Below are 141,830 nucleotides of genomic sequence, written 5' to 3'. Positions count from 1 at the left end.
TTTGCTTATATATAGAAAATGATTTATTGAACTAGTTAATCTGATTCGTCTGCTATGATAGTGGACATATTATGAACGAGCTTAATCCAGCATGAAACAATTATTTTGTTTATTCTTGCCCTAGCTCAAAAGCATGCATTGGATGAGGTATAGTGGGTCCTGACCAACCTATGCAAACCAGACAACCTATTGTATTTCCAATTAGCAATTTCTGTATGTTTTATTTTATTTCATTTATGCATGTTTAATAGGTTAATTTCTAAATCTATGACATACTTTCTGAATTTTAACATGTCTATCACATAGTTACAACTATAAAATCTCATATATTATTGAAAGTAGCAATGAATCTATCATTCTGTGATTTTTTTTTCATCTATCCACACTGTTTAACAGTTAGCCATCTAATAAAATAATATTTTGTTTTTCTCCACCTGAGCCTCTTGAGATTCACTTGCACGGACTCATTGGCACACTCTTGTGGAACCCCTTGTTGTCTTGCACTTACTCTTATTTGAAACTGAAATTCTTAATCACTGTGATTGTTTACATATTTAATTTCTCTCTCCTCTTTGGCTGAAAGTGTGATCTTATCTGGTAAACTATTTTTTTTTTTTTTGCATCCCATTATATCTTTTCGTTTTCACAGTTGGAGTTGCATTAGGTTTGTAGCTGGTCTTCACCTTCAGGACCATTACATCTTGCACAATCAATTGCCTTTTAAATTTATGTGCTGAATCAAATTATCATTTATTTTCTATAATTTGTTGAAAACTGGAATTTTCATATGCAGCTGGAATGACATAAATGTGTGATTTTTAAATGGTAGTTTGACATTTATAAATCTTTTGGGTTGGGAATGTTGGTTCTTTAGAATATTGGTTTTGAACATTAAATGATACAAAAGAATGTTTTATGAGGTATATGTGAATATCAACTTCATAACATTTGTATGCCAGCATTTTGTTTATTTAGGCGACTTTGCTTTAGTTCTCTTGATGATCCTATGTGATTTAACATTCATTTATCACGATCCTTTCTCATGAAGGGGAGCCTTGGCGCAACGGTAAAGTTGTTGCTTTGTGATCAAAAGGTCACGGGTTCGAATCCTGTAAACATGGACCCTGCATAACGGGAGCTTCGTGCACCGGACTGTGTTTTTTTTTTTTTATCACGATCCTTTCTCAGTGGTTTTATGTTCTAAAACATTACTTCTGTTTTGGACTTCTTCAGTTGGTTGAGTGGCTGGAAACTAGTAAGCAAATCGAACTTGGGGAGTGGTACTATGCTTCTCATTTGGATTTGATTGCTAAGGTTTCTGGCCTTGGGAATGCAGAAAAATACATTGAGAAAATTCCAGAATCTTTCAGGAGTGAGTTGATCTACAGTACTTTGTTGGCTAATTGTGCTTCTGCTGTGAATTTGAAGAAAGCAGAGGAAGTGTTCAATAAAATCAGAGATCTTGGTTTTCCGATCACACCTTTTACTTGTAACCATTTGTTGCTGCTCTACAAAAGGACAAGCCCGAAAGCGATGGCTGATATACTCCAGATGATGGAAAAGCAAAATGTACAACCAACGCTCTTTACATATAAGATTCTAATTGACGTCAAAGGCGAAGTCAATGATATACCAGGTATTGAGCAAATTGTGGAGATGATGAAAGAACGCCTCAAACCTGATCCATGGATCAAATCCGTGATCGCAAAGGCTTACATATCTGCTGGTTTGAAAGATAAAGCTGAAGCAACATTGAAAGAGATTGAAAGTGAGGATGTGCAGGAGAATCGTGCTGTCTGCAGGTTTCTTCTCCCCGTGTATGCTGCTTTGGGAAAGGCAGACGACGTTGAAAGAATATGGAATGTTTGTGATGCAAAACCCCATCTAGCTGAACGCATAGCTGCAATAGAGGCCTGGGGTAACCTTGGGAAAATTGAAAAAGCAGAGGAAGTCTTTGAGAAGACACCCAAGAAAATGAAATCAACAACCTACTACAACACTATGTTAAAGGTTTATGCAGAAAATAAGCTGTTGGCCAAAGGAAAGGAACTGGTGAATCAGATGTCTGCGAGTGGTTGCCGAATTGGTCCTTTGACTTGGGATGCAATCGTGAAACTGTACATTGACTCCGGTGAGGTGGAGAAAGCTGACTCCATATTGCATAAGGTACTCCAAAAGAAGATTAGGCCTTTCTACAGTTCGTTTATGGCTGTGATGGATCAATATGCTAAAAGGGGCGATATCCACAACACTGAAAAGATTTTTCGAAGGCTGAAGGAGATCGGCTATGTCGGTAGAATGAAGCAATACGAAACTTTGCTCCAGGCCTATGTGACTGCCAAGACTCCAGTTTATGGCTTCAGGGATAGGATGAAAGCTGACAACATGTGTCCTAACAGGACTATGGCTGCACAACTGATGGCTATGCAAGCATCTCAGAATAATCCAATCTCAGAGTTGCTCATTTGAATAGAGAGAGCATTGATCTAGGGTAAAATGTTGCTGCTATTTATGTTGTATTTTGTGCGCGCTAGCATTTGCATTGCCTATCGAGTTGATGTCAGTCGCACTTAGCTTAGGGTTCAAAGACCATTGTTACTCTTCCAAGTTTTATGTTTCCTCAAGCAGCTCCATCTGAAATTCTGTAGTATTCATAAATTTTATGGAGGGACCTTCTCGGAGAACTCTCACCATAATGGTATTTGTTGAAACATGGATTTTATGTAGTTTTGATAGCCTGCTCAAGTTATCCTATCTTTGCACAAATTTAATTAAAAATATTGCTTTTAATAATCAAACTATATGTTATTATTTACATATCAACACTTAACCAAGGAAAGGTTCTTATCGTGTTCGATTCGCGAGTGGCAAAAGGCGGGTCTGCTCTACTGAAATTTTGAAATATTTTTATGAATTTAATATTTTCGTTTTACCCATTATCTTTATAAATATGGTTAATTTACCCTTATTTATATAGCGGAAAGGGTGAAGTTGACGACGAAGCATTGCGATAATTGTAACCCTCTCTAAATTCTCTTCGTCCCCCCATCCATCGCTGTTCTCGTCTGGTCAATTTTGCAGCCGGCGATCGAATCGTACGGCGAGCGACTGGGGAGGAGATGGGGAACGCGAGCGGTCGGGACGGGATGGAGGAATCTGACAGCGATGACCCTTTTGCCAGATCGAGACCCTACGCCGGTTCGAACTCCAACGACACTCGCTACGTCCGATCCGCAGACTCGTTTTGGCCGCCGGAGAGGCCCAGCAGGTCCCGATCACCTCTCATGTTCGCTCCCCAGGTGGCTGTCTGGATCTTCTTGGCTTATCTTTGATTCTGTTTGACCTTGTATGTTTTGATTTTTTTGTTGAAAAATTAACTCGTACGTTTTCGTTGATTCGTCGTGGGATTGGGGTATCTGGATTTCGGGTACACTTTTATAGGACAAAAGAATGAAAGGAATGGGTAAGATGATCACCTCGGAAAGTATGAATGTAAAATGGAAAAAAGCAAAGGAATAAGAACCAAAAAAACAGAACACAATTCTGTGAAATTGTTGCGCCTCAGTTATGCCCTAACTAGCTGCAACATTGCCCCAAGTGTTAGGATTAGAGAAACACTTATTGCATGATTGCTACATTTCCAGAATAATCTTATTCTTAACAATGCAAATTGATGCATTTTAAGTTATGTACTGAAATCCTGGAGATAGTGCTGTGACTTCTGACTGAAGTTCTGGGTTTGAGAATTTGGATTACTTGATTCCTTTAATTATTAACTGATTTTACTAAGTGGTTCCAAGTAGTTTTCTTTTCTTTTTTTTTTTTTGTTTCAGCCATCTTCATATTTTGGTTAGATTTCCTACAAAGGGTACATTGATAGATCTGAGGTGGTGTATTGAAAAACCTGGACAGAGTGCTGATCTCTCACTGAACTTCTGGGTTAGAGAACTAGGATTATTATATTACTTCAATTAGATACTTAATATACTAAGTGGTTTGTAGTTTGTTCTGTCCTAACCATCTGTGAATTTCTATTACAGTGAGGCTGTGGAATTGAGTTTCTACTTGAAAGAAAGAGGCATCCATTAGTTATTTAGAAAGTTTCCCTTTTCTGGTATTGAAAAACATGAAGAAAGAGGCATCCATTAGTTGTCAACTCTGATTTAATTTGATAGTGCACATCTTGATTCTTCAATTGTATAACCCAAAAGTAGAGTACTATCCATTATCCGCTAGTTGCCTCCCAAAATGAGTTTAGTGTCTGTGAAGACTATAGTTGATGTTTTGGTTGTTTCTTGCTATCGGCTTATTTGCATTATTAGAGTGGCTAAAAATGGATGATTGTTGAAAAAGTGTGTAGAATAGAAGTTGGCTACTTCTTGTTTAGATTTCCTTGGTGGGAACGTCTTTAGTAACTTTGTTTGGAAAATATGTGGAAAGTTGGTTGCATCTGAAATACGTATGGTTGTCTCTAAATGAATCAGCAAAGAGTATACTAGGACCTATCGATCTGATTATGAAATATCTATAATGTAGATAACTGCTGAATCTTCTACAATATTATCTGAAAAGACTAGTTGATGTTTGTAGAATAGGTAATGTTTTAGAAACAAAAGGTTTAAAGCCAATTGGACTAAAAATTGAATATAGGAAATGTGGTTTTCATATAAGAAAAAAATTCAGAGTATAGTTAAGATGAATGGACAAGAAATCCCTAAAAAGTAGTCTTAAGTATTGTAAATCTGTTATTTAACAAAAAAAAAAAAGATAATGAAACTGTTCGAGATAATATTAATTGGATGAGAAATGGGTGATCCGACTAGAGAGGAACTTTTGGACTCTTGGATAATCAATGCGTGCCTTGTTAGGCTAAACAAATTTATGAGACTGGTACAAGTCTACCTTGCCATACTTTCTAGATCAACGTTGGGTCTATTAGTAACACATATGCATAGTTTGTAGTTAATGTAATAGATATGAGAATGCTGATGGACTAATAAGGTTACCAAAAAAATAAAAGGAAAATTTCCAGTTATTCAAGAATAATAATTTAGATATCTTTGATCTATTATTCAAAAAGTTGACAATGATGAAGTAGCACTAATAGGGTTCAATAGTTTGTTTGTGTGTGTTCTACTTCATTATGAATGATTTTTGTCAGTTTTTTCTTTTTACTAGCGATAACATATGATTGGACTTACAAATACTACGACCAGTTGTTCAATGATGAAATTCTCTAATTCAACACTTTGTTGTATTATTTCTCTAATTCCTATTGCATTAGTTGCTGGTTGTTAAATGGTGATCGCCAGTGATAGGAGCTAGATACCAGTTACCAATGAGTGTGCACGCACACAAACAAAAAAAAAGGCTAAGCTTTTCTTAGACTTCTACAAGATGACACTGAGAATTTTGTCTTAGGTTCCTGTGCCTCCTCTGCCGGGAGCTTCTGATCCCCCTCCTATATTTGATCAACGATGGACGAATGAACCTGACCAACAGTTTGATGGACCCCTTGAAAAGGGAATTCCAACATTAATAACTTGGAACCGAGGAGGAAATACTATTCTAGTAGAAGGATCATGGGACGACTGGACTTCAAGGTATACGTGCTCAGGAAACATGCTTATGATCCTATCTGTGTTTTTTTTCTGTCCCCCTTAAGTCGGTACTATGCCATCTAGAATGCAAGCTGAAAATGTCTTCTACCTTGCTCTACCATTTTTTTCAGAAAGCCTTTACAGAGATCTGGCAAGGACCATGCCATTTTGTTGGTTCTTCCTTCGGGCGTCTACCATTACAAGTTCATCATTGATGGACAACCTAGACACATGCCTGATCTGCCTTTCGTAACTGATGAGATGGGAAACATCATTAATCTCCTTGATGTCCATGTAAGTGCATTTTTGCATTGCCGGTAAAATTGTTTAATCTGATTCCTCAAAACAATAGCTGATGATGCATCGTCAAATAAGGTGGAGAATTCGCTATTTGTTCAGAAAAACAAATTCAAGTTTTAAGCTGGCAATTCTTACTTCTGTTTCTGCCAAGATGAAAGAACTCTTTGCTAACACATTTTCTTTCACGCAGGATCATGTTCCTGAAAATGTTGAAAGCATTTCTGAATTTGACTCTCCGCCATCACCCGTCTCCAGCTACAGCTGGTCACCGCCTGCAGACGAAGACTTTGCAAAGGAACCACCCGCCGTGCCGCCCCACCTGCGTTTAACAGTTCTCGAGACGCAGAACACAGATGAAGCTTCATTAACACCTGAGCACGTTGGGCTGAATCACCTTTGCATCGAGAAAGGATCATCATCGTCGTCGCAGTCGGTCGTGGGGCTTGGTCTGACACATCGATTCCGATCCAAGTATGTCACCGTGGTGCTCTACAGACCTGTTCAAAGGTGACAAATCGCCTACCGCATCTTATATTCGGCTGTTAGTTGCATTGCAGAAGAGAAGCATTTTTTTCAAGTTCTGCTAGCTCGATGGTTTGTTTGTTGTGTTCCTGCACGAGTCTTGCTCCCTCGCGAACTTGATCAGACGAGCCAGTGTCGAATGCCACACCCAATAATCTTCAAATTATCAGTACTTTATCATCTTGGTATTGTTTGTTGCATTCTGAACCCCCTTAGAATTAAATCTGGAACTACAAACTAGTGTTATGACGAATTAACTCGTTAACATCAATTCAATCTTCGTAATTTTGTTAACTTCTCCGAAAATATCAAAATAGAAATTATATTGTAAGCAAAATAGTAAAACGTTATAGCGAATGATTTTTCGATGACATTTAAAAAATTTTAAATTTACGAAGAGCACATTTCTTTTTTTAAAAAAATAAAATTAAAAAATAATAATAATAAATAAAAACTGGGGTTGTAAAACAATCCAACAGTGTGCTACCTGCGTCAGAATTCGATATTTTCCTGGGCCCCAGATTGGCCCGGTCCCGCAGATTGGTCCGGTCTCGTTGGCATAAAACGCTCTCGTCCTCTCTCTTCTCTTTATTTTTATCGCTTTTTGTTCTCTCGCAGGTATTCTATTCGATCGATCTCGCACGCAGGCGGCATGGCGGAGAAGCTCACCGACGATCAAATTGCCGAGTTCAAGGAGGCATTCAGCTTGTTCGACAAGGATGGCGATGGTTAAACCCTAACAATCTCATTCTATTCTTCTTCTTTATTTAGCCACTGGATCCGTACTCTCTCTCTCTCTCTCTCTCGCTCATTTTATTTGTGTTTTTCAAATGATTCCGACTCGGGATTGCATTTTTTTTGAATTTGTATCGCCGGAGTCATTCGGTTAGGTCATCTTGGTTGCAGAAAGGGCGAGATTAATATATACATACTTTTTCCCGATTCGAATCTCTTTCCTATTTTTTGCATAATTTCTGGTTGATTACTACTGAACTTCAATGTAAAAGAAAATATATCGCTGGAATGGCCTGAAAGGGGAAAAAAAAAAAAATCTGATTTTATCCTCATGAATGCCTCTTTTGCTTGAATCTTCTCTCCTTATTTGATGCTACAGGTTGCATCACGACCAAGGAGCTTGGAACCGTGATGCGATCTTTGGGGCAGAATCCCACAGAGGCCGAACTCCAAGACATGATAAACGAGGTGGATGCCGATGGAAACGGCACGATCGACTTCCCAGAGTTTCTCAACTTGATGGCTCGCAAGCTGAAGGACACAGACTCAGAGGAGGAACTAAAGGAGGCCTTCAGAGTGTTCGACAAGGACCAAAACGGTTTCATCTCCGCCGCTGAACTTCGCCATGTCATGACCAATCTCGGTGAGAAGCTCACTGATGAGGAAGTCGACGAAATGATTCGTGAAGCTGACGTCGATGGCGACGGCCAAATCAACTACGAGGAGTTCGTCAAAATCATGATGGCCAAGTGAGTTGGCCTCTTATGGAAAATAAACTGCGACGGATGGAATTCCGATATGTAGTTATCGATGACTTCTAGGTTTGTCATTTTAGTTACAAAATTTTTTATATAAAGGGAAAGAGAAAAAAAACAAAAGTAGAGAAATCTTTTCACTAATTTAATTTTTTTTTTCTCATTTTCATATGTAATAGAATTCAAATCTGTATTTTTAAAACTATTTTATGAATTGTATTTTTTTTCTGCCTTTCTCATATGTAACAGTAGAATTCAACTTTGATTTCCATCTATATAATTAATTATATTTAAGTGAAACATATTGCACAGAAATTGGATGAGCTAAATCTTTAGATTAACCCTCAGAATTCAAAGAAATGAGCATTTTAACGAAAGAAAAAGCATTTTATTTGTACCTTTCTATGGTTTCCTTTTCAACAGTGACCGTTTCAGAAGTCAGTCGTCTCTGTACACGACCAAGAAAGCATATGAAGTACAAAGAGCAAAGAAAAAGAGTAACATAATACAATGATACACACTAATTTATTATCGCTGTTGTAATTGTTGTTTAGAAGATAACAGGCCGAGATATCACCGAGTGGGTAATCGAAACTAGGGCATTCGATCAGCTTGTCAAGAATAACAGAAGTTGACCTTAGAACGCACAATCTGCAGAGAGAGAGATTGGATCAGTTTAAATAGAAGTATCTATCAGAAGTAAGATGATATGTAGGTGAAGAATCATTAAAGGTTTGGAAATCTTATATTGCTGCAAATTCAATTCCATAAGAATGGGGAGTGATAGAATAGACAATAACTAGAATGAAGAATTAGCTACTCGTACGAATACTCCGGCTGCTTCCTCATATCTTTATGAGGGTCTTAGCAAAAAAAAATGAAAAGAAAAAAGGATTGGGTTATTTTAGACAATGCATTCCCCCGTTTTGTTGCCAATTAATTAGATCCTAGAAGATTTCACAAAACCTTCATCTCTTAGATTTCTACTTTTCGGAAACATTAGTTGATGGATTAGTACCTGTTCTGTTTTTGTTATTTTAGTACTTATTGTACCTATCATGCCTTCTGGGTTATCTTAATGTGGTATTTAAGCTTTTAATTTTGCAACTTATATAGCATTTTATGTAGGTGAAGTCGTCCAAATATATATTCTTATGCATGACCCATGACTAAAAGAGGTTGGAGGTGTTCATCAAGCTAGTTTTTGGATTTCCAAAGTTGGTTGTTTATTCTTGAACAACTTGCTGGACTGGCAAGAGATTCTTCACACAAAAGTTTCTACTTCTTCATCCACAGCTGGATTTATATATAAATCTTGTATCACCTTAACACGAAACGAGATTTCAAATCATGCATGATTCATGGATAAATATAGGCATTACTACTGTAAGAAACAGATAAATTGTAAGTAGCAAGCTTATCCCAATTCAAGCATGATTTCATGATAATCCAATTGGTTGGGAGAAGATAATAGTGTACGATTCCATTATCTAAAGTCGTAGGAGAAAAGACAGACAAAATTGCATCTTAAAAAAAAAGACAACAAGAACATACCTACAAATAGAGCAGAAATATTCTTGGATAAAGATCATTCGAGGATGAATTCTTTCATTCCTTTTGTAGTGTAGAGGGTGTCAAATGGTTTTTCCAGGCTGTCTTTTAGAATGCAAATTTGTCCCTCTTTAAGAAGTATGTCTTCCTCAAGGCTCTCAATCTTCTTCCTGAGACTGACAATCTCATTCTCCAAAACCATGTTGGTCTTTCTCAACCTCTTCACTTCCTCCCACAATTCGTTATTTTCAGTGGACACAGTTTGGAGCATGCTTTGAACAGCATTTAGGTCTGTCATGGAAGTCTGAATCTCCTGATGCAGCTGTGCGATTGTCTCATCTTTCTTTAGTATCTGCGATCAATATGGATATGATAATTGTTATTGTTGAATCATAAACAAATAAGTTCAGACAAGGCTTCATGAAGCAGAATTAAGGAGCATCAACTGAACAAATTGGTATTGGTGAAAGGAAACTAGACTCTTTTTACTACTAGTTTATATAAAAGCATTTTACCAAAGCATGCTCCTTGTGTGTGATTTCTTTGAACGCCTTAGTTTTCTTAGAATATCCCTTGATTTTCAACTTTTCCTCCCCAATCTTAAACTTTTGTAGACCAGCTTGTGCATGATATATAAAAGTTGGATTTTTAAGCACTTTCCAACCTAAGATGGTCAAATTAGCATCTCTCACACTTTCATTGGATTTAAAATCATATCATATATTGAGTTTAAATGTCACATTGCCGCCTTAATGTCACTAATGCACGGAACTAGGAACATGCAATTGTAGCCCCCGGGGCATGGTTGAGTTAGCTATTGCAGGGTAAATATTGTTATAATGGGCAAGAGGTCGAATATTGGCAAAGCCGAGAAAATACCCTCCCCGCAATGGCCAATTGCAGCTTCCCGATTTACCTCCTCACAAATGGCCATGGGATCGATCGTGTGGGTCTGCTGGGATGACGGATTTCACCTTTTATTACAATAGGAACATGCAATTATAGGTTTAGTTAATAAAGACAGACTAGAGTTTCATCTCCAATTATAGACAGGAATAAATTGACAGAATTAAGTTCAGTACAATTTCCTATCAGAATACCATCCGAACTGTATCACAGATTCATTGTCTAGCGATAAAACATATTCCTAGACTATATAGAACATAAATGCATATGTATACAATATGGTTGAGTGTCCAATGACACAATATACAACAAGAAACCATAGCACTGGATAATAAACGGATATATTTTGTTATGAAATGATAAAACACAGATAATTATGTTAGTGCGCTATCCCTGCATTTCCATTTATTTTTAATTATCAGGCCAGTAGTAGTTTAATTAACAGTATAACTTTTTTGGCATGTATATGATCACCTGAAGCTCCAAATCCTTCATCTTGTGGGAAAGACAAGAAACCTCATCCTGAAGTCTCTGATTAGCATTTTGCAGGACATCACGAGCTCTTATAGACCTTGCAAAATCAGCTTGTAGTTGTTCATATTCCAATTCTCGAGAAAACAGATTCTCTTTCAGTAGTCTTGATAGTATGGCTTCTGCCCTTATGTTTAACAACATTTCATCCTATACAAGTAAAGCACACTTCAAAATAACATTCTGAACAATATTATGAGGTTAATGCTCTAAATAACTCTAAACGAGAACTAAACATTCAAGGAGAACTTTAAAAATAAACATTCGAGGAATATGAAAAAGTAAATAGTTATCTTTCTTTTGAGGTTACTGCTTATTTCTTATACGGGATCAGGTTATGTTTATCACAGAAAGTGAGATTTACCTCTGTCACGTGACTCTTCAAGCGTTTCATTTTACTTTGTTCCTTAGTCTGCCTTTGTAATTCTTCGAGATTGGACTTGTCATCTAATGCCACCATTGTTGCTTGTAAGTTTCTTCTCAAGTTCTCAATACCTCTCTTTAAAGTATGATACTTCAGAATGAAATCATCAACTGGAATTCTCTCAAAATTCATGCTAGCTACTTGATCATACCTCTTGCATTTTATAAATTCTAACAGTTCACCTAAGAAACAACTACTATTGTCGAGCAATGAAAGCCCATGCATTTGCAAAGATTCTACTCGAGAACGGAGTTCTTGGTCAAGTTTGAAAAATGAGTAGCCATAACAATTATTAGTGATCTGAAGACGTTCTAAGAGGGAAATATTTTCATGCCTAATAGACTTCATTTCAAGCCTGCAGGATTCAATTTCTTTTCGCAACATTTGCTCAATTCCTGTTAGCCGCAATTGTTCCATCTTCAACCTATCTATTTCATCACCATTTTCTATCGCTTTCTTACATAACTCCTCGTTAAGTCCTTGTCTCAGCCCACTCATTGTTCGCTCTTGTTCACTACATATTCTTTGCAGCTTTACAACTGCTTTATGAAGCTCCTTATTCTCCTCCTCCTTTTCCTTGTAGCATCCCCTAAGATGATCAAGATCCTCTTCAGCTCCTCTGTGTTTGCCCTGCAACTCAGACACGGACTGCAGAAGGTCAGCATTCCCTATTCTCATGTCTTCCAAACTAGCAGTCATTTCGTTAATTTGCTTCTCTGAGTTCATTATCCTACTCTGAGCATCTACTTCACTGGTCTTGAGTAAGGAAATTTCTCTTTGAAGTGACACATTTTGCTCGGCAAGTTCTCTAACACGATCTCTTAGCCTCTGCTCTTCAGCCTCAAAATTTTCAAACTTCAGCAGCCAGTCATTTTCTCTTTGGTCTAATTCTATCTCCAGACTTGATTGTATGTCAGTCTTCTCTTTCTCAAGCCGCCGGGTTCTAGTACCCAATTCAGTTTTCCACTGTCTAAATCTTTCTTCTGTAGAGTATCTCTCTGAAAGCCTAGATTTGATTTGTGATGAAAGCTCAAGTGTCAGGCACTTTCTATCTTCATTGATATTATGAATTATTTGAAGCACAGCTGTTAAGTTTGAGTTCTTAGCACGACAAATCAGTGTTTCAGGAGTTTCATCTGAAAGAAGCATAAACTTCTCTTCCAACTCTTTCACTTTCCTTTGTAATTCCTCATCCGCGATGTCTTCCTTTGTTTTGTTACTAATCATGTCAATAAACCTAGCATCTGTAATTGCATCTTCAAGTAAACCTTTCTGTCCCTGAACATTAAGTAATTCATCTGCACAATAGTCCACTACATCCTCATAGGAAGTGGTTTCAGGAACATGCAATTCAGAAAAGCAGTTTGAAGACAAGGATGGTTGTGACATCTCATCATGCAGCTCCTCTATTGAAGTAATTGTTCTAGAGTCATAATATTGTGTTTTATTAAGTTTTGCAGAAAAAGCATGGCAAAGTTTCTCAGCATTCCTGGTCTGCCTAGAAGGGGAAGCTAGCTTAAAATCATCATTTGTCCAATCTCGAGTAGAATGATGATGAGGAATGGGACTTGTCTCCCTGAACGAGTGGTTTCTCATGTTCTCTTTATCACATGAGAGTAAAGATGATCTCAGGTGTCTAAATCTTGATGGCTTTCCTAGACTTGGGAGCATTTTCTTGTCCACCAAACAGTCATCAAATTCAGTGCCAGATGAGTAGCTAGTGTAACTATGACTGGATTTGCCTAGTTGATACTCCCCATCTGCGAAGCCATCAAATTCAGTTTTGCTTCGAGTCCTAGAGTGATCTGCTCTGCGTCTTGATGGAATAGGTGAACTGCACAGAGAATCCCCTGCGATAAACTCTTCTCTTGAACCTGAAGAATCAAACCCTATATCATGGATGGAAGCCAAACTGCCTCTATTTTCTCTTGACAATTGGCAGCTGTCAGGAAACAAGCACATGATATTATAAAGATAGAAAACAGGCACGTGATATTGATTAACACAAGGAGAATCAATGCCAATTAACCAAAAGCAAGTATAAACTGAGAATATAACAATCAAGGGGTGAATTTTTGACTCAGAAGTGCATTTTATGTAAATGCTAAACAAAGACAGACAAGCAAAACAGTACATTCTGGCAGAAATGTGTAAACTATCACCCATTTTGATAATGAAAAGAAGTAAAAAAAACGAGATCATTTAGAACAAGACAAACAATAAGAATTTCTATTTATTCATATAGGAGAAAATGAATGAAATATAAACTTTGAGATGTGGCGGCATGAATATTCTACAGCAGCAATATGATAAATAAGGGGCAAGGCAAGCTTATTTAGATGGAACTAGTGACAAGACATGAAGATCAGGTAGATCTGACACTGAATGAAAATGGGAAAAAGCTAAAAGAGAATCGAACTAGAGCAAATTCAAATGTTAAATGATTTCTATAGTAGCAGAAGTCATTACTCACCAACTAAAATAACATGGAAATAATAGGATAACCAAAGGCACCATAATAAAATTTGTTGCAATAATTGGATGCTTACTGATTAGGACACTTGCAAATGTGGTTTGCAGTGTCCGCAGAGTCGGTTGGTGAATCGAAGGTGTCACTCAAAAATCTCAAGTTTCCATCTTTACCACGCCTAGTCATGGCCGAGGAGAATGAAAGACTCCTTTGGAGATGTGGCGTTGAGGAACCCTCATTATCCAAGCACTGGTTGCTTGGCTTAAGAATTTCCATGGGAGATTGGGAAGCATCACGAACATTGCTATAAGCTGGATTTTTTGAATCCTTGTTCTGTGCAGGAGGAGCTGTACTAGGTATAAATGATCTTAGAGAAAATAAATTTCTCATATTAAAGAGTTTCACAATTCCTGCTCCTAGCTATTAGCTTCAGAATCCCTGGTCAAGCATAAAAGTAAGCCCCAAAAATATAATTAAAACCTACAATTAATAAGTTCAGATTGAAACGAAAAATAGCACCAAAATTTTCCCATGATTCCAAAGCCCAAGTAGCAGATGGAAACTCACTCATTCAACATGGATAAATGTGTACGACAGTACTTGATTTAATACACACGCCAAAAAAGAGAGAAGAAAATTTAAACCTTCGCCAAAAAAAAGTGTATTGTTTAAAGATTCTCATTCCTCAAAGAAAAGGAGTAAGACCAGTCCAAAACTAGACTGCAGGATGACTCCAATACCACCAAGAAAAATTATAAGGTACTGAAAACCTAATTTTCTACAATAAATGTTTTTTTCGAAAACCTAGATCTGAGGTGTCGCAGATCCTTACTCTACAGATGAGCAACCAAATTCCTGGATTCAAAATGTCAAGGATTTCTTCTCTCTCTCTCTTTCAATTCGTTGGAACGACGACGCCGTCCTGGTGGAGGACGGGATTGTCAAGATCGGTCGGCGATGGCAGAAGAAGCCATAGTTTCACTTAGGATTTCGGAGTTGGATGAACTCCAGATTGTGCATCAACGACTCAGGAGCAAACTTGGCATTAGTGGAGGAAAGCAACAACAGCAGCAGCGAGACGAATCGTGTTGAATCCAACGATGTTAACCGATCGGCGGAAGGTGATCGAAAGAGTGGCATGCGGTATAATTCCATAAAAGAAAGAAGAAGAAAAACCCACCGATCTAGAACTTTAGAACCAAAAAATCAGATCGAAAAAGAAGAGATCACCTCTGGGATCGCAGTGGACGACGAAGAATGGATTGAATCGCGTGCATAAACACCTTGAAATAACCTCAGGAATCAGCGATGGAAGTAATAAATTGCAACATCAATTTAGTCCAAAACTGGCGAATTCAAAGAGGATTTAGAATTAAGAGCGGCGATAAGGTTACCGTTGTGATGGGGGCTACAGCTACTGAGAGTTAGGTTTCCTCAATTTTAGGGGGCAAATTTGAAATGAATCAACGAATGAGGACTTTTATTGAAACACACTGTCTACTCGGCATGTTGCACCGGATATCTCATGCCTATACCTAGCCACTGGTGTGATACCGCCATAGTATGGGTTATGTCGTGTTCAGATTGAGTCCGGCACAACCTAAGCTAAATATTAATCTTCGACATGTGATAAAAGAAATTAATTTGTACTTAATTCATATAGTTAATTTAAAGAATAATGAATATATATATATATATATATATATATATATAGAGAGAGAGAGAGAGAGAGAGAGAGAGAAAAATGTTCCCTTGCGTTGATATCCCTACGGTTTGGTGCAGTTAGAGCCGACCCTAGGCTGGGTCTAGCCCAGACTCGTAACCGGGTCAATGGGCCAATTGCCCGTTGACTCAGTTCGCGGGGTTGAACCTGAACCAGTCCAGCAAGTTGTCAAGTCGGTTCTGGTTCTTTTAGTGCAAAACCGACGGACCGTCAGTTTAACCATTTTGTTTTTTTAAATGGCTTGAACCGGCGGTTCCTAGCCATTGGAATCGTCGGTTAACCGGTGGTTCCTAGCTGTTGGGGGAGGGTGGGAGGTTTTTTTAGATATTTTTTCAACGGTTAGGATCATTTGATTATTTTTTAATCAATAGTTATGATTTAGTATACGTTACCACCAAAACTCTATAAATAGAGAGTTCATTTCATCATTTTCACACACCTTCTCTACTCTTAATCTTAATTTCGTATTTTCTACATGCTTTCGTTTTCAATTTTCAATTACAATGGAAGGAGGCCGCGGAGGTGCATCATCTCGATCTCGGAAGGGAAAGGAAATAATGAATCTGTGGGAGAAGGACCCCCCAACATTCAATCCACCGATGATGAGATCGAGCATCTTCCGAATACGACACCTGAAACACAAGAAAGTACCGATGCAATTACTTCTAACGTTCGGGAATTTTGAGAAGTTCACTCTTTCGTTGGGAGAAATGCGTGCAAAATGTAAGCATTGCAATGCTTCCTATAAATTCCAAGCTGACGGCAATTATGGGTCGTTGAAACGACATGTAGAAACAAAGCATCCGACGGAATATGGACTCGACTGTTCTCAAATACAATTATCAAGATTTTCTTCAACTAGCAGTAGTATTGATTCCGGTTTATTTTTATATTCAGATAATAAATTATGAGAATCATTAGCTAAATCTATTTCTGTAGAACATCTTTCTTTTAGTTTTATATCTAAATGCACATTTGAAGATTTTTTGTAAATAATCTCTTAATTCATGTGCTAAACTTGTTCCTAAAACTACACTTACTCATACAATTAAAAAATTAGTAAAATAAGGAAACAAATTTTAATTGATGAATTTAGTAAATTAAATAATAAAGTTTCTTTATGTTCCGATATTTGGAGTGATCATTGGCAGACACATTCGTATATGGGTGTGACTTGCCATTGGATCAATAACTCTTGGAACCTCCAAAAAAGATTGTTAGCTTATAGAGTTTTTGATGAATCACATAATGCTCATAACATCGCACAATTATTATATTTAATTTTAGAAGAATATGACTTAACTCATAAAATATTTTCAATATCATTAGATAATGCTAGTTTCAATACCGCTTGTATAGATGATCTAAAATTTGTTTGTTTTATTTTTTCATATTCGTTGTGTATGCCATGTTTTAAATTTATGTGTTCAAGATGGATTAAAAATTTTAAAAAGTTATATATTAAACCAATTAGAATTGCAATTTCTTATTTATGGTCCCATCCATTTATAATGAAACAATGGGGTGGGTTTTATAAAACTAATGGAATGAGACCTAAAAAATTTCCACGTGAAGTACCAACACGTTGTAATTTAACATACCAATTACTACAAGATTTATTTGAATATAAAGAATTATTATGTTCATATGTTGCACAAAATACTAATACTAATATATATTTATTTTCACAACAATAAAATATTTGCAGTAGTATTTGTGAAATTTTAAAAGTATTTAATGATGCAACTGAACAACTTTCCAATGTTTATTATTCCACTGCTCAATTAGTTTTAGAAAAATTTTCTAATATAATATTAGTTTTAAATGAATATATTAATAATGAATCTTTATCTCCTCGCATCTTAGCTATGAAAACTAAATGGAAAAAAAAATGTTTTATTTCTGAAATTTATTTAATTGCATTTGCTTTAGATCCCAGATTTAAATTAGAAGTTTTACAAGAAATGTTAACTTTATATTATGACATTTTAATTCCAATTAAAGATTCTTCTTCTCCTGATTTAGTTAATATTATATATAATGTTAGAATGCATTTATATGATATTTATAATAAATATTATGCAAAATATGGAACACAAATTAATATTTCTAAAATACAATAAACTACTAGTAGTAATTTAAAACTTACAAAAGAATAACTTTTATTAAAAGAACGGACAAAATGCCCACGAGAATTCTCAAGTCTCACACAAGAACTTGAGAATTATTTTACAACTTCTTTTCATTTTAATAAAGCAGATAGCGAAAATTTCTATATCTTAAAGTGGTGGTCACAAAAGGCTCAAAGCTTTCCCGTCCTCTCTGTGATCGCTAAAGAAATTTTAGATTGTATAGTGTCAACTGTTGCTGTGGAGCAGATGTTCAGTGCTGGAACATATTAGATGTACGACGATCAACTTTGTCTCCCGACTCATTGGAAGCTCAAGCATTACTGGACGATTGGACCAGAGTGGAGAAAAGAATCTAAGGAATGCAACTTTTAGATGACGAAGTTAAAGATTTTGATACTGAAGGAACAAATACGACAGGAATAAGAAATGGAAGTGAGTGACAATGTAAAAGAATAAAAATGTAAAAAACTACGTGGGTTTTGATTCCCCTAAGGAGATACATAGGCAACTTAAATAAGTACAAACCCTTTTTTCCAATAAATTTTAATTTAAATTTGTAATTTGTAATTTTTAATTTTTAATTTTTAATTTTTAATTTTTTTAACATAATAATCTTGAACAGTGGTGAACTGTGAACCGACGGTTCTGAACTATGAACCGTAACTTTCTTGGGCGGTTAAGGTTAAGGGTCGACCTGCCTAGAACCGTCGAACCAGCGGTTCCGAACCGTCGAATCGTCGGTTCCTAATCATGGTCAGGTCTAGGTGCGGTGTTGATGAGTTGGAGGTTGACGTGGAACACGTGAGAGAAAAAAAATATTAACTCGTGACATGTCAAAAACGCCACACCTCTCCCCTCTCCCGAAAATCCCTAGTCGCGAGAGGAGCTCTCCGAATCACCGCACCTCCCTCTTGCCGTGACCTCCTTCTCTCGTTGCCTCTCTCGGCGCAGTTCCTCGCTGCGGTTTAGTTCCTCAACATCGCGACCTCCTTCCCTCATTGCCTCTCTGATCGCAGTTCCTTGCCGCGGCTCAGTTCATCTCCGTTGTCTCCCTCTCAACCGACATACTCCTTCTCCGGTAAAAGCTCATATACTTTTTGTCGAGTGGTGATTTTTTTAGGGTTTTTGCGGGTAAAAGCTCCCTCTTTCTGTTGAGTTTTGATATTTTGTATTAGGGCATTCACTGGTAGACATTAGTTGAATTAGGTGTAGAAGATAAGAAACAAAAAGAAATAGTTAATGAGGAGAGAATTAATGTCGATGGCAAGGACAAATAGAGGGAATAACTTGAACTAGTTAGCGATCATTGTTATGTTTTGATAATAACATATTAATAATCATCATCTGGTTGTAGAACACTTGCTAGTGTGGAATTATTGGTATGTTTCTTAATTATGTGTCATTTTCATTTACCTTCTTGAACTAGTTAGTGATCAAAGAAATAATACTAATGTTACCTTAGGAAGGTTCTCAACCTGGTTATTGATAAGGTCGATTTGTAGCTAGAGGGGGGGGTGAATAACTAGTCGCGCTCATTGTCTTACTTTGTGATGATGATATGCAGCGGAATGAAACATGAAACATACTTACAATGCTAACACAAAAGATTTATTTGGTATCCACCTCAAAATGAGGTGACTAATCCAACGATCCACACACACGAGCACTCTCCACTACAAAAAAACAACTCCTTCTCGGTACTACCGGAGCTGGAGAAATCTCTTATAACACCCACACAAGCATACAACTCAACTTAAGAAGAAAAATACAAAGAATACAAATGAAAAACCTTCTTCTTGCTCTCTTGTTGCTTGTAGATGTTGTTGGGGTTGCAAGGTTGCAAACATAGTCGCACATTGAAAACACATGAGAAAGATCACAAGTTTATAAGAAAAAGATATCTTCATTGGCATGAGGCCATTTGGGTAGAGCTCAAGAGCAAAACTATGAGAGCTTAGGTCCAAAGTGGACAATATTATACCATTGTGAATATATCTAAATTCTTTTCGATCATTCCATTGGTGTCAGAACGAGATTGCTCTTCACCGAACTAACTGCTGGAAGAAGCACAAGCTAGAACCATGATCCAAGATCGAACCATGCGGGTGAAATCTTGAAAAAGGTAGAAGAGACCCTAAGCAGGTCAAGGTGACCCGATGCTTAAGGAGAGGCCCTGAGCAGGTCAAGAGTGACCCGATGCTTGAGGAGGACCCTGTGGTCCTTTGTTTGAGGGAGGCATTATTGAGGTTGCAAGGTTGCAAACATAATTTCACATTGAAAACACTTGAGAAAAATCATGGGTTTATAAGAAAAAGATATCTTCATTGACATGAGGCCTTTTGGGTAGAGCTCAAGAGCAAAATCATAAGGGCTTAGGTCTAAAGTGGACGATATCATACCATTATGGAGATATCTAAATTCTTTTCGATCTTTCAAATGTCTCTTGAACCTTGGAATTGCAACAACACTTGTCTCCAAGAGCTTCCAAGAACTGTCGGATAGTAGTCGGAGAAGTCGTGTGAAGATCGGGAGAACCCTTGCTAAGAAGAAAGCATGCAACGGCTTTATACTTGGCGCTTCAAGGGCTCCCAATCGATTGGGCTTGCCACGTTAGATCCCAGCGATCTCAACCGTCCAAAATCTGCATCCTGCGCAACGGTCATATCCCAATCGATCGGCTGATCGATTGGGGAGCCTTGAATCGATCAAACGATCGATTTAGCGCGCTTCTGTGCGCTTACTTCCTCACGATAATCCCAGCTCTAATCGATCGAGCGATCGATTGGCGGTGCCCAATAGATCAGCCAATCGATTGGGTTGCTCTCTGCGCTCTTGCAAAGGCTCCCAATCGATCGGTTGATAGATTGGTTTGTTGTTTGTCGCAGCACTATACATAATCGATCAGCTGATCAATTGAGCTTGATCCAATTTGATCACTTGATCAAATTAACCAACCCTAACTTGCCCGAGTTAAGTCTAGGGCTCCCAAATCCAACATCTGGTCAATCGTGACCTGTTAGGACTCCTTGTGCCTAGTATTCGATCAACCTTGATCTGCTGGGACTTCTTTACCAAGTGTCCGGTCAATTCTTTGACTCACTTAGACTTTTCTCCTCGTGCCAAGTGTTCGGTTAACCTTGGCCCACTTGGACTTACTGTCTCGTGCCAAGTGTCCGGTCCTCCATGACCCATTTGGACTTCCTTCCACCAGATGTCCGGTAACCCTTGACCCATCTGGATTTCCTTGTACCTAACTTCACTCACTAGGTCTTTCCATCTGTCTGACTTCATTCACCAGGACTTTTCATTTGTTTGACTTCGCTCACTAGGACTATCACTCTACCTGGTTTCACTCATCATGACTTTCCATCTGTCTGACTTCACTCACTAGGACTTTTCATATGCTTGGCTTCACTCACTAGGACTTTCCTATAGGAGGATCGGTGGCCGGCTTGAAGGGGAGTTGGATAGATGGCGCCCCCAAATACTCACTTCTTTCTACAATGTTAGTGTGCAAGCGGAAATACAAACAAACAAGTAGAAAGACTAAGACTAAGAAAGGAAACGCAAATCGCTAACACGTTCGTTTACGTGATTCGGAGATAACTTGCTCCTACTCCACGGTTGTCTGTAAGGTGGACGATCTCTCAATCCTTCGGTGGATTAGTCCCCAGAAACTCCGGCTAGCACAATCTTCCTTAACGGTGGGGAAACCTCGCCACAACTCGATCAAGAACACTTGGATTGCTAGAGCACTAGATGACTATTAATTAGGCCTTAACTAAGTCTAATTTCGTCACCTTGGCCGACCATCCCAAGTTCCTTCTTATAGAGCTTGGAAGAAATCAGTAAGCTGATTTGCCCGTTACCAGTCGACTGGTCCTTGCACCAGTCGATTGGTGTCAGCCTAACGGTACTCCAACGACTCTCTACCAGTTGACTGTTACAGTGCACCAGTCGACTGTTACAGTACACCGGTCGACTGCTACGGTGCACCAGTCAACTGCTATAGTAACTGCTACAGTGTCGTTGACTGCTACAGCACCCCCGTTGGCTGCTACAGTACTCATCGGGATTTTTCCCCGAGTACAATCTCTCATGCACTCGTACCCTCACGACTCACTTGACTCTTCTTTGCAACCTTGACCTCTTGCCTTCAAGCCTACTTCCTTTGGCTCTCGTCCCTCAGATGCATCCAAGCCCGCGGCTCGTCCCTTGATGTCATGCTTCGCGTATGCCTCGAAGTCGCCAACCTAAGTCTCATGTGTATCCTACAGTCCTGCATAACTCAAGTACACATATCAAATAACAAGGGTGAACCTAACTTAAAACCTTTACCCAAAACACCAAAACACATGGTCCCACGGACCATTGGGATTGCTCCAACATTTCCATCTACTTGGCTTCACTCACGAGGACTTTTCATCTTCTTGGCTTCACTCACTAGGATTTTCACCTATCTTCACTCACTAGGATTTTCACCTATCTTAACTCACCAGGGGTTTCCTACTGCCCCGCTTCATTCATCGAGACTTTCACCTACCTGGTTTCAGTCACCAGGACTTTCCTAGTCAAATATTCGGTCAACCTTGACCTACTTAACTCTTCTTCACATCATACTGTTCAAACATTGACCAAAGGAGAACTGTACCAATAATTTTCCCAATCGGATGATTGTACCTGCAATCTCCACATATTGTCAAGCATCGAAACTCAAACATCAAGACTCAAGCTCGAGCCAACTCAAGCTTAGTCAACTTGGTCAACCTTGATTCAGGGATATTGCACCAACAATTATTTCATTATGTTCAGATAGTGGTTTAACATTTCACATAAGTTGACAACAGTTGCATGTCTAGTTAATTTACTAATCTTTTTTTCATAATAACATTAGCAATTTTAGTTAATTGGAACAGTTATTTATATTAGAAATTGCATGATTTGTTCAATCAAGTTTAGAGTTTAGATATTGCATGTCTAGTTAATTGGAATAGTTGTACTTGATGTGACAAATGTAAACAAATCCAATACTAGCTCCTATGTTTTGATCCATCCTTGTAATTGATTTTTTCCTTTCTAGCTTGAGATGGAAGATGGCGACATCGGGTGGAGGCAGGCCCAGTTCAGCTGCACGCCGAGAGTCATGGGTGAACTGGATGCAATCTCAAGTGGAATGGATGTGGGACCTTTAGTAAGTGTAATAGCGGGGCCCCCACTGACCGGGTCTATGGCTTGGAGAGCTTCTACCCGTTGAGCCATCCTGGAGTCCTGTGTTGGATCGAAAGTGCTAGAGGGGAGTAAATAACGCTCGTGACTTTCACTTACGTTTCAGAAAATTAAGAGTAAAACGCAGTGGAAAATTAAATAATAATTAAAAACACAGATACCAAGATTTACTTGGTTCGGAGACTGGAGCGACTCCTACTCCAAGGCTCACGCTCATTAAGCGTTTACTTTGGGCAATCACTATAAACTCGGAAAGTTACAATTCAGATTTACAATATTAAACGGTAATGAAATTATACCGACAACGAAAACAGTAATCTTGAAGCTTCTGGTTGTCGGAGATTTGTTGCAGCTTCGCTAGATCGTTCTTTGAGTAGCACACGCAAAAAGGGTTGTTAAATTGTGTTGTACCTTTGCTGCTGCTCGAGATAGGCTTATATAGCCTGTTGAGGGCGCCTCCAATACCATGGAGGGTGCCCTCATCCGCACCAAATCCGCAGTGTGGATGAGCTCTGACCATTTCACAGCTTATCCACCTGAGGGCGCCTCCAACCGCATGGAGGACACCCTTCACCTGCGTCCAGGGCATCCTCAGCTCCATAGAGGGTGCCCTCTGCTCAGCATCTAAGGTGCCCTCAAGCTTCATGAGGGTGTCCTCTGCCCTGCTACGTGGAGGTCATCAACTAGTGACCCGAGGCGCCTCCAAGCTCCATGGAGGGCACCTCAGGATTGTTCATCCGAGTCTTTTGCTTCTTTTTCACCCCTGCAAGATGGGTTAGTCCAAAATACAAATCATATACTGCAAGACAGAGTTTAGCACATCAAAATAAGTTAAACATAAGTATTTGACAGTCTCCGGACTGTCCGGTTCTAACTTCGGATTCCCGATCAGAAACCCTAGGTCAAATCGACGTCTACTGTTCCCTCACCGGGAAACGCGCCCTCACCTACTCCACTCAGGAGAGTTTACCTATTGCCAGTTGATCTTCCAAACCAACTGGACTTTTGCTTAGTGCCCAAGGTTCCAGGACTTTCTACTGGACGTCCGTTCCACGACCCGCCCAGTCTTTCACCTGGTTCGCGACACCAGGACTTTCCACCTAGAGTTCTCGACTCTAGAACTTTTGCCTGAAGCCCTCGACCCGCCAAGACTTCCTGCCTAGGGTTACCAACCCCTAGGACATAAGGTTACCACCCCTTAGGGTTTTCCACCTGTCTAACCACAATTGGGACTTTTGCCTAAGTACACTTAGGACTTTTCTGTAAACTCATTTAAACATGTTAGATCACAAATGACCTTAACTTTGAACTCTTTGTCATTATCAAAACTTAAGTTCAATCGTCGGATGCTTACCGTACCAATAATCTCCTCCTATTTGATTATGGCAACAAAATTCAAAGTTAAGTTAAAACATAGCAAGATCATAGCATAAAAGATAGTACGATAAATTCAACATGGCATTAAAAACATAGCAAGATCATAACATAAAAAGATAGTAAGATAAATACAACATGGCAAAAAAAAACATTGCAAGTAATGCAATAACAAGTCGTTCTAATTTTCTCTCAAGATACTTTCTCTTTCCTCATTCTCTCTCATCACACATTCTCTACCATTTTCTCTCTATATTCTCTATCATCACACACTATCTCATTATTTTCTCTCTATTCATTCTCTCCTCATTTTTTCCAACGTACTTTCTCTCTCATCATACTTTCTCTCTGCACAATCTCTTACCATACTCTCTCTCCATATTTTATCTCATCATATTTTCTCTCTCTTCATTCTATTCCATCACACTCTCCCTCCTCATTCTCTCTCATCACACATTCTCTATCATTTTCTCTCTGTATTCTCTCTCATCATGCACTCTCTCTCACATCATTTTCTCGCTCTTCAATTTTTATCAAACTTTCTCTCTCGTCATTCTTTCTCTCTCCTCAATCTCTCTTACCATACTTGCTCTACATTTTCTCTCATCACATTCTCTCTTCAAATTTTCTCTCATCACACTTTCCCTCTCTTCATTTTTTCCATCACATTTTCTCATCATACTTTCTCTCCTCAATCTCTCATTTTCTCTCTCTTTATTTTTTCCCATCACTCTTTCTCTCTCAACATACTTTTTCTCTTCTCAATCTCTCGTATTACGCTCTCTCTCCTATTTTTTCTCATCACACTTTCTCTCTCATCATATATTTCTCTCACATTCAACTTTCTCTTCCATCTAATTTTTTCTCTTATTTTCTTTAAGTGTAAAAAAGAAAATTTAGGTGCATTCCGATTGAAAATATTCAACTAACCAAACATTATTTTTAAGAATGATACCCAAACTCATACTCATTTTCATTCCACAATACTATGATACTCATTCCCATTCCGATTCCTAGGAGAGAACCAAACGTCACCTCACTCTTTTGGGCATTACCAACTATTGAATCTTCACTCATGATTATGTAGGTACTGGAAGGAGCTTATCATCTGCTACTGTCCATACTATTTGTCATGCCCTGAGGTATAATTGTCTGAAAGAACAAACGACACCTCATTGTAACAATATTTGATACAACATGATATAAGTCCATAGATCATGAATAAATATGCAGTGGAATAAAAAAAACATAACCACCACTCAAAAAGAGGGATTTACACCATCCTCTCATAACATAAAAATACAAATGACTGTGTATCGGTATGACTTACACAATAAGTATAATTAAATTCGAATAAAATGATACCACAAGACTAAAAACGACAAATGAAATAAAGTGTAAATACAAACAACAAGACACAATGGGGAAAACAAGATCTCAACTGTAATGTGGGATATGACCTCTGAGCGATACACACCTCCTCTATCTACTAACCTGGAAGGTCAAAGGCAAACAACGAGTAGTGAGTCTAAAATACTCAATAGGTATAAGAAGATAATGCATGATATGAAAATATAAGGATATCAAAAGATGTTGTCTCAAGTAAAATGCTTACTAATCAACGTAAGTGTCATAATATAATCACCTGCTAACCAAAAGCATAACCAATAGCATAACACTACACTAACTTGCTCAACTAAGTATAACCAACAAATCTGGAGTACATACAGTACATCTAAACCTACACAAACAAATATATGACCGATATATACCAAACATATAACAAATCCTGACTATGCGCAATAATATGCTATCACGAATGGGTCTCGTAGATAGTCAGGGTATATAAATAGTCACTCTTTGCAGGAGAATGCTCTATCACGGATGATCCCGTGGGCGGACAGGATGAGATAACTATCTAGCTTCTTAGCCACTGACTATGGGAGAATGCTATACCATGAATGATCCAGTGGGCAGTCAGGGTATGTAAATATTCACCATCTCTAGGAAAACGCTCTATCACGGATGGTCCCGTGGACAAACAAGATGCAGAAGTGCTTATTGTCTATAGGAGAACACTCTACCACGCATGGTCCCGTGAGTAGATAAGATATATACATATATTGAGTCATAATAACACAATAAATAGTAACAATCTATCCAAGAATAATGTTTTTCAAATTACCCTACAATGTAACCTCACTAACCTATAGGAATGAGCCTAAATAATAACTAAAAGTCTAGTAGAATACTCGATATCCTATACTACAGTATAATCTTACTGATGTATAGCTATTAGCTTACATAACAAGCAAAAATCTAGTAGAATACTCAATATCCTACACTACAGTATAATCTTACTAATGTATAGGCATGAGCCTATATAACAAGTAAATGTCTAGTAGGATACTCGATATCGTATACTACGGTATTGCTACCTAAAAGTACAGGTATAAATAGTAATAAATAACATGGAGAGCAAATAAGACTACATGGATATCAAATAGATCAAACTAAGTACAAATAATTAAGTATCAACTCAAGAAGCAACTAGTGTGGATTCAAGGTAAGTAGTAATTGTTGTCTAATCAATATATAACAATAAATTATCATGCACTAAGATCAAAAAAATTATAGAGGTCAAAGTAGGAATTATCCACCTTTAACTGTAGATCATCTTGAGATGTCTTCACATTAGAATGCTTGCCTCTTGTTAGAGTCCTATAACATAACATACATATCAACACCTGGATCTAACATGGATTGAATAATGCAAAATAAACCCTAAACATGATAGTAATACCTCACAATTACCTAATTGAAACAATCTAATCATCTGTTTTACCTTCCCTTCCATCATGTTTCAATTTAACCCAAGAAACTTTAATTCCATAACTAGTTAACGTTCCTATCTAATCAACTTAATCTATTAATTAACCAATTAATTAACACATTATAGTAAACCCTAATTCCAATTACCTCTTCTCTCTAAGATGGTTTTCGGTGGTCGGTGATGGCACCGGTCGAGGCTACGGTGGCCAGAGGTGACCCACACCATGGCGGCAGCAGTAAAGCACGCAACTGTGCCCGATAATGTCCCATGGAGATCGTCGGTTGCTCGCGGTCGAAGATGGGTCGACGGAGGCAACTCGTGTTCACTGTAGGAGCGAGTTGGAGCAAGCGATTAGTGGTATAAATTCTAACAGTTCACCTAAGAAACAACTACTATTGTCGAGCAATGAAAGCCCATGCATTTGCAAAGATTCTACTCGAGAACGGAGTTCTTGGTCAAGTTTGAAAAATGAGTAGCCATAACAATTATTAGTGATCTGAAGACGTTCTAAGAGGGAAATATTTTCATGCCCAATAGACTCCATTTCAAGCCTGCAGGATTCAATTTCTTTTCTCAACATTTGCTCAATTCCTGTTAGCCGCAATTGTTCCATCTTCAACCTATCTATTTCATCACCATTTTCTATCGCTTTCTTACATAACTCCTCGTTAAGTCCTTGTCTCAGCCCACTCATTGTTCTCTCTTGTTCACTGCATATTCTTTGCAGCTTTACGACTGCTTTATGAAGCTCCTTATTCTCCTCCTGCTTTTCCTTGTAGCATCCCCTAAGATGATCAAGATCCTCTTCAGCTCCTCTGTGTTTGCCCTGCAACTCAGACACGGACTGCAGAAGGTCAGCATTCCCTATTCTCATGTCTTCCAAACTAGCAGTCATTTCGTTAATTTGCTTCTCTGAGTTCATTATCCTACTCTGAGCATCTACTTCACTGGTCTTGAGTAAGGAAATCTCTCTTTGAAGTGACACATTTTGCTCAGCAAGTTCTCTAACACGATCTCTTAGCCTCTGCTCTTCAGCCTCAAAATTTTCAAACTTCAGCAGCCAGTCATTTTCTCTTTGGTCTAATTCTATCTCCAGACTTGATTGTATGTCAGTCTTCTCTTTCTCAAGCCGCCGGGTTCTAGTACCCAATTCAGTTTTCCACTGTCTAAATCTTTCTTCTGTAGAGTATCTCTCTGAAAGCCTAGATTTGATTTGTGATGAAAGCTCAAGTGTCAGGCACTTTCTATCTTCATTGATATTATGAATTATTTGAAGCACAGCTGTTAAGTTTGAGTTCTTAGCACGACAAATCAGTGTTTCAGGAGTTTCATCTGAAAGAAGCATAAACTTCTCTTCCAACTCTTTCACTTTCCTTTGTAATTCCTCATCCGCGATGTCTTCCTTTGTTTTGTTACTAATCATGTCAATAAACCTAGCATCTGTAATTGCATCTTCAAGTAAACCTTTCTGTCCCTGAACATTAAGTAATTCATCTGCACAATAGTCCTCTACATCCTCATAGGAAGTGGTTTCAGGAACATGCAATTCAGAAAAGCAGTTTGAAGACAAGGATGGTTGTGACATCCCATCATGCAGCTCCTCTATTGAAGTAATTGTTCTAGAGTCATAATCTTGTGTTTTATTAACTTTTGCAGAAAAAGCATGGCAAAGTTTCTCAGCATTCCTGGTCTGCCTAGAAGGGGAAGCTAGCTTAAAATCATCATTTGTCCAATCTCGAGTAGAATGATGATGAGGAATGGGACTTGTCTCCCTGAACGAGTGGTTCCTCGTGTTCTCTTTATCACATGAGAGTAAAGATGATCTCAGGTGTCTAAATCTTGATGGCTTTCCTAGACTTGGGAGCATTTTCTTGTCCACCAAACAGTCATCAAATTCAGTGCCAGATGAGTAGCTAGTGTAACTATGACTGGATTTGCCTAGTTGATACTCCCCATCTGCGAAGCCATCAAATTCAGTTTTGCTTCGAGTCCTAGAGTGATCTGCTCTGCGTCTTGATGGAATGGGTGAACTGCACAGAGAATCCCCTGCGATAAACTCTTCTCTTGAACCTGAAGAATCAAACCCTATATCATGGATGGAAGCCAAACTGCCTCTATTTTCTCTTGACAATTGGCAGCTGTCAGGAAACAAGCACATGATATTATAAAGATAGAAAACAGGCACATGATATTGATTAACACAAGGAGAATCAATGCCAATTAACCAAAAGCAAGTATAAACTGAGAATATAACAATCAAGGGGTGAATTTTTGACTCAGAAGTGCATTAAATGCTAAACAAAGACAGACAAGCAAAACAGTACATTCTGGCAGAAATGTGTAAACTATTCACCCATTTTGATAATGAAAAGAAGTAAAAAAAACAAGATCATTTAGAACAAGACAAACAATAAGAATTTCTATTTATTCATATAGGAGAAAATGAATGAAATATAAACTTTGAGTTGTGGCAGCATGAATATTCTACAGCAGCAATATGATAAATAAGGGGCAAGGCAAGCTTATATAGATGGAACTAGTGACAAGACATGAAGATCAGGTAGATCTGACACTGAATGAAAATGGGAAAAAGCTAAAAGAGAATCGAACTAGAGCAAATTCAAATGTTTAATGATTTCTATAGTAGCAGAAGTCATTACTCACCAACTAAAATAACATGGAAATAATAGGATAACCAAAGGCACCATAATAAACTTTGTTGCAATAATTGGATGCTTACTGATTAGGACACTTGCAAATGTGGTTTGCAGTGTCCGCAGAGTCGGTTGGTGAATCGAAGGTGTCACTCAAAAATCTCAAGTTTCCATCTTTACCACGCCTAGTCATGGCCGAGGAGAATGAAAGACTCCTTTGGAGATGTGGCGTTGAGGAACCCTCATTATCCAAGCACTGGTTGCTTGGCTTAAGAATTTCCATGGGAGATTGGGAAGCACGAACATTGCTATAAGCTGGATTTTTTGAATCCTTGTTCTGTGCAGGAGGAGCTGTACTAGGTATAAATGATCTTAGAGAAAATAAATTTCTCATATTAAAGAGTTTCACAATTCCTGCTCCTAGCTATTAGCTTCAGAATCCCTGGTCAATCATAAAAGTAAGCCCCAATAATATAATTAAAACCTACAATTAATAAGTTCAGATTGAAACGAAAAATAGCACCAAAATTTTCCCATGATTCCAAAGCCCAAGTAGCAGATGGAAACTCACTCATTCAACATGGATAAATGTGTACGACAGTACTTGATTTAACACACACACCAAAAAAGAGAGAAGAAAATTTAAACCTTCGCCAAAAAAAAGTGTATTGTTTAAAGATTCTCATTCCTTAAAGAAAAGGAGTAAGATCAGTCCAACACTAGACTGCAGGATGACTCCAATACCACCAAGAAAAATTATAAGGTACTGAAAACCTAATTTTCTACAATAAATGTTTTTTTTCCGAAAACCTAGATCTGAACTGTCGCAGATCCTTACTCTACAGATGAGCAACCAAATTCCTGGGTTCAAAATGTCAAGGATTTCTTCTCTCTCTCTCTTTCAATTCGTTGGAACGACGACGCCGTCCTGGTGGAGGACGGGATTGTCAAGATCGGTCGGCGATGGCAGAAGAAGCCATAGTTTCACTTAGGATTTCGGAGTTGGATGAACTCCAGATTGTGCATCAACGACTCAGGAGCAAACTTGGCATTAGTGGAGGAAAGCAACAACAGCAGCAGCGAAACGAATCTTGTTGAATCTAACGATGTTAACCGATCGGCGGAAGGTGATCGAAAGAGTGGTATGCGGTATAATTCCATAAAAGAAAGAAGAAGAAAAACCCACCGATCTAGAACTTTAGAACCAAAAAATCAGATCGAAAAAGAAGAGATCACCTATGGGATCGCAGTAGACGACGAAGAATGGATTGAATCGCGTGCATAAACACCTTGAAATAACCTCAGGAATCAGCGATGGAAGTAATAAATTTCAACATCAATTTAGTCCAAAACTGGCGAATTCAAAGAGGATTTAGAATTAAGAGCGGCGATAAGGTTACCGTTGTGATGGGGGCTACAGCTTCTGAGAGTTAGGTTTCCTCAATTTTAGGGGGCAAATTTGAAATGAATCAACGGATGAGGACTTTAATTGAAACACACTGTCTACTCGGCATGTTGCACCGGATATCTCATGCCTATACCTAGCCACTGGTGTGATATCGCCATAGTATGGGTTATGTCGTGTGCAGATTGAGTCCGGCACAACCTAAGCTAAATATTAATCTCCGACATGAGATAAAAGAAATTAATTTGTACTTAATTCATATAGTTAATTTAAAGAATAATGAATATATATATATATATATATATATATATATAGAGAGAGAGAGAGAGAGAGAGAGAGAGAAAAATGTTCCCTTGCGTTGATATCCCTACGGTTTGGTGCAGTTAGAGCCGACCCCAAGCTGGGTCTAGCCCGAATCCGTAATCGGGTCAATGGGCCAATTGCTGTTGACTCAGTTCGCGGGGTCGAACCTGAACCGGCCCGGCAAGTTGTCGGGCCGGTTCTGGTTCTTTTAGTGCAAAATTGGCGGACCGCTGATTCAACCATTTTATTTTTTTTTAAATGGCTTGAACTGACGGTTCCTAGCCATTGGAATCGTCGGTTAACCGGCGGTTCCTAGCTGTTGGGGGAGGGTGGGAGGTTTTTTTGGATATTTTTTTAATGGTTAGGATCATTTGACTATTTTTTGATCAATGGTTATGATTTAGTGTATGTTACTATCAAAACTCTATAAATAGAGAGTTCATTTCATCATTTTCACACACATTCTCTACTCTTAATCTTAATTTCGTGTTCTCTACATGTTTTCGTTTTCAATTTTCAATTACAATGGAAGGAGGTCGCGGAGGTGCATTATCTCGAGCTCGGAAGGGAAAGGAAATAATGAATCTGTGGGAGGAGCCGAGGAGGACCCCCAACATTCAATTCACCGATGATGAGATCGAGCATCTTCCGAATATGACACCTGAAACACAAGGAAGTACCGATGTAATTACTTCTAACGTTCGGGAACTTCCTCCTCTAAAGTCTTCTATTTTCACTAAACATTTTGAGAAGTTCACTCTTTCGTTGGAAGAAATGTGTGCAAAATGTAAGCACTGCAATGCTTCCTACAAATTCCAAGCTGGCGGCAGCTATGGGTCGTTGAAACGACATGTAGAAACAAAGCATCCGACCGAATATGGACTCGGTTGTTCTCAAAATACAATTATCAAGATTTTCTTCAACTAGCGGTAGTACTGATTCCGGTTTATTTTTATATTCAGATAATAAATTCTGACAATCATTAGCTAAATTTATTTATGTAGAACATCTTTCTTTTAGTTTTGGATCTAAATGCACATTTGAAGATTTTTTTGTAAATAATCTCTTAATTCATGTGCTAAACTTGTTCCTAGAACTACACTTACTCATATAATTAAAAAATTAGTAAAATAAGGAAAAAAAATTTAATTGATGAATTTAGTAAATTAAATAATAAAGTTTCTTTATGTTCCGATATTTGGAGTGATCATTGGCAAACACATTCGTATATGGGTGTGACTTGTCATTGGATCAATAACTCTTGGAACCTCCAAAAACGATTGTTAGCTTATAGAGTTTTTGATGAATCACATAATGCTCATAACATCGCACAATTATTATGTTTAATTTTAGAAGAATATGACTTAACTCATAAAATATTTTCAATATCATTAGATAATGCTAGTTTCAATACCGTTTGTATAGATGATCTAAAATTTGTTTGTCAACATATTATTGACAGTTTATTTTTTCATATTCATTGTGTATGTCATGTTTTAAATTTATATGTTCAAGATGGATTAAAAATTTTAAAAAGTTATATATTAAACCAATTAGAATTGCAATTTCTTATTTATGGTCTCATCCATTTATAATGAAATAATGGGGTAGGTTTTGTAAAACTAATGCAATGAGACCTAAAAAATTTCCATGTGATGTATCAACACGTTGTAATTCAACATACCAATTATTACAAGATTTATTTGAATATAAAGAATTATTATATTCATTTGTTGCACAAAATACTAATACTAATATATATTTATTTTCACAACAATGAAATATTTGTAGTAGTATTTGTGAAATTTTAAAAGTATTTAATGATGCAACCGAATAATTTTCCAGTGTTTATTATTCCACTGCTCAATTAGTTTTAGAAAAATTTTCTAATATAATATTAGTTTTAAATAAACATATTAATAATGAATCTTTATCTCCTTGCATCTTAGCTATGAAAACTAAATAGGAAAAAAAAGTATTTTATTTCTGAAATTTATTTAATTGCATTTGCTTTAGATCCCAGATTTAAATTAGAAGTTTTACAAGAAATGTTAACTTTATATTATGACGTTTTAATTCCAATTAAAGATTCTTTTTCTCCTGATTTAGTTAATATTATATATAATGTTAGAATTTATTTATATGATATTTATAATAAATATTATGCAAAATATGGAACACAAATTAATATTTCTAAAATACAACAAACTACTAGTAGTAATTTAAAACTTATAAAAGAATAACTTTTATTAAAAGAACGGACAAAACGTCCACGAGAATTCTCAAGTCTCACACAGGAACTTGAGAATTATTTTACAACTTCTTTTCATTTTAATAAAGCAGATAGTGAAAATTTCTATAACTTAAAGTGGTGGTCACAAAAGGCTTAAAACTTTCCCGTCCTCTCCGTGATCGCTAAAGAAATTTTAGATTGTCCAGTGTCAACTGTTGTTGTGGAACAGATGTTCAGTGTCGGTGACAACATATTAGATGAACGACGATCAACTTTGTCTACCGACTCATTGGAAGACCAAGCATTACTGGACGATTGGACCAGAGTGGAGAAAAGAATCCAAGGAATGCAGCTTTTAGATGACGAAGTTGAAGATTTTGATACTGAAGGAACAAATACGACAGGAACAAGAAATGGAAGTGAGTGACAATGTAAAAGAATAAAAATGTAAAAAAACTATGTGGGCTTTGATTCCCCTACGGGGATACATAAGCAACTTAAATAAGTGCAAACCCTTTTTCCAATAAATTTTAATTTGTAATTTTTAATGTTTAATTTTTAATTTTTTTAACATAATAATCTTGAACCATGGCGAACCGTGGCAAACCGTGAACCGACGGTTCCGAACTATGAACCGTAACTATCTTGGGCGGTTAAGGTTAAGGGTCGACCTGCCTAGAACCGTCGAACTAGTGGTTCCGAACCGTCAAATCGTCGATTCCTAATCGTGATCAGGTCTAGGTGCAGTGTTGATGAGTTGGAGGTTAACGTGGAACACGTGAGAGAAAAAAATATTAACTCGTGACATGTCAAAAACGCCACACCTCTCCCCTCTCCCAAAAATCCCTAGTCGCGAGAGGAGCTCTCCGAATCATCGCACCTCCCTCTTGTCGTGGCCTCCTTCTCTCGTTGCCTCTCTCGCCACAGTTCCTTGCTCTGGCTCAGTTCCTCAACATCATGACCTCCTTCCCTCATTGCCTTTCTGATCGCAGTTCCTCGCCGCGGCTCAGTTCATCTCCGTTGCCTCCCTCTCAACCGACATACTCCTTCTCCGGTAAAAGCTCATATCTTTTTGTCGTGTGGTGATTTTTTTTAGGGTTTTTGCGGGTAAAAGCTCCCTATTTCTGTTGAGTTTTGATATTTTGTATTAGGGCATTTACTGGTAGACATTAGTTGAATTAGGTGTAGAAGATAAGAAACAAAAAGAAATAGTTAATGAGGAGAGGATTAATGTCGATGGCAAGGACAAATAGAGGGAATAACTTGAACTAGTTAGTGATCATTGTTATGTTTTGATAATAACATATTAATAATCATCATCTGGTTGTAGAACACTTGCTAGTGTGGAATTATTGGTATGTTTCTTAATTATGTGTCATTTTCATTTACCTTCTTGAACTAGTTAGTGATCAAAGAAATAATACTAATGTTACCTTAGGAAGGTTCTCAACCTGGTTATTGATAAGGTCGATTTGTAGCTGGGGGGGGGGGGGGGGGGGGAATAACTAGTCGTGCTCGTTGTCTTACTTTGTGATGATGATATGCAGCGGAATGAAATATGAAACATACTTACAATGCTAACACAAAGGATTTACTTGGTATCCACCTCAAGATAAGGTGACTAATCCAACGATCCACACACACGAGCACTCTCCACTATAAAAAACAACTCCTTCTCGGTACTACCGGAGCTGGAGAAATCTCTTATAACACCCACACAAGCATACAACTCAACTTAAGAAGAAAAATACAAAGAATACAAATGAAAAACCTTTTCCTTGCTCTCTTGTTGCTTGTAGATGTTATTGGGGTTGCAAGGTTGCAAACATAGTCTCACATTGAAAACACATGAGAATGATCACGGGTTTATAAGAAAAAGATATCTTCATTGGCATGAGGTCATTTGGGTAGAGCTCAAGAGCAAAACCATGAGGGCTTAGGCCCAAAGTGGATAATATCATACCATTGTGGAGATATCTAAATTCTTTTCAATCCTTCCATTGGTATCAGAGCGAGATTGCTCTTCACCGAACTAACTGCTGGAAGAAGCACAACCTATAACCATGATCCAAGATCGAACCATGTGGGTGAAATCTTGAACAAAGTAAAAGAGGCCCTAAGCAGGTCAAGGTGACCCGATGCTTAAGGGGAGGCCCTGAGCAGGTCAAGAGTAACCCGATGCTTGAGGAGGACCCTGTGGTCCTTTGTTTGAGGGAGAGATTGTTGGGGTTGCAAGGTTGCAAACATAGTCCCACATTGAAAACACATGGAAAAAATCATGGGTTTATAAGAAAAAGATATCTTCATTAATATGAGGTCTTTTGGGTAGAGCTCAAGAGCAAAATCATAAGGGCTTAGGCCTAAAGTGGTCAATATCATACCATTATGGAGATATCTAAATTCTTTTCGATCTTTCAAATGTCTCTTGAACCTTGGAAGTGCAACAACACTTGTCTCCAAGAGCTTCCAAGAACTATTGGAGAGTAGTCGGAGAAGTCGTGTGAAGATCGGGAGAACCCTTGCTAAGAAGAAAGCATGAAACGGCTTTATACTTGGCGCTTCTAGGGCTCCCAATCGATTGGGCTTGCCACGTTAGATCCCAACGATCTCAACTGTCCAAAATCTGCATCCTGCGCAACGATCATATCCCAATCGATCGGCTGATCGATTGGGGAGGCTTGAATCGATCAATCGATCGATTTAGCGCGCTTTTGTGCACTTACTTCCTCACGATAATCTCAGCTCCAATCGATCGAGCGATCGATTAGCGGTGCCCAATAGATCAGCCAATCGATTGGGCTGCTCTCTGTGCTCTTGCAAAGGCTCTCAATTGATCGACTGATCTATTGGGTTGTTGTTTGTCGCAACACTATGCCTAATCGATCAACTGATCAATTGAGCTTGATCCAATTTGATAACTTGATCAAATTAACCAACCCTAACTTGTTCGAGTCAAGTCTAGCGCTCCCAAATCCAACATCTGGTCAATCATGACCTGTTGGGACTCCTCGTGCCTAGCATTCGATCAACCTTGATTTGTTGGGACTTCTTAAGTGTCCGGTCAATCCTTTGACCCATTTGGACTTTTCTCCTCGTGCAAAGTGTTCGGTCAACCTTGACCCACTTGGACTTACTGTCTCGTGCCAAGTGTCCGGTCCTCCATGACCCACTTGGACTTCCTTCCACCAGATGTCTGGTCACCCTTGACCCATCTGGATTTTCTTGTACTTAACTTCACTCACTAGGTATTTCCATCTGTCTGGCTTCACTCACCAGGACTTTCTATCTGTCTGACTTCACTCACTATGACTTTCACTCTGTCTGGTTTCACTCATCATGACTTTCCTTCTGTCTGGCTTCACTCACCAGGACTTTCCATATGTTTGGCTTCACTCACTAGGACTTTCTTGTAGGAGGATCGGTGGCCGGCTTGAAGGGGGGTTGGATAGATGGCACCCCCAAATACTCGCTTCTTTCTACAATGTTAGTGTGCAAGCGGAAATACAAACAAACAAGTAGAAAGACTGAGACTAAGAAAGGAAACGCAAACCGCTAACACGTTCGTTTACGTGGTTCGGAAATAACTTGCTCCTACTCCACGGTTGTCCGTAAGATGGACGATCCCTCAATCCTTCGGTGGATTAGTCCCCGGAAACTCCGGGTAACACAATCCTCCTTGACGGTGGAGAAACCTCGCCACAACTCGATCAAGAACACTTGGATTGCTAGAGCACTAGATGACTACTAATTAGGCTTTAACTAAGTCTAATTTCGTCACCTTGGCCGACCATCCCAAGTTCCTTCTTATAGAGCTTGAAAGAAATCAGCAAGCTGATTTGCCTATTACCAGTCGACTGGTCCTTGTGCCAGTCGACTGGTGCCAGCCTAATGGTACTCCAACGACTCTCTACCAGTCGACTACTACAGTGCACCAGTCGACTGCTACAGCACCCGTTGGCTGCTACAGTACCCATCGGGATTTTTCCCCAAGTACAATCTCTCATGCACTCGTACCCTCACGACTCACTTGACTTTTCTTTGCAGTCTTGACCTCTTGCCTTCAAGCATACTTTCTTTAGCTCTCGACCCTCGAATGCATCCAAGCCTGTGGCTCGTCCCTTGATGTCATCCTTCACGTATGCCTCGAAGTCGCCAACTTGAGTCTCATGTGTATCCTATAGTCCTGCATAACTCAAGTACACATATCAAATAACAAGGGTGAACCTACCTTAAACCCTTTGCCCAAAACACCAAAACACATGGTCTCACGGACCATTGGGATTGCTCCAACATTTCCATCTGCCTGGTTTCACTCACGAGGACTTTGCATATTCCTGGCTTCACTCACCAGGATTTTCACCTATCTTCACTCACTAAGATTTTCACCTACCTTAACTCACCAGGGATTTCCTACTGCCCGGCTTCACTCATCAAGACTTTCACCTTCCTGGTTTCAATCACCAGGACTTTCCCAGTCAAATATCTTGTCAACCTTGACCTACTTAACTTTTCTTCACATCAAACTGTTCAAACATTGACCAGAGGAGAATTGTAACAATAATTTCTCCAATCGGATGATTGCACCTGCAATCTCCACATATTGTCAAACATCAAAACTCAAACATCAAGACTCAAGCTCGAGCCAACTTAAGCTTAGTCAACTTGGTCGGTCAACTTTGATCCAGGAATATTGCACCAACAGTTATTTCATTTATGCTGTGATATTGGTTTAACATTTCACATAAGTTGACAACAGTTGCATGTCTAGTTAATTTACTAATCTTTATTTTCATAATAACATTAGCAATTTTAGTTAATTGGAACAGTTATTTACCTTAGAAATTGCATGATTTGTTCAAACAAGTTTAGAGTTTAGATATTGCATGTCTAGTTAATTGGAATAGTTGTAATTGATGTGACAAAGGCAAACAAATCCAATACTAGCTCCTATGTTTTGATCCATCCTTGTAATTGATTTTTTCCTTTCTAGCTTGAGATGGAAGATGGCGACGAGATCGACGTCATGCACGATATCGGGTGGAGGCAGGCCTAGTTCAGCTGCATGCCGAGAGTCATGGGTGAACTGGATGCAATCTCAAGTGGAATGGGCGTGGGACCTTTAGTAAGTGTAATAGCGAGGCCTCCACTGACCGGGTCTGTGGCTTGGAGAGCTTCTACCCGTTGAGCCATCCTGGAGTCCTGTGTTGGATCGAAAGTGCTAGAGGGGAGTGAATAACGCTCGTGGCTTTCACTTACGTTTCAGAAAATTAAGAGTAAAACGTAGTGAAAAATTAAATAACAATTAAAAACACATATACCAAGATTTACTTGGTTCGAAGACTGGGGCGACTCCTACTCTAAGGTCCACGCTCGTTGAGCGTTTACTTTGGGCAATCACTATAAACTCGAAAAGTTACAATTCAGATTTACAATATTAAATGGTAATGAAATTATACCGACAACGAAAACAGTAATCTTGAAGCTTCTGGTTGTCGGGGATTTGTTGCAGCTTCGCTAGATCGTTCTTTGAGTAGCACACGCAAGAAATGTTGTCAAATTGTGTTGTGCCTTTGCTGCTGCTCGAGACAGGCTTATTTAGCCTGTTGAGGGTGCCTCCAATACCATGGAGGGTGCCCTCATCCACACTGAATCCGCAGCGTGGATGAGCTCTATCACTTCACAGCTTATCCACCTGAGGGTGCCTCCAATCGCATGGAGGGCACCCTCCACCTGCGTCCAGGGCACCCTCATCTCCATAGAGGGTGCCCTCTACTCAGCGTCTAGGGTGCCCTCAAGCTTCATGAGGGCGTCCTCTGCCCTGCTACGCGGAGGTCATCAACTAGTGACCCGAGGCGCCTCCAAGCTCCATGGAGGGCACCTCAGGATTGTTCATCCTAGTCTTTTGCTTCTTTTCACCCCAGCAAGATGGGTTAGTCCAAAATACAAACCGTGTACTGCAAGACAGAGTTTAGTAGATCAAAATAAGTCAAACATAAGTATTTGACAGTCTCTGGACTGTCCGGTTCTGACTTCGGATTCCCGATCAGAAACCCTAGGTCAAATCGACGTCTACTGTTCCCTCACCGGGAAACGCGCCCTCACCTACTCCACTCAGGAGAGTTTACCTATTGCCAGTTGATCTTCCAAACCAACTGGACTTTTGCTTAGTGCCCAAGGTTCCAGGACTTTCTACTGGACGTCCGTTCCACGACCCGCCCAGTCTTTCACCTGGTTCGCGACACCAGAACTTTCCACCTAGAGTACTTGACTTTAGGACTTTTGCCTGAAGCCCTCGACTCGCCAAGACTTTCTGCTCAGGGTTACCAACCCCTAGGACATAGGGTTACCACCCCCTAGGGTTTTTCACCTGCCTAACCGCAGTTAGAACTTTTGCCTAAGTACACTTAGGACTTTTCTGTAAACTCATTTAAACATGTTAGATCACAAATGATCTTAACTTTGAACCTTTTGTCATTATTAAAACTTAGGTTCGATCGTCGGATGCTTACCGCACCAACAATCTCCTCCTATTTGATTATGACAACAAAATTTAAAGTTAAGTTAAAACATAGCAAGATCATAGCATAAAAGATAGTAAGATAAATTCAACATGACATTAAAAACATAGCAAGATCATGGCATAAAAAGATAGTAAGATAAATACAACCTGGCAAAAAAAAACATAGTAAGTAATGAAATAACAAGTTGTTCTAATTTTCTCTCAAGATACTTTCTCTCTCCTCATTCTCTCTCATCACACATTATCTATCATTTTCTCTCTATATTCTCTATCATCACACACACTATCATTATTTTCTCTCTCTTCATTCTCTCATCATTTTTTCCAACGTACTTTCTCTCTCATCATACTTTCTCTCTGCTCAATCTCTTACCATACTCTCTCTCTCCATATTTTATCTCATCACACTTTCTCTCTCTTCATTCTATTCCATGACTCTCTCTCTCTCTTCTCATTCTCTCTCATCACACATTCTCTATCATTTTCTCTCTGTATTCTCTCTCATCATGAACTCTCTCTCACATCATTTTCTCGCTCTTCAATTTTTATCAAACTTTCTCTCTCATCATTCTTTCTCTCTCCCCAATCTCTCTTACCATACTCTTTCCACATTTTCTCTCATCACATTCTCTCTTCAAATTTTCTCTCATCACACTTTCCCTGTCTTCATTTTTCCATCACACTTTCTCTCTCATCACATTTTCTCATCATACTTTCTCTCCTCAATCTCTCATTTTCTCTCATCACAATTTCTCTCTCTTCATTTGTTCTCAAGATACTTTCTCTCTCATCATACTTTTTCTCTTCTCAATCTGTCTTATCACGCTCTCTCTCCTCATTTTTTCTCATCACACTTTTTCTCTCATCACACTTTCTCTCTCATCATATATTTCTCTCACATTCAACTTTCTCTTCCATCTAATTTTTTCTCTTATTTTCCTCTAAGTGTAAAAAAGAAAATTTAGGTGCATTCCGATTGAAAATATTCAACTAACCAAACATTATTTTTAAGAATGATACCCAAACTCATACTCATTTCTATTCCACAATACTATGATACTCATTCCCATTCTGATTCCTAGAAGAGAACCAAACGTCACCTCACTCTTTTGGGCATTACCAACTATTGAATCTTCACTCATGATTATATAGGTATTGGAAGGAGCTTATCATCTGCTACTATCCATGCTATTTGTCATGCCCTGAGGTATAATTGTCTGAAAGAACAGACGATATCCCATTGTAACAATATTTGATACAATATGATATAAGTCCATAGATCATGAATAAATATGCAACAGAATAAAAAAAACATAACCACCACTCAAAAAGAGGGATTTACACCATCCTCTCATAACATAAAAATACAAATGACTGTGTATCGGTACGACTTGCACAATAAGTATAAGTCCGAATAAAAGGATACCACAAGACTAAAAACGACAAATGAAATAAAGTGTAAATACAAACAACAAGACACAATGGGGAAAACACGATCTCAAGTGTAATGTGGGATATGACCTCTGAGCGATACACACCTCCTTTATCTACTAACCTGGAAGGTCAAAGGAAAACAACGAGTAGTGAGTCTAAAATACTCAATAGGTATAAGAAGATAGTGCATGATACGAAAATATAAGGATATCAAAAGATGTTGTCTCAGGTAAAATACTTACTAATCAACGTAAGTGTCATAATATAATCACCTGCTAACCAAAAGCATAACCAATAGCATAACACTACACTAACTTGCTCAACCAAGTATAACCAACAAATTTGGAGTACATACAGTGCATCTAAACCCGCACAAACAAATATATGACCGATATATACCAAACATATAACAAATCCTGACTATGCGCAATAATATGCTATTACGAATGAGTCTCGTAGATAGTCAGGGTATATAAATAGTCACTCTTTGTAGGAGAACGCTCTACCACGGATGGTCCCGTGGGCGGACAGGATGAGGTAACTATCTAGCTTCTTAACCATTGACTATGGGAGAACGCTATACCACGGATGATCCAGTGGGTAGTCAGGGTATGTAAATATTCACCATCTTTAGGAAAACGCTCTATCACGGATGGTCCCGTGGGCAAACAAGATGCATAAGTGGTTATTGTCTATAGAAGAACACTCTACCACGCATGGTCCCGTGAGTAGATAGGATATATACATATATTAAGTCATAATAACACAATAAACAGTAACAATCCATCCAAGAATAATGTTTTTCAAATTACCCTACAAGGTAACCTCACTAGCCTATAGGAATAAGCCTAAATAATAACTAAAAGTCTAGTAGAATACTCTATATCCTATACTACAGTATAATCTTACTGATGTATAGCTATGAGCCTACATAACAAGCAAAAATCTAGTAGAATACTCAATATCCTACACTACAGTATAATCTTACTAATGTATAGGCATGAGCCTATATAACAAGTAAATGTCTAGTAAGATACTCGATATCCTATACTACGGTATTGCTACGTAAAGGTACAAGTATAAATAGTAATAAATAACATGGAGAGCAAATAAGACTACATGGATATCAAATAGATCAAACTAAGTACAAGTAATTAAGTATCAACTCAAGAAGCAACTAGAGTGGAGTCAAGGTAAGTAGTAATTGTTGTCTAATCAATATATAACAATAAATTATCATGCACTAAGATCAAAAAAATTATAGAGGTTAAAGTAGGAATTATCCACCTTTAACTGTAGATCATCCTGAGATGTCTTCACATTAGAATGCTTGCCTCTTGTTAGAGTCCTATAACATAACATACATATCAACACCGGGATCTAACATGGATTGAATAACGCAAAATAAATCCTAAACATGATTAGGAATACTAATGCCTCACAATTATCTAATTGTAACAATCTAATCATCTGTTTTACCTTCTCCTCCATCATGTTTCAATTTAACCCAAGAAACTTTAATTCCATAACTAGTTAACGTTCCTATCTAATCAACTTAATCTATTAATTAACCAATTAATTAACACATTATAGTAAACCCTAATTCCAATTACCTCTTCTCTCTAAGATGGTTTTCGGTGGTCGGCGATGGCACCGGTCGAGGCTACGGTGGCCAGAGGTGACCCACGCCATGGCAGCAGCAGTAAAGCACGCAACTGCGCCCGATAATATCCTATGGAGATTGTCGGTTGCTCGCGGGTCGAAGATGGGTCGACGGAGGCAACTCGTGTTCACTATAGGAGCGAGTCGGAGCAAGCGATTAGTGGTGGTGTGCGAGATTCCGAACTATGGCATTCTTGGAGGTAGTGTTATCATCGAAGATAGAAGAAGGATCGTCAACAATGCCAAGAGGCAACTTCGGCAGTCGAAGCGACAACGACGAAGGTGGTGGCTGGCAGCGCAGGGCACCAATGTCTGTCTCGCTGTCAGGATAACAGGATGATTGGGAGGTTGCTTCTTGCGACAATCAAGATAGCGGTGGCTCTGGGCTAGTCGTGTCTGGCCATGATGACCGAACCCGAGGTGAGGCAGTGATGGCACGACAATGATAGGATCAATCGACGATAGTGGATCAGGGAGGAAAGAAGTGTGCAAGAGGAGGAAAGAGGGAATCAGTGATACTTTTAGTGTTAAGGAAAAAACTAAGAAAAAAAAATTAGGCCTATAAATTATAAAATAACTCCTTTAAAATCTAAAAAAATTCTAAAAATTCTTAGAAAATTTTATAAGATAATTCCTTAATTAACCTTAATTATTTAATTACTATTTACTTACCGTCTTTAACACTATTCGCTTGCTATGATCTCCATCTAATTCGTTGTCCATCTTAGTTGTTTGATCGAGACTAATATTGTCAAGCTCTATTTGAGATAAGAATAAAGGAAATTGTGAATCGAGGACTGCATAGGATACTTTATACCTATATCATTGTCACTTATACCAACATTAGCTCTTCTTTATTTATTTGATTGAATCTCTAGTGATTGATGTGGATTAATTTCATGAGATAAAATTTGTATGAAATATTGGTTATTTAATTTTGTCAATATTACGAGGGACATGTATAACAAGGACTATTTGAAAATTTTGAATAATTTTAAAAATTATGATAATATGATTATGGATATAAAAAAGGTTAAAAATTTTAAGAATGTTGTGTGGAAAATGAAAATAAAAATAAGACATGTAATTCAATAAACTTTACCATTTTAAAGAATTCAATAAATCTCTAAAGTAATGATCAAAGTTTTTATTTATTTTTTTAAATTTTGGATATGTAATTAGTAATTTCCAACGTTCTAAGACATGGAACATTGAATTAAAATAATTGGCCACGTTTAACTTCAACTTTAATTTTTTTTTAAAAACTACAGTTTTAAATAAGAAAAAAAAATTACAGCAGCAGCACAGTGGGCCCCGCCACCCACGCGTCTATCTGCAGCATGTCAGTGTTGTTTTTATTATTTATTATTATTTTTTAAGAGAGATAAATTATGACCGATGATTTCTAATATTTTTATTTCTACTCTTTCCCGTGGATGATATTTAATATTAGGAGATATTTAAAAAAATATTCCTTCTTAATATTTGATTGTTCTTAACGTCGGTTAAATTGAATACAACTGAATATAATTAATATAAATAAATTAAATTTAATCAAAATTATTTTAACATTATAAAATGTATATCATAATTCTATAGAATAACTATTAAGGAGGGATAAAAGTTATCGAATTAATCAACTGTCCAATTTAAAATTCAAAAATTAATTTTTTGTTTTGACAAAAATATAGACTAATTGAATTTAATAGTTAAAAGTTTAAATTCGGTTAAATAATTAAATCCAACGTATGAGTCTTGAACCAGTGATAAGAATCGGGGGTCCACAGAAAAAGGGTTCAATGACACAGAAGAGTCAAAGGTCCAGTCGAGCAGAGAGGAATCTCTTGGCCGACCGACCTAGGTAGACCCCGGGCCGACACGAAGATAGCTCAACCTCGGGTTAAGCTTCCAACGCTCACAAGCTCCTTTATAGAGGAACCGCTATGCCGAGTAGCTGAGCTGCTAGGCCGAACTGCAGAACAACTAGTCGGTGCCCCCATCCGAGTATGTGACCGATCGGTCGTCTCACCCGGTCTGAGGTGCGTGTATACCCGGGCGACAGGGAGGCCGAGCGCTCAGCACGACCGGCCCAGTTAAAGACAAAGGGCTTAGAAAATGACAAAAGGGACAGCTAGTGATATCATTCTCGAGACGTCTGCCGCCGACAAGCAGCATGGTCGGCGGCCGGGCTGTATCAAGGATCGTACGGAGGAAGTTTCCGCTGCCATGACAGATATATGCTCGGACAATTGAGGTATGGCGTCAGACATGTTTTTCTGACACAGTCATTCCAATGTATGCTTTAAGGAACGTGCACGTCTTGGGAAGCGTGCACGCGTCTCTCCGAGGTCATATATAAAGACCCCCAGATTTCGACGGAGGTATGATTTTTCTCCTATTCTACTGTAGCCACAGTCTCTATTCTGCCTCTGTCTCTTCTTGTCATCGCCTGACTTGAGCGTCGGAGGGTCGTCGCCGGGAACCCCTTCCCGGTCCGACTTTGTTGCAGGTTCATCGAAGGCTACGTCACTGCGGAGATCACCGGGGGAGCAGCAGAGAGCGCCACATCCCCAGTTTCGATCGACTCAGTGCTCGGACAGGATCAAATTGGCGCCGTCTGTGGGAACGCACCTGAATCCGAGCCGAGAAGATGGAAGAAGTTGGACGCCAACTCATGGTAACGCTCTCTCCCGAGGAGCTAGAGGCACTCATCCAAGCGCGAGCCGCAAAGATGGTTGAGCAACAGCAGAAGGCCCAAGTCGAAAGGATAGCGCAGCCGGCCGCCTCAGTTTCTGGAGGCCGAGCGACAATGGAGGACCAACTGGAACAATATTCCACCTGGGCTCAGAACAAAGGTCAGACCGGCACACCAGGAGACGCACCGGCCGCCCCTATTCCATTCCATCGGGCACTGTTCCATACTTCGTCGGAATTGGCCCTATCCAACTAGGGATTGTCCAATGAAGCACCCGTGCGGGACACCAGAAAGGGGAAAGCGCCGCGCGCGGATTCATCGCTCGAGCGGGTCAATCGCCGGTTCTCTAAGGCGATCTTGCAAGACCCTCTCCCAAAGCATTACGCTCCAATATCGATCGGGGAGTATAGTGGTGTAACCGATTCGGACGACCATCTCGGTAAGTTCGATAATGTTGTAGAGTCTTCCTTACTACATTGTCCGGTTCGGCTCAATGCTAGTTCCGGAGGTTGCCGGACGGATCAATTAAGAGCTTCAGAGATTTCCGAACGACGTTCCTCCATCACTTTGCCAGTAGTCGACGCTATCAGAAGACTAGTGTCAGCCTCTTTTCCATGAAGCAAGGGCCAAGAGAAACTATCCGAGCCTACATCCAGCGCTTCAACCAAGCAGCTATGGACATCCCCTCGGTCTCGTCTGAGACAATGATGCATGCTTTTACACAAGGCTTAGTCGACGGGGACTTTTTTCATTCGCTCATCAGGAAGCCGCCTCGCAACTACGACTACATGCTAAAAAAGGCAAGTGAGTATATTAATGTGGAAGAAGCGCAGGCGGTCCGAAAAAAGGAAGCGCCAGGCAAGCCCCCAGCCCAAACCGAACGAAGAGCACATATCAACCAGCAACCGCCAAAAGGACCGCAGGCCGAAGGGATGAGGCCACCTCAAGATTCCAGGGCGCTAGCCGTTTAGCATATTGCGGTCGAGCGGCCTTAACATAAAGGCAAGGTATGAATGTGTTGGGATTTTCGGGCCGCAAAAACCATTTTTTCGCGTTGCGGAAACCCCGAATCTCCCATGCCACCGGATCCGTGCGAAGTTTATAAACAAAAATTTTGAGTACGAGTTTACTAAAGTCTAGATCTACACTAGAGAAGGAAGTTACCCTCGATGCGATGCCCTTCGCAATCCCGCTCGTCCAAGTAATGCCGGATCTCAAGGTTGTCAAGTGTACAACCCTCTAGAAGTATCCACACGAACAAATAGGTGGAGAAAAACTAAACAAAGGTGTGCTAGCACCCTTGATCAGTCACGGCAAGAAGGAGGAGAGGGAGAGAAGAAACCTTGAGAGGAAGAAAAAGGAAGTTACTCACTAAATGAAAAACTCCAAGAAGAATTAAGTGGCCGGCCACATTGAAAAGAAAGTTTTTAAACCTCCATGGGATACCAAAAGTCACAACTCTTGGTTTCCCTCATGAGGTGGCATACACATATGCTAGCCTTGATGATGTGGCACATCATTATTGACCCACTCTTTGCCAACTCACCAATGAGGTGGCAAATGGTCAAGTCAAACTTGACCCTTCATCTTCCTCTCAAGTCAAGTCAAACTTAACTTCATTACTCCCATGGTTGATTAAATCCAACCATTTGATTCAAGACAATTTAATATAATGAATATAATTCATTTAATTAAATTGATTCAATGAGTCATAATCTAAATTAGACTCATTGAATACATGAATCAAATTGAGTCCAACTCAATTAGTGCAATTAGGATTACTCTTAATCCAATTTGATTCATCACATGAATCTAATCCTCTTGGTTCATCATATGAATCTAATCTCCATCTAATTGTCCTTTGTGTGTGACCCTATAGGTTCTTATAACGTTGGCAATGTTCCTAAACCCATTTAGAAGCATAAGTAATGAGCGGTATCTAACAACACATCATTACTACCCAAGTTATAAGAATGTTGAGATCCAACATCACCTTATGACTACTAATTATGACTCCTCACAATATATGACATTGTCCTTTTATCTTATACATCTAGATTGATCAATATGAGGCATAGACCGTGTCATCCTCTAATCAATCTAAATCTTGAACTCCAAGTAGACTCACTCAATCAAATGAGTTCAATATCTCATATTGACTCATTTGGGCATGGTCATGCACTTCGTGGTCTCACTCTATCAAGAATATCGATGTCGCTCCCGTCATATAGGAGGGATAGATCACATCTACATCACTCACAACCCTCTGCATAATTCGTTACATACCCAGTAATCGCCTTTATAGTCCACCCAGTTACGGGTGACCTTTGATGAAACCAAAGTACATAACTCCTTATGTAGGGAACCATGGTGACTTCAGGTCTAAGGTCTAGTAGTCATACTAATAGCCACATGAGAAAGTATATGACACTCATATAATGATCCATGATACTTTCTCATGGCGGGTCATTCAGTATACATTCTCCAATGCATACCCATGTGTCAACTTGATATCTCTATATCCATGACTTGTGAGATCAAGTCATCGAGTTGGCCTACATGCTAGTCTTATTGCATTAACATTGTCCCTGAATGTTAATACTCGACTAGGAATAATTAAGAGTAGTGTTCCCTATATCATCTCAATATCGATTCAACCAATCGATTGATATAGGTAAGAACCTTCTACTCAAGGACGCTATTATACTTAATTTATTTGGCACCAATACAAGTAAGTATAATAACCAAAAACCAAATGCCTTTATATATAAGAATATGATACAATGAGTCCATACAGCAATCATCAAATGATTGACTCTAGGGTTCTAACTAACAGGATGCCCATGTTTTGCAGAATCCATCAATCAGCCACCCATAACACTCGGGACTGCCGGAGTCTTCCCCCGATCAGCCAACCTGAGCAGAGGATCTATCGCCGCCGATCACCTTCACCGGACAAGAGAGCTCATCATCAGCACGCTGAGCGGAGAATAGTTAGGCGTTCACCCGAGCGGCATCACCATTAACAGCAATAGCACCAGCCAAGGGCTAACCCTCGAGTCTCCCATGAGCAAGCCAGACCATCCGCTCGGGAGGAAGAAAATAGAAGTAATTCCGCGTGGGCGGAAATCAACATCATCGCTGGAGGGTCAACCAGTGGTGACTCCAACCGAGCCCACAAGTCGTATGCCCGACGACTGGAAATACATGATGTAGGATGCAACCAAGAGAAGGCGAGCGGGCTGGCGATCAGCTTTGGTCCTGGTGACCTCGAGGGAGTCGAAGTGTCGCACGACGACGCCCTCATCATCCGAGCGGTAATAGCAAACTACACTATTCATCGCATCTTTATTGACACAAGGAGTTCAGTCAACATCGTCTTCAAGAAAGTGTTCGACCAGCTCTAGATCGATAGGGCAGAGCTACTACCGATGACCACGCCCTTGTTCGGATTCACGGGTAATGAGGTTCAACCAATCGGTCAGATTAAGTTGGCCATTTCGCTTGGGGAAGAGCCATTTAGAAGGACGTGGATTGCTAACTTCATCGTTGTGGACGCTCCCTCAGCATACAACGTTATTCTGGGCCGACCGACCCTCAACGAGTTTCAGGCGGTCGTCTCAACTTTCCACCAAAAGATCAAATTCCCCGTGGTCGGCCAAGTGGGAGAAGTTAAAGGCGATCAGTTGGCAGCGCGACATTGCTATGTAGAGATGGTGCTAGCAGAGGCGAAATCCGCTCGGAAGACCCCACGTATCGAGGTAAATGCTATAATCGAGAAGCCACCTACTTTTGTTTATGAAGAAAAGGAGGAAGTACAGATTAACCGAGCTCGAGCGGAGGCCACGACGTTCATAGCCTCCGACCTGGAGGCAAGCCAGAAGGAGGAGCTAACCAAGTGTCTCTAACAAAACCACGATGTCTTCGCGTGGTCAATGCACGAGTTGCCAGGAATCTCGCCGAGCGTCGCACAGCACAAGCTACATGTTCGGCTGGACGCTCGGCCCGTAAAGCAGAGGAAGTGGGACTATAGTGCCGAACAGAACGTCATCATACGGACGGAAGTCGAGAAGCTTCTGGAGGCCGACCACATAAGCGAAGTGCAGTTCCCAAGTTGGCTCGCAAATGTGGTGCTAGTCTCCAAGCCCGGCAACAAATGGAGAGTCTGCATCGACTTCCGCGACCTGAACAGGGCGTGTCTGGAGGATTTTTACCCACTGCCCTGGATTGACCAAATGGTGGATTCGACCGCCGGGTGCGAGATGATATGCATGCTGGATGCATATCAGGGTTATCACCAGATGCCACTCGCCCGAGAGGATCAAGAGAAGGTCAGTTTCATCATGGCAGACGACACTTATTGCTACAACGTCATGTCGTTCGGACTGAAGAACGCAGGGGCTACGTACCAGCGACTTATGAACAGGGTGTTCCGGAAGCAGATCGGGCGACACCTAGAGGTATATGTTGATGATATACTCATTAAGTCATTCCGAGCGGTCGACCTTTGTGCAGATATAGAGGAAACTTTCCAGACATTACGGGCGTATGAGATTAAGTTGAACCCACAGAAGTGCCTGTTCGGAGCAAAAAGTGATCGTTTCCTAGGCTACATAGTCACCGAGCGAGGCATTGAGGCCAACCCTAGCAAGGTCAAAGCGCTATAGGATATGACGCCGCCCAGAAACTTGAAGGAAGTCTAGCGCCTTACGAGTCACATAACAGCGCTATTCCGGTTCATCTCCCGAACGACCGATCGGAGCATGCCCTTCTTCAAGATCCTACGCTGGGCAACCAAATTCCAATAGGACGAGGAGTGTGACCGAGCGTTCGAAGAATTGAAGACCTACCTAAACTCATTACCTGTATTAGCTAAGTCATATGTCGGCGAGCCTCTCCGCATTTATATGTCCTCAACCAAGCACGCGGACGGTTCAGAGCTAGTCCGGCAGAACGACGAAGAACATCCAGTGTATTTCCTTAGTCACATTCTAAAGGATGCTGAGTCTCGATACACTGGTCTTGAGAAGCTTGCCTTCGCCCTTGTTCTAGTCGCTCGAAGGCTCCGGCCCTATTTCCTGGGGCATACGATCATCGTCATGATGAATAGCCCCTTAAGCCGAGTTCTACTGAACCCTGAGGCGTCCGGGCGGCTAATCAAATGGACCATAGAGCTTAGCGAGTTTGATATACAGTATCAGCCCCGTACGGTAATCAAGGCACAGTCGTTGGCAGACTTCATTACTGAGGTACAAAATCTCGAGCCCGAAACCACCTGGAAGGTGTATGTAGATGGATCGTCCACTCGGCAGGGAAGTGGAGTAGGAGTGCTATTGGTCTCCCCCCATGGAGAACGAATGCACCTATCCGTACGGCTGGACTATAAGGCAACCAACAATGAAGCGGAGTATGAGGCGCGTATAGCAGGTTTGCAAGCTGCTCGGCATGTGGGAGCTAGCAACGTTTTAATTCATTCAGACTCACAGTTGGCCACTCAGCAACTCGCGGGAGCATTTGAGATAAGCAACGTTAGGCTAAAGCTTTATGCGGAAGCCTTCGCCAAACTAAGGGCCGGTTTCCGAGAGGTGGTGGTACAGAAGATCCCCCGCAAGGTAAATCAGGCTGCAGATGAACTGGCTAAGCTGGCCAGTTCGATATCACCAATCGTCATTGAGCAGTCGGTCGAGCAAGTGTCCCTGGTCGCCCACATAGATCGGATGGAGGGACTCACATTTCCAAATGACTGGCGAATGGCTATAATAGAGTTTCTGAAGGTCGGAGCAATGCCGTCCGATCGGTCGGAGGCACATCTGCTCAGAAGAAGAGCTGGTCGGTTCGTCCTCATTGGTGACCAGCTGTACAAAAAGGCATTCTCCGAGCCTCTGCTTAAGTGCGTCGGCCCGGAGGATGTGGACTACATTTTGCAAGAAGTACACCAAGGCTCATGTGGCGGGCATCCGGGCGGTCGTTCGTTGGCAAGGAAGATTCTTTTGGCCGGCTATTTTTGGCCGACTTTACAGGAGGATGCCGCTCAGACAGTCGTCACATGCTTATCCTGCCAACGGTACCACAATTTCTCACATCGTCCCGCGGAAGAATTAAAAACTTCCACGGTGTCCTGCCCATTCGATCAATTGGGCATGGACATTGTGGGACCATTTCCAATGGCGACCGGACAGCGAAAGTTCTTGCTAGTAGCAGTGGACTACTTTTCCAAGTGGATTGAAGTCGAGCCACTAGCTAAGATAACCGAGGAAATGGTCAAGAAATTTAGATGGCAGCATATCATTTGTCGGTTCGGTATCCCGCGGCGGCTCGGAACAATTTATGCCGAACGAAGACCGTCGAGCGGCGACGTTAAATCTCAGAGTCAGACCGGCGACTATAAACCCCTCGGCATGAAGACCGTCGAGCGGCGACGTTAAATCACAGAGTCGGACCGGCGACTATAAACCCCCCGGCGTGAAGACCGTTGAACGGCAATGTTAAATCCTAGAGTCGAACCGGCGACTATAAACCCCCGGCGTAAAGACCGTCGAGCAGCGATGTTAAATCTCAGAGTCGGACCGACGACTATAAACCCCCCGGCGTGAAGACCGTCAAGCGGCGACGTTAAATCCTAGAGTCGGACTGACGACTATAAACCCCCGGCTTGAAGACCGTCGAGCGGCGACGTTAAATCCCAGAGTCGGATCGACGACTATAAACCCCCCGGCGTGAAGATCGTCGAGCGGCGACGTTAAATCCGAGAGTCGGACTGGCGACTATAAACCCCCCGGCGTGAAGATCATCGAGCGGCGACGTTAAATTCCAGAGTCGGACCGGCGACTATAAACCCCCCGACGTGAAGACTACTGAATACCACTCAGGAAGAATGCGTGCGAAGAAGTAACATTAGCAGAGTCGGAATTTTATATTGACTCGTATGAAAATAATACAGTCAAGTTGGTTGAAAGTCAGATTAAAGCGAACTTTCTGCGAATTTTAACTCGCAGAACGGCGAGTATACAGATACAGCGTCAAAACATAAAAACAAAGACAAGCTAAAAACATTCCTCACTCCAGGACATCAAAGATGGGCTCGAGGATGGTTTCTAGGAGTCCGGAAAAGTCTTTGGGAGGGATAGAGGCCGTCTCCGGGAGTTGGGCCTTAGCCTTCAGATAAACAGTTGTCGCCCGGATGACTTCCTCAAAGGCCAGGACTAGCAGATTGCTAAACTTCTCGCCAAATTCGTCCGAGCAGAAATAGTTCTGCTTTAGTATCGCGAAGCGTCCTAATTCACGGTCCTGATATTCCTTTAGTGCAGCTTGGGAAGCTTCGAGAGCGTCTTGGAGATCCTTCTTATCTCCTTGAAGTTTAGCTTCAGCAGTCGATCAGCTTTCTCGTTCGGTGGAGAGCAGGTCGGCCAATTCTTTGACGCGTTACTCCAATGCTCGGGCCTGCACATTCTTGGCTTCTAGATCGGTGACGACCCTATTCTTTCTGTTAGTGGCCAGCTTGATCTCCTGGTCATGGGACTTAACCTGGGCTTCAAGCCCAGCAACCCTGGTTTCCAAGCCAGAGGAGTTATGCCGCTCGGCCGCAAGTAGTTTCTCTGCCTTGGTCAGCTCGGACCGAAGCGCGGAGTACGAAGGCCCCTGAGTCGGCACCCCTCCAGAAATTTGGAGTTTCTTCAACTCTTCCTTCAGCGCAGCCAGGAGGTTGCTAACCGCGACGTTCTCTACCTAGTTCTGCGCTCAGATGAAATAATATCAAGAACCAAGTTAAATAGGCATGCAGTGTGTTAAGAAGCATACCCCGGTAGCTTGTTGCAAGTGGCTGTCACTAAGCTGGCCAGGAGTCATCAAGGCAACGCGGGCCCTCGCATTCTCCCATATCTTGGCGAGCGGTCCGTGGATAGTGATCTGATGCTCCGGTACGACTGGTTGATCAGCCGCCAGAAGAAATTCTTCTGTTGGGAGATGGAGGACGGCCTTAACCACACGACGGCTGCTCGGATCCGACTAGGCTGAAGCTGCACGACCAGACGGGCTAAGCCGAAGATGAGCTCGTGACTAGGAACTGACGGGCTGCGCTCCAAGGGAAGCCACAGGCAGATCCAGCTAGGAGGGAGTGCGGTCCGAAGATATAGCCTCAACTGAAGCGGGGGCCAGGGTGATTGCGGCAAAGGGGGTGCCAGCCTGCTCTGTCACCGGTTCCACAGATGTAGCTGATTGGGTGTGGAGATTCGTCCGGCGCCGTTTGTGTATTATCAATGGAGAGTCTTCGGTCGAGTGCCCCGCTTCTTCCGACGCTGGTTGTCCAGCAGACGAGATAGCATCACCGACCAGTGCAGTTGAAGGGATCCGAACGGCCGACTCTCCGACCGCGGGTGGAGCTTCTTCGCTCTCACCCTCGTGTGAGCCGACCGGGGCGATGCCTAGATCGGTCATCTCCTTAGGGGCCGCCACCTCTATCTCGGCAGCTTTCAACTTCATCCGATCAGTAGCCTTAGCACACCACATGATATCAGCTGCATAAAAGAAGAATAAATCAGTTAGACCAAAAGGAAGGGGGACGAGGAAAACGCTTACCTATGCTACTCGGAAGCTTCGTTCGGATCGGGCTCAATCCGAATATGTACAGCACCCCCTCGTAGAGCAGTTTGTGGATGTTGAATCTCTGCCCGGCCAACAGATTGGCTGTGTGGAGGTAATCTGGCTGGCTCTTGTATTTGCCAAGGTCCCGCGGGCTCAACACAGTGGTCTGCCATTTACTACAGAAAGATGGCCGCTCAGAAACAAGACCAATCCGCGATTGGAAGAGAAAAGTGCCCCACTCGGACTGTTTGGGATAATAGAAGCAGTGGAAAGTTTTGGGAACTAAGGGGATGTCGTGCAGCCTAAAGAGGACAACTACCCCGCACAACAACTTAAAGGAGTTAGGGACGAGTTGGCCGAGCGGGAGGCGGAAGTAGTTGCACACCTCAAGGATGAACGCATGAATAGGAAAGCGTAGACCGGCCATAAACTGGTCTCAAAAAAAGCAAACAGTGCCGGTCGGAGGGTCGTGTGGTCGATCGGAGGGTGTGGCTAGTATCAGTTCGTGGTCAGATGGAAGTTCGAAGATTTGGGTGAGGCTCAGCGCATCCCTCTCTTCGAACCGGCTCTCTGTGGTGGTATACCAGAGGCCGGGGGCGAGGTCGGACTGATGAGAGGAACTGGCCATTGGTGATAAGGGCCAAAGCAAGAAATGGCAAAGGTTAAGGCGAAGGATGGTCGGATCAGTGTCTAAGGGGGGCACGAATACGGCGAAAGCACAAAGAGAAATGCAAAAGAACCGAAAGGAGAGGGGCAAAGGAGCCTTACAGAAGATGTGACCGAAGGAGGAAGCGAGGGATCACCGTAGTGCAGAGAAGCGAGTTCGCCGGAACACTGAACAAGACTAAGCGAGAGCCCTCGGATGCGTACGCACGATAACGTGAGGCGGCTGGGGAAGAGGCGATGCCCTTATAAACGTTGAGCTCGATCGACCGGAGCCGTCTGATCCAAGTCACGAGATCCGAGGAGCGAATCCGACCGTCGAATTCGAAAAGCCAAAGGTCACATCAGCCCTGACAGCTCGAGCGAGCAATGACGGCTGCGCGACCACGTGGCGCCTGCTCACAGGTCGCATTTAATGAGCACCATTATGTGGGCATGGTCGCGTGCTCAGCCTTAATGGCGTTGATTTGCATAAATCCCGAGGAGTTTCTAGGGATACCGTCATTGACCACTGTCGGAGCAGTGTGACAACCACTAGCAAACAAAATTTGTCAAGTGACAACCACTAGCAAACAAAATTTGTCAAGTGCTAACCGGTGACGTGCCGATCGGCATCACCCATTTGCGTAGTCCCCGATCGAATAAACACTAACATCAAAAGCTGAGTGGCAGACACGCCACCAAGCCAACGGTCTAGTCAGTCGAACTTACCGCCTCCTTCGACTAGACTTGAAGGGAAGACATGTGATCCGGTGGTAAGGATTGGGGGCCCACTGAGGAAGGGGTCAATGGCACGGGAGAGTCAAAGGTCCGGCCGAGCAGAGAGGAGTCTCCTGGCCGACCGGCCAAGGTAGACCCTGGGTCTACACGAAGACAGCTCGACCTCGGGTTGAGCTTCCGACCCTCACAAACTCCTTTATAGAGGAACCGCTATGCCGAGTAGCTGAGCTGCTAGGCCGAACGGCAGAACAACTAGTCGGTGCCTTATCCGAGTATGTGATCGATCGGTCGTCTCGCCCGGCCCGAGGTGCGTGTATACCCGGGAGCCTGGGAGGCCGAGCGCTCAGCCCGACTGGCTCGGTTAAAGACAAAGGGCTTAGAAGAGGACAAAAGGGACAGCTAGTGATATCATTCTCGAGACGTCTGCCGCCGACAAGCAGCATGGTCGGCGACCGGGTCGTACCAAGGATCGTACGGAGGAAGTTTTTGCTGCCATGACAAAGATATGCACGGACAATTGAGGTATGACGTCAGACATGTTTTTTTGACACAGTCATTCCAAGGTATGCTTTGAGCAACGTGCACGTCTTGGGAAGCGTGCACACGCCTCTCCGGGGTCCTATTTACAGACCCCCGGACTTCGACGGAGGTATGATTTTTCTCCTATTCTATTGTAGCCAGAGTCTCTATTCTGCCTCTGTCTCTTCTTGCCATCGCCTAACTTGAGCGTCGAAGGGTCGTCGCCGGGAACCCCTTCCGGGTCCGACTTTGTTGCAGGTTCATCAGAGGCTACGTCGCTGTAGAGATCACCGGGGAATATCAGAGAGCGCTACGTCCCCAGTTTCCATCGACTCAGTGCGCGGACATAATCAAGTTTACTGTTATATTATTTAAAATCCACTAATATAATTGAATTGAAATTTAAAATTACTAATGATATGATGAATAAAGAAGGATCATTCAGTACGGCCCGAGGGGTCAACAGATTAGTACAAGCATCGGTTAAAATTCAGGATGGGTCAATAGACCAAGTAGCTGGTCTTATAAGGATTCTTTCTCCTGATCGATTCCATCGATCGAACAAGCTCTCTAAGGACCCCACTCCCAGTTCTACCAGACTCGTCTTCTCTCGATCGATTCCGCGGATTGGACAGGTTTCTAAGTGTCTCACTCCCAGCTTTGCCAGACATACCTTCTCCCGATCAGTTTCGCAGACCGCACATGCTCTCTAAGGGCCATAGTCTACTACAAACCCATCTCTCTCGATGGATTATGTCGATCAAACATGCTCCCTAAGGTCCACACTCCAAGCTCTACCGGACTCATCTTCTCCCTATCAATTTCGACAATTGGACATGCTCTCTAAGAGCCCCACTCCCGGGTCTACTGGACCATATGAGACTTTGCTCCTTATTCTCTCTCGATCGACGATCGATATCAGACTAGTAAAGGATCCCACACTAACTGAATCGTCCCTGGGACTTTATGCCCATCTCAGGGAATATTATTGTAGCCCATTTATACCTCATAAAAGAATAAGCTCTCTGGAGAGGATCCGTCTTCTGGTTAAACAATCCAATAAGCCTTTCGGTTAGTAAGCTTATTTCGTCATTAATGCAATACATGACACTTGTCAAAAAGACAAAGGATCTTGTTCATGTACAATCCTATGATGTGACTACTCTATAAGGTGTAAGCATGTTAATGGGACAAGTTGTCTCATAGAAAAATAATATCTCATCAAATACGGAGATTGGAAGAGGCATAATAAAATGGTGTACGGAGATTGGAAGAGGCATAATAAAATGGTGTCCTCCGTTGACGTAGGTATGCGCGTACATCAAGAAATTTGCCCTTACATTCTTCCATTTTTATGTCACTGTTAATTTTTGACTTAATCATCAAAGTAACTTCACTAGAGATCCCCTAGCCTGCTTAACGACGATTTCATTCCTCTCTTCAATGTTGTCCACTAGAGATTTTCGAAGTTCCTCAATTAATCAATCATGCCAACTTTCATGTCGTAGACGATCCACTCTCCACAGCTTCTAGTCGAGATTCATTTGTAAAAAGAAATTAGATTGGTTAAATTTCCATTTAAACAAATTCATTCAATATAATTATTTTAAAAAGATTTTAACAAAGATTAATTTTAAATAATTTTATCAAAATAATAAAAATATTTTAATAAAAATAATACTTTATATATATATATATATATTATGGACTCTATTATTTTATTTTTTTAATACAACATTTTCTCTTTCTTTATTTTTTTTTCTACTTGTTTGTTATCGTTGAAACACTAGTCATGCTCACCGTACCTCATCACCAGTGGCCACCCGCCCGACCGCCGACCGTCTGACCATTGCCGAGCTATGGGAAAGCGAGCGAGGCCATGTTGGGTAAGTAACCGGATTCCGAATGCCTGCCGTCACGAACATGATCGCGCCAAATTTCGACGCGATCGTGTACGAATTCTGGCACAGTCACATCCAAATTTCGACACAATTGCGTCTGAATTCCAACACGATCACATCCAAATTTCGACACAATTGCGTCTGAATTCCAACACGATCACATCCAAATTTCGACACGGTCGCGTTCGGAATCCATCATGATCACGTCAGGATTCCGATTGCATGGCCACCATGACTACAATCGGTTTGGATCACTAGTGAAATTGAGCAAGATCGCGACCAGAATCCATGCTGCAATAGAGGTGGATAGTGGCCAAAATCCATGTCGCAACCCCCAAGGGTTCACCCTTTCCCTCCAGTCTATAAAAAGGATGGGTTCAGGCGACCGAAGACCGTCGACAATGGGCAAGAGACCAATAGACGAGTGGCGAGCATTTCAACAAGAACAAAGAAAGAGAAAATGTTGTATAAAAAAAATGACATAGCAATCAATTCATAACAATCCATAAGATAAAACAATCTCCTCTCTCTCTATATATATTTTGAAATAATTTTACTTTTATAATAAGGAATCAACCATTACTGAGCAACTATAATATTATTAAATTAAATATATTTTTAAAATAAAAAGTTAAAAATATAATATTTTTTAAAAAAGAATACTCTTCTAAAACAATAATTAAAAAACATATTTCATAGTATTAATTTTTTTAAAAAAAATTCTTAATTGTTGATTATTATTTCTATTTTTGAAATTGTCATTGTTTTAATTTATAATTAAATGCCAATTGATTCGCGAGCCACATTGGTTTGGGCGCGAACCAATGAGTCATCCTCCACTCCACCATACATCGAGAGAGAAAATGTACCTGCCTTAGCACTTACAATATCCATATAAATTATATCTTCTATATTTATGAAAAATTATTTAATTATTGATTAATTTTGACTTAAAACTATTAATGAACTAATCCAATAAACCTACTTATAACAATATCCATATTTACCTGTATTAAAACTTATATATTTTTCAATTCAAAATTGTCCAATTTTTTTTTTAAAAAAATATTATAATCAAACTAATCTCAGATTTTATTCCATAAAAATTTTATTAATAATTACAAATGAATGGACTTTACAAAAATTAAAATTCAGAAACATTAATATTTTTAAACATTTCTTATGTCATGGAAAAATAATCTGTAATCTGAATTTGTTCACCAACAAATTAAAGGGTGTTTGACTGAGCTTATAAGCTCTCTAAAACAATTTATAAATTATTTTGGAGCTTATAAGCTCTTCAAATTTGTAATTTTTTTCGAACAGCTTATAAAAAAATCTTATTTTAATAAATTTTTTTTTTCTAAAATATCCTTATATAATTTCATAAATCTTCATCTTATCCTCCATAAATTTTTATAAGCCTAATATTTTTTTATCTCCGGCAACTTTTCTTCCAACGTTGTATCATCTTCTCAGCCAATGCCTCTTTCCAATTTTCTCTCCCCTGGTGTAAAAATTCGCCCAAAACCCTCTATTAATAAAAATCTCAAAATTCTCTATTAATAATATTATACCCTTTTTGATAATTTTATTAATAAAAAGATCTTATAATACTTAACATATTAATACCTTTAAGTTGATTGTAATAAGTTCAACCAAACACTTTAACAATTTATTTTTAAAATAAAATCTAACAACTTATAAGCTCCTAAAACAACTTATAAGTTGTACGAGCTTATAAACTATTTTTAATAAATTTAGTCAAACACCCTCTAACTGTTTTTTATGTGGGGCGTCGCATTTTTATCTAAATAACAATAATCAGTCTAAAATTTAAAAAATAAAAATAAATTAAGATTAATGGTAAATTCATAATAAAATAAACAATGGGAGATAGAATTGATCAGATGGAGCTAATGCCAATATAACCATCATACTGGTCATCAAATTATTAAAAAAAAAATAATCCAACATCATATCAACACAAGTAATCCAGAGTAAAAGAGAAAAAAAATACAAATTAATAAACAATCTTCATATTGGAAAAAAAAATATTGAATCATATTAAAACATGAGATGGTAGATAATGTCACCATCAATGTTTAAGAGATTCACTAATTTCGAATAATTATATGTGCAATCTTTCAAATAATTTACCAAAAAAAATGTCTCATTATTTCTTGAACCTTATGCAATGAAAACATAATCTGCAAAGGTTCACCCAATAACAATGAGTATGTTATACCTAAAGTGAACGTGAAGCTTGCTTAAGAAAATACCAACAAGCATCTGCTTTTTCTTTAGGGTTAAGTGATTTTATCTTCAATATATTTGTCTCAAATTTTAATAAACCAAAAAAATATTAAAAATAATTTAAAGTTGATTGCAAATTCAAAATCAAATAAACAAGTGTGTGGAAGATATAAAATGAAGTTAATAACAATGAAACAATCATACTTGTCATCAAAATAATAAGGAAAAAAAAGCCATTATCATGATCCAGAGCAAAAGAAAAGAAAAAACAAACCACTAAAGGTAACATAAAATAATAATAATAATAATATATTTTTTATGAAAAAAAAAGTAACCATAATATTGAAAGAGAGAAATCAGGCTGATTAAGTATATCTTTCAAACCAATTTAAATTAGAGGATTCGTATCACCAACTCAGGCCATGGGGCAAGAGGTCACGAAAGCAAACAGCACAAACTAGATCGTTCAAAATCAATTTAAATTAGACTAAGCGTCACCAACTTAACCACAAATTAATCAAGAAAAATAAAAAAAGAAAGAGAAAAGCACGGCCATGGGGCAACAGATCGCAAAAACAACCAACACAAACTAGATCGCGAGATCGTTCAAAAAAAGAAACAGGACCAAATAAAAATAATCAGAAAATAAACAAAGATGAGAAGACCAACTATCAAAGGTATAGATAGTTCTATGAGAGACAGCAAATAAAACATAAAATAAAAAAAATAGTTAGATCGGCCAAAAAGATAAATAATAAATAGCCAAAAGAGGAACACCTCGTTGCGGCGGAACTCGGCCAGCAGCGTTTCTCAAATGAGAAATGATTGTGCAGTTGAGATGGGCGATATATAAAGACGCGAGCAAACTAAGGTTAGGGTTTAGTTCCACCTGGAAGCTGGAAGGTAAATTGAACCGGGCCGAAATGGTGGGCTTTCTGATTAGGCGGCACGTAAAAAACGAGGAAAAAACTTAACAGTGGAGATGCGGGGGATCGAACCCCGTGCCTCTCGCATGCAAAGCGAGCGCTCTACCATTTGAGCTACATCCCCGTTCAATTAATGACCCTAGGAAATATATTCTATTGTAAATAGTATAAATTAACTTTCCAAGTAACCATTTCATTGCTGTACTACAGCCATTTAAAAAGCTGTTAAAAGTTCAAGATAGATTTGGTAATTTATCCATTTAATTATGGTGTCAAAAATGTATCATCCTTCACTAAAACAACACTTTTTAATACATTTTGTGTTGTGTTCTACAACTGAACCATATGGCTTCCAGCTCCCTAGTTAAACTATCTTCCCTACCCACAACTACACTACAATGATCTCTACCGTTCACAACTTGAAGTTCTGCAAATGGAAGTTTTGCTTTCAGATTGTAACTACACTCCGGAGGAACCACTTGATCCTTGTCTCCTTGAATCACTCTAACTGGAAATTTAGCTTCTCTTACTGCTACCAAATACCTGTCCATGGATTTCGCCCCTCCGCATATCACGTTGTGCATCGTGTGCCAAGCTGAATGATGTGTGTGCCGAGTTAAATCAGTAAACAAGAAGCTGAGCTCGCTGCAGAAGTACAGTAAGAACTATGAACATTGGATTTCTGAAGCAGCATGAGTTGGAGGGCCGGTGAAGTTGAAATTTGTTACCTTTTTCTTGTGACCAGCTTGATGATCCACTCCCAGATCAAGTGGTTTCTGCAGAAAATGAAGCAAACAGTTCGGCCGATGTGTTCATACCATGACATGACTGCCGATCCGAACAGCAACGGAGGCCAAACTCTCCTTGCAGCTAGTTTGTTCAGTGCAGTGTGACTTGCTTCGGATTCAGATGACTCGAAGTAGGGCTGCAAGCAAACAAACAGCCATCAAGTGTAAACAAACATGGAACTGTGTTCGATTTGCAATATTCAGCATTGAGTGCTTACTGGAGCAATCAAAGTGATTGATTTAATGGAGTCAGGGCTGCTTGCTGCCAGGGCAAGTGCAATGACGCAGCCCATCGAGTGAGCAACTATGTGGTAAGAATTCAGCTGCAATGGTGTGAGCACAGATTTCTCGATCATTTGGAGGTGGTCTTTCAATGTGTATATGCAGTTTGTTGGCTTTGGGCTTCTGCCGAACCCCAAGAGATCCACTGCAATCATCCTGAAGCTTTGTTTTGCGACTTGGGAGAGATTGGGGAAGACTGTCTCCACCCACATTGAAGAAGAAGATAAAAATCCATGTATGAAAACTACACTCTCAACCGAATTATAAGTAGCTTTTGGTGAACTTCCAAATGAATCGATCCTGTACTCTTCTTTTCTACCTGTTAAATTTATAAAGTATGAAACAAACAACATCTGCCCTTTAATGAAAGGAACATATTATAGCATATAAGGAATCAAAGTGAATTTCATTTGAAAGAGAAGATGAACAGTTCGTGTTTGAATAATTCCAAGCTTGAAAATGTCTTCTAGTATTGTAATAAAACTATAGTGCAAAGGAAAGCACATCAAAGAAAAGTTCTCAATCCTGAAGCATTTCTGTGTAATCATGGAGGGGAAATGGGAAAACGAAGGAACTTTTTCCTCTCAAATTTCTTCTTAGAAGAAAGGATTGAGAAATTAACAATCTTTAATGTAAATGACATGGGAAACAAGGGTTTAGAAGGGTCCCTTCATGTTAGTTTTCAAAAGCTCAGAATAGAACACAAACAGAAGAGATTGATTCGCATTTTACCACCAAAAGCATCCATCACAACAAGGTGAAGCTCCTCCTTCCCCTTCTCCTGCCAAGACAAGCACGCCTCGCAGCCGCAATCAGACCACCGCGGGGACCGCGCGTCGCAGCCCTTCTCCTCTTTCCCGTCCCTTTTTTCTCCCACGCACGCAAATCCAGACCTTACTCTGAATAGGCTTCGTCTCCCCCGGATAGTTTTCGACTCCTCTTCCACAAAGGATCTCCCCCGTCCGCCGCCCTCGCGCCGGCAGTAGCACGCGACGGGGGATTCCTCCAGAATGGCGTCGAGGAAGCGGTAGAGGTAGCAGAGGAAAAAGTCGAGGAGATCCAAGGAGGAGAAGACGAGGAGGCTGATGGCTGAGATGATCGAATCTTTGGCGGACATCGGCGGAGGAGGCATCATCGTCCTGGTCTCTCTGGATAGAGAGGCCGACGAGGCAGATGCTCTGAGAGGTCAGATTGTGTCGATGCTTTATTCCACGTAGCAGTTTGCATGGAATCCCTAAATTTCAATGAAATACGGACATTTTCCATTCAAGCCACAAAGTTTTAGGTTCTGTCAAAGTTTCCACCAGTAGGTGGCCAATACAAGTTCAACCAATAGCGTTTACATTTGACAAGAAAGCTCCAGAATATTTTTTAAAAATAAGTTTAAAATTTTGGTGTCATAAGGAATAGAATTTGATTCCTATCCGTCAATGCTACTGCTCACAAAAATTCAGGGAATAAATCCATTAGAGCTGATATCTTGCTTTAACTGATCCTTTTAAGAAAAGAATTTACTAACAGTGCATTTATTAATCAGACAGTGAATTTTGATAATCTATGAACTCAAAATTAACAACAAAGTGAATTTAGTAAGCACACTAACAGGCTCAAGTGGTAATAAAAAATAATTTCATTTCAATCTTGTTTTCTGTCAGAAAAAGGCCCTCGAGGAATTTTTCGGAGCACCTTTTCGTCGAAAGCTGCATAGTGCTTGTTGAATTCGAGGAGTGCCTTCTCAGCCATGGTATCGACATGGACTTCATACTTCTCGTAGAGAACAGGCGCAGTATACAGCATCAGAAATACTGCATCAGATTTTCATGTTCAGTTTTCAATGTCTTAACCTTGAACAAGTTAACGATATGTAAATGGTACTGACCAAGGTATGCAAGAGTCCAGAAACTGAACCAGCTACCAACCAATGAAAAGATCCACAAAGCTCCAATTACCTGGATGACAAATTAAATTTATATCTCAAGATCTTCAGAGAATTAATGGAGGAAGAAATGAGGGCATTCAGGTGAGAATACCTGAAAGAATTTCTTCACATCATTCCCAGAGGCAACAGAGAGATAAGTCGCAAAAGCAACGTTTATTCTGGATGTCACACTGCGAACTATGTACAAAAGCATGTCCTCAGACAAGATGACCTCTGGAAATTTTGGTGGTCTGTAACCATGATAAAGTTAGTAAAGGGGGAAAAAAAACTTCAGCACAGCCACACTCTATTGATGAATAGATTCTTGCAAAAGAATGTGGATTCTTACCTGCTTACAAAAGATGCTGCATTAGACCAAATGAAACACACCGCCAGTGAAAGTATAAGAAAGTGGCAGATAAAGGCCAGTAGATGATAGCCTATCCATTCAAAAAGAAGCCATATAACAGTTGCTCCGGCTACTATTCCACCCGATATCGGCTTGTTTCTCCATAGAATGATATCAGCAGCTGACAGCAAAATCAACTCATAATTAGTCATCGAATCCACATTCATTGTTTCATATCCATGAGTAGTGGTAACATCTTTGAAAACATCTGTGCAATGAGTAGGAACCAGAATATTGATGACTACAACTTGGAGCGACATTCAAATCTGAAACTTGCTAATTGCAAAATCTTATAAAATGATCTCATCCATGATGACCGATTATCAAGGCCTAACACAGAGTAAAACAAAGAAGGTTACTACTCTTCTGTTGAAGTCTAAACGACCACCCATATGCAGTGAAATGACAATGTGATACTGAGAAGAGACTCAGAAAAAGGGAAGGAAAAAAAAAAATACTACAATCGCAATAACAAATAGATTCAGAAAAACAAATGAGAAGCTATGATCTGAGAAAAAACCATCCCCTGAAGATCCATAAATTGCAGATATATTTGGTAAGTTGGTGGTGACAAGGCAAACGGTACATACATTTTCCTCCGCCCAGTACAGCGTGCACTGATGCCTTCCTCCCAAACAAACGTCTCTTCCACGACAATTTTGATTTAGGGTTCTCATTTTCCGCATCCGATGAGGACGACGATGAAGACCGCTTGTGCTCGTGGATCTTCTTGTTTATCCCTTCGGTTTCAAAAACGCGCTCATTGATTCCTGACACCATTGCTTAAGAGATCTGCCAACGAAACATAAATCGAGCGGATCAAACATATGAAGAACAGGTCATATTTGAAGAATATGACCCATCATCTATTAGCGAACACATGAAAAAGAATTCATCTATAAACGAAAACATTACAACGTCGACCACAAGGTATTGGATCAAAGATAACTTTTTAGCATTTAATTGGAACCCATCAATGAGAAAATCGAATCAATGCAAAGAAACAAAATACAACAAATCCTTCCTCCCGGGATCACTATTCTGCAGCTCGATCGTTCTTCTGCTTCCTCGCCTTCTTAACGAGGGAGTTAAAAGCGGGAGCCTTTTATCGCCTCCTCGGGAAAATTCGACGGTTCATGATCCATATGGAGAAGATCCGACGTCCATAAAAGCTTCAAATCGTAAGGAATGTCCGGAAGGGGAGGGGACGCATCCATTGGACGGATGCGTCTGACACATGGATGGCTGGGCTTGAAAAGTAGATCGCAATTACTTGAATACCCTTGCACTTGAGATAAATAATTAACAAAGATATACTTACCTTTATTGTAAAAATAATAATTTATTCTATTTTAATTTAAAATAATTTTTTTTATTATCGTTATAATTGTGCAGTAAAAAATAAATAATATTATTTATATAAAATTATTTTACACTAATTTACGGGTAGAAATTCGGATCCAGATATTCCAAACTACACCATCAGATAATTATTTTATTACCAAAATATATATATATATATATATATATATATATATATATATATATATATATCTTACTATTTTATTAAAAATCTCTCCCCTTTACTAACTAATTTTGGTGAAATCCAAAATGAATTTACGTTAATATCCTTTTTTCTATTCACACTAAAAATAATTTCAAGGTTTATTAGTAATTCCATAAGCGAAACAATCAGTGATCTAGAGTTCGAGACTCAGTTGTGTCATATTATTATGAATTTTTCTCATCATTAATTTTCTCTGGTTGTTTTATATAAAAAAAATATAGTTCTCTTTAGTCTCACATCTTAAAATTGACAAATCAAAGAAACTTCTATAAATATTTTAGGCCAATAATATTAAAAAATATATTTTTTTAAATTTTTTTTACTAAGATAAATATAATATTAAATTAAATTAATAAAGATTAATGTGATTTCAATGTATTATATTACACACGCGACGCATGCACATACATAAATACGACATACGATAGGTTGAGTATACAGTGCTGTTACGTTCGTTGATGTCTTTGTTTCTTGCTCGTTTCAATCTACTGTGAAGTGGATTTTTAAGGTGTTTTGAAGTAGTAAAACAAAAAAAAAAAGGAGGAGAACGTGCGATCGAGAGAGGCTATCAGCTTGCAAGAGTTGTTGATGGTTGCTTCTTTCATTTGATTTTTCATGTTTGTTGTCATCTCTTTCATTCCTTGTACAAATCTAAGTTGAAGGAACACAAAAGTGTGTTGTTGATCTGTTTGAGTACCTGCTCATTTGTTTGTTTGTTTTGTTTTCCAACAACACACAAGCAGAGCAATCATTTTCTCAGTTCTATACACTTTGTTGTTTGAAAATTTAAGAAAGAGTCACTTCAATCCTTAGTTTTGATGATTGTTATGTTGCCCCTTCGTAATCCTTAGTTCCTCTTCTTCCATTATTCTGTCGGCGCAGCTCCCAAATGCATCTTATTCGACCCAACTCGCAGCAAGGGTTCAGTCGTTTCCTTATAATAGTCATGAGGAAATCGGAAGTTATCCCTTGTACAAAGCCATATATATGCTTTTCTTACAATGATAAACTTCAAGGAGCTTCCTGAAGGCGGTACACAGTGATCTCTTGCTGCTTGAAATATCGCCGATCCTCCTCGTCCACAAGAACTAGATTCAAGAAATATTTAACGCTAAACTTGTTGTTGATGTTGCGATATGTAGGTGTTAACTCATAGGGGCTCAGAAACAATCTTATAGGGATCAATTCTCCTGATGAAAAAAAAAGTAAAGGTTATAGAAAGATAAATTAAAAACAAACATTTATAGCAAATATACATAGTAACACATTTTTTCTTTAAAACTAGGCCATCTGGCCAGAATTCGGCCGCGATCCGGCCGACGGTGGGCGGGCGTCCAGTGGAAGGTCGGCAGTCGGTTGTTTGGCGAGGTGGGCGAAGAAGACGAGAAGAGAGATGATGCCGCGTTTTTTGTCTTTTTTTTGGCTTTGACGTGGAATGCCAAATCATCTCTACCGCACCAAACCGCAAGAATTGCACCGCAGGAAAATATTTCTCTATATATATATATATAGGGATGAAAATTCAGATTCAGATATTTAAAATCAGATCCGACCCGATGGGGTATTAGTTGATTGGGTTGGATAATTATTTTAAAATGTCAGGTATATATATAAAAGTAATGTCGTTTACCTTATTTCAGAAGAAGAAAAAAAATCTATAAAATTCTTCTCATGTTTCCATGAATATTTTATTTTTTCGAAAAGAAATTTATCTGGTACCTGACCATGGAATAGTGTTAGGATATTTCTTCCTATCCGATAGATTGAGTATCCGAATATAACTATCCAAATCGAATACAAACTATTCAAATCTGACCTGCATCCATCCTATCTATTATAATATAGGATAATGGGACCGGCACTAAAGAGACCGCTAAGATAATAAATTTATCTTTTTTTATTATAACATAGAACAACCCCCGGCTCTAATGCAACGATAGAATATTCAGATTGTCTCTTAGCTACTCGTGATTCGAGTCTCAATTATGATAAATTTATAAGAATTTTTTATCCAAATGGGACACGCAATTAAAGGATATTGGGCTCTTAGACTCCCCACTGCGAGCGCTTCCTGATTTACCCTGGTGGTTGGTGGAAAATTTTCATAAGACTAGATTGATCATCTTAGGTTCGATGTTACCCAACCTGATTAATCATTTTTTTTACTATTATAACATTGAACATGTCCTTCCCATTATAATCAAATTATTATTTAGATATTCATAATTCAAATCTCAACTATAATATATTTGTAAAAAAATTTCATCCAGATAAGGACGTAATCAAATAAAAAAAAATTGAGAACTAAATAATCAATAAAATTAATTGAGATTATTCCATATTTTAAGTGGAATTATTACATATTTAAGACTGCGAACTGTTATAATAACATTAAAATATTTTTAATTAAATTGATAGAAAATATTTTAGCATAATATAATATTAAGTAACGATCATTTTTTATATATCACAGAATTATATTTTAATATAATGTATATTTTTTAAAAAAAGAAGAAGAAAAAGAAAAAGGAATATGGCGACCTGCACCGTTGACTGAGTGTAATTCCGAGTCGACGAAGACAATTTTCCTAATGACCCAGTCAATGGCAGCTGTACACCACTCGGCCACTGACCTCAATCCAACTTATGCACTCGTTTTCTTCTCCGAATCTCTTTTTCTTGTTTCAATTATTTGTGTTCCTGGAGTTGAGCAGAAGAAAGACTCGATTTTGATCAGGATTTCCAATTTTGTCCCATGAAAATCCATCTGATCTTCATCTCCGCCTCTTTTGCCCTGTTCCTTGCCGTTCCGGCCGCCGACGCATATTCGCCCGGCGACGCCATCCTCCTCAACTGCGGCGCATCTGGACCGGACTCTGACCTCGACGGCCGATCCTGGATCGGCGACGCCTCCGGATCCAAGTACGCCATCTCCTCCTCCGGTGCGACGAGCTTCTCGGCCCAGCGGCAAGCTTCCTCCGTCCCCCGAGTCCCCTATTTGACCGCCCTCGTCTTTACCTCCCCCTTCACCTTCTCCTTTCCCCTCTCAGACGCCGGTCGCATCTTCCTCCGCCTCCACTTCTACCCTTCCAACTACTCCCACCATGCCGCCCCGGACGCCTTCTTCTCCGTCACCGCCGGCGCCCACACACTTCTCCACGACTTCAGCGCTTATCTCGCCGCCGAAGCCTTAAATTTTCCCTACATGGTACGAGAATTCTCCCTCAACGTCTCCTCCGGCAGCATAAACCTCACCTTCACCCCTTCCGCCGCTCGCAACAACTCGTACGCCTTCGTCAACGGCATCGAGATCGTTCCGATCCCAGACATCTTCCGCTCTGAACGGAGCCCTCTTCTCATCCACGGTGGAAATCCGGTGGAGCTCGACCTCGATCCGGCCCAGGCTCTGGAGACCATGTACAGGCTCAACGTCGGTGGGCAAGCGATCACCCCCGCCAGAGACGCTGGCTTGTTCCGCTACTGGGAAGACGACTCGTTGTACATTTGGGGGGCGGCGTTTGGGGTCAGCTTCTCCAAAGATCCCAACGTGAGCATCGAGTACTCTTCCAGACTCCCAAATTACACAGCGCCGGAGGAAGTATACTCCACGGCGAGATCGATGGGGCTAAATGCCCAAATCAACTTGAACTACAACCTCACCTGGATTCTCCCCGTCGACTCCGGCTTCTACTACCTCGTCCGCCTTCATTTCTGCGAGATCCAGTACCCGATCACGAAAATGAACCAGAGGGTGTTCGAGATTTTCCTGAACAACTTGACGGCGGAGTCGTACGCCGACGTGATCGCCTGGAGCGGTGGGATCGGCGTCCCAGCGTACAGGGAATACGTGGTGATCGCCATGGGGACCGGGCGAATGGATCTGTGGGTGGCGCTTCATCCGAACCCTAGATCGAGGCCGGAATACTACGATGCGATCTTGAATGGGCTGGAGGTGTTCAAGTTGGAGAACTTTAGAAAGAGTTTGGCCGGCTCCAATCCGGTACCGCCGCCACAACGGGCGGCGGATTCGAACGGGGATTGGAGAACGAGGAAACGTGAGGGTGGAATCCCTTCTGGTGTGGTCGTTGGTGGGATTGTTGGACTAGGGTTCGTTATCACGGTTGCGGTTTTTGTGATCGGCAAGTTCAAGGATGAAGTTTTGAGCGCAGTGCTGGCTGGGGAGCGGCCGTCGAGCGTGGCAGAGTCAGCAGCGCGGTGGTGGAGGGAAGGAGCTCTCCGCCGGGAAGTTGGTCTCTTGGCGAAGGGCGAAGCCGCCGACAGCTAGGTTGATCCGCTGCGGTCGTAAGAAGGTAAAGCACAGCGACGTCTCAAGTCAAGTCGTATTTTATAGATTCGATGTATACGAAAAATAAAGAAATGGTGTAAAATTACTAGATGAAAGGTTTATTATATTTTCGGTAATTTACCAAATGGCGGAGGGTCAATATGGTGGTAAAAAAATGAATACGTTAGTTCTCAGCGTCCTCATCAATTCGTCATAGAGTCAACACGAAGAAGATAAATCACGGATGACTACTAAACTTTGGAATAATGACTAGCACATAAGGGAGGGTAATATAGCATTTATAAAAGGTGTATTGTAATTTTGTTTATATCAAATGGTATAAAATAAAAAAAGTTTTCCTTTTATCCCTCCGGCCAACTAATTTTTCAAACATTTAAATCATATTTTTAATTAAAAATTATTTTATAGCTCGGATGTGTGTCCTCTCATCCTCTCTCTCCCTCTATTTTTCTTCTTAACTTATAAACACGAAGCGATCATGAACCTTCTCCGCTTGTTATATCTTCTCGTGCTACTTGATGGCATTGCAAAAGACTATTTAAGATTTAGAGATATTGTCGTAAGAGTTTTAAAAGAATAGTTCATAGGATAACAACGGTTAAGAACCGTAGTATTGAAAAATAAATTTATAGTAAAAGGAAAATTAGTAGAGGAAGACAATTAAAGATTTAGCGATGTAGGTATATATTTACTACGGTAAAATTAGATTGAAAGGATGATGATAAAAATCAAGTTTACGATTTCATTCGATAATTGCATTAGTATTATTTTGTTTATTATTTCATAGCCTCCAATCGTTCGATCGACCAAAACTATACCCTAGAGGAAGGTGAACCTAGGGGGGTTGTCGCCAGCGCGATCAGTGCCAAAATCCGGCCTGAGTAGGAGCTCATATCGGCATTGATCGCGCGGGCGGAAGCCGCCAGTGATAGGCTGGGGCGACAAGTGGAACACATGGACAGGAGATTTTGGGAACAGAGGATACGATCTCATATGGAAATCGGATCCTCGGTCCCACTTTTTTCCTATCTCCATGTCCCACTCATCGCCTCCAGCCCATTATCGACGGCCTCTGCTCGTCCGACCGGCCAAAACTATAGCCTAGGGGAAGGTGAACCCAGGGGGATCGCAGCCGACGTGATCAACACTGGAATCCGGCTGGATCTAAGCAGGAGCTCAGATCGATGGCAGAGGAAAGCCTACTCAGATCCGGCTGGATTCCGGCGCAAATCATGCCGACGGTGATCCCTTTAGGTTCACCTTCCCCCAGGGTATAGTTCTGATCGGGTCGGCGGCCGGAGGCCATTGGCGATGGGCTAGAGCGACGAGTGGAGCACGAGGACAGGAGATTTTAGGTACAGAGGATCCGATCTCATATGGAAATCGGATCATCTGTCCCACTTTTTCCCTATCTTCATGTCCTATTGATCGCCTCTAGTCCATTGTCGGTTGCCTCCGGTCGTCCAACCAGCCAAAACTATACCCTGTGGGAAGGTAAACCCAGGGGGATCGCCGCGGGTGCGATGGACGCCGGAATCCGACCAGATCTAAGCAAGAAATTAGATTGATGACAGAGGAAAGCCTGCTTAGATCTGGCAGGATTCCAGCGCCGATCACACCGACAGCGATCCCTCTGGGTTCACCTTCTCCCCAGGATATAGTTCTGATCAGGTCGGTAGCTTGAGGCCACCGGCAATGGGCTGGGGCGACAAGTGAAACATGGGGACAAGAGATTTTGGGTCCTCTGATTTCCATATGAAATCAGATCCTCTATCCCACTTTTTCCCTATCTCCGTGTCCGACTCATCGCCTCCAGCCCATTGTCGACGACCTCCGGTTGTCCAATCGGCCAAAACTATACCCTGGGGAGAGGTGAACCCAGGGGATCATCGCCAGAATCCGGCTGGATCTAAGCAGGAGCTTAGATCAACGACAGAGGAAAACCTACTTAGATCCGACCGGATTTTGGCGCTGATCTCGCCGACAGTGATCCCTCTGGGTTCACCTTCCTCCCAAGGTATAGTTCTGATTGGGTCGGCGGTCGGAGGCCACCGACAATGGGCTGGGGCGATGAGTGGAACACAGGGATAGGAGATTTTGGGTACAGAGGATTCGATCTCATATGGAAATCGAATCCTCTGTCCCACTTTTTCCCTATCTTCGTATCCCACTCATCGCCTCCAGCCCATTGTCGGCAGCCTCCGGCCGTCTGACTAGCCGAAACTATACCCCGGGGGAAGGTAAACTCAGTGGGATCGCCTCCAACATGATCGACACTGGAATCCGACCGGATCTAAGCAGTAGCTCAGATCGATGACATAGGAAAACTTGCTCAGATCCGGCTAAATTCCGGCGCCAATAGCGCCGACAGCGATCCCTTTGGGTTCACTTTCCCCCTAGGGTATAGTTTTGATCGGATCGACGGCCGAAGGCCGCCAACGATAAGCTGGGGCAACGAGTGAAACACGGGGGCAGGAGATTTTGGGTACAAAGGATCCGATCTCATATAGAAATCGGATTCTTTGTGCCACTTTTTCCCTATCTCCGTGCCCCACTCATCGCCTCCAGCCCATTTTCGGCGGCCTTCGACCGTCCAATAGGCCAAAACTATACCCTAGGGGAAGGTGAATCTAGGAGATTGTCGTCGGCGCGATCGGCCCTAGAATTCGGCTGGATCTAAGCAGGAGCTCAGATCAACGGTAGAGGAAAGTGTACTCAGATTCGGTCGAATTCTAGCACCGATCATATTGGTGGCGATCCCTCTGGGTTCACCTTCCCCCATGGTATAGTTCTGATCGGGTTGGCGGCCGCAGGTTGCCGGCTATGGGTTGCAACGATGAGTGGAACACGGGGACAGGAGATTTTGGGTATAAAGAATCTGATCTCAAATGGAAATCGGATCCTCTGTCTCACTTTTTCTCTATCTCGTGTTCCACTCATCGCCTCCATCCCATTGTCAGCAGCCTCCGACCATTCGACCGGCCAAAACTATACCCTAGGGGAAGGTAAACCCAAGGGGATCACCGCTGGCGCGATCAGCGCTGGAATCCAGTTGGATCTAAGCAGGAGCTCATATAGATGGCAGCGGAAAGCCTGCTCAGATCCAGCAGGATTTCGACGCCAATCGTGCCAGCAGCGATCCTTCTGTTAGTACCCCAAGGTAGTTTTGATGTGATCAGTCAAGTCAGGTTAGGTCATGTTGGTATTTAACCCCTTTGTCTAAGTGTGCGGGAACTTAGGAGCACAGTAAGTCGAGCAAAAGACGCATCTAGCAAGAAAGACGGGACGGAAGAGAGCCAACGGGCTCGGTGTGTATGAGGGACAAGGTACTGCGGAAGAGTATGCGGGTGAACGAGAAGGAGGCGTGCATCATTTCTGATGGACGAGAAGCCGGAGCAGAATATTGCTCGAAGGTCGGAAGTTGGGTTCAGGTGAGCCTTATTTCGGATTATCGAGCGAGCGGAGCTGGAGCAGAAAATTCAGACCAATGCGAGTGGGACTGGAGAGGAAGACCCAGACCAAAAAGTCAATTAGAAGTTGACTTTTTGGTACGGGCGCCCAGAACCAAAAGCTATCCGGAACACGACGTGGCGTGTTTCATTATGACGGGGATAAAAGTTTATCCCCTCTGAAGCGCCTGGAACTCTTCCAAACTCCCTGACCAGGGCTATAAATATAACCTTGGTCCGAATGGTTCAGAACAACAAGCAAAAGAGAGAAACAACACTCCCAATTGATTCAGTTTAGCTTTCTAGTTGTGAGATTTAACTATCATAAGAGGCTTCTCTGCTCAGAGGTGAATTTTAGTAAACTTTACATCTTCCTTGGATTAACAACCTCTCCAGTTGTAACCAAGTAATTTCCTTATGCCTCGTTGTTTTAGTCTTTTAATTATTTTTATTCAGTGTTGATAATAATTAAGCTATAAAGTTCGAGGAAGGTTCCTTTTCTTTGCAGGGCTATTCACCCCATCTCTAGCCAGCCGCCAAGGGTCTTACACCCTTTGGGTTCACCTTCCCCCAGGATATAGTTTTGATCAAGTTGGGGACCGGAGGCCGCCGGCGATGGGTTGGGGCGATGAGTGGAACACGGGGACAAGAGATTTTGGTTACAGAGGATCCGATCTCATATGGAAATCGAATCCTCTGCCCCACTTTTTCCCTATCTCCGTGTCCCACTCATCGCCTCTAGCCCATTGTCGACGGCCTCCGGTCGTCCGACCGGCCAAAACTATACCCTGGGGGAAGGTGAACCTAGGGGGATTGCAGCCGGTGTTGGAATCCAGTCAAACTAAGCAGGAGCTTAGATCGACGGCAGAGGAAAACTTGCTCAGATCCGGCTGGATTCTGGCACCGATCGCGTCGACGGTGATCCCTCTAAGTTCACCTTCCCCTCATGATATAGTTTTGATTGGGTCGGTGGCTGGAGGCCGTCGGCGATGGGCTGGGGCAACGAGTAGAACACGGGGACAGGAGATTTTGGGTATAGAGTATCCGATCTTATATGGAAAATGGATCCTCTGTCCCACTTTTTCCCTATCTCCGTGTCTCACTCATCGCCTCTAGCCCATTGTCGGTAGCCTCCCGCCATCCGACCGACCGACCAAAATTATACCTTAGGGGAAGGTGAACCCAGGGTGATCGCCGCCGGCGCGATCAGTGCTGGAATCCAGCCGGATTTAAGCAAAAGCTTAGATTGATGGCAGAGGAAAGCTTGCTTAGATCTGGCCGAATTCCGACACCGATCGCGCCGGCGACGATCCCTCTGGGTTCACCTCCCCCCCAGGGTATAGTTCTCTTGTGAAAATTGGATCCTTTGTCCCACTTTTTCCCTATCTCCATTGTCCCACTCATCGCCTCTAGCCCATTGTCAGCGGCCTCCGATAGTTCGACTAGCCAAAAATATACCCTGGGAGAAGGTGAACCTAGGGGGATTGCCCCCGACGTGATTGGCGCTGGAATCTGACTGGACCTAAGCAGGAGCTAAGATTGACGACAGATAAAACTCTGCTCAGATCCAGCCATATTCTGGCGCCGATCACACCGATGGCGATCCCTCTGGGTTCACCTTCCCCCCACAGTATAGTTCTGATTGGATTGGCAGTCGAAGGCCACCGACGATGGACTGAGGCGATGAGTGAAACACGGGGACAGGAGATTTTGGGTACAGAGGATCTGATCTCATATGGAAATCGGATCCTCTGTCCCACTTTTTCCCTATCTCTGTGTCCTACTCATCGCCTCAAGCCCATTGTCGGTGGCCTCCGGCCATCCGACCAGCCAAAACTATACCCCGGGGGAAGGTAAACCTAGGGGGATTGACATCAGCATGATCGGTGCCGGATCTAAGCAGGAGCTCAGATCGACTGCAAGGAATGCTTGCTCAGATCCGGCCGGATTCTAGTGTCGATCGCACTGGCGGTGATCCCTCTGGTTTCACCTTCCTCCCATGGTATAGTTCTGATCGGGTCGGCGGCCGGAGGTCGCCGGCGATGGGCTAGGGCGACAAGTGGAACACATGGACAGGAGATTTTAGGTACGGAGGATCTAATTTCATATAGGAATTGGATCCTCTGTCCCACTTTTTCCCTATCTCTATGTCCCACTCATCGCCTCTAGCTCATTATCAGCGGCCTTCGATCGTCCAATCGGCCAAAACTATACCCTAGGGCATTGTCGTCGGCGCGATCGATGCTGGAATCCAGCCGAATCTATACAGGAGCTCAGATCGATGGCAGAGGAAAGCCTGCTCAGATCCGGTGGGATTTTGGTGCCTATCGCACCGGTGGCGATCCCTCTGGGTTCACCTTCCCCCAGAGAATAGTTCTGATCGAGTCGGCGGTCAGAGGCCACCGGCAATGGGCTAGGGTGACGAGTGGAAAACGAGGACAGGAGATTTTGGTTACAGAGGATCTGATCTCATATGGAAATTGGATTCTTTGTCCCACTTTTTCTCTATCTTTTGTGTCCCACTCATCACCTCCGGCCCATTGTTGGCGGCCTCAGGTCGTCTGACCGGCTAAAACTATACCGTGGGGGGAAGGTGAATTCAGGGGGATCGCCACCGGTGCGATGGGCGTCGGAATCTAACCGAATCTAAGCAGGAGCTCAGATTGATGGTAGAGGAAATCCTGTTCAGATTCGGTTGGATTCCGACGTAGATTGAGCCGACGACGGTCCCTCTGGGTTCACCTTCCCTCCAGGGTATAGTTTCCAGCAATGAGCTGGTGCAATGGGTGGAATATGGGGATTGGAGATTTTGGATATAGTGGATTCGATCTCTAGGATATGACGGAAATAATCTGAACTCTATAAATATAATGGGGTTGGATTTGAGGTCTCATTATCTAGTTGGTTCATCCCTTTGCTTACCCTGCATTATCCTTTCACACTAAATTTTTAAGGTGGGTTTAATTTGAGTTATCATATATATCCTTTTTGTGTAATTTTTTAAGATGGGATATATATTAAGGTCGTGTTCCGGTCGTAATTAATTTTGATTTCTCTCTCAGTTTACCGTCTCCCTAGGTCATAGTTTGAGTCGAAGTAGGTGGTCGGAGGCCACTCAGAAGTCGCCTCCCTCTCGGTGCCAGGTAACCTGGCCACTTGCCCACCGTCGGCAGTCTCCGATCACCCGCCTCAACTTAAACTATAACCTGAGGATGGAGAATTTAGGGAGGGATTATTGGTGCGGTTAGCACTAATGGTCTAACTCAAGTTTTGATGAATGACAAAGAATGTTAAGTTAGGTTTGTTGTCATCTAACACTTTTACTGAGTGTGTAAGAGAAATCCAGCTAGGTCAACGGGCCGACCAGATAGCTAGTGTGAAGTCTTGATAGGTTGACGGATTGATCGGATATCTGGCACGAAGCCCGTTAGGTCGACAGACCGATCGGATAGTTGGCACGAAGTCCAGCTAAGTTGACAGATGACTGGATAGTTGACACGAAGTCCAGGTAGGTCGACGGGCTGACTGAATTGCTGACACGAAGCCCAGCTAGGTCGACGGGCTGACCGGATAGCTGGCATGAAGTCCAGACAAGTCGACGGGTTGACCGGATGTCTGACAGCTAAGTTAAGGTAAGCTATTGGAGGGAAGTGACTTGGTGAAGACACACTCCCCGTTTGAGGGAACATTAGGCGTCGATCCAACTTAGAACCATTTTGGGAATCTAAGTTGAGATCGTGACTAGATTCTGGTCTCGGTGAGACATAATCTAATTACTATCATTTTTTACTATAATTGTACTGACACTTTATTTTGCAAGGTAGTATAATTTGTATTTATCTCGGACTAACATTTTCTTGCAGGAAATTGATTTGTTGTAAAATGGTGGTTCAGGCACCTGGAGTGCAAAAAACATATCTCGTCGCCACGTGGAGTGCGCTGATTGACTGAGTCAACGTCACGGTCCAGGCGCCCGGAAGGGATTCGGGCGCCCGGAGCACTCCTATAAAAGGAGCCTTCCTCTGGAGCTACAAACAACAACTTCTTTCGACCACTGCTTTGTTGCGCTCTGCTCCTGCGACGCTACGACACTTCTCTGACAACTTGCGGCTCAAGTTCTTTTCAATTGTTGTCGGTATTTCTTTTAAGAGTTCTTATACTTATCTTTGTATTTGTTTTTGCGAACTGCTAGTGAATTGACCAACGAAAGCACTCGACGAGTGCGGGCATTGGAGTAGGAGTCGAAGAAGGTTCTGAACCAAGTAAAATTGATTTGTGTTAGCATTGTGTCTTTTTCCGCCGCGTACTCGATTTAATAACGTTTTTTTTTAACGATCGCTATTCACCCCCCTCTAGTGAACTCTACGATCCAACAGGGATCACAACCAATTACGGCCAGATTGCGGTCACGATCCGACCATAATTATAAGTGATTCATTCCTTGATCCATTTTTTTTATAGATCAAAGGATCGACTCCTGATTACTGGATAATCATATGACTAAAATTATAGTGAATAAAAACATAACCTAACATTATTTAATTTAACCTAGATAATATAACACAAATTTAATTATTTAAAATTTTTAATGTATAACTTAATTTAATATTTTATTATATTATCTCAGTTACAAAATCAACTGAGTTTTTTTAAAAAAATTTTCTAACTTTACTTGTTTTTCTCTGTTTTTGATTTTTTAGGTATTTCTTTCTTTTTAAAAAATACAACTTTATTTTTTAAAATAAAATATCATATATTTTTATTTAATTTTTATAATTTAAAATAAAATTTTTGTTATAAAAAAATTTAAGACTATTTTTTGTTAAAAAAATTGGTTAACTCCGAAATCAAGAAAAATCTCACTTTTTTGAAAATTTTCGATTCTAGATTTTATGCTCATTTTACCGACGTGTCGCATATGAATCATTACTCGAGAATTATCGATTATCTAAATAAATAGAGTTTTCGTTAACAACCTTATATAAATAATCAAGATTATCAAGAATCTCCCAACCTGCCAACCAAACACATACTTATATGGATAACAAGGTTATTAAATATATCCTTCAACCAAACACTTCATATAATATTATTCATCTCAAGTGGCTTAATATCGTGATCCCATAATAAAATATAAACACAAAAAGTTAAACATTGATCTCAAAAAGTAAACATTTTGATAGATACTGATCCAACTTGAATTGCATTATTCGTTTGTAGTAAAAAAAGGATATCCAACTTGAATTGCATTATTCGTTTGTAGTAAAAAAGATTATGTTCGTCTCAAGTATTTTGTGTAGTCCGTTTTTACGCTATATTAAAAGAGATAAATTATAAGATCATTTCAATTGATAAATTGAATATGAGAGATTTTTTTTTTCCTAAAATTATATATCCATTAAAAATTGATCTTTTATGTCATTATAATAAATTGTTCTAATCATTTCGTGGGATCTGAATTGCATTATCCCTACCCGTTATGAAAGCTCTTTTTACCGTATATTGAAATTTTACTTTATAAGTTGTATACAAACTGTGCTTTAAATTTAAATCATGGAAAATACAGTGTATTATTGTAATAATAGTTAGAATAATATTGCCTCGGGCGGTCTTATGAAAAGAGATAGGACGGGTGATTTGAAACTTGGGCATCTCGAATTCCTCGTGGTGCTGACTGCTTCGTACATTTATCTTGCCGATGATCCAGATTAATCGATTCGAGATTATAAAAAAAAGAATAATATAATTTTAATTAAAAAAAAAATGTTCGCCAAACAGATTGTTGGTCATTTCCATCGTATTGTTGGATAAAGCAAGCACAAGTGAGACGAGAGGATCTGATGATCTGGGCTGAAGTGAGACGGAGCAAGCGGCTCCCGAGTCAACCTGGTGAGGCGCCTACGCTTGTGAAGCCCCAGCTCTCCAAAACCAATTGCCACTCTAGGGTTCCTCAATTTTGCTCCTCGGTCGACTTCGATGAGCGAAACCTGCATCCCCACGCCCGTTCTTCGTTCGATCCAGTTCTCTATATGGATTGAAGGCCGGATCGGCCGACGCCTCCAAAATTCACGCTGTTTAAATCCGACACCCCGGGGACAAATTCCGATAGGACTGGCCAGGACTGCTGATCGAGACGATTCAAGACCAAGCAACAGAAGAAAGGGAAGGATTCGGTCGAGCTATCTTAACCTTAGTGATGGTTCCGGCGACAAAGAAGCAAAGTTTGCGCCCTTGGAGGAGTTCGTAGAGATAAGGTCCGGCGGCGGAGAAGCGGAGAATGTGGTGACGGAATCTACAAGGGAGGACGAAAGAGATGGCTTTGAAGGTTCCTTTCCATCTACGTTTGATTTTCTTGAATTGAAGCGGGAGTTCGAAAAGGAGGAGGCCGCGAGTGGTCTGATAGGTCCTGAGGAGAATGATTTCATTCCGCCTGGAGGTGATGGAAGCGTGGCACTGGAATCTGATGAGTCGGGGGAGCTGGTCGAGCAGGTGGATCCTAAAGGCCGAAGGCAGATGCTGAAAAGATCGAATCTATTGGCAAAGCAGGTTATCAGCATGCGCTCTGCTCGGAGCTTAGGTTTTGTCTCGCAGTTGTGGGTCGATACAAGATCGGTGAGTGTGTCCACCTGAATCATCAATCTACCGTCTTTGTTCATTATTCTTAGTATTGTTGGATTTGTGGCCTTTTCGATTCATGGATATTGGTTGACTTTCTTTTACCATAATTTGGTTTAGAATTTTTTTTTTTAATTCGATACAATATGGAGCTAGCTTGATGCTTGAAAGCTTCCCTTACATTTGCCATGCCATCTTTAGTCTTAAGAATGCATTCTGTTTTTTCTTTTTCCTTCCTTTTTCCCTCTCTCATTTTGTTTTTGATTTTTTCTCTCCCAAAATCTGATGTTTACTTACATATCCATTCTTCTTTTCTTTTTCTTATAGATGTAATTAATTGATGAATTTACTTATGTTAACGCTAGTTCATTAACTGCTTTGTTTCCTTCTAAATCTGTGACAGTGGATGGTGGTTTTGGTTGAAGTAAGGCTTAATTTGCTATCAGGAGATATGGAGAAGTTCCTTCTTGAGGATGTAAGACAGGTATGCTGCATTTAGTTAGGCTCATACTCTTTCTATGTATGTGAAGTTACCACAAAAACGACAAACCATGGTCCTTAACTAATTGGGAACATGACACTTATCTTATCTCATCATTAAACTATATATAAGATTAGAACACTAGTAATGTTTGATATTTTAAGTCACTTTTTTCCTTTACACCTTCAACCTTAATTGATTCATGCTGTCCATAACATTGGCGGTCTTTGAACATGTCCAATCATTTCAAATTTATTATTATTTTTTATTTTATCATCTATTGAAGTTGCACTTAATTGCTCTTAGGTAATTATATTTTTGTGTATCTGTCTTCATGATCTAACACATTCATTTTAGATGTTTTATTCATTTCTACTATACTCATAAAGTATGGCTAGTACAATACATGCTTAAATTTTTTTCCTTCTAAACTAATGGACATCACATGCACTGCTAATAATCTCTAATCTACAAAGTTGTTTGTACTTTCAATATTGAAGCTATGACATGCTAACTTTTCAGGACATCTATCACTTGAATTCCTACTTGCTTCCTTGCTTTCAGGGTTCTGTGTCATGTATCCACTTTTCAGGAAAGGAATTAATGAAAAGAAACTGCACAAATGATATTCTATTAGCTTAAATTTGAGCATTTTTGTAGTCCATGTATATTTTTTTTAGAAAATGTTATTGAACTGGAGATACCTAACTTTTAAAAACAAGATGGTTTTACTTTAATTGGTCAATGTTTAATATTGTCCGATGTTAATATATCTAACTTCTAAAAATAAGATGGTTTTGCTTTAATTGGTCGGCGTTCAATATTGTCTAATGTTAATGGACTGGGGATATCTAACTTTTAAAAACAAGATGGTTTTGCTTTAATTGGCCAATGTTTAATATTGTCCAATATTGTTAATGAACTGGGGATATTTAACTTTAAAACAAGATGGTTTTGCTTTGATTGGTCAATGTTCAATATTGTCTAATGTTAATGAACTGGGACTACTTACATAATATGTAAGTTAATATGTAAGTTTTGCGTTATTCTTTTTTTCCAATATCCTTGTTAAATCCAACAAATATTCTCAAGTAAAATTGGTAATGTTTGAATGTCTTTTACATTCCATATTTCCTGAGTTTACTATTTTATTTGTAACGCTTGAAGGGGAGCCTTGGCACAACGGTAAAGTTGTCGCTTTGTGACCAAAAGGTCACGGGTTAAAATCCTGGAAAAGCCTCTTGCAAAAAGCACGGTAAGGCTGCGTACAATGGATCCTTTCCCAGGACCTCGCATGGCGAGATCCTTCCCCGGGACCTCGCATGGCGGGAGCTTTGTACACCGGGCCTTCCTTTTGAAGGGGAGCCTTGGCACAATGATAAAGTTGTTGCTTTGTGACCTAAAGGCCACGGGTTTGAATCCTAGAAATATCTCTTGCAAAAAACAGGGTAAGGCTGCGTACAATGGATCCTTCCCTAGGACCACATGGCGGGAGCTTCGTGCACCGGGCTGCCTTTTTTTTAGCTTATAATGTAGTAATGGTCTTCGCTGTTCTTCTCCACTTCTAAATCTTAATGATAATTAGTTCCCAATGCTTGTGTTCTGAACATTGTCACTGTAAAGTACAAAATGTGCATGCTCACATTTAGACTTCATGTTATTTGACATATTTGATGGGTGCTTATTTGGATCTACATTTTGTAGGTTGGGGATGTCGTGCTTGTAGAGGATGAGAGTGTTACAGATAATGAATTAAAAATGATTGGACTCGATACTTTGGTATGAAAAATTGATTATCTTAGTTGAATTGATTACTTTTTTGTTCTTTATCAAGATATGTAAGCCCAGATGGATCTGCTCCAGATTTATTTCTATAATCTAAGAGCAATTTGAATTGTGTTCTATGTTCTGTTGTTTAAATTTACCTGCTTGTTTCTGTTATAACATAGTTTTTCATGGTTCAGCATGGTCAATAGACAAAGGCTAAAACTCAGTTCATCGTTGTAGCATGGCTTGAGCATACTAATATATAACAATTCCTTTGTAACAGTTCTTGTTATATATTTTTTTTTGTAAATTTAAATGAGGCTCTTGACATTTAAATTCTTTGTCTGTTTTGCTTCAAGCATGTGGTTTGCTGGGTTTATATGCTCTGTTTGCTGTCACAAACTATTTCTACTGTTAACTCATGTCAGTAAGAATGGATCCTGTGCCATATTGGCCCCATCAGCATGCTATGCCAGCTAAAATTAAACCTCAAGTGTTAGCTATTGTTACCATAACTGAGAATTCTAATCCATCTAGCATTAGTATATATATTAAATTCTAGTCCTTTTCATAATAGCTTCAACTTTCTAGCCACTCTTCAATTCTTTTCATCCCATTTTTGTGCATTGCATACTCATAGCTTGCTGCAATAAGTGAAAAGTAGCAACCTTCAACTTAATTAGTCGGAAGAAAAAGTCCTATAATAATTTGTTTTAGAGAATAAGTCTTTATTTGTAATTTATTTTCAGGAAGTAGTGGTTTATTCCAGCATTTTAATTAGGAAGAAGCCCTGTGCTAGAGATCCTTTATGGGCCAACTTATAGGTGCAAGTTGGGTGTCAAAGATGAAAGAGCCAAGAGTTATGATAAGTATTTAAATAAGTTAAAAAATTGAGGAAGAGTCAAGAGTGCTTTGTCCAAATCAGAAATAGGAAGGAATAAGCTGGCTTGAAGGAATAAGCAATGATAGTGTTATGTATAAATTTACAGCATTAAATGAATGCAAACTTTGAATTTTCATTCCGCTTATTAGGTATCAATAGGAGATCTAGTTTTCTCTCACATAAAATGCTAGGAGATTCAGGGTTCTCTTCTTCACAAACATACGTTATCTTCTTCGTCAACATACTCCCGTATCCCTTCATTTGTGGTCCTCTGTTTGTTTGTCACATCATTTTATATATTGAGAACATGTATGTGAACCAATTCATGTATTTGTTGATTGTTATGTTTATGTGAATAATTTGTTACCCATCTTATTCTTCTCTAGATCTTTATAAAATATAAATGAGTAGTTAGTAGGACAACAGTATCTGTTGTTGTGTCTTTGGCTAGTGTGATTTATGAAATTCTGGTTTAAATGCTTACAATTTGCCATTTGCTAGGTAGGTTACAAGGTTGTAACATCAGCCAGGCGCAATGTTGGTAAGGTAACTCTCCATGTCCACTCTTCACGTGAGCAATGACACAAATTTTTTGATAATTATGCATTTAGTTCCATTTTTTATGCTTGTATTCTCAAGGTTCGTGGCTATTCATTTAACATAAATTCTGGAGCTGTTGAATCACTTGAGCTCGATTCTTTCGGCTTCTCCATTATCCCTTCTAGTCTGGTAACTTAAAGAAAAACCTTAATTGTACTTAAAGAATATAATATATTCCAGAACTACAAGTAACTCTATGATTTTTATGAAGGTAAGCACATACTGTCTGTTGACTGAAGATGTTCTTGAAGTAGTATCTGACACAGTCATAGTGCATGAGGGTGCTGTTTCTCGAGTACAGAGACTAACAAAGGTATAGTCTCAGTGCTTCCTAACTCAATGAAACTGATTTTTGTCTTCATCAGGAACATTTGAAAATTCTGACTTGATACTATAGAGCAGCATGGACCAAATCATCTTCGGGCAATCACTTTGTGCTTAACTCAGCCTGTATTTTGACAACGTTTTTTGGCCATTAACATTGTTCCTTAAAGAATATTAGGCCTCAGCTTGAATTTTATAGAGATGACTAATTGTCAAGTTTCTTTCTGGTAACAGGATGCAAGCTGTATATGATGAGAAATAACAATCACCATGATATCTATGCTCAACTATACGAGATTTGAGCTTGTCACTAAAACACTCAAGTCAGTTTCAAAGGGTAGAAACACTACTTAGACAATTTATTTGCTACCATTTGCCTTGAGCTCGATTTGCTGCCTTCATAGGATAGTTAGGAACTTAGGATTACCATCAGTTGCAGGTTTCTAACAATAGTTCTGGTTTTATGGAGATAGCCAGAGACACTTCCCCTTCTCCCAAGAGGTCGTCTTCATTACTACTTCAGACGGCAGTGTAACTTAAACTTGAATCAAGAATGAAATGAGTTGATAAATTTCTTACTTGACGATGTGCTAATCTGCTAGCTAATATATGGATATATTTGTTCAATGTTTCTATGCATTTTTTGTTTTATTTTTCATGATTATTGGACTTGGCAACATCACTGGATGTGCTCTGCGCTCTTTGTACACGTTTGATGTTGATTTATCTGAATCCATTCCATGTCAATGTGCTTAAATCTTAGCCTTTCTGCTGGAGTTGTCATACTAACAGAATAAACATTAGTGCTGGAGTTATCACACCATTCTAATATTTGTCTCTGTAGGGCATTTGGGATGCTCAAAACTCAGATAGAATCAGAGACGAAATTGGAGAGTATTTTGAGTTCGGAAGAAATGATTCGCCAATCCGGAGTCGCACCAGGCAGAAGAATGCCACTGGAAGAAAACCCAGAAGGAAAATGAGAGAAAGCGAAGATGATTGGGAATTTCCAATGGATTACTAATATAGTTTTACATCTTTGCATCTACATTCCTTTCCCTTTTCTTGTACATATATCGTCGTCGTCGTGTCACCGTTGTCAGTTGCATTTGTTTGAGTCAGATCACTGTTGTCTCAAATAATGATCATTGTGTGGGAACTACAGTTCTACAACCTACCTCTTTGTCTATATGTCAATTGTCATGGAACCAGCTCCCAGCTCAACCTACCTCTTTGTTGCTTGATCATCCAACTAGCTCTTCCTCCTTTGTAGAAAGGCGTGATATTTTAGTTGGTAAACTAAGGCCTTGGATGATAAACGAATTGTTGCAAATTCTATCGAATAGCTTATTTAGTCTTTTTTTTTTTTGGAATTTAAATATACACTCAGAAGGAATTTCACAAAATTACTTGTAAATTTGAAAGTTTTGGAATAGTTTTATTAGGTAATCCAAAAATTAATCTCGTCTGTGAAAAATGTTTGATTTGGATTAATACACAATCATTCCAATTAACTTATTCCGCCTCCAAAGGGGTACCATATTATAATTTATATACAGAATTGAGATATTTTTAATTTTTAATTTTTTTTAGATAAATTTACTAAATAAGATGACACTAAAGTGTATATAGAGATCAGGAATTAGGGATTAGAAGATCCGAACTCTCTAACGGGTACTTAGAGCATCTATAATGGGGTGTTAAAACACTCATTTAACATCCTCTTTCTATTGTGAGTGAGCATTATAATACCCACTCAAAAGAGAGAGGAGAGAGGGTGTTCAAAGGTTTGAACACTCTCTCTCTTAATTTTTTAATATTTTCTTTTCTTTTTTAAATTATTAAATTTTTAATATTATTTAAAAAACTAATAAAAGGGATGAATAAGTGGATGGTGTGATCCATATTAATGTTAAAAGGGATGTGAGTGAAAAAGATATATTGTTATAATGAGTATGTGACAGTGGATCCTATATCTTTTGATGAGGTGGTGAATGTTATAACGCATTAGCGTTGTGGATGCTCTTATGGACGGGCCAGATTTATTGAAGGGCTAAAATTACGTGTCATGTGCCTATGTGGCTGATGACGTGATACCTAGGGATGCATTTAATGTTAGACTTTTAATTATTTTGAATGACTTTTATAAATTTTAAAAGTATAGGTGTATTCAATCTAAATTTTTATAAACTTTATAAAAATCTAGTGGTACCCAAATTAGATTTCTATAGAATTTTAAAAAGTCATGTGATATTCAAACTTGACTTTTTAAAACTCTATGAAAATCTATTGGTATACAAAGTTTTAATAGATTTTCATGGATTCTTTTAGGAATCCTGATATATATATTTTAACCAATAAGAGTTCTCCAAAACACTTGGTACAATTTTAAAAATAAAATAAAAAGTCTTCTCCTCATCCTTGAGATTTCTATAGACTTCAAATTGTTTTAATTTTTTACAAATAGGTCATTTCTCTTTCCGCTCCTCGATTTTAATTATTTCTTTAATCTTAAAGGCCCTGTCCTTGTTCAACCTCTCGGCGGCCTGCATCAATCTCTCAGAATGCATTTCATGTGAAACTGAGAGTAATCTGAAATGCTATTCTCCGACGTTATAATGGCAAAAGAATGGATAAGAACGGTTGGAGCAGAATAACAACCGCTTGCAGCCTTTTCTCTGACGGTGACTCATTGCGGCGGGCTGCAAGCAGAGATTTTTTCTCCGATTGCTCGTGATCGGAAACAATGAGTGTCATCCGGTGAAGCTTGTAGTACACCGGAAAGGAGGAAAACAAATAGAAAAATTGTTTGAGGCGGTAGGTGATGCTTCTGTCAACTACTTGCAAGCAGGTCGAAGTCGAAGTTGATTTGGACGACGACGCTGTGCGTAGAGGAGAAGAGAAACTTGAGACGATAGGTTTTAATATAAAATATATATTAATAAATTAAATTAAATCTCAACTTAATTAATAGATAATTTAATAAAGTCTAATGAAATTCGACTAAAAATAATCTATAAAATTTATTTAATTTTAAAAATTTCTAAATAAATTTTATATATTTATATTTATTTATTTTAATAATATTGTTACTAATCAAGTTAATAATAATATTATTAATTTTATTACTAATTAAATTTACCAATTTAACATTTTATTAAAAGTTTGACCAAATTAAAGGGTTGACAAACATTTCAAGCTAATTTGGATCAAAATTATAAATAGAAATATTTAAAATTATTATAATATTTTTCGATTTAAAATTATATTATTAAAGATTTTTTAAGTGAGACGTTATCTTCTCTATGCTTTTAGTCAAAACAAGATAAAAATATAAAAAGTTGATTTTTTTTACATGTATGTTATTTATTATTTTATTAAAAAAAATAAATTTAATTAAGTATTTTATGTTTTATTTGAAAATAAATATCGTGCGAGACCATGACTGTCTATGCTTTTCTAAGATTGAATACACCCCCTTAAATCTACATATTTCTGTAAAATTTATAAATGTTTATAAAAATCTTGTAAAAAAAATCTATAAAACCATAAATATTTTTTCACAACTATATGAGATTTTTTAAAAGTTAATAAAAATCTATCAATTTTATAAAAATCTATCATTAAAAAAAGTCAATGAAAATTATTCAATTTCTTGATTGAATACACCCTGTAAATCTCGTGTCCCGCGTCTCGGTTGGGCCCATGGGGACGACGACTACGGGTGATGCAAACGGTTCTTGACTGTAATCGTCACGCAAATTTGACCCAGTTCGTCAACATTTTATCATCACCCTCGTAGTTTTCAAAATATCAAATTACCCATAAAATTTCCAAACTTTTTTCATTTCAACATCTTTATTTTCTTTTTCAAAAGGTGGTGAGCATACACCGAAATTGCTACTTCAAACTGTACTAGATTGTACAATGAAATCCATATAATTTTAATTTGAAAAATTTATTATAAACCAATAATTATATAAAATTCACATTTTCGTCGTTAGCTTTTATTTTAATTAGTTTTTTAATTTAAGAATATTCAAACTAAAATATTCTAGTTGACTTAAAATTTCCTAACAGAACCATAGAATCATGCTCATCCCTAAGACTAGGATTTCCAAACTGTAGGGGTGTAATATGATATTTTAAAATTCTGGATGGTGCAATGAAATTACAAAATAATTGTAAGGGCTAACCGGCTAAGTGAAATTTCTTCCGTTATTTCTAGAAGAGTAGTTCAGCCAACTCATCCGATGATGATTCATGCACTGTTCGATGAACGCCACCTTCGCTTGCGTTTCGATAAGAGAGAGAATGGGGCGGCGAATGCGCTCGCTCCTGCGTCGTTCTTTCGATCCCCTTCTCGGCCTTGCTATTGACGATCCGCCTACGGTAGTCTTGCCGGAGACGGTTGCGAGAGCAGTTTGTCGTTGGGGGAAGCACCGATCTTAGGTAATCCTCATCCGTTTCATTCTTCTTCTTCTTCGATAATTATTTTGGATCTTCTCTTTTCAAGTGTTCTTTCCTACTTAAAATCTCGTGATTTGGGGGATATAATCACGATACTTTATCCTTTTGGAAGATCGGTAAGGTATTTATTTGTTTTTTTCTGCCAATCTGAGATTTTTGGAATTCTCTGGATACTTCTAATTGGAACAAGACGGTCGTCTTTGTATTAAAGTGAGAGATTATAGGAATGGATGAATTATATGATTTGGTTGCGGATAAAGCTGGATTGGCTTTCCGAACATATTGGACCAAATGACGCTACGAGTTCTTTATGAGACCAAAGGTGGGGTTTTTGATAAAGGATAATTGATGGAGGGAAGCCTGGCCGATTTCATTCGACGAAAAGAGATGTTCTACTAGCCAGTAAGAGCTTTGATTAGTTTTTTTTTCACGGAATCGTGCATGTGTAATTTTTGTTCGTAAATTTTTTATTTCTAATTTCTTCAGTCTTCTAATTGAACTTGAGACATGAAAAGGGATTTGAAAATTGTGCAATTATCATATTGATGGAAACGAATATCACAAGTTGCAATAGCTTGTTTACATTGTGCAATTACAGATAGTAGGCAAGAATTTTGTTAACATTGTAAGGTTCCATGTTAGAAGTTACAGGATAAACCTCGGATTGGCAGAAAAAATAAATATGGTTTTATCTCTTGCCCTTCTGAATATGATGAAATGAACAGGATAATATCACAACATGGGCTTATCACTTACAGGATAATCTCCTTTTCTTGCCACTGACAGCTTTCTGCCTCTATTTGCGATTATTTTCTTTATTTTTCTGTTTATTCAGAACTAATTCTTTTTCTCATGTTTGCTTCAGTTGTACTATGGTATCAAGACTCCAACCTTTTTAACAGTCTCTTTCACCACCATTTACTGAGGTGGAGGATATTTCTTATTTTTGCATAAACAAAAATGAAAAAGAAATTGGTCAAATTTTTTATTTGTATTACCATGCATGATTTTGAATTTCAAACTAAGCATTTTGGTTTTAGTTGTGTTGTTCTGCCAATTTTTGATTTCAGGTTACCGGATAATTTTAAATCTTTCATGTTTATCTTTCTTGGTTACTGGCAAATATTGACTGTCTTACGTAGGCACTTTCACAGGGTCCCTTGTATTTGTATTTTAGTTTTCCTATTGTGTTCAGTAACTGGCTTTTCTCATTTCCTTCTGTCAATGGTCGCATACGGTATATAAACCTATTCGACATATCTACTTTTGAGAGAATCTAACATTAGAGTTATCTTCTTGGTCTACTTCTTCACTAAAGATATCTGACAATCAGTTGAATTCATTAAAGATATCATACATTTTCCCTTTGGATCACTTGGATCATAAACCACTTTACATTTTGTTTTATCTTCTTGAAGTGATGCACAGGTAGATAGGTTGAACCAGTATGTAGACCAATCATCCATCAGCCAATACCTTTAAGTTGTTTGAAAGAACATTTACAATATCTTAGGTTTTTTTTCTGCTTTTTTATGTTCTGATACACAAATAAATTGTAGTCTCTTAGTCTGCTTATACTCAATGACAGGATTGCTGAAACAATTTGAATACATGCAATGACCAGTTGTTAAAAGATGAAGCGAATGCTATCCAAGAAATCTCACTCATTGTGGTGGGACAGACATATTAGCCGGAAAAACTCCAAATGGCTTGAAGAAAATCTTGAAAGTGAGAATACTGAACCTAACTGCAATTTGCTTTTCAAAGTTTTCGGCTAAGTAGCTTGTTTTTCAATTCCTTCATCTTCTATTATGAAAATTCTAATAGAAGTTGTAAAATCTAAGCCGCAGGATCAAGCCTAACTTCATTGGTTTAAGATTAAAGAGGTCTTACTATATATACCTGCAACAAGCTCAAACAGTAATCACAATACCTATATTATTAATGACATAGATTAAGATGTGAATGTGTAGTGTGAAAATTACATGAAATATGATCAGTACATATCAATTTCCAACTAGTCGTAAATAACTCAAAAGATTTTGATCATATTTGCTATAACTTTATGCTAAATTGTACTATCAAATCATGATCCAAGCCTTATGATTCCAAATGGAATCTATATGATATTTACAACACTAAATGCTAAATCATGATATCTTATTTTAGAGAGTCTAACAAATAAAATTCTCATTAATGTTTTGAATTTTAAGTACGTACGATAATCGATACAAAATATTTTGTCTTTATTGACATAGATCAATAAATAAATACAAACTCTTACTAAATAATTCTTCTTTCATAAAAAGAATTCTCATATCCATAACATGTGCATAAAACCCCTTAGGCACCAAGCCCGTGGTCAGTGAATCTGTCAATATAAAATCTGTGCTAATGTGCTCTATCATCACCTGACGACTCTCTGAACTCTTTTTTTAATTGCTAGAAACTTGATGTCGATGTGCTTAGACTTCGATGAACTGCGATTGTTCTTGGTGTACACTTCTACGACTTTATTATCACAATTGATCCTTAATGACCTGCCAATGTCATCAATGATCTGCAGCGCTGTGATAAAGTATACAGTCAAATCCCGTGATTGGATGCTTCGTAGCATGCTACCAGTTCTGCTTCCATAGTAGAAGTGACTACTAGCGTCTGCTTGACACTTTTCCAAAATATAGCCCTTCCAGCAATCATGAAAATATAGCGTGGACCTCCTGCTATCCAAGCATTCAACAAAATCTGAGTCTAAATAACCAATCACCTTCAGGAGATTTGACGTCCGATACGTGAGCATGTGTTTCTTAGTTCTTTGCAAATATTGCATTACTCTCTTTGCTTTTCAATGCAACGACCTTGGGTTACTAACATATCTGCCTAATATCCTCACTATAAACGTTATATTAGGTCGAGTAAAACTTGTGCATACATGAGACTCATAAGAGAATTGTTTTATCTCATTTATTTCAAGTTCAAGACGTAGAGTAAACTGAATTTGTCACCTTTAAATACATATGTGTCACTAGGTACACAGTTTTGCATGTCATACCTTATAAGCACCTTTTTAATATAAACCTTCTGTGATAGTCCAAGAGTATCTCTTGAACGATCATGACAGATCTGTATGCCTAAAACAAAGGATGCTTCACCAAGATCTTTCATTTCAAAAATACCAAATAGAAATGACTTGGTTTCATGTAACAGACTCTTATTATTGTTCACAAGTAATATATCATCCACATACAGAATAAGTATAATAAACTTACTCCCACTGAACATGATATATATGCGTTGATCAACAGGGTTTTTCTCTAAATCCAAAAGAGTTGACCATTTGATTAAATTTTCAATACCATTGACGGGACACTTGTTTCAAACCATAAATGAATTTCGTTAATCTACACACTAGTCTGAGAACTCAAAGTTCTTCGATTATACCATATATATAGACTCCTCAATGTCTCCATTGAGTAACGCAGTCTCTATGTCCATTTGATGTAGCTTTAAATTATAATGAGTTACAAGTGTCATGATTATCCTAAGGGAATCTTTCGTTGACATGGGTAAGAAAGTCTCCTTATAATCAATATCTTTCTTCTGAGTGAATCCCTTGGCAACAAGACAAGCCTTATACTTTTCGACATTGCCCCTTGGATCCCACTTGATTTTAAATATCCATTTACAACTAACAAGTTTGGAACCTTCAGGTAATTCGACAAGTTCCCAAACGTCATTGTGTGCTTCTTACATGGTGTTAATCAACCTTTCAGGGTAGAGCATTTTTTGACCTTTTGGAAAGATGCAGGATCATTTTCCACCCCTATGTTAAAATTATGCTCTTAGAGATAAACATAATCATGAGAAATTGTGGTTCTCCGTTTCCTTGTGGATTGCCTTAAAGACACTTGTAGTTGAGATGGTTAAGGTATGTGCTCCTCAATTTGAGTGGTAGACTCCTCCAATTGCATTGGAGATGACACATGAATATCTTGACTTCCTACTCCTACTGGATGTGCAATTTCCATAATGTGTAGTATGGAAACCATACAATTATTTATTGCACTAGTAGTGACTACAGGAGGATTGCTAACGCTTTCCTTAAAAGATACTTTCCTAATCTTATCACTCCCACTATCCTCAATGAATTTAGCATTTCCCGTTTCAAAAAAGAATCTCTTAAAGGGATCATAAAACTTATACTCTTTTAATTTCTCAAAGTAACCTACAAAATTACAGCTAACTGTTTTTGAGTCAAGCTTTCTTTCGTCAGGCCTATAAGGTCTAGCCTCGAACAACCCCAGACATGTAAATGTCTAATGCTAGGTTATCTATCCATCCACATCTCAAATGAGGTTTTAGTTATTGCCTTACTAGGTAATCTATTGAGTAGGTAGACAGTAGTCTTGAGTGCCTTACCCCATAAAGATAGGTATAGAAGAAAAAGTCATCATACTTCTTACCATATCTTTCATGACACAATTGCGTTGTTCAACTGCACCATTCTGACTGGGTGTACTAGACATGTTCCACTGAGGCACAATCCCATAGTCAGCAAGTTAGTTCACAAAAGGTCCTAGATGTTGTTCATTTGATCCATCATATCAATCGTAATATTCACCTCTACGGTCAGATCAGACGACTTTAATTTTCTCATCTAGTTAATTTTCAACTTTGACTTTGAAAATTTTGAACATGTATGACAATTACGACTTCTCATGAATAAGGTACAAATACCTAAATCGAGAGTAGTCGTCTATGAAGCTAATAAAATATGTTTGACCATTCCATGATGCCTTAGGGAATGGTTCACAAATGCCCATATGTATTAGCTTCAACATGTCACTACATCGATTTGCTCCCTTATTCCTTTTGTGAGTTGTTTTTCCCTTAACATACTCTATGTAGACATTAAAGTCTGACAGGAATTAATAATTCCATATGATATTAATCTTTTTAGACTTTGTCTGAATATATGTCCTAAACATCTATCCCACAACATGGACAAATTCTTGTTTGTCAATTTGTGTTTCGTACTTATACTATGCATAATCATGTTATCAACCATAGCCGTTATGATATTTAATTTATAAAGTTTATTAACAAAGGAACCATTGTCAACCAACACAGAATTAAATAAAATATTAAAAATTCTATTTCTAAATGAATAAGAATAACCTAATTTGTCCAAATAAGAAATTGAAATTAAATTCCGTCGAAAAGACGATACAATAAAAGTATTTTCTAAATTCAGAAAGACATTAGTTCGTAAACAAAGTTTAAAATATCAATTGACTCGAGTTTAGTCTTCTTTCCATTCCTCGTATAGATATATCTTTCACTATTAAGCAGAAGTTGACTCACAACCTTGCATAGTGACACTTATGTGAGTAGTAGCGGCCCCATGACTAGCTTAGCTAGCAATTGTATGGGATAATGACTACAATGGTCCGGGGGGGGGGGGGGGGGGGGGGGGCGAAACTTGGCAGAGGATTTCATCACCTCTGTGGGCCGTCACCCATGCACTTATCAATTTGGTTCCTGTTAAACTCCCTCTCAATAGCAGCTTGGGATAGTCGTAAGGGGGCCACTAATGTGGCGGTTCCACACTTATGTGAGTAGTAACATTAATATTTATCCATCAGTGTTAGTGGGTACAATATCCAAATTGACTTATGAACTAATAAAAGTAAGAAATTTTTCCTTATTTACATGCCAGTAGTTGACGTACTTGGTGTAATCTTTCTTCATATAGCCTTTTTTCTTACAAAATAAACAAATAGACTCCTTATCATGCTTCTTCTACTTCTTATGGCCAAAAGTCTTAGAATCTCCAGTTTACTTTCCTTTTCTTTTATTGATCTGTTTGCCTGAGCCTTAGGAACCAAATGCTAGATGAACATTTTCAGGTGTCTCATGTCTCAATCTCTCCTCTTCTTGCACGCACTGAGTTATAAACTCTTTCAATATCCACTTTTTTTATTGAGAATTATATGAAATCTTAAAAGTAGTGAACCGTACAGGCAGAGACGTCAAGACGAAATACACTGACATAGACTCAAACATATCAAGTTTAAGTGCTTTCAAACTTGTGACGATATTGGACATCTCTATAAATCTATAATGTAGTATCTGTAAGTACTCGGGGTAGTTTTGATGTGGTCAACCAAGTTCAGTTAGATCCTGTTGTATTTGATCCTTGTGTTTAAGTGTGCAAGAGTTTATGAACACAAGAAGTCGAGCGGAAGACGCAATTAGTGAGAAGGATGGTACGGGATAAGGGTGTAAATGAACTAAGTTGCTCATGAGCTATTCGAAGCTTGATTCGATAAAAGCTCGTTTGAGCTTGTTTAATGAGGTTCATTAAGATAAACAAACCAAGCTCAAGCTTCACAATGTTTGACTCGTTAGCTTGTGAACATGTTCATTAAGCTTATGAATCAACTTTTAAATAATAAAATAATAGTTTCAATATTGAATTTATAGATTTTACACTCTACTTATGAAACATATAGAAAAATATATTAAATTTAGTTATCAGACTAAAATTATAAATTTTAATAAGAATATTATAATTTTTGCTAAATATATAATTTAGTTTTTAATGAATATTTAAATTTATAATTTATGTTTATTAAGCTCGTTTAGACTCGATAAAAGCTCGAATAAACTCGTGAGCCATAAATATATTCGTTAAATAAAGCTCGAGATTGGCTCGATTATAAACGAGTCAAACTTAAACATTCAAGAGCTTTATTTTAAATCGGCGCTCGAGCTTTATAACTCAAACATTCAAGAGCCATGAATATATAATTTTCTCTTAATATATATAATGTTAATTCTAATATAAATCAAATATTGATAGTCCCTCCATACATTCCTCTATTTAGATCGAATATCGGATCTTCCATTGAGATTGAAGGAAATTATCATATCTCAATACATAGTCCAAGTCCATGCAGCCTAAGATTATAATCACGTATTCTTTCCACTCAATAAATTCGAAAGTGTAGTGATATTATTAATACCGACAATAACATATTGCACTGAAATTAAAAGAGTGTAGATTATATAAGTTTACAATTTAATTATAGCCAAAAATATGAATAAAATTATGTAAATAAAATAAAATTTTAAATGTACATAAATGAACCTTTTATGAGATACCAAATATAACGTTATATTTATTATGCGGGCTAAAATACAATTTGATAGTGGTACTCTCTAATATAACTCAAAATTTAATTGGGCACATAATGAGTCTTCCTTTGGGCCAACCCATTATGTACATAATTTGACACTTTATATGAGTTATAAATTAATTCATAACTTACAACAACTTTAATCTATCATGCAGTATGCTTTCTTTTAGATAGATATATTTTGTGCATGATTTGAACAAAATAAATTTTGTTCTATAATTATAGGCTACATTGAACATATATCTAGCATAAAGTAAATTTCCCTCGAGTCAATTATTTTTAGTATATATATATGTTTACCAACACAAGATGTACTAAACCTGCCTAATGTGCATTCATTTGGGTGACACAATAGTTCAATTTCATAGCATGTGTGTAAATAGACCTCAGAAAACTCTAGAAACTTTAACCAAATAATAATCACTTAATCAACTTTGATAATTTAAAATTATATTTATTAATCAATTGATTTCAGACGATAATCAATTGGTTCTACCTAATTAATTATCATAATCAATTTGAAGGCGGTTAATTGATTGGAAAAATCCCCCATTTCAATCGATTTTATTATGATTTTCTTCTATTAATCAATTGGATAAAATCTAATCGATTGATGATATCAATTGATTAGGCTAATTGATTCCAATCAATTTATCACAATTTTTAAGATTGACAAAAATTGTCAATCAATTGGTAGCATCGAATCGATTGACCTGATCGATTAAAATCGATCCCGTATTCGATCCAGTTGTGCTAATTGATTGAAAAAAAATCACCAATCGATTGGTGTCAACTGAATCTGTGAATCAATTTGGCTCGGTTATGTTTACAATTTTAAGCTTGGTAATTGATTGATCGACCAAGCCAATCAATTTAGTCATCTGATTTGACCTAAAATTATGTTAAACATGACAATTCTTCGTGAAGTACATGAACGACATGGAAGAGATCAAGTCTTTCCTAGATTTTTTATGCAAAAGATTTCGACAATTAAACATGATTCATATAAAGAAAACTTAATCTAGCATAAGAACAATGCCCATACTGTATTGCCATGAAAGCATGAAGAAACAGAGCTTGATTCTGATACCAATTGATAGAAGTTGTAAAACCTAAGCCGCATGATCTCTAGAAAGCGAATAAGAACTTGACATAGGAAATATAACACTAAGCATGAATCTTTGTTTCAACATAGAACATGACATAACAAATATGAAGCATAAACCAAAAGCGATAAGAAATCTGATTGAATAGTTATGTCCTTGTCTTGAAGCGTCATCTAGGAATCCTTGAGTAAGAAGTGAAAGTAAAGCGAAGAAATCTTTCAAGGGGTTTAGGGTTGATGGGGACCAACAAATTCATGCTTAGTATTTATGTAATCAGGTCAAGATCCTCTTATTTGATAAAATTGGTATACATGTTTAACTTCTCATGACAAAACTTTAACCAGTTCAAGCATCTTTCTCTGCAGAGATGGACCGAAGTGTCACAGAGATGCTAAAGTTGACAGAAGGGGGTGGAGATTCATTTGCAAAGAAAGCTGAGATGTATTATGAGAAGCGCCCCGAGTTGATTTCCCATGTTGAGGAGTTCCACCGCATGTATCGTGCTCTGGCTGAGCGTTATGACCAAGTAACCAGTGAGCTCCGCAAGAGCATTGAATCAGAATTGAAATCTCAAGGCTCATGGAACGGATTTAATTTCCTTTCAAATCCACCTTCTCCTTTATCTGAACCAATTGAAGAGCTCCGTCCTGAGTTAAACATTTCTCCCGAGTCAAAGCTGCAACAGCCCGACCTCATTCCCAGGGCTGCCGGGTTCGATTTCTTCCTTCCATCTAGCAGTAGTCCTGATCTTTCTAGGAAGGACATTTATGATTCATTTTCATACTCAGAATCTGAGCCCGAGCTCGAAGAGATCAATGAGGAAAGTGAAGATGACACTCCCTTGGAGATGAGGGAGAAACTTCAAATTCATGAATACAAAAGCCATCGCGAGGACGACTGCAGCCTTAAAATTGCAGCTTTGGAGTTGGATCTATCTGCTGCAGATGAAAAACTTCACTCCGTGGAAACCGATATCTGGGATCTCAAGGATAAACTCAAGAGCACCAATGCTTCTTTATGCACTAAGATCATAGAGTTCAATTTGGAAAAGGAGAAGGTTTCCTGCTTAGAGGAAAATCTTATAGAGCTGCAAGAAGAAATATTCAGCCTTACCCATGAAACTGTAATTCTAAAGGGTGCAGCAATATCTACTGCTAGGCAGTTCCACAGCGAGTTACTGAATCATGAATCCATTGTCGAAGATTACAAAAACAAACTAAGTCTTGCTGAAGAAAAGTTTATCCGTGAGAAGTCAAGCCTTGAAGCTTCGATTGCAGACTTGGAAGGTGCCAACAAGGGACTAAAAGCTGAGGTAAAAAAGGCGTCACAGGAAAAATTGCTACTCAAAGCCCGTATTTCTGAACTGGAGCATAGAATCCACGATCTGGAAATCTCAAACAGCTACTCTGTTGACAAAATGCTGCAGGAGAAGTCAGAACTCGAAGCTGAAATTTTTACTCTCTCCCAGTCCAATTCATTCCTTGAAGCTGAGGTCACCTCGCTGGATAACGAAATGAGGGAGCTTGTAGCTGACAAAATTTCCCAACACAGTGAGAAACAAAAGCTCGTCGCTGCACTAAACGGGAGTCTTGACGCTCTAAAACTTAAAGTGGATATGCTGACAACCGAGAAAGAAGAACTTTCTTCCAAGGCGGACTCCCTTGTCGACGACATCAGTTCCCGCAACGACAAGCTACTGCAAATGAAGCAGCAAATGCATCACTTGCACTTGGAACGTGCAGAGCTGTTCATGGAGATCGAAGAAAGCAATCAAGCTAGTTCAGATTTGAAGTCAAGAGTACAAGAACTTGAGGAGGAGGTAGAGAGGCAGAAGGTGGCAATTTCGGATGGGGAGGAAGCAAAAAAGGAGGCAATAAGGCAGCTTTGCGTCTCACTAGAGCATTACCGCGATGGCTATCATCAACTCAGGCATTTGCTGCAGGAGAATCGGCGATCCGCCATGGCGGCAAGGTGATGAACTTGGTCAAGATTCTTCTTCTTCTTCTTCTTCTTGTAAAACCTTGGTACTTCCAAATTTTTGGATGAGGTGGTATTGTATAGAAGCCGTCACGCAATAAATAGATGCACAAAAGGGTTTTGATAAATAAAAACTTACCAAAAGCTTGTTGCAAATAAGTTAACAATAATATTTTAATAATGCGAACTGATTTAAAATTCAACTTGCAATGTAAAAATATCATTTGTAATAAATTTTGACGATCACGTGATTAGCACGTGTAGGCGTCGAGGGAGAGAGAGGAGTGGCCGCTCGCCACGCAACTGGTCTATGGCTTGAAGGCTTAACACCACAAAAAAACTAAGAGGCATTTCATCGAGCACGTCTCGCTGGTGCTGCTGGTGCCGTCGCTCCTTCGATGGATGTCGCCGCCCTCTCCCTCCCCTCGCCGCCTTTTCCGGCTTGCCGTTGGAGGCCCCGACTCCCCCGCGCCGCTATCGTCCAGGCCCCTCCCGTCCCCGCCGGCGGCAACGGCACCGCAAGAGGCGGGCAGTACCCCGTCCTCCTCCCCGCCGCTGTTTCCTCCGCCTCTCTCTCCGTCGTCCGCAGAGACCGCGCCGAGGACATGCAAGCGGAGGCGCGCGCTATGGGCCGCGCCGCTAATGCCACCATCTACAGCCCTGAGCTCCTCGCCGCCAAATACTCTTCCAGGCCCTTCAAGGTAAGTACTTCAGTACTTCTCTGCTAGCTTCTCTTGCCTTTCTTTCCTTCTCAGAATCGCTAATGCCAGCAGTCTTGTTTGGTGGAAGCTGGTCTCACGGACTGTGGAGATCTTCACGGCGTTGGGCGCATTCGCGTTTAAGTTACTCTTGGATCAACGGCAGGGTCAGTTCGACCAGCGGAAGCGGCAGCGAGCGGCGGAGCTGACGAAAACCCTAACGCAATTAGGGCCGACGTTTGTGAAGATTGGGCAGGGCTTATCTACTCGTCCCGACATTTGCCCGCCGGAATACCTCGACGAGCTCTCCGAGTTGCAGGTCTCTTCCTATCCAGCCCAAAGATCGCACCTTGTTCATGTTCTAAAATTTGCTTATCGATCAGTTCTCAGCTAGTTTGATATTGCCGGTTGGAGCAGGACGCACTCCCAACGTTTCCCGACGAGACGGCATTCGCCTGTATTGAGAGTGAACTGGGTGTGTCTCTGGATTCCATTTACTCAGCCATCTCGCCGGAGCCCATTGCAGCTGCCAGTCTTGGCCAGGTCTACAAAGCTCAGCTTAAGCAAACAGGCCAGTTTGTTGCAGTCAAGGTGCAAAGGCCAGGAATTGAAGAAGCCATTGGGTTGGATTTTTACCTTCTCAGAGGTCTGGGTTTTCTTGTGAACAAGTATGTTGATTTTATTTCCAGTGATGTTGTTGCTCTCATTGATGAATTTGCAAAAAGGGTTTACCAGGAACTTAATTATGTTCAGGTGCAAACTCTATCATCATTCTTATCTTGTTGTGCTATCCGGTACTTAGTTAGTAGATAACTCGGCTCCTCACTATTTGGTTGTGCTAGTTGTATTCAGGAGGGTAAAAATGCTCGGAGATTTAGGAAGTTATATGCTGACAAAGAAGAAGTGTATGTACCAGATATATATTGGGATTACACTAGTGCAAAAGTACTCACCATGGATTGGGTGGATGGGGTAAAGCTTAACGAGCAAGAAGCCATTGAGAAGAGAGGTTTGAAGATGTTAAATCTGGTCGATATAGGTATTCAGTGTAGCTTGAGGCAGTTGCTCGAATATGGCTATTTTCATGCTGATCCTCATCCTGGTAATCTTCTAGCGACGCCAGAGGGCAAATTGGCTTTCATTGATTTCGGTATGATGAGTGAAACACCAGAAGAAGCAAGATCTGCTATAATCGGTCATGTGGTTCATATGGTTAACAGGGATTATAATGCTATGGCTCGTGATTACTATGCATTAAATTTTCTCACATCGGATGTAGATGTGTCTCCAATTGTGCCTGCTCTTAAGAATTTCTTTGACGGTGCACTTAACTCGACTGTAAGCGAGCTCAACTTTAAGACTATTGTGGATGGTCTGGGAAATGTTCTTTATCAGTATCCTTTTAATGGTGAGTTTTTGTTATCCCTAGTACATTCTAATATTTCTCTTAAAAATTTTTTGAAATCAACCAGTATTCATGCGGCTGTTCAGATTGCAGTCTGCTCTTATGAGCATTTAGAAATTGAGAAGCAACATACTTTTGGCATTAGTGAGTTTGTTAACTTTATTCCTACTTGCTTGCAGTACCGGCATATTATGCACTAATATTGAGGTCGCTTACTGTGCTAGAAGGTCTAGCTCTTTATGCTGACCCAAACTTTAAGGTGCTTGCTGCTTCATATCCATATTTTGCTAAAAGACTCCTGACTGATCCAAATCCTTATCTTAGAGATGCTCTAATTGAATTGTTGTTCCAAGATGGCAGATTCAGGCAAGCATCTGCATTTATTCATCTTTTTTAATCTTGACCTATTTGTTGTCGGTACCTTGTTGGACTAATATGCATGACATCTCTACCTAGCAAACAGGTGGAATAGGCTTGAGAACCTTCTTGTGCAAGGACAGAAAGATCGAGATTTCACTACCAAAGATGCTTTGCAACCTGTTTTGAAGCTCCTTCTGGGTCCTGATGGCGAGGAACTACGAGGACTTGTTGTGCAAGAGGCAGTTCGGGTCACTGAAGCTATTGTCTTAGGTTCAATGATAGATACGTATGATTCCATGCCTGACTTTATGAAGGTTGTGGTCAACAATGGTAATACAAATGGACCTTTTAAGCTAAGCGACGGTGAACAAGCAAGGATGCTAGAACTTCGAGATAGAGTGCTCAGAGTGTGGAGTCTTTTGAGATCTTCAGATAGTTTTGATCCAAGCCTTTTGCAGCCACTGGTACAGGTACCACTTGATGTAACTGCATTCTGGTGCTCTATTACTGCGTAATATGGAATTATTAAAATTACTATTGGTCGTTTAAAATTACAATTAATTGTATGAATACATTCAAGAAAGTCCAAATAATTTTAGATATTAAATAAGCAGAGATGATTTATAACGAGTTGCTGTATTTGGTGCTTCACAATAGTGGTGAATGTCGAGTAGTGTTTTTATATTGGACTTTGAACTTGCTTTACATCTTATTCGGTTGAAAGTTCAACTCCAAGTTCTCAGGTGCAGTTGCTGAACATATCGTTTTACAGGTACTGGAAGAACGGGAAGCCCGGAACCTTGGCGGGCGTATTTTTGGGGGAGTTACTCAACGCCTATCGGCCCGACTGCTGCAACAGGTTCTCAGATCTCCAACCACTGTGTCTGCTGCTGCTCTTCAATGACCATAACAACTGGGTAATGATAGAGCATGCTCTTCATTTACAAGCTCTTCATTACTATCATTTCTGTACTAATCTTGAATGAGTAAACTGTAAATTGCAATCCTTTATTGTGATTTAATGGTTTTCCCCTAAAAGATTAATGTTAGAATGATGTCTATATTTCAATGGATTTGCTGTTGCTGTTGGTCACTCTTAACTACTTAAATCAGTTAAATGAACATGATAGTGTTAGTTTTGTTGAAGAAATTTCATCTTACGTTATTGCATTTTGATTGGTATTGTAAGAATTACATCCTAGATATTTTATTTCTATTATTAAAATATTGTCTAATTATCTGACCATAAAAATTTGTTTAAATATTTAGATGCATTTTTATATGAAATAATGTTATCTCACTGTTTGAATTATACATGCCAATCATGTTTTTGACTGTTTTGACTTCTCATCTTTTTCATTCTGTTGGTGCATCGCTATCTATTTTTTGTCCCTTTACAATCAATAAAATTTTCAGGTGAGCAAAAAATTAAACAATAAAGAGAATAATCTCAACAATTTGGTATTATACATAACATCACAGAGTCTCTCTAGCTCTTGTCATTAAAGTTAGAAGGTCTAATAATATTCCCATGTTGAAGGTTAGTTTTGCTGTTTCAAGGGAAAACCCCTTTCTAATTACTTTTGTTAATGTCAACCGTTAGAGCGTACAATTTAAATATAAAATAACATATTTGATAGATTAAAAATAAAAGTCATTCTTCGGTAATAATTAATATACAAGCATTGGATTGAAAATAAAGAATAATATTATTTTTCACCTTTCTTTCTTTTCAAATTACATCACGTCGTGTTATTAAGCTGTCATCTCACTAATTACATGATTAATTGTAAGTCATCATCTAATTATGATTTCATTGTAGTATGATATTGCTATTGGTTGTGATTTACATTACATAATCTTTTCGATCGATTATAAATTGATTCCATGATTTAATTTTCTCTTCACATGTGACAAAAAGACGATTCGCTCTCGGTCACGTCGAGTTTCGATCCCAAGACTTCATGTGACAATACCTCATATTTTAACTATCGTACCGTCCCAAGAGGACTAATTTTCTCTTCACATAATCTAGGTACAAATTGTTAGATAAGTATAATCATCTTTTGTTATAGTTGGTTATGATTTACATCAATATGATTTAGAAATGTAAAAAATATAGTGTATAATTTTATGGAGAAAACTTTTCTTATACGATTTAGCAAATTATAATATTATATATTAAATAATCTCCCAAACACCCTTTATTTGAAAATAAAAGAGTTTGTGAGTATTTGTTAGTAAAATCTATAAGCACACATTAAACAATCTTCTCTTTCAAGATACTCCGCATGCATCGTGTGAGGCCGACAAAGATTTGGAATGGATTAGGCTAGAATTGTTGGAGCGTATTTTGCAAACATTAGAGGCATTTTAAAAATAATATTAAACTTGGGGGCTCCTTTGACAATTTCCCTTTTTATAACAATTTCTAATTTAATCCATCTTCGTCGTCTTCATTCTTCGTATCTTTCGCCTGTGAATTTATATCCAAGCAGAAGAAAGCAGAGGCGGAGGAAGTGCAAAGGAGCATCATCGTCACTTCGTCGTCCCTCGGTCTCCTCGCGACCTCGAGGAATCCAGGAAAGAAGTCCTCCTTGGCTAACCCTCCTTCAGATCTGATGTCGCCGCCTCGAGATCCGTCATCCAGTGAGGGATTCATCCTTCTATTTTGCTCCTTTGGCGACAGATTCGTCTCGGTTCCAGGGAATTAAGTGAGCGATCCTTTCCGTAGATTCCGGTATCTGGAAGTTGATTGACGGTAGAACGCTTGGCTCGTGGATCGAGGAGTGGAGATGGGAGAACTCGGGGGGTTCCAGTTAGGGACCGTAGGCGCGCTGTGCCTGTCGGTGGTGTCGTCGGTGTCGATTGTGATATGTAACAAGGCGCTGATGAGCTCGCTGGGCTTTATATTCGGTATGAGATCTGTTATTTCTTCCGCTTCTTTCTTCGTTGCCTCCTAATTATGATTGAGAGCGATTTGATATAGTGGTCTGTAGCTTATGTAACTTGTTAGGTGATGATTACATTTGTAGTCAAGAGGTACGTGCAGAAGCCTGTTCTATTCAGGCAAAAGTAGATCTTCTGGTGGTTGATTCTGTTAATTTCGCGCCTCATTATTTATAATGTTATGTTCTTATTCCGATATTAATATTCAGAGGCAAAAAACTTACCAACTTGAGCATTGTATTTTAGAAGATTTTGTAGTGCTACAGACAAATACAACAGATAGCCTTTTGCTAATAGAAAGTCAACTATGAAATGGAATAGGCTGAATCCATTTTCTATTCTTTAGGAATTATACGTTGTTCAAAAACATTCCAGTCTTAATATATCTCCATTTTAAGGAACATGACCTTGCATAGGGTTCAATGAAAGGATAACTTCCATGTAGCCTCACCCTTAATTATATTGGTAATAGCTTGGCTAGATGATGATGATTTATCTACTCGTCTTCACAGTAAATGTCAGAAAAAAATTCTAGTCCTAAAATGAAGACAAGATGTCATGGTTTCAAATGTAATACATGTTGATATTCTTCTACAATATGGTTGGAAGTCAAGAATTCGTCAAAATCCTCTGTTCCTAGAAACTCGTATGGATGATCTAATATCAATGAAACATTTATCCCAAGCATAAATATGTGAAATCAGAGATTTATTTGGATCTCAATGTTATTGCACTTCGCAATGTCTGAACTGCCCGAAGATAACCACCAATAGAATTGGTCAAATTTCATGAAATAGATGCACAGTGTTTCAGTAAATTTTTGCTAATAGACAATCTAATGAGCATATATCCTCTGTTTATTCAGCCACTACCTTGATGAGCTGGCATCTCTTGGTTACCTTCTGTTCTCTTCATGTGGCATTGCTGCTAAAACTATTTGAGCACAAACCTTTTGATCAGAAGGCTGTCATGGGTTTCGGAATTCTAAATGGAATTTCCATAGGTCTATTAAATTTAAGCCTAGGCTTCAATTCTGTCGGTTTCTATCAGGTACACACATTTCTGCTAGTAATTAATCTTATGTAATCTTATGATTGTAAGCATCTTGACTTTTTTTTAAAAAAAATTTAAAATCTATTTAAATATATGCTTGAATCAGAATGAAAGCATATTCCTATAGAAAGTTGAAGATATAGCACTGCTTTTGCATATGTTTTGTCATCCATCCAGCTTAGCTTGTAAAAAGAAACAATATATCAATCTTGATATTTTATTCTTCAATTTTTTTCCTTATTAAATTTCTGTAGAAATTCAAAACTTTCTCTGTTTATTGTAGTTTTGACTCTCATGATTGATTTACCGTGCAAATGACAAAACTGGCAATCATTCCTTGTACTGTCTTCTTGGAGACTGTCTTTCTGTCAAAGAAGTTTAGGTGTGATTCGTTATTTTATTTTATTCTTCTCTTTGAAACAATTTTTTTTTAATCTTTTGGCGGTTTTGACATATTTCTTTATCCATCTCTTATTCTGAGTTTAGACTAGTGACGGAATCACTTGAGATGTACACTACAACTCTTACATCGACCATTTCCGTATATCTGTTTCTTAGGTTATAGAGTCCCTTCAGAGTTCAGAATCATATCCCATAATTGGAACAACTTTACATTTGTAATATTTTGGTTATAAACTTGCAAATAATTCCTGTATTGCTCTTTTCCTTCACAAATTGCCTAATATTTAGGCTTGTGTGACTTTGATTGTATCAGAAACCATTTCCTGAATATGTACATTAGTTTTTGGAAACTTTACACTATTACTAAAAGCAGATTCTGAAAATTCTTTTTACCCCTGCACAACCTTGTACCTCAGACTTATGCCATTTTCTATTTGTTTGCCCTTAACCTAATTGAGATTGGGAACTGAATGCCTTTTGTCTGGAAGAGCTCTCAAGTATTTTAATGTATAGTTTATATTAATTACTGTAATTGTATTTGTCAGGGACTCAAAAAAAGAAACACTGCATTCATAGTTCTTTAAGAAATGTTTTCCCTTGTACTAATTTGTGTTTGCAGTTTCCTTTGTGAAATCTAATGATTACTTATGATGTTACAGAGTAAGTTTGTTAAACTGCAATCACAGACTTCATAGTTATTTTCTTTTTGAAAAACAAAAAGGATTTTGAGTGAAGCCAGTTCACTCAAATTATTATTATTTTTTCATTAAAGGAACATTCAGACTTCATAGTTGTTACTCATTAGAGACTGCGATCTTGCTCATTCTTGACTGAATCATCATTACCAGCTATTGTTCTGCTATATTCACATTCAAATATAATATCTCAGTTAGAGTGCCATGAATATAGAATAATATTTTGTCCAGTTGTGATATTATTATGAATAGGAATCCATTCATTGTTTGCTCAAACTTCCACAAATTAAATTCTTGCCTTTCTTTTATCTAGATGACTGTCAAATTGATATGCTTATATTTCATCTTCATTTTGTACTTTGTACTGCAGTCGGAGTATCCAACTCTCACTCTCTGTCCTCCTATTTGGTGTTGGAATTGCAACTGTGACTGATCTGCAGCTTAATTTGCTTGGATCTGTACTATCTGTTCTAGCAATTGTTACAACTTGCATTGCACAAATCGTATCCTTTAAGCTTTTCTTTATTACCTGTGAAAATCTTTTGAATTATAATACTCAAATTACTGATTTTTGCGATGGTGTCCAATGATTTAGTTTTTACATATTCACCTTTTGGGGTAATCAAAATATTATACCAAAATGGTTAGTCTTGGAATTTCACAAATTGAATTATCAGATTGCTTAATTCGAGAACATGAAAACAATCTTACCGTCTAATTTTTCCACCAGCAGATTTTCTAATGGCATTATTTTGTATTTCATAAAGGAAGATTGGAATGACTTATTTGTGTTACATCTGTATGTTTCCAGTGTTTTCTGTAAACCATTAGTCAAGGTCACACTGTTCATAACATTCCTGATTTGATTAGGTTTTTATATTGTTGTTTTAGACCTTAATCAGATGTTCTCAGATGACAAACACAATACAAAAGAAGTTCAAGGTCTCTTCTACGCAACTTTTGTACCAATCTGTTCCTTATCAAGCTTTAATACTCTTCATATCTGGTCCATTTCTTGATGGGCTCCTGACAAACCAGAATGTTTTTGCATTCAACTACACTCCTATAGTTATGGTAAGTCACCTCTTTAAAGTTTCTATGTGAACATACACAGTTCTGATCTCATACTTCCATTTTGTATTGTAGTTGTTCATTGTGCTTTCATGCCTAATATCAGTATCAGTCAACTTCAGCACATTTCTTGTGATTGGAAAGACATCACCTGTGACATATCAAGTTCTAGGTCATCTCAAAACATGCTTGGTTTTGGCATTTGGTTATGTCTTACTTCACGATCCATTCAGTTGGAGAAATATATTCGGGATCTCAGTTGCAATTGTTGGTATGGTTTTGTATTCTTATTTCTGCACAATTGAGGGCCAGCAAAAAGCTCGTGAAGCGTCATCCCAAATGCTACAGGTATGTCTTCTATGTTTTTGATAATCTTTTACTTTCTGATTCTACCAAAATTGAGTAAAAATATCCTAGCGCTGCATGATTTATTCTCCGTCTCCTCCATCCTTCATCCCAACCATTAATTTCTTTTGCATTCTACAATATTTTCTCTGCTCAGAATAGTTTATTATCAATCTCCTTGACCAATAAGTATTTTCCATGTATCATCTTCTCTGACCTTGGGGTGCTTGCCTAAGCAACGACTTTTACAAATCTTTACAGCATAGGGTATATTGGGATCCAGTGGCTTGTTAACTGTTCTTAGTGCCCATTAAATTTCAGAGGTAAAAGCAATACTGAACTTAACCAAAAATTTTGGTTTAGCTTGCTAAGAGTGTCCGGTATAGTTTAATTTGGAAAGTGTATTTTCACTTCTGCATGCTTGATTTTCTTATTTAAATTCCTTTACATAGATGTTCTACTTTTAAATATTTATGTAGTAGAAAAGAGAATAATAACCATACAGATTAAATCGAACAAAGCCACAGAAAAATTACAATTTTCTCTCATCTGGTTGGGGTTCTACAGGCCAATAAATTAGTTCTTAGAGCATCCACAATGCATCTCCATTATAACACTCACCGCCTCGTCAAAAAGCATAGGGTCCATTGCCACATATTCATTATAACAACATTATCTCTTTCACTCACATCCTTTTAACATTAACACTCATTATTTATGGGCCCACCATCCACTCACTCATCTTAAAATTATATCATATTAAATAAATATATTTTAAAATATTTAAATTATTATTATTATTATTATTATTATTATTTTTAATTGTAATCTTACTTGTAAAAAAAATAATTTTACTATTTTTTTTTACATAATATTAAAAATTTTACAATTTAAAAAAAAAAAAGAAAAAAAAAAAATTGAGAGAGAGTGTTCAAAGGTGTTCAAATCTTATTTTATAATGCCCACTCACAATGGAGAGGGGGTGTTAAATGGGCATTATAATGCCCATTTAACACCCCATTGGGGATGCTCTTAAGCTGTTAGATAAAGTGCCTAAATTAGTTGTTGATCTCAGCTTCAAAGATAAATCGACTGAATTTGTAGATAATTATTGATCTCAGTTAGCAAGGATCAATCATCCAGACATTGCTGTTTACATGGAGTGCCCCTTTTTTTTTGTCATTGAATCACGTTCAAATTTATCTCTGGTTGGTTCCATGGTATATGATTGAAAAACCATAGTATATGGTTTTAAAAATTGTAGTGCATGAAAAATTGAAAGTACATAGTAGATGATGTTAGGAATTGTGACATAGAAAATGGTAGGATATATAAAAAAAATTCATTTCTATATGAGATGAACACAATTTCTGTTCTATTTTATTACCAGTGATTAATCTACTGACTATTCAATTTTCCAAAATTGCCACAGGTGAAAGACGATGAGACTGAACCTTTGATCAGAGTGGAGGCTGGATCTGCGATAAACAGCAACGGTCCTTTGCCGACATCAGTATGGAGCTCCGACAAAGATCTGCAAGCCTAATTTCTCCTGCCGATCTCAATTCTTGCTAGTGTCATGATATCTAGTGGTTGGAAAGAAGACACCAACATTCTTCCACGAGTTAGGCAGCGACTCTGCATTCAATCTGGAAGGAGCTTATTTACACAAATTCAGGTATTCTTATCGAGATTTATATCAGATATTAGTATAGAATGCCAATTGTTTTTCCGCACTTGTAGCTGAAAATATTTACTGCTACGCTCCAAAAAATGAATCGAGAACGATCTGGTTATTGTTCAATTTGCTATTTGTTTGCTTCTTGAAAAAAAGGTTGTGTGATGATTCAAGTTTGTTATTTTTTGTTCCAGTAAAAGGATGTATAAAATCTTTTCTTTCATTGTTATCGTTTAAGCATTTGCTATTCAGGGTCCATTTACTTTGAGGTAAAATTTGAATCCGCAGAGGACGGAGAGGCACGTGGGGGGCATGAACTGAAATTTCAGTTGTTTACTTCGACATGAGGGGGAAAGAACAGAATCAGTTGAGGCATTTGCAAAATAGATTTAGGTTTGTTGTATCTCGATCACAATCATCGTCTTCTTCATCCAATTGCAAGTACTCGATGACCAATAAGCGCTCAATATCCTCTTCACAAGTTATTTATTTATTTATTTTTGGTGTTCGCCTAAAAGAATACAAGGTAGCTAGCTCCATAGTGAGGATTCAAACAACAAACAAGAAGAATAAGGCAAAGGAGAGAGTATATAAATATCGAGATGCATAACTTGATCTACCCTAGCTCCTTTCTTCCCACTTAAACCTATTTGAAAGTACAAACCATAGCAAATCATTCGCACCATCAACCCTAAACTAATTGACACAATTACAATGGCAGCACATGATAAGGTAGCCATCAAGAATATTTGGTTCGTCTCATCTTGATTGTTTGATGGTGATGGACTTAATTATTTACCACATATATCTTATTGATATTGAAACGGCGAAACAACAATCTTATTCCTTGAACTAAGGACATAACTTAAGTCCTCAATTCCATTGGGACCCTTCAAGTTTGAAGAATGTTAATTTTTTTCTTAGCCACTTACAATTATTGGGCACCATCCAAAATTAATTTAATATTACTTGTTTTAAATAGTGATAAATGAACTAGTCGTAATTTTCCATGCCATTTTTCTTTATCACTATTAACTTTTTTTTCTTTCATCTATTAAACAATATTTGTAACAAAGGAAATATTTGATCTTTGCCAAAAAAAAAAAAAAAGTACTGTCAAAATATTAGAAAATTAAAATAAATATATATTTTAAAAATAAAAATATTATCCTTTGAAAATACGAAACGAATGGGGTGCAATTGGAAAATTCCCTTCGAGGGTGGTTTTGTTACGAAATATTGTCCTTTGATATTACCCAAAACTAATAACGAAATAAACAAGGGTGGTTTTGTAATTTAGACACTAGTTTTTGGAGAGCTGCTTTTCCCCCCCCTCCCGGGTCAACGCACACCTCCTTCATCTTCCCCTCTCTCCTTGCCAAAAGACGCATGTAGTCTTCTCTATATTTTTTTTATTTTTTTTATTTCATTTAATTCTGATTTAGTTTTAATTTTTTAATTAATTTTATTTAAAAATAACTCTCATATAATTATATTTTTAATTATATTTTTTCATAATACTTATATTTTTTCAATTGATTTTTTTAAATTTTATTTTTTTATTAATTTTTTTAATCAATTTCTTTATCAAATTTTTATCGGTTTTATTTTTTTCAATAAATTTTTTATATGTTTATAATCTTTTATTTATTTTTAGTTTATATTTAAAACTAAAAAAAATACTACCAATTAATAATGAACACATTCATAACTTAAGAATAAACATATTTTTTTTCAAATGAAAAGTATATGTAATAATACAAAAAAAGCATAAAAACATATAAAAATAGAAATCTTAATCAATATTGCCTCCAAATTCTGCTCCCGATGCGTTTGATGGTGGTGCACCTATTACTTCGTACCACAAATAAGCGCGTGTCTTGTAAGAGTGACCCATTTAAAGGGAGAGAAGATTATGACATGTGTTAATAGTTGGATGCGGATAATTTAAGTGTCAAATTAGAAATATAATTTAAAGGAAGGGAGTAATTTAAAAATTATATAAAATAAAAAAATTAAAAAATTTGATAAAAAAATAATAAACAAAATTGATTAAAGAAATAAAACTAAATAAATATTAAAAAGTTAAAAAAATAATAAATAAAATTAATTAAAAATAAAACTAAATAAAAATTAAATTAAATTTAAAAAATATAAGTACTAATGAAAAAATAATAAACAAAATTAATTAAAAAATAAAACTAAATAAAATTAAATAAAATTAAAAATATATATAAGTATTAATGAAAAATAATAAATAAAATTGATTAAAACTTTAAACTAAATAAAAATTTTAAAATATATAAACTAAATAAAATTTTTAAAATATATAAGTATGAATGAAAAAAATTAAAAATAAAATTAATTTTAAAAATAAAATTAAATAAAATTAAACTAAATAAAAATTTAAAAATATATAAGTATGAATAAAAAAAATAAAAATAAAATTAATTAAAAATAAAAAATTAAAATTAATTTAAAATAAAAAATTAAAAATTAAAAATATGCAAGTATGAATACATAAGTATGAATTAAAAAAATTAAAAAAAAAATTTAAAAAAAAAAACAAAAAAATAAGCAGGAGGTTACATGTGTCTTTTGGCGGAGGAGAGAGGGGAGGTGGAGGGGGGAAAAGCAATTTGCTTTTAATATAAAGCATCTGACGAGAATTCCGAGAAACCGAGAGGAGACAGGACTTGAGGTCGGAGGAGGTCCTCCGAGGTTTCCTTCCACGTAATTTATCGCTTCCGCTCTTCCTCGATCTGTCTTCCCTTCAGATCTTTTGGAGCTCGTTCTCGATTTCTCTTCTTTTCTCTCCTCCCGAGGAGCTTTTGTTCGTAAGGTAAGTTTTTTGGCGCGGCAACGTCGCCGATGATGTCTATTTCTTTGATTGGTTGTTCACACCCTCGTATTATTGTTTTCTAGGAACATTTTATGCGTTTTAAAAGGGAAGACAATGTGATAACAATACGTTTAGCACAGTTTGTGTGTGGGTGTAAAAAGGGGTTTCTTCTGTTCCGATTCTGATTCTTGTGCCTATTATTCTAAGCACGGTGGGTGTTTTTATAGCACATTTGTAGTAAATCGTCCAAAGGAAAGTTTTTTTGCTTCAGATTTGTTCAATATTTTCTTCGTTTTACCGGTTAAGACAATTTTTTTTGATTATATATTAATAGTCTATTTTTGCCATATATTTTTAGTAACATAGATTTTTTTTTTGTTTTTCTGATTCTTCTTTTCCCCCTATTTTTCTCAACATCGTTCGTGTTTTGTCAATAGGAAAAAAAATTCTGTAAATTTATTCAATAATTTCTGGTCTTTTTTTGGTCAAGGTATTCCTCATTGTTCCTCTAATTTGTTCTCTTGCAAGAACAGTTTTTTTTGTTTTTTGTTTTTTGTTTTTTGCCTATTCACATAGATGCAATATATGTAGCTCATCACTAAACACATGTTTATTTTCTTTCAAAAAATATTCCTTTGAATGTTTTATCTGGTGCTAAGCAGGTCTGTATGCATTATGTTAACATCCTGTTGTCCCCTGATGATTGACATTTTTTTTAAAAAAAATTGAATCAGATCGAATCTCTTTTCTTTTCTACTATAAAGATAAAAGAAAATAGTTTGCCATATTTCTGCTCAAGTGTGGCCTTCCTCATTCTGAATAATACTTTGCAAGTTGAAGGCTATGTTTTTGCTATTGAGCAAATGCCCTAATAATAAGGCCTCCCATTGTTTAAGGCTTCCTCTCTTAAATGTCCGTGTTGAGGTCCCATGGGAACTACTGATCTAGTTTTACCCTCAGAATCATGTTCGGTCAAACTTTAGTTCCCGTGTAATGTTTTATTGGAACATAATTCGAGGGGTAGAGTTGGATCCATAGGACCTAAACAGAAGTCTTTTGAAACAAAAGGTGGCCTTATCATGTCCAAACTATCATTCATGTGGCATTTGACCTTGATAGAAGCATTTACAAAAAAAGGGGATGTTATCTTGTCATTCTTTGAAAATTATTGGCCTTTCTAAGACAGTTTGTTGTTAGTAGACATTCCTCATATTTATTTGTCTTCCTGTCTCTTGTTTTTCCTTTTTAATCTAAAGTGGATTTGTTAAACAAATTTCCTTTTCCTTGATACTCAGATATTAATTTGTTTTAATTTTATGTTGTCCTGCTGGAAATTGGAAGATAACTTTCAGGGAATGCTGAAAGATGTGCTTGAACGTTGGGCAATCTTTGTTGAACAAAAATGTTGCTATCGCTGCATCTGAACTTTGTGTGTTCATCCTTGATGATATTGGACAGCAAAACAATCCCCACTATGTGCTTCGAGTACAATTTTATGATGGAGCGAGAAATATTCAAGAAGCTGTCGTGTTAGACCACGACCTTGGGGAAGACGGTTGAGACTAACAGCAGTGATTATCCCCCTGTTCTATAAAGTATCCTTGTTCTAGGGGGAGTGCATCTTGCTGTTTTAGTTTATTTGTGTTATCATAGGATGGAATCGGAAAACAAAGGAAATGTGTTGATGCTGAAGTATGAGGTTGGAAGAATGTTAGGCAAAGGTACTTTTGCCAAGGTTTACTATGCGAGAAACTTAAAAACTTCCCAGAGCGTTGCCATAAAAGTGATTGAAAAAGACAAGGTCATGATGGGTGGGCTGAATGATCAGATTAAACGAGAGATATCGGTGATGAGATTGGTGAGGCACCCCAACATTGTAGAGCTTTACGAGGTCATGGCCACCAAATCTAAGATATACTTTGTTCTTGAATATGCCAAAGGTGGTGAGCTGTTTGACAAAGTTGCCAAGGGCAAACTTAAAGAAGATGTTGCCCGTAAGTATTTTAAGCAGCTGATCACTTCCGTGGATTTCTGCCATAGCAGAGGTGTCTACCATCGTGATCTGAAACCTGAAAACATTCTGCTTGATGAGAATGAGAATCTGAAGATTTCAGATTTCGGTTTGAGTGCTCTTGCAGAGTCGAGGAGACAGGACGGTTTGCTTCACACAACTTGCGGTACACCTGCTTATGTTGCTCCTGAGGTGATTAGTAGAAAAGGATATGATGGAGCGAAAGCTGACATATGGTCCTGTGGGGTGATTTTGTTTGTTCTCATGGCTGGGTATCTCCCATTCCATGATCCAAATCTCATGGAAGTGTATCGGAAAATTAGAAAGGCAGAATTCAAGTGTCCCAATTGGTTTCCATTGGAAGTTAGGAGGCTGCTGGTGCGCATTCTTGACCCCAATCCTAACACTCGGATAACAATCACAAAGATTATGGAGATTCCTTGGTTTAGAAAAGGAATTGATGGAGGAATGAATGGAAATGGCAAAGAACCACAAGCAGAAACTGATAGACGCGAGACCAATGCAGTTTCTGATTCCCAGATTATCAACATGATCGAGAAGGGGCAGGATATCAGGAAGTTGATGAACCTAAATGCTTTCGGCCTTATCTCTCTTTCAGATGGATTTGATCTTTCTGGCATGTTTGAGGAAACTGACCACAAGAGAGAAACAAGATTCATATCCAGCCAGCCAGCCTATACCATTATCGCGAAATTGGAGGAGATAGCTAGCTTCATAAAGCTGAAAGTAAAGAAGAAGGATTGCGGGAGGCTGGAAATGGAAGGAACCAAGCTAGGGAAAAGGGGGGTTTTAGCCATTGATGCAGAGATCTTTGAGCTCACTCCTTTATTTAATCTCGTAGAGATGAGGAAGGCAAGCGGAGATACCTTGGAGTACCACGAACTGTGGAAGCAGGACATCAGACCAGCTCTCAATGACATCATCTGGGCATGGCAGGGCGAGCAGCAGCAGCATTAGTCTTCACCATTTCGATAAATTTGCAGCCTATTTTGCTCATGAATGTTAGTATGTCACTCCTATGTTTGTTTACATTGCCATTTTTCTGTTCTATGAACTTCACCATTTTTTGTTCTGATGATGCATGCTTTATCAAAAGATAGCTAGATATCAAAAGATGAAATACAGCTCGATTCATGAATGATGCTTGTGAGAATAAATCATGTGTTCTCGTTGTTCATGTGATCAATTTCATACGCTGAGTTTAATGTAATTTAATGTAAGAATTGAATATATGAATAATTTGTAAATATACATTTTTATTTAAATTGATTTTTAATTTTTAATTTTTATATTCAAACATATTGAAATATGATACGTATTTTATGTTATTTTAAATTATATATTATCTCCTACTGAACTCAATAAAATCGCAAAGTCCAAAAAAAAATTAATTAACAAATTAAAAAGCTCAATAAAATAAATAAATGTAATAAATCGTAAAAGGATATTATACTTTTCAATATTTTAAAATAGTCTTTAAATTTTAACAACTTCTTTAAAATATATTTTATTAATATTTTGATTTCTTTTTCAAAATACGGTCCGTTGTCTTTGACGAGTGAGTGATTTAAGCGATCATAAAGAAGAAATAAATAAAGTGTTTAGATCACATTTTAGAGTTTTTCTAAGACATGCATTTGCATTATGGTGAAACGGTGTTAAATTCTCACCCATATATTTATAATTTGAACCTCAACTATCACATATGTGTAGAATTTTTTTTGAAATGAAGTGTGCAATCATGAGATTCTAAACTTCTGGATTATCCGTTATAAACGTTTTCTAATTTATCTTGTAAATAGGAAATTTTTATAGAACTGATCATCTTGTTTAGTTCATTATTTTTTTAATGCATTAATTGATAGAGAATTACAAAGACATCCTTCTCTTAAAATTTATCAAAATATAGCCCTAATTATAATTTAATTTTTAAAATATCTCGGCTCTTTATTTTTTTGCATTGATAATTTCCCACTACATTTCTATATTCGTTCCTCATGTTCTACGCAAACCAACGGCGGAAGAAGAGAGTAGAGGGACCAAAGTGGGTCGATGGAGGCGGTGGCGGCGAATCCAGCAATCACGGTGGTGGCGCTCTGCGGCTCCCTTCGCAAGGGTTCCTTCAACCGCGGACTCATCCGCTCCGGCAAGTCCTCCTATCCATTATGCCCTTGTTGTTTTTACAGCTATTTTATCCCTTTTCGCCCCTCCTCTTTATCCGCAGCCATTCAGATCTGCAATGCATCCATACCCGGGATGAAGATCGAGTACGTTAATATCGCGCCGCTCCCCTTCGTCAACACCGACCTCGAGGTCAACGGCAGTTTCCCGGAACCGGTGGAAGCTTTCCGCCGCAAAATCCTTGGGGCGGATGCCTTCCTCTTCGCCTCGCCTGAGTACAACTACTCCATGACCGGTAGATCCGTAATCTCACCTTGTTTATGGTCTACTCTACTCTGTCAAATAGATTTTTTTTATTTTTTTTATGGCTGGTTAATTCTACTATTGGTGACAAGGAATTGTGTGCTTGTGTTTTCTTTATTGCTTAGGTCTTGTTCTTAATGGATCTTTTTGATGCCACTTTATCTGTAAAATTATCTGTTCTTTGTGGATTTTTTCCTTCCACCAAAATTAAACTTCACAGTGACAAACCTTATAAAAGTAATAAAATAGGAATGAATTTGATCATAAGCTGCAACTACTAACAATACTTGAATGATTCAATACCCTTGTCAAGATAAAACTCATTTGTGTGTCTCATTTGAATGGACAAAAACCTTTGCTAATAGTAGCTGATACTATGAATCTATTTTTTTCAACTAGAAGGAAATATAAAGTTGATGGAAATAGATTGGACAATTAAAATAACACGAAATGTTTCTTCTTGTGTCATCACTGTGTGTCCATTAGGCAAAACTATAACTTTATGAGACTGGCAAAAACTATAACTTTTGAGACTGGCAAAAACTATAACTTTATGAGACTGTTGTGCTATTGATCACACTTTCGGTCAATGTTTAGCATTTAGGAAATATTACAAAAAAAATTAATATATCAAAAATATGAAAAGTCTAAGATAAATTTGAAAGGTTAAGAAGAAGGAATCAAACATAGTTTTTTTTTTTTTTAATTTGAGATCAGTTATGTGTAGTTACAAGGATGATAACATAAGAGAAAATATATGAAAATAATTTGGATACCTATCAAGTTAGATAAGTTTGTATTAATTAAGGCATGAGGTATGGAGGGAGTTCAAAGATACATCTATCTACCATAACCGAAAAGAAAAATAAAGTTTAGAAAATTTGATATTATTATTGTTGTATCGTAAGAATTCAATGACAGAATAAATTGATGCAGTCAACCTCAAATACTTCAAGCTCATAACTAGTTGTTTTTAGTCCTTTCATGATTGTCTCTCTTCTTAGTTTTGTTATCATGCCCAGCCTATGTTGATGTTGCTGAACTTTACCTTACCTTCTCATTCTGTTCATTATTGAGTACCTCAATTTGAACTTTTCTATGTACTTTGAAGTGAATGCATAAGATTGTGTTTTACAAAAACTGATAGAAACAATAGTTGGCTTCATCCTTTTACAGATTTTGGCACCTCATTCTCAGTGCTGTGGAAGAGTGAATTCTGATTAGAATTTTTTGCAATTTATAGTTTTACAAAACTCTTCTCAAACAATTGCTTAGTAATTTATAACCTTTGCTCAAACATTCGCATTAGCTTTCTGCTATAAAACCTTTCTACAAAAACAGGATACTACCTTGAACCTCATTAACAAAATACAATCAAGTTCAAAGTTCAATAAGTTTTTTTTTTTTTTCATTCTCTTTTTAATGGTACCAATTCAGGAGAGATTATATATTTAGTTCTTATCATGAATGCAAGTAACTGCCTTTGTTCTGCCATTGGTTGAGATATTGAACACCATGTATTATGTCTTGTACATTTACTCCCTTCTTTCTATCTGGTTTCTTCTTCAATTCTCGAGTATTAAACTATAACATTCACTTTTATGAAGAGTTGTAATCATTTGCACTCTTTAAGATGATACCATATGAAATAGCATTGCATATTTTAAAAAATTAGCATCCCATTTTTTACTCCTTTTATATTTAGGTCCATTGAAGAATGCTATCGACTGGGCCTCAAGACCTCCAAATGCTTGGGCAAATAAACCCGCCGCTATCGTAAGCACGGGCGGTAGTTTCGGCGGTGGAAGATCTCAATACCATTTGAGGCAAGTTGGAGTTTATCTAGATCTTCACTTCATCAACAAACCAGAACTATTTGTGCGTGCATTCGAACCACCTCAAAAGTTCGATATCAATGGAAACCTAATTGACTTTGAGACCAAAGAAAAGTTAAAGCAAGTGCTTTTATCACTTCAGATTTTTACCCTCAGACTTCAGGGTAAATGATTACTTTATTAGAGATGAATAGACATGGAATAAGAACATTCATTAATGCTGATGTTGTTATGATTATTGTTGGCTCGTTATAAGATGACAAATTTTGCCTTGACCCATTTTTCATAAGCTCGTAAGAGAAATTCAAATTCTGAGTTATTATTTTTTAGTGAAAATTTCATTTTCTTTTTTCTTCCTTTTCTTTTTCAATTAACTTCTTTTCCTAAAAAAGCATGCTCGGCCCATTATCGTCCTACTGGACTACAAATAAATTATCAACGAGGCATGAAATTTTGACTTACCCTTTCTAATTTTGAAAATTCGGACCCAAATTAAAATTTCTCATAGAAAATGGATTTGAAATTTAATAATTTTATTATTACACTTATTCAATTCCAGCCAGGAATTAGTGGACTGGATCAAAGGTGATATTTCGGTAAAAAATAATTTAGGAAATAATTTGAAGTCTCTGTTGAGGTCATTTATGGTATTGAAGCTAAAAAGATAAATGTGCTAGTTCGATAATTTCACTGTTGACCATGAGGAGATGAGGACCTAGGTGACCTGAACCTGCACACACCACATAAGTGCCCATAAGAACATTAAATCAAGAATTAGGGAAGGGTCTATGACACAAACATTTCAATTTTCAAGTTAGAATAGTATTCTCGACGAAAAAGGTGGAAGACGATGAACAATAAAATAATAGCATGGATGTGTCTCAGCGTGTGCGTGTGAGCACACGAATGTAAAAACACTCTTGGCCAACGGAGAGGAACTTTTTTATACCGTCTCTCATAACCTCCGGCATAATGAGGCAACCGAGAATATCTGGTGTTAGAGTATATCGAATGATGGAGGATGTACAGTATAGCCTTCCTCCATGCAGAAGAAGGTTCCCTTATGCTTATATGTTAGGATAAGAGAATATTTTCTGACAAGTTGTTACGATTTCTTGATAATGATGTCTCTTAGAAGAGAACCAACCAGCTTTAGGGCTAGGTCGCTACATGCTAAGAGCCTTAATTGTAAGAAGTGGGGAGCTGAGTTCTGGATGTTCGACCGACTGTAGGGTCGGACGGGTATATGCTAGGAGCCATGTCCAGGAGAAGTGAGGAACTGAGATCTGGAGATCCGATCGACTCTAGGGTTGGTCGGCTATATGCTAGAAGTCATGCTTGTAAGAAGTGGGAGATAAGTCCCGAACATCCGAACGACTTTGGGGTCGGGCAGGTATATGATGGGAGCTATGGATTGGGAGCCACACCTAGAAGAAGTGAGGAACTGAGATCTGGAGGTTCGACCTACTCTAGGGTTGAGCGGCTATATGCCAAGAGCTGTAGGTTGGGAGATGGGCCCTTAAAGTGTGGGAAGCTAAACCCTATATATCCAATTAGCTCTGTGTCCATCCGAATTTATGCTGGGGTCTTGCCCATATAAAATAAGGAACTGCGCCTCTTAGCCCTAGCCGACTATTGGTCTGCCCAGGCTTATGCTAGTAGATCTGTCTCTGAAGAGTATTGAGTGGGGCACTGATTCCCTTCAATCCAACTAGCTCTGTTGCCGATCGCATTTATGCTGGGAGCCCCGCTCATAAGAAGTGGCTCACGGGAGGTGGTCGTTCGGATACGTACGACTTGACTTTGCCTTGAAGCTTGGAGGCATGATGTATAACCCGGATGTTATATTTGAGAGATGACCTTATGATTTGTACTTATTTATTGGATAAATAAAGTTTCACTAATTGAGTGCACGTTCTCTATATGTATGATTTGATCTTAACCGCCCCCATGCCTTGGACACTTACACTAATAGCTAGGGGCGAGCGAATCACCTTTTGCCACATGATTTGATCTTAAACTCATTTACTGAATGCTCGTAATATGATTCATAGCATGAGAGAACTTGTGATTGGGTCATAACTTGTGAGCATTTCTATATGTGTAATTATGAATGTATTGAAATAATCCTTAGTAGATGAATTGATGAGTTCAGACATCATCGATTCTATGAGAGTAGCACGGGTTATACTCCTTGGTCTAACTAAAAAAAATGATAATCCCAGTTAGCCTCATCGACTATCCTTGGAGTGACCGGCCTGGTCCCACAAAATTTTCCCATCGGCCATTAGGGTAAATAGGGAAGCGCACGCGGCTTCCAGCCCAAAAGCCCAGTATCCTTTGATTGCGCTCCCCATTTGGAGGAAAAATTCCTGCAAATACATCATAGTTGAGAATTGAACCGTGAATACTTGGGTAACAACCTGAATGTCCTACTGCGACACTATAACCCTTGGGACCTCCTTGGTCTAACCAAGCAGTTGTTCATCACTACTGGAAACATTGGGATGTTGAGAGTTAAACGTGGATGTTAGTTATGGTAACTAGTTCATTGGAGTGACTTGCTATGAGACTTTATATGGTTATCTACATATATAGATATGTCAATGAAAATCTCATTGCAGCTCGAGTGCAAGTTTCCTTCGACTTAAGGTATTCAAGTAACCTTGGTCATAGAGACTTATACTTTGACATCTTAAGCAAACATCCCCGTAGAGATGTGGACTCGAGATGATTGAGTATAAGTCGAAGTGTCCAAAGGTGTTTGTATAGTTCATATGGGATTTACCGCTCCTTGCGAGGAGATGTATACCTTATGACCACTTGTTAGAATTATTACTCAAAGTCTTTGGCCAATACATCACATGTTAAGAGTATTGTACTCTTGAACACATGTACAAGTAATTTGAATTCCTAGGATGAGGGAGTATTTCTTAGGATAGGTGTGACGTAGTCAGCCTAATGGGGACTGACACATAGATCATGTCTTGAACCAAGTGAGTATAAGACGAGTGAAAAGAACGAGACACGACTCACTATAGCTGCTGAAAGATTCAGTAGTGATTTTGAAATCAACCGTTTGATTTTTCGATCAATTGAGGAATATGATGTACTACTAGGTATCATCATGATCGATCCATAATTAATGGTTAATTATGGACAACCAATATAACCGGGAACCTATTGGGTCATACGCACTACAGGTTTATCTGAAGGACTTAAAACGAGTTTGAGAATTAGATTCTTAGATCAAAAGAGATTGTCTGGTTGGACAAGATGAAAGATAAATATGGAAGATATTTTGTTGGAACGGAAGCATAGATATGCCACGTCTTTTGATGATGAATTAAATATGCTTTGGTTTAATTATACGTTAAATTTGTTTGATTTTAAATAAATTTTTTTGTCATTGAATTAAGTGATTTGATTTTGAACTAAATTTAAGGCCAACTGTGGACTGTGGATCTGTGGATTTGAGTTTGCATTCGTTCTAAATCCGATAAAAGATGTATATAAATATGGATGGAAAAGAAATAAATTTATATCTGAAATTAAATTTAATTTTAGAATTAATTTTTTTCTTATTCTCTTTCATTGTTCACTGTTTTTTTTTGGATCGTTTTCTTTAAAAAGCAACTAACAGAGAGAAAAAAAAATGCAAACATAAGTTTGCTTTTCTTTCCTCTGCCGCCCACGCCGACGCCCACCTTTTGCGGTGTCTGCCGCCCACCGTCACATGGCCTTGCCGCCGCCACTGCTGACGCCAGCTGCCAGCAGCCTTCGCCAGCAACGACGAGCAGCAAGCAGAGCTGATCTCCGGCCGCCGAACATGAATTGAGCCGTGATCTCTCTAGAATCATTCCATCTCCCTATAGACTTGACTCGGCTTCAGAAGTCATCTTGACGAAAGTTCACTGTAGATAAGAATAAAGGCAAGCAGGAATGGAGCCAGAAATTTTCACTAGAAACAAATATAATTTTATCAACGGAATTATCAACGGTATTTATTATCCGTCGGAAATATTCAAAATTACCAATGAAATATAAAATTTCGTCGGTAAACTCGTTAAGGCTACCGATGGAATTATATATTCTATCGGTAAACTCAAAATTTTTTGTTTGTTCTGCAATGTTTATTGACGGAAGCTTTATTCCGTCGGTATTGGCCAAATCACTGACGGAATTATAATTTTTTCGGTAAAGTCAGCTAAAAAACCCTAGTCCCTTCCCTTTCTTTCCACGCGCGTGCGGCGGCTCCGATTTCCTCGATTCGTCGGTAAGAGACGACTCTCCCCGCCTTTTTCTCTTTTTATTTTCCGACACGGCGGCTCTTCTCTCTGTGGCCGCCAACGGCCTGCTGGCGGGTGTGCCGGCCGGCAGTTGGCTACTGGTCGTTGCATCAGACGTTGGTGAGTCGGCTGTGCCAGAGACGCTAGTGTGTCGGATGCTACTGTGCCGGACACTACTGTGTCGAACGCTAGCCCTAGTTGTGTCGGCTGCCACCAACAAGTTGTTTATGGTTGTGCTGGATGTTGCTGTGCTGGCCTGTGCCAGTCGGCAACAACAATTCTTGCTTTCTACTTGTTATTTTTTTTTGATAAATTCTGTGCTAAATTATTTTTATTTTGTAAACAAATAGCATTTGTTGCTCTTCTCTGGTTAACCTACTCATCTTCAGGTATAATTTAGTAAATTATATTTTATATTATTTAGCATGGTTTAATTTAGATATATGTTATGTTCGTATATTAATTTGTAACGTAATATAGTTCTTTTGTTTGTTTTTGTGTTTGTACGTTAATATAAACTAATTTTTAATTCTCAATTTATTAGTTTTAGGTGAAAATATTTATGAACAAAGCTTGGATGTACAATCGATTAAAAAATGGATTCATTAGAGATGATTTTATTGCTGAAGTTGAAGAGTTTGTGAACTTTGCTAAGAGTTATCTAGAATGTATAAATGGTGTTGAATTACAGTGTCCGTGTAATCTTAAGAAATGCAGGAATAGAGCCTTCCGTGATGAGGATATCGTGAAAATACACATGTAGAAATGATTTTGTACCAAATTACTATAATTGGTATTGTCACAGAGAGCCATATTTCTATGAATCAATTGGGTCTTCTAGTGGATCGTTATCTGCCACAACTTTTACTGCTCCTGAATTATTAACTAATGATATTACAATGCAATCAATGGTTCATGATGCGATGAATGTTGCAGTTGATTATTCTAATATAGATGAAACGCCGCCACCTAATATCAGTAACTATATGAAATGTTAAAGGCTAGTGAAAGAGAAGTGTGGGAAGACATTTTCTCTGGTCATTCTCAGTTATTAGCTAATGCAAAGTTATTGAATATGAAAGCAGAACATTATTTTTCAGAAAGATGTTACGATGACATATGTCAATTGATGTCAGAATTGCCTCCTGCTGATAACATAATAACTGATAGTTTTTATAATACAAAAAAATTGGTCAGAGGTTTAGGTTTGCTTGTAGAGAACATTGATTGTTGTATAAATAATTGCATGATATTTTGGAATGAATATAATAATATGTGTGAATGCAAAATCTATACACACCCTCGTTATAAGCATGGTACTCGCATACCAGGGCAGAAGAAGAAAAAATTGCTTGAAAAGTGATGTATTATTTTTCTGTTAACCGCTAGACTTCAACGTTTGTATGCATCTGCTGTTACAGCTTGCCACATGATGTGACATCATGAGCATGAGCACGATTGAGATATAATGTGTCATCCTTGTGATTCCCCTGCATAGAAAGATCTTGATGCTTTGTTTCCCTCTTTTGTAATGGAAAAACATAATGTGAGATTGAGACTTTCCACAGATGGATTCAGACATTTGGTCAGTCAGGGCAACAATATTCATCTTGGCCAGTTATATTAATACCATATAATTTACCGCCATGGATGTGTATGAAAGATGAATTTATGTTTCTTACAGTACTTATTCCTGGTCCAACAAATCCCAAAGAGAAGATAAATGTTTTCTTGCAACCTCTGATTGCCGAGTTGAATGAATTATAGAATGTAGGTTCAGTGACTTATGATGTTGCAAGTAAAATTAATTTTAGATTGCATGCTGCATTATTATGGATAATTAGTGATTTTCCAGCATTCTCAATATTATCGGATGGAGCACGGTTGATAAATTAGCATGTCCGCAATACATGACAGAGTCTGATGTATTTTTATTATCTTATAGTGGGAAACTATCTTAGTTTGATAATCATCGTAAATTTTACTACTTGATCACTCTTTTAGGCGAAATAAGAAAATTTTTTAAAAAAATGTTGTAATCAGAAAACCTCCTCTAGTTCATGTTTCAAGTAAAGAAATTATTGAGTAAATAGACAGTTATGGATTTTTACTAGTATCTTAACCTAGTTTCGATGAGTTAAATAAATACATTGTTAGGATGTGCAAGTGTGGTTGGAAGAAAAGAAGTATTTTTTGGGACTTACCATATTAGAAGTATCTACTTATTCGACATAATTTAGATGTTATGTATATTGAGAAAAATTTCTTCGATAATATTTTTAACACTGTGATGAACGTGTCTGGAAGAACTAAAGACACTGCAAAATTACGTGAAGAATTAAAGGAATTAGTTAATAGACCAGAGTTACATCAGGATAAAACAACTAATAGATTTTCAAAAGCTTGTTATACATTAGACAAAGATGGTAAGCAAGCTTTATGTAATTGGTTGAAAAAAAATCAAATTTTCAGATGAGTATGCTTCAAATATGGCTCGATACATGGATATGAATATATTAAAGATGTTTGGAATGAAAAGTCATGACTGTCATGTATTCATGCAAAGACTTATTTCAATAGCTTTCCATGACTTATTTCCTCAAAATGTTTGGTAAACACTCACTAAATTGAGTCTTTTTTTTTTAGAGATTTGACAGCGAGGTGTATTATGATGGATGATATGTGTCGGTTAGAAACAAACATTTCCCTTATATTATGTAATTTGGAGCACATATTTCAACCTAGTTTTTTTATTCAGTGAAACATCTACCAGTGCATTTACCATACGAGGCATAAATAGCAGGTCCTGTGCAGTACAGATGGATGTATCCATTCGAAAGGTTTTTGAGAAAATTAAAAAATAATGTTCGTAGCAAAGCAAGAGTTGAGAGGTCAATATGTAATGTTTATCTGGTTGAAGAAGCATCTTCTTTCTGCTCTTATTATTTTGCTGATAGTGTGCAAACAAGATATCGCAAATGTCTTAGAAATTCTGATGATAATCGTCAGCCGATAGACCCATCGATGCTTTCTATTTTCAAATTTCCTGGTAAGTCAATGGGTGCATCGTTTTCTAGATGGTTAACTGAAGATAAATACCATGTTGCAAGAATAAACATACTTTTAAACTGTGAAGATGTCAAACCATACATAAAGTAAGTTAACTTATCTAATTAAACATTTATTCATTTTTAAATATCTTTCTTGATATCCCAATATTTATATAATTACCTTCTTTCCCAGCTTGTACGAACAACAACTATATCTACAAAATCCATCAATTGATACAAGTGAGGTAGCAACAAAGTTGGAGACCGAATTTGTATTATAGTTTCAAATATATGTAAGAGAATTTGCGAAATTTTTTAGTTCATGCATATTAAGAAGTGTCCTAATTTATATGTTAACTATTTTTATAGGTGAAAGATCGGAGAATATCAAATGTGCAAGATGATAGAATAATGAATATTGCATCAGGACCCCTCCGTAAAATAAAGGTGTACTCTGGTTACTATGTTAATGGCCTTAAATTTCACGTGCCACAACGAGATTCATGAAAATTAACTTATAATTTTGGTTTGCGTCAAAGGATCTATGGACAACAATAACACTAAGTTTGATTACTATGGTAGACTTGAAGAAATCATAGAGATTAAATATCCTGCATTACCAATAAAGATGTGTGTGTTGTTTAAATGTTCATGGTATGATCTGACCCAAGAATAGATACTAGAATACATGCAAATTATAATTTAATTGAGGTTAATGCAAACAAAAGATTCAATAAGTTTGAGCCTTTTATTTTCGAGATACAAGCGGGTCAGATTTTCTATCTTGAATATCCTACGAAGAGAAGAAGATCTAGTGAATGGTTGTCTGTTTGTCGAATCAAGTCTCTCTCGTCCATAGAGATGCCGAACACAGCCACTCCTCAAAATCATGATACATTTTAGAATAATGAAGTGAAGAGACATTTAGTTGATTTACAACTCCAATCTACTTCTAAATTACTTGTAGATGTTAATGTCACTTATGAAGACATAGATGATGGAGAGATGTCCAACAGTAAGAATGAAGTTGAACTAAGCTCATCTAGCGATGAGAACAGAGAAACTGTTAATGTTGATTAGTCAGATATTAATGATGATTAAGTATTAACATTATTATTCATCAAGTAAGTTATGCTTCCATATTGTTTTGTATTTATATTATCATATTTTTAAACCTTATTATGATGTGTTGCAATGTTGTCTTGCAGATATCATTATGCCAAAGCAGCAGCCTATAGCACTCCGTGACTACAAGGTCCTTAGAGTTGTCAGGGACTCGTAAGTATTTTTTTATTAATAATTCAAGTTCATATATAATATATTTCTCATAACTTACTATTATTTCATGCTAGTTCACTCCTGATGGCCACCGAGTTGCCATATATATCACTGGAAAATTCAAGGAACGAGTTTGCGCGTCTGATACTACATGGAGGCATGTAAACTAGGATATGAAGCTACTTTATTATAATAAATTTGCGGTAAGTAAATTTAATATATTTGATATTCTATAATATACTTTTCATTTAAACTAAATGTTTAACTTATAATTGCAGAAAAGATATACATGGGAGGACGGACAAAAAGTGCAATTTAAAGCTATATAGAATACTTACTGTACCAAATTGTACAGAAATCATATGTATTATATGAGAAAGAAGGACACTAAGTTTTCATATGTTTCTGAGGCGATATGGAGTGCATGGATGATCACCTGGGCTGCAGAAAGGTGGCAAACAAATGCTGAAAAGACAAAAGTAAATAGAAATACAGAGCCAGGTGGCCCGACCTCCGAAATCGCTCGGCATACGTCAGGATCCAGATCTATTGTTGAGCATACCAAGTGAGTATAATTTATCTAAACTTTGTATTTATTACCAAACTTGTATAATTTTATCCAAAATTATTTTGAATGTAGGAACGTGAGTTTGCCCGATAGCCCACATGTATGGAGCTCTTTCTCAAGACCCACAAGAAGAAGAATGCGTCATTTGTTGATTCTCGATCCCAGACTCTACATGTAAGATTATTAACTTTATTGCATTTGTTCGTTTCTATCTTGGTTAGTATTTAGTAATATTGATTAAATTTGATATTATATTTTTGTATACAGCAACAAATGACAGAAAGGGTGACTCAAGCATCTCAGCCATCAATAGATGGAGGAGAGTCTCAGTCTCTATCCACCAACACTTTAAATGAGATTTATTATGATATTGTCGGTAGAAGGACAAAAAACTCTATCCTCTATGACCTTGGCTCTCAAGCTAAAGTTGCATTTGATTGTCTGAGGAATCTGGCAGGTCGTGCTAGTTCCTCTTCTTCTAGTGAGATGCAGTCTTTAAGATATGAAAATCAAGAACCGCGCACTCAATTGAAATCAATGGATTAGAGGATGACAAATATAAATCAGTGGAGAGCTGATGAGGAGAAGAAGAGAGCCGAACGTGACAAAAATAATGAAGCTCTCATGGCCCCAATACGAGCAATCGTATTGACTTCACCCAGGCATCACATGATTTTGAGTCATAGGAGACTCAAGATTCATCAGACGATGATGATTAGCTTTTTTTGAGGTATGTTCAACTACACTGGTATGTTTAACTACACTTTAGTTTTTTATTTATCATATATAGACCGTAATAATATATTATTCTATTTTGATATTATAATAAGCTCATTTCTAAATATTTTATTATTATATGTTTTAGGAGTCACGTTTGGTTTTATTTACATATTGACTCTTCATATCAGTATATGCTTATTTTTTGTTCAGGTATCATTTTATTATAAATAAAATTCATTATACATATATGCAAAAATATTTATTTATACATCAACATGATCATTTGATATTTGTCTTTCGACAGAATTTTCTCTATTATCTTGTGTTCTTGTATTATTTAGAGTACTTTCTATTACGGTATGTATTCTGTAAACTTGGATTTATATATGGATATTTGTATTTGTATTATGCAGAATTGTTTAGTTTAGATGATTTTGATTGTTTCTAATAGTATAAATGTTAGTTTATTTGTTATTATATGTTTGTATGAAGAAGAATGAATGAATTGTTAGGATGTATGATTTTATTTTTATGTGTGGATTTTGTAAGTGTGATTGTTTGTATGTAATTGTTATATGATGTATGTGTGGATTGTATGTAATGGGTTATAATGCCATCATCTGTGATGGTTTTGGATATTTGGAAATTGTAAATAGGGCAAGCGCAAAAGCAGATTGTACCTGTGTATTTTTTTTGTTTATCGACGAAATACCAATGGAATATAATTTTCATTGGTAACCATCGAAAATAATTCATCGATATCTCGATACATTATCGACGAAAAAGCTCATTTCTGTCGGTAAATACCAACGGAATAGAGGTATCCGTCGGTATTTACTGACGGAATAGAGGTTTCTATCGGTAGTCTATTTAATTGTCGGGCCTGGTTGGCTTACACTGTTATGGCTTTATTACCGACGGAAAACTAGTCTGTCAGTAGAATATTACCAACAGATAGCATATTCCGTCGATAATCCTCTTTCCGACAAATTAGCTACCGACACCTATAATTCTGTCGATAATATGTCAGTAAGTCATATTCCGATGGAATTCCATCAGAAATTTCCATCACTAATCTTGATTATTTTGTAGTGTTCATATCGAAAGGGCGAAAGGTATATGTTTATATTGAGAGGAGACGGTCGTGTCATCGTCTCCCATTCATTTTTCCTGTTCTTATACTCTATACACCTCTTATGCTAAAAAATTGAGGGTGCGAATTCGGAACTGACGATTTGATAGTTCAGAATGGCTGGTTCGATAGTCTTGGAGGGTCGACCTTTAACTTTAACTATCTAAGACGGTTATAATTCACAGTTCAAAATTATTAGTTCATGATTCTTGTATGATTTACCATAGTTCAAGATTATTATATTATTTTAAAAAAAATATATAAATTTATAAAATTATTTGATACCGTGGGACATATTAAAAATAATTATATAGTAAAAAATATTAATTAGTTATTAAATAATTAATTAAAATATAATAAATGATTACAAATTAATAAATAAATATACATCTATTTTTAAATTATTAAAAAAATAATATAACAAAAGAAAATTTATTAAATAATTAATTAACGTACTAAAACATTAGTGTTGTAATACAGTTGGTTAAGATATTTATTTTTAATCTGGATGACCTTGGTTTGAATCTCTGCACTAATAAATTAATTTTTAAGATATAATGAAATTAAAAAAAATAAAACATAAATTGTAAATTTACTTTATGTAAACTTTTATATCGTGATCATGTCTACATGATATGTATAATTATATACATGTGATGCATGTGATATAATAATTAGAAATTATTATTTTATCTTCTAATATGTAAGTATACGAAACGTGTTTTAGAACATAACTACACCAGCATTACCTTACAATGGTATTAGAGTCTGATCGTGATTCGACATGAACGTAAAATTATTTTACGAGTCATAGTCAATCATAAAATAATTTTGAGATTTTTTCCAATTTTATTATGAGTTTTTATTTTTAGAAAGTTTCTTAATTTATCAAGGAATTTTTATTTTAAAAAGTTCAAGAATAATTTAGGGAATTTTTGTTAGATTGAATCGCACGTGAGAGGAGAGGTGAATCATATGATTTTAAAAATCTTGTTTTTTCAGTTTTCAAATCAAAGTACGAACGTAGCGGAATAAGAGAATAGACAAATGAAAGACAATACGAACACAAGCGGTTTACTTGGTTCGGAACCTTCGGTGACTCCTGCTCCAAGACTCAGGTCATGTAGACCTATCGATGGGTAATCCACTAAAATACCTCTTCCGGTACCTCTGAAAGAGGGTATCGAATACAAAGAAGATAGACGAAGTGTAACACGTTACACTTCCCTTTTTTTAGTAATTAAGTATAAGGAAATAACTTCGTTACCGACACATAGGGATCGAAGTGAAAAATGCTCGTGTGTTAGGGTCGGTCTGCCGGTCGCGATCAGAAGTCCTCAGAGCAGTGTCAGGCACAGCAACTTCGCAACAGAGTTACAGCAGGAAGGTGGAGTAGTTGGAACCTCAAATGGATGTGCAGTAGCTCATATATCAGTTGTTGGTTGATGTTTGGTCGAGACTGCCTTATAAAGGACATGGAAGGAGCCTTCCATAGCCATTGAAGGTGCTTCAACGTGGTAAAACTAATCCTGATTTCGCTGCACCTTATCTGCGACAGGGTCCAAAATTTATCCCTTGGAAGGCGCCTTCAAGTCATTGAAGGCGCCTTCCATGAATAGTGCGAAAGTGTCTTCCAATGCTTTAAGTTGCCTTCGGATACTGTTCATTCGAAGGCTTTTTGCTTCTTTTACCTTGTAAGTTGTGTTAGTTCAAATCTAAAACATCTAATCTACAAAACAAAGTTAGCACAGTGATAATAAGAAATAGTAATTAGTTTCTGTCCTCCCAAGATCAGGAACTAGTCAAAGTCTCATATTAGAGATCCAAAATAGACCTAACGGGGACCGACACCTACTGTCCCTTATGTTGGGCGTTACATCAGGAGACGAAAGGGTTAGTCCTTTTCGCTGCTGCAAACGGATGTTTGCTGCAAACGGCAGGGAGACGAAGGGGTGTTCTTTCCCCTTCGTCTTCCTCAGCCTTACTATTTAAGGTGTGTCCAAGCACAGATCCAATAAGGTGTGCGAGAGGAGAGAAAGCTTTTGCGAAGGTGATCAGAGAGCACTGAGGTGATCGTGTGCGAGCAAAGGGAGAGCATCCAGAGGATGGGATTTGGCTCGTGAACTTTGAAGTGCTTTTCGGTTGCCGTGTGATCGTATTTCCGACAGCGACATCCTCTTCGTCGACCGGCGGTTCTTCGACGATTTCTTCGGGAGATCCATGTGAGTGGTTACCGCTTTATTTTATTTCTGTTTCATGCTCTCAAAACTACCAACATTGGTATCAGAGCATGCATGGTTTTGAAAGCATGGAAATCGACGTGAAAAAGCTCGCGTTTTCCTTCTTTTGTCGCGAAGAAGAAGATGAACAGTAACACTGTTCATCAATTGAATCGACTAACCAATCGATTCAAGTGAATTGAATCGATTGAAATTTTGTTCAATCGATTCAAAATCGTGAGCAGTGCCATTTTGATGAAGCACAGTATTGAATTGATTCAACACTGTGCATGAATCGATTCAAAATTGTAGCGCACAGTACTTTTTTTTTTAGTATTGAATCGATTCATGAATCGATTAAAATGTACAGTTTATATATATGAATCGATTCAATTCAAATTGGAATCGATTAAAGATCAAAGGAAAAAGACATGAACAGTAGTGCTTTCGAGCATAGTGCATGCATGTGCATGAAAGTTTTTTTTTTCTTCCATCACCTATATATAAACTGCATATGTTTAAATTTTAATTAAATATTTATTTATTAATTAATAATATATTTTCTTATGTATTTAATTAATTAATAAATATATTTAATTAATTTATGGTTCAATTTACTGAAAATGGAACCAAACCAACTTGTTCGATCAAACCTAGGTTTGGTTTAAATTATTAATTGATTTAAGCAGATCATATTGATTCAATGATACCTAAAGCTGGTTCAAATTATTTGTTGATTTAACCGGCTCGGTTTATTATTGAATTAATTAGGGTGATCTTGATTACAGAAGTTGGGTTGATCAAATATGACCGGATTAGTTCTGGTGTGTCAGATTTGATCATAAAAATTAGATTTGTTCTAATGGGCCAGACTTAATCCAATGAGCAATTGGACGAATCAAACGAACCTGAGTTTGATTAATAAGTCTGAGATTGACTCAAATGAGCTTAAACAATAATAGAACATAGGTCCAATTAGATTAGTTCTAATGAGAACAATAGACTAAGTTTAACATCCGGACTCCTGATTGATCGGTGTAATGGGTCAGTCGTACTCTTGAAAATCGAGAAGATTTTTTTTTCTTGATTTATAATGATGGTATGCCTGTATAAATTGAATTAAACTGGTTTTGTACTGGTTAGTCGGTTTTATACTGATTTATTTAAATTCAATTTTTCAGATGGCACGGACGATTACCACATTGACTCGTCGCAAAGTGAGGCAAAACTAGCTCTGAGAGGAGATTCAGGAGATAGAGTATAAGTCTGCTTATGGAGTCGACGGACATGTTAGACGGCTGGATAAACTATTTTGGAAACTTGAGCAAGAAGAGTTTCCAGTCCTGGACAGTTATAGGATCTGGGTATTGATGCATTCACTGCTAGAGTATCCTAGGATAATAGCAGACTATGTATGGGGGCGTCATGAAGGACGGGTCACATATTCAGTACTATGTAAGGAACTACTTCACCATATGAGTGAAGAAGAGCCTGAAGAGTCTGAAGAGGACCAGGAAATGCTCAAGGAAGATTCAGAAATGGATCTGATGGAGAATCCTGAAGCTGCCCCATATGAAATTATCCCAAATGAGTCCAGGTTAATAGAGATAATGTTGGCTGCCACACTAGTGTTTGTCCTAGTGGGAGTAGTGGTGACTTATCTAGTTTACTAGTGTTCTGTTTACTGTCGTTATGTACGAACAATGTAAGTTTATCTAATTTTTAAGTCATGTAATAATTTCTGTCGTTATGTACGAACATAATTAAATAATGAAAAGTTATGTTATATGTTAACAAACTTGGAAATGATTAGTTCATTTCATGATATGATTTGTTCATATATCCATATGATTAGTTCATATGAAAAATGATTAGTTCATTTTAATAATGATTCGTTCATTGGATGGAATGTGTGTAATATGATTGATCAGTGTTGATTAGATTAAAACATACAAATGATGAGTGGAAACAATGTTATCACTTGATTTTGTAAAATAACTCTAATTTACACTAGGTCAATAAATAAATACACATATATGAATTACACTGAAATAATAAATAATTTGTTTATTTATATAGATCATGACAACTAAAAACATCATAGCTGAACTCAATAAGGGTGAGAAATTATATGAGGATAACTACAAAATCTGGCACCTTAAGATACAATACGTTCTTGAGGAACAAGAAGTTCTAGATGCTGTAAATCAATTCTTGGAGGAATCGGTTGATGGTTCTACAGCACATCATAGACGTGACCTTGATGCCTATAAGGCATGAAAAAGGAAGGACTCCATTGCTAAGGGCATATTGATTAGTTCAATGATAGATGACCTAGTATTTTAGTATGAGCCACTACCATCGGCTTATGCTGTCTAGGTAGCCCTTAGAGAGAAGTACAGTGGAGTCAGTCTAAGTAAGCTCCGTCAGCTAACTATCAAGTTTGATAGCTGTAAAAAGTGCTCGAATGTTACCATGGCCCAACATCTCAGGGAGATGGGTAACATGATTCGAGAGCTTAAGACTGCTGGTTATACGTTGATCGATGAACAACAGGTTCAGACAGTTATCCGTTCCCTTCCTGATTCTTGGGAAACGATGAAACATAACCTGACCCATAGTGAGAGTATCAAGACTTTCACTGATGTCTCACGCCATGTGGAACTTGAGGCGGAGAGGATTGAATCCGCAAGGATTTCGGGTCAAGCTTTTGTAGCTGAAGGTTTTGGTTCCAAGAATAAAAACAAGTGGTTTAAGAAAGGAAAGGGGAAAGGAAAGGAGGCTAATGCTGTTGCTACGGAAAACCAAATCAAGAAGAAAGGAAAGAAATATGGACAAAAAGCTAAGAGTAGGTTGACTTGCTTCAACTATGGCAAGAAGGGTCATTTTGCTGGGGATTGTACTGAGCCTAAAAAGGTAGATCCATTTTTGTCTTCTTTCCACGAGCAATATGTTGTAAATATAGTGTTGTTAGCTGATTCGTATCCTTTGTGGATTGTAGATTCAGGAGCAACGAACCACGTAGCTCGTGATCGAGCTATATATGTGGAGTATCGTCGGGTACCAGCTGGCAACAAATGGATATATGTAGGAAACAATGCAAGAATTGAAGTCAAAGGAATTGGCACTTGTAAGCTCAACCTACGTGGTGGAGGCACCTTGTTTCTACATGATGTTTTTTACGCTCTTGAGATTCGACGGAATCTGATTTCCATTATTTGTCTTCTTGATTTAGGTTACAATGTAAATTTTTATAGCCATTGTGTGGAACTTCGAATTAACTCTATGTTAATTGGGCATGATTTTATAACAAATGGTTTTATGGTTCTTGATGTAGAACCAAATAATAATGATGGTTGTTTTTCAAACATTGCTCTTACTAGTAATGCTGATGTTAATGATGAAATTTGGCATGCTAGATTGGGACATATAGGACAAGAACGAATGAATAGATTAGCTAAGGAGGGCCTTTTAGGCACTCATGCTAAGATTAGCTTGTCTATATATGAGTATTGTCTTGCTGGAAAGACGACTAGAAAATCATTTGGTAAGGCTATTAGGGTTGAATCACCATTGCAATTAATTCATTCGGATATTTGTGGTCCAATGAATATGAAGGCTAGAAATGAGAGTTCTTATTTCATTGCATTTATTGATGACTTCACACGTTTTGGTCATGTGTATTTGATTTCTCACAAATCTGAAGCATTGGATTGCTTTATTCGTTACTTGAACGAAGTTGAGAATCAATTGGAACGTAAGGTTAAAACCTTGCGCACTGACCGTGGAGGTGAATATTTGTCTGATCAGTTCAAGACAATGTGTAATGAGAAAGAGATTATTAGACAGCTAACTATCCCTGGAACTCCACAGTAAAATGGGGTTGCTGAAAGAAGAAATAGGACTCTTCTTGAAATAGTTAGGTCTATGATGGCGCAGGCTAATTTTCCAATCTCCTATTGGGGAGATGCATTACTAGTTGCGACCTATATACTTAACAAAGTGCATTCAAAGTCAGTTCCATCTACCCCACATGAACGTTGGACAGGCAGAAAGCCGGATTTAAGTAATCTGAGACCTTGGGGGTCAGCTGCCTACATTCATGATAAGACTCACGAATATGGAAAATTATGACCCAGAGGTAAGAAGTGTATCTTTATAAGGTACTCTGAGACTTTCAAGGGTTATGTTTTTATTGGTGAGCGACAAGATGGAACTATCTCTAAAATAGAGTCAAGAGATGCTACTTTTCTTGAAACTGAGTTCCCAACACGAGGTGAATTTGATAAAATAATTCCTCTGTATGAGATAGAGGAGAAGGATAATGCTCCTTTATCAACAGATCAGGAGATGCCTGAATCTAGTCAACCGAGTGGAAGTAATTTGCCACTGAATGAGTCAGTTTCTCAACAGTCTAACCTTCGAAGAAGTAGTCATCAGATTATTCCTCGGAAAAGGTTTGACATTGAGAATGAGGCATTGATGGTTCTCCCAGTTGACGATGAGGAACCTCGAACAGTTGAGGAAGCTTTTGTTAGGACCAAAAGTAGCTAGAGGGGGGGGGGGGTGAATAGCTCGTCGCGTGCTCGTTGCTCGGTGTTGCTTGTTTCTTCAAGAATGCGCAGCGGAAAATACATAAACAAACACAAACACGCTAACACTAGGAGTTTACTTGGTATCCACCTCCAACGGAGATGACTAATCCAAGGATCCACACCACGCACGCACCCTCCACTATGAAAACACTCCTTTTCGGTAACTACCGAGGGCGGAGAAGCCCTACAAGACTCTCAGTACAAGAAGAAGAAAGGGTAGTAAAGAATAAGCAAAAGCTTACAAGAAATGCAGTAAACCCTAGCTTCTTCTTCTTCTCGTTGCAACTCGCCTCTTGACTTGGATGAACCTCCAAGAACCTTCAAGAACTGGCGGTGAGGAGCTTAGAGAGTGCTGGGGAGGAGCTATGTTGAATCTGGAATGAATCTGTGAAGTTCTGCTGAAGAAATCGCACGCCAACAGCTATAAACGACGCCAACGGTCGAATCCCAATCGATTGGATTGCTCCCAATCGATCGGGGAGGCTTTGGATCGATCCACGGATCGATCCAGAGCGCCTCTGTGCTCTGGAAACGTGCCTGGATCGATCGGTGGATCGATCCAGCGCTTATTACGCGAAACAGCATCGTCCCGATCGATCGGCTGATCGATCGGGACCTCTGGATCGATCCACGGATCGATCCAGAAGCTTTCTGTTCGCTGGGAAGAATCTGGATCGATCCACTGATCGATCCACAGCCTGGATCGATCCACGGATCGATCCAGCACTTGGTTTTTGCCCAAAACCAAGTCCCAAACCTCCCTAACCAACATCCGGTCAATCCTTGACCTGTTGGTACATCATGCCTCGCATCTGGTCACTCCCTTGACCTGCTAGGACTCCCCACCAAGTGTCCGGTCAATCCCTTTGACCCACTTGGACTTTTACTCGTCGTGCCAAGTATCCGGTCACTCCATTGACCTACTTGGACTTCCACCAGATGTCTGGTCAACCTTGACCCATCTGGACTTCCTTCCTTGCCAAGTATCCAGTCAATCCTTTGACCTACTTGGACTTCCCAACACCAGATGTCCGATCATCCTTGATCCATCTGGATTTCCTTCCTTGCCTGGCTTCACTCACCAGGACTTTCACCTAGCTTCACTCACTAGGGTTTTCCATCTGCCTAGTTTCACTCACTAGGACTTTCACCTGGCTTCACTCACCAGGACTTTCACCTAGCTTCACTCACTAGGACTTTCACCTGGCTTCACTCACCAGGACTTTCACCTAGCTTCACTCACTAGGACTTTCACCTGGCTTCACTCACCAGGATTTCCTTCTGCCTAGCTTCACTCACTAGGACTTTCACCTGGCTTCACTCACCAGGATTTCCTTCTGCCTAGCTTCACTCACTAGGACTTTCACCTGGCTTCACTCACCAGGATTTCCTTCTGCCTAGCTTCACTCACTAGGACTTTCACCTGGCTTCACTCACCAGGATTTCCTTCTGCCTAGCTTCACTCACTAGGACTTCCATCTGCCTAACTTGCCAGTTAGGACTTCCCAGTCAAGTATCCAGTCAACCTTGACCTACTTGACTCTTCTTCAATCAATATCTTATTGTCAAACATCTAAACCCTAACCAAGACTCAGCTTGGTTAACCAGGTCACCCTTGACCTGAAGGATATTGCACCAACAATCTCCCCCTTTTTGATGTTTGACAATACCACAATAACACTTACAATCCCACATGTAAGTTAGGCTAATCCTATAGCCTCCTTCTTCATGCCACTAGGTAATGAACCCATAAATTAAGCTTTTCATTCTCCCCCTAAGAGGGCAAACTCCCTCTAGGTAATGAAAACCTAACTTACTTCCTTTCATTCTCCCCCTATTGGCACACATCAACTCCTTACAAAAAAAACATCAACCCGTCTTTGGACACACATCAACCTATGCTCCAATTTTGGGCACACTTCAACAACTCCATTCGTTGAAGACTCTCCCCCTGAAGAGTTGCTCATCGTGATCACAATTTCACTCATTGTGATCAACTCAATATCGAAGGTCCCATACCCTTCATTATCTTTAACTTCTCCCTCAATGTTGACAAATACCCAACCTTGAGCATTTTCAACCTCTTGAGTTGCCACTTGAAATGATGAGGATATCCACTCCCCATTTATCCCCATTTCAAGTTTAAATGCTCAACCTTGAGCAAGTTCACAACAGAAGGTTAACCACCTTCCAAGGTTCATGAAAAATAATTTTCATGTCTTTAAAGAGTCCCTCCCCCTAAAGACATGGTGGTAACTTCTGTCATTGCACCAACAATGACTTGGAATTCCTAAACCTTTAGGAAACCCAAATTTAGAAGTTTTGAGGTTCAAATATTCAAAATTTGAAACAAACCTCAACCTAAACTTCAACGAAGTCTTCCTTAACCATTCCATCCTTGTTTTCAACACGAAAACACCCTTGTATTGTATACAAATGTATTTTAGGGGTTTGGAATGGTTGCATAGACTAACCATGGTTCAAAGATGCTGAAATCAGGCCTTCCCAGCCAAAATCAGCAACTTGGATCGATTGGAGTTGGGATCCAATCGATTGAACCTTTCTGAATCGATCCACTGATCGATTCAGACTACCTGGATCGATCGGCTGATCGATCCAGCGAGCTCTGCTCGCGGGAGACTTGTTTTCTGAATCGATCCACGGATCGATTCAGGCACTCCAATCGATCCATGGATCGATCGGAGCTCTGATAGTTGCTGAAATTCCATTTCAGTCAACTTCAGAAACCCCTAGAAAATTCTACAAAAATCCAAAAATCATGAGATTTCGTGTAGACATTATTTAGGGCATATACTATCAAAGAAAAATAGTTTTCTATGAAAATACTTCATATTTTCAAAGATTGACACAAACTTGAAAACTTGCAAAAACCTTAGTGTTTTCTTCAAGTTTGTGTCTAACTATTCAATGGTGATTACTATCAAAAGATAGCCTTCATCAAGGTTTTTCAAAAACATTTTAAAAACCTTTTAAAAACCAATATCACATCATGTTCCTTGGGCTTAATGCACATGACTTGTACATTAGCTTTCCCAATGATGGGAAAACACATAACTATGTGTTTTGATGAACCTAAAAACTCAAAAGAATGCACTAAATCAACATCTTGAGCTTTGTTCATCATCCTAACATCTCACTTGTATCTAATGTGCACTAATCACATACAAGTCATCTTATAGGTCTTTGTGAGATGTAGATTTTGGTTTTTGCCCTAATCTAGGGATCATGCATATCTATCTAGGCATTTTGGAGATATTAGACACCCACCTAGGATGTCACTTGTTAATAAGTGTTGTTAAATGCCTTTTGTCCTTAATTACAAGGAATTAAACTTAATGCATGATAATGTTATGGCATACATCAAAAAGAAATAATTTTTCAAAAGAAAATATCCTATAATTACATGATGTATGAATGTCATGACATGGTATTTTTGGATTTTTCATAATAAAACATGAACGCAAAAATAGACATGATGTCATGACATATGATGGGCAAACAATCATGGCAAGATTTAGCATAAATAAAATATACCTAGATTAACTATCTAAGTATCCTTAAAACCTTAGCTAAACTTACAACTTAAACCTAGATTGCCCTAAAGTGCTTCAAGAAAATGCCAAAGCCTAAATTGGCATTTCTAATTCCCTTGATTAATTTATGCCAGTCGAAATTAAGCATATCCTCAAATGTTGGCATATTTCATTTTTCCACAAGAGTAGCACTTCAACATAAGGCTTCAATTTCCTTTAATTTTCTAAGAACATACCAAAATCCCAACTTGGTAGTTCTTATGATTTCTCAATATGTGCCATTTTAAGATAAAATCAATTTTTCAACCATTAGGCACATTTAACTTTTTCAATTTGTGTCACTTAAAATATCATCCAATTTATCAAATTGTGACACATTTTACTCTTCCCAAGAGTAAACATAAATCCACTTCATTTTCAAAGGTTAAGAATAACCTTGAAAATGCTCCTTGAGTGTCAATTTCTTCAAAGTTGGATTAACTACCCTTCTTCTTAGAGTTGACACTCTCTAACCCATCTATGGGGTAGAGAAGATGCTCCTAGGAACCCAAAACCTATTGGTGCTCCTTGGATGCTCTAAGTATTCACTAGGGATAACTTCCCTAGATACCTTTCTAGTGACCTCGTTTGGCTTCTTAGAAGCCTTGGTCACTTTTTCTAGGTCAACTCTAGGGATAGCCTCCCTTGTGACCTTGTTAGTGACTTTCTTAGACTTCTTAGAAGTCTTAGTCACATTTGTTGTTGCAAAGATACTTCTAGGGATGACTTCCCTTGTATCCTTGACTTGACTTCTAGACTTAGGGTTGGTTCCATAGCTATATGGAACCCTATGGTAAGTAGGTACATCCTTTTTGATTTTAGGTTTGTATCCCAAACCTCTATGGCCCTTGGATGACCCTTGTTGTCCTAAACCTAGATTTTGCTCATTTTGCCCTTTAA

The 141,830-nt window shown here is 38.5% G+C and overlaps 13 protein-coding genes, 1 long non-coding RNA gene and 3 other non-coding genes across 27 annotated transcripts in view; 10 read left to right on the top strand and 7 right to left on the bottom strand.

Moving 5' to 3' along the window:
• LOC121989209 (pentatricopeptide repeat-containing protein At1g80270, mitochondrial-like) overlaps positions 1-2,749 on the top strand; it is a 6,878-nt gene extending 4,129 nt beyond the window's left edge. Inside the window, exon 4 of the mRNA XM_042543104.1 lies at positions 1,234-2,749. Coding sequence (XP_042399038.1) covers positions 1,234-2,469 — 1,236 coding nt within the window. The 3' untranslated portion in view covers positions 2,470-2,749. The remainder of the gene's footprint in view (positions 1-1,233) is intronic.
• Positions 2,750-2,979: 230 nt separating this feature from the next.
• LOC121989208 (SNF1-related protein kinase regulatory subunit beta-1-like) lies at positions 2,980-6,716 on the top strand. The gene is made up of 4 exons (XM_042543103.1): positions 2,980-3,299; positions 5,422-5,603; positions 5,732-5,894; positions 6,091-6,716. Exons 1-4 carry the CDS (start codon positions 3,120-3,122, stop codon positions 6,409-6,411), a joined length of 846 nt encoding a protein of 281 aa, XP_042399037.1. The 5' UTR covers positions 2,980-3,119; the 3' UTR covers positions 6,412-6,716.
• Positions 6,717-7,024: 308 nt separating this feature from the next.
• On the top strand, positions 7,025-8,031 carry LOC121989207 (calmodulin-1-like). Its single transcript, XM_042543101.1, has 2 exons — positions 7,025-7,150; positions 7,537-8,031. Exons 1-2 carry the CDS (start codon positions 7,075-7,077, stop codon positions 7,908-7,910), a joined length of 450 nt encoding a protein of 149 aa, XP_042399035.1. The 5' UTR covers positions 7,025-7,074; the 3' UTR covers positions 7,911-8,031.
• Positions 8,032-8,302: 271 nt separating this feature from the next.
• On the bottom strand, positions 8,303-31,148 carry LOC121989206 (myosin-11-like). 2 transcript variants are annotated; one of them, XM_042543100.1, is made up of 7 exons: positions 30,973-31,148; positions 29,823-30,178; positions 27,461-29,220; positions 11,265-11,506; positions 10,844-11,050; positions 9,467-9,815; positions 8,303-8,563 (listed from the first exon to the last, which is right to left on the bottom strand). In XM_042543100.1, the coding sequence occupies exons 2-6, from the start codon at positions 30,128-30,130 to the stop codon at positions 9,501-9,503; spliced, it is 2,832 nt and encodes a 943-aa protein (XP_042399034.1). In that variant the 5' UTR covers positions 30,131-30,178; positions 30,973-31,148; the 3' UTR covers positions 8,303-8,563; positions 9,467-9,500. The 2 variants fall into 2 exon arrangements, with proteins under 2 accessions (XP_042399034.1, XP_042399033.1); XM_042543099.1 differs by lacking the exons at positions 27,461-29,220; positions 29,823-30,178; positions 30,973-31,148 and adding exons at positions 13,874-14,232; positions 15,025-15,203 and having other exon boundaries at positions 11,265-13,266.
• A 26,525-nt stretch (positions 31,149-57,673) lies between these two features.
• On the bottom strand, positions 57,674-61,448 carry LOC121989205. The gene is made up of 2 exons (XR_006114204.1): positions 61,405-61,448; positions 57,674-57,999 (listed from the first exon to the last, which is right to left on the bottom strand). It is a non-coding gene; the product is annotated as an uncharacterized LOC121989205 (long non-coding RNA).
• On the bottom strand, positions 60,272-60,358 carry LOC121993461. The gene has a single exon (XR_006115303.1). It is a non-coding gene; the product is annotated as a small nucleolar RNA Z102/R77 (small nucleolar RNA).
• Positions 60,538-60,673, bottom strand: LOC121993467. The gene has a single exon (XR_006115309.1). It is a non-coding gene; the product is annotated as a small nucleolar RNA snoR74 (small nucleolar RNA).
• Positions 61,449-61,604: 156 nt separating the features above from the next.
• On the bottom strand, positions 61,605-61,677 carry TRNAA-UGC. Its single transcript has one exon. It is a non-coding gene; the product is annotated as a tRNA-Ala (tRNA).
• A 140-nt stretch (positions 61,678-61,817) lies between these two features.
• Positions 61,818-63,870, bottom strand: LOC121989203 (probable lysophospholipase BODYGUARD 4). 2 transcript variants are annotated; one of them, XM_042543097.1, is made up of 4 exons: positions 63,356-63,867; positions 62,560-62,942; positions 62,282-62,478; positions 61,818-62,198 (listed from the first exon to the last, which is right to left on the bottom strand). In XM_042543097.1, exons 1-4 carry the CDS (start codon positions 63,756-63,758, stop codon positions 61,862-61,864), a joined length of 1,320 nt encoding a protein of 439 aa, XP_042399031.1. In that variant the 5' UTR covers positions 63,759-63,867; the 3' UTR covers positions 61,818-61,861. The 2 variants fall into 2 exon arrangements, with proteins under 2 accessions (XP_042399031.1, XP_042399032.1); XM_042543098.1 differs by having other exon boundaries at positions 61,921-62,148; positions 63,356-63,870.
• Positions 63,871-64,109: 239 nt separating this feature from the next.
• LOC121990582 (reticulon-like protein B2) lies at positions 64,110-66,061 on the bottom strand. Its single transcript, XM_042544693.1, has 5 exons — positions 65,541-66,061; positions 64,891-65,071; positions 64,654-64,792; positions 64,503-64,572; positions 64,110-64,428 (listed from the first exon to the last, which is right to left on the bottom strand). Exons 1-5 carry the CDS (start codon positions 65,728-65,730, stop codon positions 64,259-64,261), a joined length of 750 nt encoding a protein of 249 aa, XP_042400627.1. The 5' UTR covers positions 65,731-66,061; the 3' UTR covers positions 64,110-64,258.
• A 3,080-nt stretch (positions 66,062-69,141) lies between these two features.
• Positions 69,142-70,939, top strand: LOC121989198 (receptor-like protein kinase FERONIA). Its single transcript, XM_042543089.1, has one exon. It carries the CDS (start codon positions 69,273-69,275, stop codon positions 70,800-70,802), a length of 1,530 nt encoding a protein of 509 aa, XP_042399023.1. The 5' UTR covers positions 69,142-69,272; the 3' UTR covers positions 70,803-70,939.
• A 9,144-nt stretch (positions 70,940-80,083) lies between these two features.
• On the top strand, positions 80,084-86,131 carry LOC121989200. Of its 2 annotated transcripts, none has more exons than XM_042543093.1 (7): positions 80,084-80,884; positions 81,291-81,371; positions 83,073-83,147; positions 84,520-84,564; positions 84,658-84,747; positions 84,830-84,931; positions 85,787-86,131. In XM_042543093.1, the coding sequence occupies exons 1-7, from the start codon at positions 80,249-80,251 to the stop codon at positions 85,964-85,966; spliced, it is 1,209 nt and encodes a 402-aa protein (XP_042399027.1). In that variant the 5' UTR covers positions 80,084-80,248; the 3' UTR covers positions 85,967-86,131. The 2 variants fall into 2 exon arrangements, with proteins under 2 accessions (XP_042399027.1, XP_042399028.1); XM_042543094.1 differs by lacking the exon at positions 85,787-86,131 and adding an exon at positions 85,177-85,766.
• Positions 86,132-89,200: 3,069 nt separating this feature from the next.
• Positions 89,201-99,825, top strand: LOC121989197 (protein NETWORKED 4B-like). 6 transcript variants are annotated; one of them, XM_042543085.1, is made up of 5 exons: positions 89,201-89,394; positions 89,459-89,533; positions 89,624-89,814; positions 91,001-91,140; positions 98,086-99,825. In XM_042543085.1, the coding sequence occupies exons 4-5, from the start codon at positions 91,047-91,049 to the stop codon at positions 99,693-99,695; spliced, it is 1,704 nt and encodes a 567-aa protein (XP_042399019.1). In that variant the 5' UTR covers positions 89,201-89,394; positions 89,459-89,533; positions 89,624-89,814; positions 91,001-91,046; the 3' UTR covers positions 99,696-99,825. The 6 variants fall into 6 exon arrangements, with proteins under 6 accessions (XP_042399019.1, XP_042399018.1, XP_042399017.1 ...); XM_042543084.1 differs by lacking the exon at positions 89,459-89,533; XM_042543083.1 differs by having other exon boundaries at positions 89,459-89,814.
• A 205-nt stretch (positions 99,826-100,030) lies between these two features.
• LOC121989196 (protein ACTIVITY OF BC1 COMPLEX KINASE 3, chloroplastic-like) lies at positions 100,031-103,260 on the top strand. Its single transcript, XM_042543082.1, has 7 exons — positions 100,031-100,398; positions 100,487-100,714; positions 100,813-101,148; positions 101,248-101,803; positions 101,980-102,166; positions 102,264-102,630; positions 102,933-103,260. The coding sequence occupies exons 1-7, from the start codon at positions 100,096-100,098 to the stop codon at positions 103,062-103,064; spliced, it is 2,109 nt and encodes a 702-aa protein (XP_042399016.1). The 5' UTR covers positions 100,031-100,095; the 3' UTR covers positions 103,065-103,260.
• A 1,353-nt stretch (positions 103,261-104,613) lies between these two features.
• Positions 104,614-110,795, top strand: LOC121989201 (UDP-xylose transporter 3-like). Of its 2 annotated transcripts, none has more exons than XR_006114203.1 (8): positions 104,614-105,076; positions 105,975-106,159; positions 106,477-106,544; positions 107,630-107,762; positions 108,172-108,333; positions 108,406-108,678; positions 110,108-110,353; positions 110,642-110,795. XR_006114203.1 is itself a non-coding variant. In XM_042543095.1 (8 exons), exons 2-8 carry the CDS (start codon positions 104,956-104,958, stop codon positions 110,219-110,221), a joined length of 1,056 nt encoding a protein of 351 aa, XP_042399029.1. In that variant the 5' UTR covers positions 104,614-104,809; positions 104,895-104,955; the 3' UTR covers positions 110,222-110,534. The 2 variants fall into 2 exon arrangements, 1 of the variants encoding a protein (XP_042399029.1); XM_042543095.1 differs by lacking the exon at positions 110,642-110,795 and having other exon boundaries at positions 104,614-104,809; positions 104,895-105,076; positions 110,108-110,534.
• Positions 110,796-113,032: 2,237 nt separating this feature from the next.
• On the top strand, positions 113,033-116,300 carry LOC121989199 (CBL-interacting protein kinase 18-like). Of its 2 annotated transcripts, none has more exons than XM_042543092.1 (2): positions 113,033-113,195; positions 114,548-116,300. In XM_042543092.1, the coding sequence occupies exon 2, from the start codon at positions 114,850-114,852 to the stop codon at positions 116,182-116,184; it is 1,335 nt and encodes a 444-aa protein (XP_042399026.1). In that variant the 5' UTR covers positions 113,033-113,195; positions 114,548-114,849; the 3' UTR covers positions 116,185-116,300. The 2 variants fall into 2 exon arrangements, with proteins under 2 accessions (XP_042399026.1, XP_042399025.1); XM_042543091.1 differs by having other exon boundaries at positions 114,537-116,300.
• Positions 116,301-117,206: 906 nt separating this feature from the next.
• On the top strand, positions 117,207-119,761 carry LOC121989202 (NADPH:quinone oxidoreductase-like). Its single transcript, XM_042543096.1, has 3 exons — positions 117,207-117,373; positions 117,452-117,643; positions 119,357-119,761. The coding sequence occupies exons 1-3, from the start codon at positions 117,280-117,282 to the stop codon at positions 119,656-119,658; spliced, it is 588 nt and encodes a 195-aa protein (XP_042399030.1). The 5' UTR covers positions 117,207-117,279; the 3' UTR covers positions 119,659-119,761.
• Positions 119,762-141,830: the final 22,069 nt, after the last annotated feature.

The sequence above is a fragment of the Zingiber officinale genome, chromosome 6B (genome assembly GCF_018446385.1).
Source record: "Zingiber officinale cultivar Zhangliang chromosome 6B, Zo_v1.1, whole genome shotgun sequence".
Lineage (NCBI taxonomy): Eukaryota > Viridiplantae > Streptophyta > Magnoliopsida > Zingiberales > Zingiberaceae > Zingiber > Zingiber officinale.
The sequence above is the reverse complement of the archived record's forward strand: the minus strand, read 5'-3'. Positions and strand labels throughout refer to the sequence as shown.

Excerpts from the sequence above, each read along its gene's own strand:
- LOC121990582 (XM_042544693.1), bottom strand. The coding sequence starts at position 65,730 with ATGGTGTCAGGAATCAATGAGCGCGTTTTTGAAACCGAAGGGATAAAC. Across the intron at positions 64,793-64,890 it reads GCAGCATCTTTTGTAAGCAG|ACCACCAAAATTTCCAGAGG; the intron begins GTAAGAATCCAC and ends TCATGGTTACAG. Across the intron at positions 64,573-64,653 it reads ATGTGAAGAAATTCTTTCAG|GTAATTGGAGCTTTGTGGAT; the intron begins GTATTCTCACCT and ends TTTGTCATCCAG.
- LOC121989202 (XM_042543096.1), top strand. The coding sequence starts at position 117,280 with ATGGAGGCGGTGGCGGCGAATCCAGCAATCACGGTGGTGGCGCTCTGC. Across the intron at positions 117,374-117,451 it reads CCGCGGACTCATCCGCTCCG|CCATTCAGATCTGCAATGCA; the intron begins GCAAGTCCTCCT and ends CTTTATCCGCAG. Across the intron at positions 117,644-119,356 it reads GTACAACTACTCCATGACCG|GTCCATTGAAGAATGCTATC; the intron begins GTAGATCCGTAA and ends TTTTATATTTAG.
- LOC121989200 (XM_042543093.1), top strand. The coding sequence starts at position 80,249 with ATGAGCGAAACCTGCATCCCCACGCCCGTTCTTCGTTCGATCCAGTTC. Across the intron at positions 84,565-84,657 it reads CCAGGCGCAATGTTGGTAAG|GTTCGTGGCTATTCATTTAA; the intron begins GTAACTCTCCAT and ends TGTATTCTCAAG. Across the intron at positions 84,748-84,829 it reads CCATTATCCCTTCTAGTCTG|GTAAGCACATACTGTCTGTT; the intron begins GTAACTTAAAGA and ends ATTTTTATGAAG.
- LOC121989196 (XM_042543082.1), top strand. The coding sequence starts at position 100,096 with ATGGATGTCGCCGCCCTCTCCCTCCCCTCGCCGCCTTTTCCGGCTTGC. Across the intron at positions 100,399-100,486 it reads ACTCTTCCAGGCCCTTCAAG|CTGGTCTCACGGACTGTGGA; the intron begins GTAAGTACTTCA and ends GTTTGGTGGAAG. Across the intron at positions 102,631-102,932 it reads TTTTGCAGCCACTGGTACAG|GTACTGGAAGAACGGGAAGC; the intron begins GTACCACTTGAT and ends ATCGTTTTACAG.
- LOC121989203 (XM_042543097.1), bottom strand. The coding sequence starts at position 63,758 with ATGATGCCTCCTCCGCCGATGTCCGCCAAAGATTCGATCATCTCAGCC. Across the intron at positions 62,943-63,355 it reads TGTGATGGATGCTTTTGGTG|GTAGAAAAGAAGAGTACAGG; the intron begins GTAAAATGCGAA and ends TAAATTTAACAG. Across the intron at positions 62,199-62,281 it reads AAGCTGGTCACAAGAAAAAG|CGAGCTCAGCTTCTTGTTTA; the intron begins GTAACAAATTTC and ends GTACTTCTGCAG.
- LOC121989197 (XM_042543088.1), top strand. The coding sequence starts at position 91,047 with ATGAAGCGAATGCTATCCAAGAAATCTCACTCATTGTGGTGGGACAGA. Across the intron at positions 91,141-98,085 it reads GCTTGAAGAAAATCTTGAAA|AGATGGACCGAAGTGTCACA; the intron begins GTGAGAATACTG and ends CTTTCTCTGCAG.
- LOC121989206 (XM_042543099.1), bottom strand. The coding sequence starts at position 14,184 with ATGAGAAATTTATTTTCTCTAAGATCATTTATACCTAGTACAGCTCCT. Across the intron at positions 13,267-13,873 it reads ATTTGCAAGTGTCCTAATCA|CTGCCAATTGTCAAGAGAAA; the intron begins GTAAGCATCCAA and ends GTTTCCTGACAG. Across the intron at positions 11,051-11,264 it reads TGAAGAGTCACGTGACAGAG|GATGAAATGTTGTTAAACAT; the intron begins GTAAATCTCACT and ends TTACTTGTATAG.
- LOC121989198 (XM_042543089.1), top strand. The coding sequence starts at position 69,273 with ATGAAAATCCATCTGATCTTCATCTCCGCCTCTTTTGCCCTGTTCCTT.
- LOC121989201 (XM_042543095.1), top strand. The coding sequence starts at position 104,956 with ATGGGAGAACTCGGGGGGTTCCAGTTAGGGACCGTAGGCGCGCTGTGC. Across the intron at positions 107,763-108,171 it reads CAACTTGCATTGCACAAATC|ATGACAAACACAATACAAAA; the intron begins GTATCCTTTAAG and ends AGATGTTCTCAG. Across the intron at positions 108,334-108,405 it reads ACTACACTCCTATAGTTATG|TTGTTCATTGTGCTTTCATG; the intron begins GTAAGTCACCTC and ends TTTGTATTGTAG.
- LOC121989199 (XM_042543092.1), top strand. The coding sequence starts at position 114,850 with ATGGAATCGGAAAACAAAGGAAATGTGTTGATGCTGAAGTATGAGGTT.
- LOC121989207 (XM_042543101.1), top strand. The coding sequence starts at position 7,075 with ATGGCGGAGAAGCTCACCGACGATCAAATTGCCGAGTTCAAGGAGGCA. Across the intron at positions 7,151-7,536 it reads GTTCGACAAGGATGGCGATG|GTTGCATCACGACCAAGGAG; the intron begins GTTAAACCCTAA and ends TTGATGCTACAG.
- LOC121989208 (XM_042543103.1), top strand. The coding sequence starts at position 3,120 with ATGGGGAACGCGAGCGGTCGGGACGGGATGGAGGAATCTGACAGCGAT. Across the intron at positions 5,604-5,731 it reads TGGGACGACTGGACTTCAAG|AAAGCCTTTACAGAGATCTG; the intron begins GTATACGTGCTC and ends CATTTTTTTCAG. Across the intron at positions 5,895-6,090 it reads TTAATCTCCTTGATGTCCAT|GATCATGTTCCTGAAAATGT; the intron begins GTAAGTGCATTT and ends TCTTTCACGCAG.